Source organism: Macaca mulatta, chromosome 1, assembly GCF_049350105.2.
Source record: "Macaca mulatta isolate MMU2019108-1 chromosome 1, T2T-MMU8v2.0, whole genome shotgun sequence".
NCBI classification, from domain to species: domain Eukaryota; kingdom Metazoa; phylum Chordata; class Mammalia; order Primates; family Cercopithecidae; genus Macaca; species Macaca mulatta.
Window position 1 is genome coordinate 200,676,805 of NC_133406.1, and position 143,207 is coordinate 200,820,011.

Sequence of the window (143,207 nt, forward strand, 5' to 3'; positions counted from 1 at the left end):
TGTCTGTTTCCTCCTTTGATAGTTTCTCTTGCTGTGCAGAAGCTCTTTTGTTGAATTAAGTCCCACTTGTCAAATTTTGCTCTTGTTGAAATTGCTTTTGAGAACTTAGCCATAAATTATTTGCCAAGGCCAATATCAAGAAGGGTATTTCCTAGGTTTTCTTCCAGGATTTTTATAGTTTTAGGTTTTACATTTAAGTCCTTAATCCACCTTGAGTTAATTTTTATATATGGTGACAGGTAGGGGTTTGATTTCCTTCTTCTACATACAGATAGCCAGTTATCCCAACACCATTTATCAAATAGGGAGTCTTTTCCCCATTGTTTTTTTTTTGTTGTTGTTAGATAGGGTCTCACTCTGTCACCCAGGCTGCAGTGCAGTGGCATGATCACAGCTCACTGCAGCCCCTACTTCCTGAGCTCAAGCAATTCTTCACCTCAGCCTCCTGGGTGGCTGAGACTACAGGTGTGTGCAACCATGCCTGGCTAATTTTTAAATTTTTTATAGAGATGAGGTTTCACTATGTTGCCCAGGCTTGTCTTGAACTTCTGGGCTCAAGAAATTCTCCTCGCCTCAACCTCCTTAAGTGCTGGAATTATGGGCTTGAGCCACTGCGCTGGGCCCCATTGCTTGTTTTTGTCGATTTTGTCCAAGATCATATAGTTGTACATGTGTGGTTTAATTTTTGAGTTCTCTATTCTGTTTCCTTGGTTTATGTGACTGTGTTTGTACCCATACCGTGCTATTTTGGTTACTGTAGCCGTGTAGCCTAAGTTTGAAGTTGTGTAATGTGCTGTCTCTGATGTTTTTATTTTTGCTAAGGATTGCTTTGGTGATTCTGGCTCTTTTTCGATTCCATATGCATCTTAGAATATTTTTTTCCAATTCTGTGAGAAATGATTTTGGTGGTTTGATAGAAATAGTATTGAACCTGTAGATTGCTTTGGGCAGTATTGCCATTTTAATGATATTGATTTTTCCAGTTCATGAGCAGGGATACTTTCCCATTTATATGTATCATATCTAGTCTCTTTCAGCAATGTTTTGTAGTTCTCCTTGTAGAGATCTTTCACCTCCTTGGTTAGGGATGTTCCTAGGCATTTTATTCTTTTTGTGGCTGTTGTAAATGGAATTGTGTTCTTGATTTGGCTCTCTGCTTGAATGTTATTGGTGTATATATATGCTAGTGATTTTTGTATCCTGAAGCTTTACTGAAGTCGTTTATCAGTTCTAGGGGTCATTTGGCAGAGTCTTTAGGGTTTTCAAGGCATAGAATCACACCATCAGTGAAGAGATAGTTTGACTTCTTCTTTCCTTATTTTGTTGTTTTTTATTTCTTTCTCTTACCTGATTGCTCTTCCCAGGGCTTCCAGTACTATGTTCTGGAAGACATCCTTGTCTTCCAGGACATAGTGGACATCCTATGGACATCCTTGTCTTGTCCCAGTTCTCAAGGGGAATACTTCAGCTTTTGCTGGCTCAGTATGATGTTAGCTGTGGGTTTGTCATGGATGGCTCTTACTATTTTGACGTATGTTCCTTTGATGCCTAGTTTGGTGAGAATTTTATCATGAATAGATGTCAGATTTCATCAAAAAGTTTCCTGCATCTATTGAGATGATTGCATGCTTTTTGTTTTTAGTTCTGTTTATGCAGTGAATCACATTCATTGATTTGCGTATGTTGAACCAACCTTGCATCCCAGAAATGAAGCTTACTCGATCACGGTGAATTAACTTTTTGATGTGCTGCTGGATTTGGTTTGCCAATATTTTGTTGAGGATTTTTGCATCTATGTTCACCAGGGATATTGGCCGAAGTTTTTTTTTTTTTTTTTTCCTTTCTTTCTTCTTCTTCTTCTTTTTTTTTTTTTTTTTTTTTTTTTTTTTGAGACAGAGTTTCATCCTTGTTGCCCAGACTGGAGTGCAGTGGCACGATCTTGGCTCACTGTAACCTCTGCTTCCTGGGTTCAAGCAATTCTCCTGCCCCAGCTTCCTGAGTAACTGGGATTACAGGCACACATCACCATGCCTGGAAAATTTTTGTATTTTTAGTAGAGACAGAGCTTCATCATGTTGGCCAGGCTGCTCTTGAATTCCTGTCCTCAGGTGATCCACTCGCCTTGGCCTCCCAAATTGTTGGGATTACAGGCATAAGCCACTGTGTCTGGCTGTTTTTTTTTTTTTTCATTATGCCTGTCAGATTTTGGTATCAGGATGATACTGATTTCACAGAATGAGTTAGGGAGGAGTCCCTCCTCCTTGAGTTTTTGGAATTGTTTCAGTAGGATTGGTACCAGCTCTTCTTTGTGCATCTGGTAGAATTTGGCTGTCAATCCATCTGGTCCAGAGCTTTTTTTTTTTTTTTTTTTGGAGTTTTGCTCTTGTCTCCCAGGCTAGAGTGCAGTGGCACAATCTCAGCTTACTGCAATCTCCGCCTCGCAGGTTCAGCTCACTGCAACCTCCACCTCCCAGGTTCAAGGGATTCTCCTGCCTCAGCCTCCTGAGTAGCTGGGATTATAGGCACCTGCCACCATGGCTGGCTAATTTTTGTATTTTTAGTAGAGACGGGGTTTCATCATGTTGGCCAGGATCGTCTCAAACTCCTGACCTCAGCTTCAGCCTCCCAAAGTGCTGGGATTACAGGCATGAGCCACCATGCCCGGCCCCAGGGCTTTTTTTGATTGGTAGGTTTTATGTTACTGATTTAATTTCAGAACTCCTTATTGGTCTGTTCAGGTTCTCAGTTTCTTCCTTGTTCAGTCTTGGGAGGTGTATGTTTCTAGGAATTTATCCATTTCCTCTAGAGTTTTTTAGTGGTGTGCATAGAGGTATTCATAATAGTTTCTGAAGATCTTTTGTATTTTTGTGGGATTGGTTGTATTGTCATCTTTGTTATTTTTGATTGTGCTTATTTGGGTCTTCTGTCTTTTTTCTTTGTTAATCTAGCTAGTGGTGCATTACATTGATCTAGTTTCATATGTTGAACCATCCTTGCATTCCAGGAATAAATCCTACTTGGTCATGATGTATAATGCTTTTAATATGCTGCTGAATTTGGTTTGCTAGTATTTTGTTGAGGAGTTTTGCATTAATGTTCTTAACATTGTTCCATAGCTTTCTTTTTTTAATCTGGCTTTTAAAATTAGGGTAATTCTGGCCTCATAGAGTGAGTTAGGAAGTGTTCCCTCCTCTTCCAGGTTTTGGAAAAGTTTGAGAAGGATTGGTGTTTGTTCTTCTTTAAATATTAGGTAGAATTCACTGGTAAAGCCATCACGTCCAGGGATTTTCTTTGTTAGGAGATTTTTTTTTAAGACTCCTGGAGACAATTTTTTTTTTTTTCAGACAGCGTCTCACTCTGTCACCCAAGCTCTGAAGTGCAGTGGCGTGATCTTGGCTCACTGCAACCTCTGCCTCCTGGGTTCAAGCAATTCTCCTACTTCAGCCGCCTAAGTAGCTGAGATGACTGGCATGTGCCAACACACCTGACTAATTTTTTTGTATTTTTAGTAGAGATGGGGTTTCACCATGTTGGCCAGGCTGGTCTCGAACTCCTGATCTGGTGATCCACCTACTTTGCACCTACCCAAAGTGCTAGGATTACAGGCTTGAGCCACTATGCCCAGCCGAGATTTTTTATTACTGATTCAACCTCTTTATTAGTTACAGCTCTGTTAAGATTTTTTTTTTTTTTTGAGACAAGGTCCCATTCTGTCCTCCAGGCTGGAGTGCAGTGGCATGATTATAGCTCACTCACTGCAGCCTCAAACTCCTGAGCTCAAATGATACTCCTGCCTTAGCCTCCTTAGTAGCTGGGACTACAGGCATGCCCAGCTAATTTTTATGTTTTTTGTAGAGACAGGTCCTCACTATGTTGCCCAAGCTGGTGATTTGCATTTTTTAAACGTTAACCTCTCTAGTGCCTATACCCAACTTTCTTCCTGTGCTAGAGGATACAGAGCTTCAGCCTGGGCTTCTTCAGTAGCTGTAGATGGGTAGACTGCAGGCTCCCTAGATCCTCCTTCCACGCTTTCCTCAGACTAGATTCTGGAACTGTTGTCCTTTGAGGATTTGTGTATTTGCAATGTCTGCCTTTGATGCTCATTCAATTATTATATAGGAACTTGTCGAGCACTAACCTTATGCGAGATCTTCTGAACACTAAGTGAATTAGACCTAGCCTCTGCTTTTGAGAACTTGCTAGTCTAAAGGTGAGACAATGAGGTAAGTAGATGGGTGCAGATACTCTGAATAAGTTGAGGACAGAGTGGGTAAGAGAGAACACAGGAGTAGGTATCTAGGAAAGAAATCACGCTTGAGATGAGGATTAGGGGACATGGGCAGTTCTTTTCAGAATCAACAAATTTTAGACAATCGAAAGTGAGATTTAAGTTAATTATTGGGTAATTTATTCAAGTGTTACATTAAAAACAATTTAAGAAACCAATTGGTACAAATGGGTCTTTATTCTTCCACCCTTATAAAGGTACCTGGTACTGGTACCTTTTGCTCTAACACTAAAGTATGAGAATGTCTCTCTAAAGAAGTAATGATTTGCCTGGAGAGGACTCCTTGAGAGAACATTTAGCTTGAGAGAAAGTAGATCAGACTTGCATAAAAAGAAGGATGGGATAAAAAAAAAAAAAAAAAAAGTGGCAGCTTCACTCAGGAGCAATTCATGTAATGCACTTCACCCTCATGATGGAGTCAGTTTTGGGGTCATCAGACTGCCTGACTACTCCCTACCCATGCATTCTACAAAGAAGCCTCCCTGATTATGTGGTTCTGCTTGCATAGAGCCCATGATGAAGGAATAGGCCTAGAGGAAAAATACACATGTAGAAGAAATTCATGCCATCTCTCTATATAGGAATCTGAGTGGGCAGCCAAACATTCAAAGAGAAAAAAAAGCAAAAACAAAATAGGTTTCCTAAAAAGCGGTAAGACTTACCACCACTAAAAATAAATGTTTGGCCGGGCATAGCGGCTCACGACTATAATCCCAGCACTTTGGGAGGCCAAGGTGGGTGGATAACCTGAGGTCAGGAGTGTGAGACCAGCCTGACCAATATGATGAAACCCTGTCTCTACTAAAAATACAAAAATTAGCCGGCATGATGGCATGCACCTGTAATCCCAGTTACTCAGGAGGCTAAGGCAGGAAAATCGCTTGAACTCGAGAGGTGGAGCTTGCAGTGAGCCAACATCACGCCATTGGATTCCAGCCTGGGCAACAAGAGCGAAACTCCATCTAAAAAAAAAAATACAATAAATGTCTTCAAAATTGGCTGGGCGAGGTGGCTCACACCTGTAATCCCAGCACTTTGGGAGGCCGAGGTGGGTGGATCACCTGAGGTCAGGAGTTCGAGACTGGCCTGGCCAACATGGTGAAACCCTGTCTCTACTAAAAATACAAAATCGGGCATGGTGGTGGACTCCTGTAATCCCAACTACTCAGGAGGCTGAGGCCGGAGAATCGCTTAAACCCGAGAGGCAGAAGTGGCAATGAGCTGAGATTGCACCACTGCACTCCATCCTGGGCAACAAGAGCAAAATCCTGCCTCGGAAAAAAAAAAAAAAAAAAGTCTTGAAAATTGTAAGGGAAAAAGAATAGGACCCTAGAATTGTTACAGAGAAACAGAGCCAGACACTAGTTAAAGGCAGTAAAGACAAATATTCAGTGCTATTGTAATAGGGAAGAGAAGTTCAGTAAAACTGAGCTCAATCTTAATACAGCAAATACAGCTAAGGATTCATAGCCAACAGGTAGACCGGATGAGTCAGTGAATAGAAATTTTCTAAGAGGAGACATCAAGGGTAGGGAGATTCTTGGTAAACTGGCCTAACGGGATTCTTGCTAGAGGCAGGCAAAGAACTTAGACATCAATGGTGGGGAATGAGGATCATGATCAAATATCATTGGTGATTAGATTTCAAGGATGAGGGGATTCTCTCTCTAAACTGATTTAGCAAGGTTGCTCTAAAACTGGGTAAAGCAGGCTGAGGACAGACAGATTAGGGCCTGTCTTCAGTTGAAAAGAAGGCTCAGAGGAGCCTGTCGAATGTGTGGTCAAAGAGAGAGTCTTTGTTAGAATTTGATATGTATTCACACACACTGCCAAACAATTATAAAGGCAAAGTAAGGAATATGTCAGAACTCAGAATGTTTAGTGCTACACACTCTATCTGGAAAATCACCCAAAGATAGACTTTAGCAAAATGAAAATGGAATCTAACAAAGAGGACCCTATGGGATGTAAGTAATAGAGGTATATGACCTGACAAAGTGAACAAAAGTTGGGGGGAAAATTATAAAAGATCTATTCGATTTTTTTTTTTTTTTTGATGGAGTCTCACTCTGTCGCCCAGGCTGGAGAATGCAGCGGCTCAATCTCAGCTCACTGCAACCTCCGCCTCCTGGGTTTAGGAGATTCTCCTGCCTCAGCCTCCCGAGTAGCTGGGATTACAGGTGCGCACCACCACACCTAGCTAATTTTTGTATCTTTAGTACAGACAGGGTTTCATTATGTTGGCCAGGCTGGTCTCAAACTCCTGACCTCAGGTGATCTGCCCACTTTGGTCTCCCAAAGTGCTGGGATTACAGGCATGAGCCACCATGCCTCGTAATCCATTAGATTTTGATGTGTGGAAGGCTCCCTTTTGAGTTACAAAGTCTTAGTAACACAGTAATATATTTCCATCACTAAGGCTTTAATCACACCACTTGGCTCTAGAGCAAATATATAGAGGATTATAAGATAGTAAATTCTGAGTTTGAGTTTTTAATTTTTGGCCCATCTATATACAAATCACAAAATATTTTTAGTTCCAGAAAATAATATAAACATTACACTTTTCTCCCCCCACCGAGATGGAGTCTTGCTCTGTGGCCCAGGCTGGAATGCAAAGGCAGGATCTTGGCTCACTGCAACCTCCGCCTCCCAGGTTCAAGCAATTCTCCTGCCTCAGCCTCCTGAGTATCTGGGATTATAGGCATGCGCCACCACGCCCAGCTAATTTTTATGTTATTAGTAGAGACAGGTTTCACCATGTTGGTTAGGCTGGTCTCGGACTCCTGACCTCAAGTGATCCACCCACCTTGGCCTCCCAAAGTGCTGGGATTACAGGCATGAGCCACCGCGCCCGGCCAACATTACACATTTTTGTAATATTAACAAAAATTTAGAGATGGAAAGGAGAGGTGGAAAGAAAGGCAAGTTTTCTCATTTCTGTATCTTTCGCTATGGGGAGATACAGTATAAAGGTGGTAAATCAATAAATAATTAAATTAATTGAATCAAATTAAAATAATTATATTAATGATAAACGTTAGGAAAACGAAAAAGCAGAAATTGTTAACAGAATTGCCTCTAGGATGTAAGATTTAATAAGAAATGTGTAGAAAAACAAAACAAAACTAAAATAAATGTGGAGGAAAAGAGACTATTTTATCTTTTATGCCCTTCATAAAATGTAAATATTGCATGTCTGTATGTGTATACCTGGTAAAAATTTTCAAAAACTTTAAAAGTTGTCTTAATGCTATGAAAAAAATTAATATTCTTTTCCATTGGGCAACAAAATAGATAAAAGTGGCCAGGCCTGGTGGCTCGTGCATGTAATCCCAGCACTTTGGGAGGCCAAGGCAGGTGGGGCGCCTGAGGTCAGGAGTTCGAGACCAGCCTGGCCAACATAGTGAAACCTCATCTCTACTAAAAATACAAAAATTAGCTGGGCGTGGTGGTGTGCACCTGTAGTCCCAGCTACTTGGGAGGCTGAGGCAGGAGAATCCCTTGAACTCAGGAGGCAGAGGTTGCAGTGAGCCAAGATTAAGCCACTATATTCCAGCCTGGGCGACAGAGTGAGACTCTGTCTCAAAAATAAAAAAGAAAGGAAGGGAAGGGAAGGGAAGGGAGGAAGGAAGGAAGAAAATATAAAAAGCATTTTCTCAAAAGATTTTACTATAGATGGCATGTCTAATATAATTTACTCACTTTTATGATCAGTTTTGTAGCCCTCAACAGCTAACAAACCAAGAAATCTTAATGTTGCTTTTATCCATTGCTGCCACTAGGTAACGGCATCATTGTCTTTTTTCATGGCCCAGATAATAGAATTAGGTTGTTTTTCAGTCCAAAAGTATTTAGTATTAATATATTTAGTCACTTGGTGAAATTTCTGCTCATTTTGTTGAAAAGCCAGTAAGTCTCTAGATCTTGCTTATTCATAAGTATGCTTTTTAATAGCAAGCAGCTTTATTAAAAATTTTAATCTGTAAAAAGTGTTTTCATTTCTCATGTCAAAAAAGAAAACTGAAACCGATGAGCATTCAGATACTTCTCTATGTTCCATTGTTCCTTGAATTATAGTCTATTCAGGGAAGAATATGCACCTTATTAACTTTCAGTACTAGTTAGGTTGAAATTCAGGCTTTGCAATTTCTCACTTCTTGTTACTATATTAATAAGCTTCAGTGGCTGTTTACTAAAATGACAGTCAAGAATTGACTTACACTGGGAGAACTTATTTGTCTCTCACTGAATGGTTCCTCTTTAAACCAAATCCAGAAGAAGTAGGAACTCTGTAGGTATTTTTCTACATGGATACTTTTAACTGTTTGATTGGAAAATGTTGTGGGGCTCTGAGGAGGTCAATGGAAGAGATGGACCAAGACTTGAGCTTTGTGGGATGGGTTGCATTTGTTTAATACAGATAAAGATGGCAAGCCTGTTCCAGATGGTAAAATGATTTGGGCATTTCCAGATGGTAAAATGATTTGGGCAAAGGAACAGCAGCAGGAATTTTCAGGGAATACTCTTTATATTAACAGATTAATTGTGTTATTATTAAATGTGGGAAGTAGGTTTGGGAAGATAGTTTGGGTTCTTATTTTGAATACAAAAGCTTGAACTACATCCTGAAGACTAGGGAGAAGTGTTGAAGGTTTGTTTTATGCTTTGTTGTAAGAAAAATCAACTTATTGTTCTTGTGAAAATAATATATTTTCATTGCAAATCATTTAAGCAATGCAAAAGAAAAAGGAAAACCTCCCTGAAATCTCATTGTTTGACAATTATACATCAGTAAAGCTGGGGGAAAATATTTTTTTAAAAAAACAACTCCCAAGTCCCACCATCTAAAAATAGTCATTATTAACATTTGATTAACATCATTCTAAATATCTTTTTATGCCTTTATATGAATAGAATGATAGATAAATAGGTATATAGACAAAGGTACTTCAAAATGGTATCATAAGGTGTGTTATTAAAAAATAAAAAGTATTATATTCAAGTTTACTTGAATTTAACAGAATTGAGTTACAGTTAATTGAATTCTGTTAATCCTGAATTCTAATTTAAGTTAATTGAATTAAAGAATTCAAAAATTCAAGTTTACTTGAATTAAAGAAGCTAAAAGGAATAAAAAGGAAAAAAGCAATAAGTATAAGAAGAAACTTTAAAAATTTGGACTTCAAATAAGGGTTAGGAAAAGTGATTTTGACATTATGTTGTTTTGTTTATTTGAATTTAATTTAATTTAATTTTAATTTTATTTTATGAGACAGGGTCGTGCTCTGTCACCCAGACAGCAATGCAGTGGCATTGCAGCCTTGAACTCCTCCCACCCCAACCTCCCAAGTAGCTGGGACCACAGGCATGCGCCACTACACCCAGCTAATTTTTTTATTTTTGTGTTTTAGGAATGGGGTCTTGCAATATGCCCATACTGGTCTTGAACTCCTGAGCTCAAGTAAATCCTTCTGCTACAGCTTCCCTAGTTGCTGGGATTACAGGCAACTGCCCAGCTCTAGTTAAGAATACATTTTAAATTAGAATCTACTGTGAGCCCAAAGAGAGCACACTCGTACTATACTATCTTCCATTACCCCCCCGACAGGGCCCAGTGTTTCTTAGTCATACTATTTTACACTGTTAATTCATATAATATGTACATGGTATAAAGCAATGATGCACACAGGTATTCAGTATTAATTCTGTATTTAAACAGATTCAATGATCATCACAAATCCTTGTACCAAGACTTCTTAATTCTTGAAGTCTTAATTTTGCCCTATTTCTTAATTGGCTGAATTTCACTTTCAAGCATTTCCTCAAGAAGAATTTGAGAGAGCTCTTTTTTTTTTTTTTTTTTTTTTTTTGAGACAGATTTTCACTCTTGTTGCCCAGGCTGGAGTGCAACAGCATGATCTTGGCTCACCGCAACCTCCGCCTCCCAGGTTCAAGTGATTCTCCTGCCTCAGCCTCCCGAGTATCTGGGATCATAGGCATGTTCCACCATGCCCAGCTAATTTTGCATTTTTTTTTTTTTTTTGAGACAGAGTCTTGCTCTGTCGCCCAGGCTGGGGTGCAGTGGCCAGATATCAGCTCACTGCAAGCTCCGCCTCCCGGGTTTAGACCATTCTCCTGCCTCAGCCTCCCGAGTAGCTGGGACTACAGGCGCCCGCCACCTCGCCCGGCTAGTTTTTTGTATTTTTTAGTAGAGACGGGGTTTCACCGTGTTAGCCAGGATGGTCTCGATCTCCTAACCTCGTGATCCGCCCGTCTCGGCCTCCCAAAGTGCTGGGATTACAGGCTTGAGCCACCGCGCCCGGCCTAATTTTGCATTTTTAATAGAGACGGGATTTCTCCATGTTGGTCAGGCTGGTCTCAAATTCCCAGCCTCAGGCGAGCTGCCCACCTTGTCCTCCCAAAGTGCTGTGATTACAGGCGTGAGCCACCATGCCCGGCCAGAGAGAGCTCTTTTCTCTGCTCTTTTGTATTTGTGGGAATCTGCCTAGTATCTTCATTTCCAAATGACATCTTGGCTGGGTATAATATTCTTGGACCATACTTTTGTTCTTTCAGAATTCTGTAGCCTGTGCTCCATTGGCTTCTGTCTCTGGAATGTTGTTGTTGAGAAATGTAAGGATAGCCTGAGTTTTTCTCCTTGCAGGCATTCTACTTTTTCTGCCTGGATATCTGAAGTTCAATAAGTTAATTACAATATTTTTCAAGGCAGAATATTCTGTATCAAGTGCTTTCTGTCTTGACCTTTCAAGCTGTAGATTAGTACTTCATTTTGGTGCAAACTTTTGTTTTTATATTTTTGAATACTTCTGTTCCATTTAATGAGTTCTCAATTTCAGGGACACCAATAACTGCTGTCTTCCATATCTACTGATTTCTACCTGATTGTTTTAATATCTTTGTGTTTTCATCTACCATTATTTTGATTATTTAAAATCTTTTTACATATCAATAATTTCATTTATGGGGTGTAAACGTCTTAAAAAAAGAAAAGAAAAAACTAATTCCACTTCTAGCCATGTCTATTGGTTCCTTGTTTTGAGGTATTTATTAGTCTTTGGATTCTCAAATGTGCAATTTCCCTATTCATCTTCTTCAGTTGTTTTATTATCTTGGTTTTGAGTTCTTATTCTATTAAGCTCATTTTCTTCTCTTTTTTTTTTTTAAGAGACAGGGTCTTGACAGCCCAGGCTGGAGTACACTCATTTTATGTGTACAAACCAATGATTTTTAGCAAATTTATAGAGTTGTACAGCCATCATATATATATGCACATAAATACATAGTTATTTTCTTAGGCCCTATTTAACTTACTCTCCCAGTTCTAAAATGTATTTACCTACTTACCTATGCCTACTGCATGCCAACATGACTAGAGGCAGCTTTTCAGAACTCTTGGATAGTTCTGTTCCTGTCAATTGAGCTACTTGCCTACTAAATGACTTTGGGCTTACTTATTTATTAATATATCAGTGATATTTGCTATCATAATTTAGTTAAATTTTTGAAAACATGAACTATGAGCATAAAGAGAAAAGAGATGTTGCTGTGAAAACCAAGTTGAACGCACTGGAAAGGCTTATTAAAGGCAAGTTGTTAAAAAAGATTGTTAAAGTAACTCTGGGTCAGAAATCTGAGAGTGGAAATTCTTTCACCTAGAATAATTTCACATCCAAACACTGTAGCTCACACCTGTAATCCCAGCACTTTGAGAGGCTGAGGCGGGAGGATCCCTTGAGCCCAGGAGTTCCAGGCTGCAGTAAGCTATGATTGTGTCACTGTACTCCAACTTGGGGAATAGAGCAAGACCCTGTCGGAAAAAAAAAAAAATGTCATCATAGCACTATTCATCATAGCAAAGACATGGAATTAACCTAAGTGCCCATCAACAGTAGACTGGATAAAGAAAATGTGGTAGGTATACACCATGGAATACTACACAGCCAAAAAAGGAATGAGATAATGCCGTCTGCAGCAACATAGATGGAACTGGAGGTCATGATCCTAAGCAAACTAATGCAGGAACAGAAAACCAAATACCACATGTTCTCACTTATAAGTGGGAGCTAAACATTAAGTACACATGGACACAAAGAAGGGAACAATAGACACTGGGGACTACGTGAGGGTGGAAGGGGGAAGAGAGAGAGGATCGAAAAGTTACTTATTGGGTACTATGTTCATTACGGTGGTGACAAAATAAAGCGTACACCCAACCTCCTTGACACAAAATTTACTTATATAGCAAACCTACATATGTAACCCTGAATCGAAAATAAAAGTAAAAAACAAAAAGAGTTTTGGCCTGGCACAGTGGCTCACACCTGTAATCCTAGAATTTTGGAGGCTGAGTGGGGCAGATTGCCTGAGCTCAGGAGTTCGAGACCAGCCTGGGCAACATGGCAAAACCCCATCTCTACTAAAAATACAAAAAATTAGCCGGGCATGGTGGTGGCATGCCTGTAATCCCAGCTACTCGGGAGGCAGAGGCATGAGAATCACTTGAACCCGGGAGGTGGAGGTTACAGTGAGCCGAGATCACGCCACTGTACTCCAGCCTGGGAGACAAGAGCGAAACTCTGTCTCAAAGAAAAAAAAATGCAGAATCATAAAGCATTATACAATACAGTATACAGTTTTGTCTTAAGAAAAATAAGCTTATTGCCGGGCGCGGTGGCTCAAGCCTGTAATCCCAGCACTTTGGGAGGCCGAGGCGGGTGGATCACGAGGTCAGGAGATCGAGACTATCCTGGCTAACATGGTGAAACCCCGTCTCTACTAAAAATACAAAAAACTAGCCGGGCGTGGTGGCGGGCGCCTGTAGTCTCAGCTACTTGGGAGGCTGAGGCGGGAGAATGGCGTGAACCCGGGAGGCGGAGCTTGCAGTGAGCCAAGATCAAGCCACTGCACTCCAGCCTGGGAGACACAGCGAGACTCCGTCTCAAAAAAAAAAAAAAAGAAAAAAAAAGAAAAATAAGCTTATTGTATAAGCATTTTCTTTTAACTTAAGACTTACAAATTGAAGTAGCTTCAGGATTTTTCCATGAATATAGCCGTCTGAATGAAGTTTCCTGCCTTTAATGAACTATTTATAATTTCTTTTTTTTTTTTTTTTTTTTTTTTTTTGAGACGGAGTCTCACTCTGTTGCCCAGGCTGGAGTGCAGTGGCCGGATCTCAGCTCACCACAAGCTCTGCCTCCCGGGTTCCCGCCATTCTCCTGCCTCAGCCTCCCGAGTAGCTGGGACTACAGGCGCCGCCACCTCGCCCGGCTAGTTTTTTGTATTTTTTTTAGTAGAGACGGGGTTTCACCGTGTTCGCCAGGATGGTCTCGATCTCCTGACCTCGTGATCCGCCCGTCTCGGCCTCCCAAAGTGCTGGGATTACAGGCTTGAGCCACCGCGCCCGGCCGAACTATTTATAATTTCTTTAAAGGTTTCTTTAAACTGGAGCAATAAATCCCGTGGGTTTGTAATCAACTTTTCTTTTACAACATACTAAAGACATTTTTCATATCATTTTATGCAAATGTACCTCATTTTTCTTTTTTGAGAGAGACAAAAAAGAAACAACAACCCCCTGTTGCCCAGAGGGTAGTGCAATGGCAAGATCATAGCTCAATGCAACCTTGAACTCCTGGGCTCAAGTGATCCTCCCACCTCGGCTTCCCTAGTAGCTAGGATTACAGGCACATACCACTACCCCTGGCTAATTAAAAAAAAAAAATTTTTTTTTTTTTTGGGTGGAGATGGGGTCTTGCTATGTTGCCTGGGCTGTATTCACTTTTTATGTATTTATGTATTTATTTATTTATTTATTTATTTATTTATTTATTTATTTTGAGACAGAGTTTCGCTCTTGTTGCCCAGGCTGGAGTACAATGGCATGATCTCAGCTCACCGCAACGTCTGCCTCCCAGGTTCAAGCAATTCTCCTGCCTCAGCCTCCTGAGTAGCTGGGATTACAGGCATGCACCACCACGCCTGGCTAATTTGGTATTTTTAGTAGAGATGGGATTTCTCCATATTGGTCAGGCTGGTCTTGAACTCCCGACCTCAGGTGATCTGCCCACCTCGGCCTCCCAAAGTGCTGGGATTATAGGTGTGAGCCACCGCTCCTGGCCCTATACTCACTTTTTATAAAACTGGCCTCATATTATTCCATTGTATAGTGGATACACTCTAATTTCTTTACAAATTCTTTACACTATTTTTTTGATGTTTTGTTGAAAAAACTTGAGCAGAGAACTGAGATTATGAAGGTGGACTGAGGGATGAATCTGGCAATAGAGCATAAAATGGATTAAAGAGGAGAGAATGGAAAAGGAAATGATTGATGAGAGACCCTTGAAATAATCCAGCTGAGATTAGGCCAGTTAGTGGCCATGGGTTTTCCCCTCACTCTTATGCATCCAACATATGCTTTCGTCCGTCTTGAAGTCCCGACATTTCTAGAAAACACAGTTGTCTTTCTCCTCTCTACCTTAGCTCATCTCAGTCCTTCTGAATTTCATCTTTGCTTGTTGAAATCCTACCTCTCCTTCAATATCCAGAACAAACCCCACACCCTGCCATGATTGGTACTGGCTGGAAATTGTCCCTCCTCCCTTTCTTCCTTCCTTTGTGCATGTTTCTTCCAAAGGCAGTACAGGGCAGTGGTGAAGAGCAACGACTTTGGACCCACCAATTTGCTATCTCTGTGCCCTTGGGCACCTTACTCAATGCCAGTTCTCAGTGCCTCAGTGTCCTCACCTGTCAGAGGGGGAGGAGTGCATACAGCGTTGTTATGAGGAGCAAATCAGTTAAAGTTTGTAAGAATAGTGCCTGATAGTATCTGATCAGCGCTGAATAAATGTTAGCAATTGTTTTGATTCACCGCAGAGGGCGGTCTACAACAGCGCGGAGCCCCACTCGGCCAGCGGGGCCTGGCGGGGGACCTGTCGCGCTGAAAGCTCCAGGGTAGGGCCAACGCCCATCAGGCTGCGCATCCGTTCGGGATGCGCAGGTTGCAGTCTGCAGCCGGCGGCGTCACGCCCAGGCGGGCGGAGCGCGGCTCCGGGAGGCGCGAGCCCGCGGTCATGTGACACAGTGAAGATGGCGTCGCCCAGCTGCCTGTGGCTCTTGGCTGTCGCCCTCCTGCCATGGACCTGCGCTGCCCGGGCGTTGCATCATCTGGACCCGCCGGCGCCGCTGCCGTTGGTGATCTGGCATGGGATGGGTGAGTGAGTGAGAAGCTGAAAAGGGTTTGGCGATTCTCTCTCCTCCTAGCCTCGGTTCGCATCTGCAAAATGCGGGTGTAGAGGGCGAGGACCTGGCCCCACAGCTCGCGGCTGCCTCGACATTTTAGGATTTGAAGGATTTGAAGGATCTGCATTGGAAAGAGAGAAGGGGAAGGAGCCGTCCTTTGATGAGCTCAAGGAGAGCCGCGCACGGCGTTGAGGTTTTACATGCTGTCCTTGATTAATCCTTACAGTAGTGGCGTCAGGATGCGGCATCTCGCACTTGATCAGGCTAGGTGAGCTGCGGCTGGCTACATGACTGGCGCATCTACCCTTTTATTTATTCCTTCACACATTGAACAGAGCTTTGTTAGGCACCTACAGTTCATTTACAAGTTGAGTAACCCTTATCTGAAATGCTTGGGACTGAGAAGTATTTCGGATTTTAAAAAAAATGTTTGCATATATACAACAAGATATCTTGGGGGTTGGACCCAAGGAAATTCATTTATTTTTCGTATACACCTTATACACATACCTGGAAGTTAATGTTTTTTTTTTTTTTTTTTTTTCCTGAGACAGAGTCTCGCTCTGTCGCCCAGGCTGGAGTGCAGTGGCCGGATCTCAGCTCACTGCAAGCTCCGCCTCCCGGGTTTATGCCATTCTCCTGCCTCAGCCTCCCGAGTAGCTGGGACTACAGGCGCCCGCCACCTCGCCCGGCTAGTTTTTTGTATTTTTTTTTTAGTAGAGATGGGGTTTCACTGTGTTAGGCAGGATGGTCTCGATCTCCTGACCTTGTGATCCCCCCGTCTCGGCCTCCCAAAGTGCTGGGATTACAGGCTTGAGCCACCGCGCCCGGCCTGCTGGAAGTGAATTTTATGCAATATTTTAAATAATGTTGGCTGGGCGCGGTGGCTCAAGCCTGTAATCCCAGCACTTTGGGAGGCCGAGACGGGTGGATCACGAGGTCAGGAGATCGAGACCATCCTGGCTAACACGGTGAAACCCCGTCTCTACTAAGAAATACAAAAAACTAGCCGGGCGAGGGGGCGGGCGCCTGTAGTCCCAGCTACTCGGGAGGCTGAGGCCGGAGAATGGCGTGAACCCGGGAGGCGGAGCTTGCAGTGAGCTGAGATCCGGCCACTGCACTCCAGCCTGGGCTACAGAGCGAGACTCCGTCTCAAAAAAAAAAAAAAAATAAAAAATAAATAAATAAATAAATAAATAATTTTGTGCAACCTGTCACATGAGGTCAGGCGTGGAAATTTCCAATTGTGGCATTATGTCTGCTCTGAAAAACTTTCAGATTTTGGATTTCGCATTTTCAGATTAGGATGCTCAACCTATATTAATTTAACACAGTTATTGAGCACCTACTAGGTGCTGAGGATACAGTAGGGAACTAAACAGGCTAAAGTCTTTGTTCTTTTGGAACCTACTCTCCAGTAGGAGGAGCAGATTATAAAGAAATTAATAAGTAAAACATAACATATCAAATGGTGATAAGTGCAATGGAGAAAAGTATAGTAGGGTGTAGGATAAAGATGAGGTGGGCGCTTGCACTTTTAATAAAGCAAAGTTGGGAAAGAATTCATTAAAAAAGTGACATCTGAATGCAAAACAGGTGGATGAGGACAGTTGCCATTTGGCTATCTGGTAGAAGGAACAGTAAATGGGAAAGCCCTGATGCAGAAGTATGTCTGGTATATTCAACAGACAGCATTCAGGTCAGTGTGGCTGGAAATGAGTGAGCAAGGGGAAGAAGTTAGGAGTTTAGTTTGGAAGGGAGGGGCAGTTACAGAAGTTATTGGGCCTAGTAAGACTAATGCAGGGACTTTGGCTAGAGTGTCATGGGGAACTTTGTGACCACATGAGTGACATGATCTGACACATTTTTTTTTTTTCTTTTTTTTTTTTTTGAGACGGAGTCTCGCTCTGTCGCCCAGGCTGGAGTGCAGTGGCCAGATCTCCGCTCACTGCAAGCTCCGCCTCCCGGGTTTGCGCAATTCTCCTGCCTCAGCCTCCTGAGCAGCTGGGACTACAGGCGCCCGCCACCTCGCCCGGCTTTTTTTTTTGTATTTTTAGTAGAGACGGGGTTTCACCATGTTAGCCAGGATGGTCTCGATCTCCTAACCTCGTGATCCACCCGTCTCGGCCTCCCAAAGTGCTGGGATTACAGGCTTGAGCCACCGCGCCCAGCCGATCTGACACATTTTTAAAGAATCACTTTAGTTGCTGTATTGAGAATAGATTGTAGGGGTTCATGGATAGTCACAGGGAGACAGGTTAGAAACTATTGCAATAATTTAAACAAGAGATGATGATGGCTTGAAACTGTAGAGTAACAATAGAGGTGTTGAGAAGTGGTCAAAGTTTGGATAGATTTTGAAGGTGGATCGCTAACAGATCAGACTTGGAATAAGAGAGAAAGAAAGGAGCCAAGGATGACTCCACAAGTTTTGGCCTGGACAATTGGAAGGGTGAAGTTTTCATTTTACCAAGATGGGGAAGCCTGTAGGACAAGCTGACTTAGGGTGGGGGAAAGATCAAGAGTCTGCTTTTGGGCTTACTAAACTCGAAATCCTCATGAGACATCCAGGAAGTGTTGTAGAGGCATGGAGCGTGGAGTCTAGGACAGAGATACCGGCTGGAGATTTAAGTAGGGAGTCTTCGGCATACAGCTAGTAGTTAAAGGCCTGGTGAGATCACCTAGGAAATGAGTGTACACAGAGGACTGAGCCCTGAGGTACTCCATTCCCTTTGGAGGTGGAGGAAATGAGGAGAAACTAGCAAAGGAGACTATATCCGAACAACCAGTGAAGTGGAGGGGTCAGGAAAGCTCAGTGTCCTTGACGCCAAGTGAAGAAAGTGTTTCAGGAGGAAGGGCATGATCAACTGCATCAAATGTTGATAGGTCCTGAGTAACTGTATCAAATGTTAATGGGTCAAGGAAGATAAAGGCTGACAACTGATTATTGGATTTAGCAATATAAAGATGACTAATCTTGACAAAAGCAGTTTTGGGAGAGTGGTGACAGTGAGAGCTTCATTGGGATGGGTTACAGAAAAATATTCAGAGTAATTAGAGTGAGCAAATACAAACACTTTCAAGGTTCTGCACCAGGCCCTGGGGCTACTACTGTGGGGTCAAAAGAGGACACAAGTTAGGAGCTTTGTGTTTTCCCAGAGCTCACAGTCAGTTGCAGGGGAGGCAGAGGCAGTTAAGTAACCTACAATTACAGCTCAGTGTGGAGAACGTTGTTTTCAGAGAAATAAAAGGAATAGACGATTCTCTAGGCAATAGCCTTTTCTTCTTCTAAAATTGGTGCTTAAGCTTTCTTGCAGGTTGAAAATGGAATGAGTAAGTTCGAAATGGGAAATGATCTCACTCCACTTCTCCTACTCAGTAGCCAGTTTGCTTCCTGTTCCTAGTTCTAGTTCCTTGAAATAGAAGAAACAAGTCTGGGATTAGGACAAGATGAAGAGGCTCCTGAAATGCAAATTTTAAGGAGGCACTCACTCTCAAATTCAGGGTCAGCACTTACATAAACCTGAGAATGAGTGCCTCCTTAAATTTTGTGCCCTAGAGCAGGGGTCCCCAACTCCCTGGGTCGGGTCTGTGACCTGTTAGGAACTAGGCCACACAGCAGGAGGTGAGTGAGCCTGGAGCCTTACGGCCATGAGCTCTACCTCCTCTCAGGTCAGCAGTGGCATTAGATTCTCATAGGCGCTCAAATCCTGTTGTGAACTGCGCATGTGAGGGATCTGGGTTGCGTGCTCCTTATCAGAAAATAACGAATGCCTGATGATCTGAGGTGGAACAGTTTTGAAAAATTGTCTTCCACGAAACTGGTCCCTGGTGCCAAAAGTTGAGGACCGCTGTCCTAGATGCTTCATTTGCCTCACCCTAGTCCTGGCCCTGAAGACAAAACTTTGCATCTCTTCACCCCAAATATCCTGTGTGATAGGGGAAGGGAATGTGTACCTGTGCTTATTTTTCATTTGTAAATATGGTGTCTTAATTATCCTATATGGGCTTTTTGGGTTTTTTGAGACAGGGTCTCATTGTGTTGCCCAAACTGGTCTCAAACTCTTGGCCTCAAGCAACCCTCCTGCCTCGTCTTACCAAAGCGCTGGGATGATAGGTATGAGCCACCATGCTTGGCCTATATGGAATTTTTTTTTTTTTTTTTTTTTTGAGATGGAGCCTTGCTCTGTTGCCCAGGCTGGAGTGCAGTGGCATGATCTTGGCTCACTGAAACCTCCACCCTTCAGGTTCAAGTGATTCTTCTGCCTCAGCCCCCCAAGTTACTGGGACTACAGACATGCGCCTCCACACCCGGCTAATTTTTGTATTTTTAGTAGAGATGGGGTTTTACCATGTTGCCCAGGCTGGTCTCGAGCTCCTGACCTCGTGATCCACCCACCTCGGCCTCCCAAAGTGCTGGGATTACAGACGTGAGCCACGACACCCAGCTCCTGTATGGACTTTTGAAGCTTGTTATTACTTGATGAACAGGAGCTAAGCAAAAAATGTTCTTTCTTCTATTTTTTAAAATTGAGGTAAAAATTCATATAAATTTAACCATTTTAAATTGTGCAATTCAGTGGCATTTAGTGTATTTGCTATGTTGTGCAACTAACACTTCTCTCTTTTTCAACGCCCCAGGAAAACACACATAGCCATTAAGCAATCACTCCCTGTTCTCCCCTCCTACTACTTCTTGATAATCTCCAACTTAGTTTTCTGTATATCAGTGGATCTGCCTATTCTTTTTGATCATATAAAAGGAATCATGCATTCTGTGACCTTTTGAGTCTGGCTTGTTTCACTTAGTGTATTGTTTTTGAGGTTCATTCAAGTTGTAGCGTGTGTCAGCACTTTCTTCCTTTTTATAACTGAGTAATATTCCATTGTGTGAATATACCACATTTTGTTCAGTCATTCATTCATGGCGTTCTGGATGGTTTCTCCCTTTTGACTATTACAAATATTGCTGCTGTTAACATCTATATGCAAGTTTCTGTGTAGACGTGTGTTTTTATTTCTTTTGGGTGTATAACTAGGAGTTGAATTGCTGAGTCATTTAGTAATTGTATGTTTAACTTTTTGAGAAACCACCAAACTGTTTTTCACAGTGGCTGCTTATTACATTCCCACCAGCAATGTCCAAGGGATCCCGTTTTTCTACATCCTTGACAATACTTGTTGGTTTCTATTAAAGAGTATTATTAAAGACATCCTAGTCTGTGCGAAATGGTATCTCATTGTGGTTTTGGTTTGCATTTCACATGCTTTTCACATGCTAGTTGTTAGACATTTGTATATCTTCTTTGGAAAAATATCTGTTTAATTCCTTTTCCTGTTTTTAAATTAGGTTATCCTTGAGTTGTAAGTGAGTTATAAATTCCTAGTATATTCTGGATATTAAGCCCTTATTGGATAAATGTTTTGCAAATATTTTCTTCCATTCTGTACATTGTTTTCACATTCTTGATAATGCTCTTTGAGGCCTCAAAGTTTTTAAAGAGTAAATAATATTTTGACTTATGAGTTTCCATCATTGTTTTTTGTTGGCTAGGAGACAGCTGTTGCAATCCCTTAAGCATGGGTGCTATTAAAAAAATGGTTGAGAAGAAAATACCTGGAATTTACGTCTTATCTTTAGAGATTGGGAAGACCTTGATGGAGGTAAGGCGCTTCACAGCTGTTCCTTTGAGGAGTTGCTGACTGCTTTCATAGCATATACCGTTGAAATGCTTTGCCTTGTGTTTTTAGCAGCAAATCATACAATGATACTTTCACCCTTGAGTGGCTCGTGTGAGGATACCAACCTAAACGAGTTTACCTCTTAGAGAAGATGTCAGTGGTTGTTTTCAGTCGCATCCTGTCACTTGTCTCTGGCTTCTTTTTTAGGACGTGGAAAACAGCTTCTTCTTGAATGTCAATTCCCAAGTAACAACAGTGTGTCAGACACTTGCTAAGGATCCTAAATTGCAGCAAGGCTACAATGCTATGGGATTCTCCCAGGGAGGCCAATTTCTGTAAGTTCCTTTTTGTTACATTGTACCACTTATATGGAATGGATTTTTTTTTTCTTTTATTCAGATAAATCCACTCCTTCACAATTCAAGATTGTCACCTATCTTGGAAGGGAAATTTCCTAAAACGTTCCCGTGTATGAAGCTTTATGGAACTTAATTTCTTTTCTTTTTTTTTGAGACGGAGTTTTGCTCTTGTTGCCCAGGCCGGAGTGCAGTGGTGTGATCTTGGTTCACTGCAACCTCCACGTCCTAGGTTCAAGCGATTCTCCTGCCTCAGCCTCCCGAGTAGCTGGGACTACAGGTGCTCACCACCATACCTAGCTAATTTTTTGTATTTTTAGTTGAGATGGGGTTTCACCATGTTGTCTAGGCTGGTCTCAAACTCCTGACCTCATGTGATCCACCCACCTTGGCCTCCCAAAGTGCTGGAATTACAGGTGTGAGCCACCGTGCCCGGCCAGAGCTTAATTTATTTTCTATGAAAGTTGAAAGAAAGATTTGCATTCGCCTATATCAGAGGAAAATCCTGAAACTCTGTGGGTTTGGGGAACCACAGAGGATGACCAGCTTAATCTGTGATGCCGATTGTGGATGATACATTTCCATCTGACAGTCGGAGCTGAAACTCCCTTTTATTCCATAGGAGGGCAGTGGCTCAGAGATGCCCTTCACCTCCCATGATCAATCTGATCTCAGTTGGGGGACAACATCAAGGTAACTTTGCCTCTTTGCTTTCTTTTTTCTCTGTTCTAACCCACATGACCATGTGATTTTAAAAAAATCTAGGAACTGTATTTGCACAAGACATCAGCCATCCTTGCAAAATCCTGTTTCTCTAGCTTTTAACAAACTAGCCAGCATTGCTGGAGACATAGAAAGAGACGTAGGATTCCAGAGGCCTGCATCACTAGGTTGACATCTACTTCTCTCCAATTTTGTTGACACGATTGCATGGAAGTGAGATGGTTATAGCCACATGGCAGGCGGTGGTTGAGGAGTTAGGAAAATCGAGTGACCTTTCCTGTTCTCTGACTTGGTGATATCCTCTTGAATTTAGGCTTAGGCAAAGAATAGTGTGTAAGCTCTTTTGTCTTTAAATTTAAACCCTTTGAGAAACAGCAGGTTTTCTGTTTAGACAGAATTCCATACTTTTGGGGAAGGATGTGTCTTTAGAATGGAATTTCATCTCTGTTGCGATGGGTATAGCTATTAGCTGGTATAATGTGGGAGCAGAATGATTCTCCATATAATCAGGAAACCTGGACTCACCCAATTAACTATTAGTCATAGGCAAGTAATTTGGTATCTTAGGTTCCACTCACAGAGGAAACCAAAATATGGTCCTGCCTGTCTTATAGGAATTTTTCAGAGGATAAAGTGAAATAATAGGTAGGAAAACACTTTTTAAAAGTATAAGGATTATACAAACACAAGTTGGTAAAACAAGCTTTATTATTCATTCAACAAATATTTATTGAAAACCTACTATATGCCAGGAACAAGACAGACAAGGTCCTTACGTTCATGAAATATATACACACACGCATGTGCACATATATACACATACATACATAGACATATGCACATATATACACACATACATAGACGTATATATGCACATACATGCACTTATATACACACATATATATACACACATATATATATGTACACGATAAAATAGAGGATAGCCGGGCACGAGGTGATGTATACCTGTAGTCCCTGCTACTTGGGAGGTTGAGGCTGGAGGATCATTTGAAGCCAGGAGTTCGAGGCACTGTGGCATGCTATAATTGTGCCTGTGAATAGCCATTGCACTTTAGTCTGGGCAACATAGCAAGACCCAATCTCTTGGAAAAAAACAAGAACAACAGGATACTGTGTGAAGGACACACTAATGGTTGTAGCACTTAAAGGAGTGGGCTCTGGGGCCAAACTGCCTGTGTCTGATCCTTATCCCTTATTGTCTAACCTTGGACAAGGTATTTAACCTCTCAGTTTTACAGTTTTCTATCTGTGATATGGGGAAAATAATGATATCTACTCCACAGGCTGGTTGTGGGGATTACATTAATTATTGCCAGTATTTTGCTCAGAACTATTCGTGGTACTCAAAACAGTGTTATTGATGAGGATGCTAAGGATGAAGTATAACTGGGGGAGGGGAAGGAAATGAGGATGGGTACTATTTGAGGTAAGCTGGTCAGATATGACTTGCCTAGGACCAAGACCTGAGAGCTGAAAATGAGTCCAGCCATGTGATGCAGCACATCCTCCAGGGATGAGCAGGTACAAAGATCCTTAGGCGGGAAGGAGTGTAAGCAGCACCAGGAGGAAGCTGGTGATGGTATTCGTTCTCTGCACTTTATTTTCATGAGGAACAAGTGAATGAGATCAGAGTTTGGTCCTGTTCGTTTTGTTTCTCACAGCGCCTTGTGCATAGTGGGTATTGGATACATGATTACTGAAGGAATGAATATTTGTCATCTACCTCTGTAGGTGTTTTTGGACTCCCTCGATGCCCAGGAGAGAGCTCTCACATCTGTGACTTTATCAGAAAAACACTGAATGCTGGCGCGTACTCCAAAGTTGTTCAGGAACGGTATGTATAGTTAGCTGAAAAGATTACACACCTGTCACCGTGTGAAAATACCATGCTGACTTTCTTTTTTTTTTTTTTTTTTTTTTTTTTGAGACGGAGTCTCACGCTGTTGCCCAGGCTGGAGTGCAGTGGCGCCATCTCGGCTCACTGCAAGCTCCGCCTCCCAGGTTCCCGCCATTCTCCTGCCTCAGCCTCCTGAGTAGCTGGGACTACAGGCGCCCGCCACCGCGCCCGGCTAATTTTTTGTATTTTTAGTAGAGACGGGGTTTCACTGTGGTCTCGATCTCCTGACCTCGTGATCCGCCCGTCTCGGCCTCCCAAAGTGCTGGGATTACAGGCTTGAGCCACCGCGCCCGGCCGAGGACAGATTCTTTATGTTGGTAGCTACTCCCTACATCACTGTCCCTGACTCCTCAAATGTGTTTGGGTATTTAGCATGGCCAGCCTGGCACGATGGCTCACACTTGTAACCCCAACTCTTTAAGAGGCCAAGGCAGGAGGATTGCTTGAAGCCAGAAGTTCAAGACAAGTCTGAGCAACTTAGTGAGACCCCTGTCTCTATTAAAATCTATTTAAAAAAAAAAAAAAAGATGCAGAATTACTTTTGTAGTGTGTGCTTGTTCATTTGTTTCCAAACTTAATTGTATATCAGAACCACAGGGAAATTCATTAAAAATGGATTCCCGGGCTCTATCCTTAGAAGTTGTAGGCCGGGCATGGTGGCTCACGCCTGTAATCCCAGCACTTTGGGAGGCAGAGGCGGGTGGATCATGAGGTCAGGAGTTTGAGACCAGCCTGACCAACATGGTGAAACCCTGTCTCTACTACAAATACAAAAATTAGCTGAGCACGGTGGTGCCTGTAATCTCAGCTACTCAGGAGGCTGAGGCAGGAGAATCACTTAAAAAACCCAGGAGGCGGAGCTTGCAGTGAGCCGAGATTGCGCATCGCACTCTAGCCTGGGTGACAGAGGGAGACTCTGTCTCAAAAAAAAAAAAAAAAAAAAAAACAGAAGTTGTGATGGTAGGTCTGATGTTCTCTAGATGATAGCTGGAGTTTGGGATCAACTAATATCCTGTGGGTTTTCCAAGTGTCTCATTCTTGTCAAATAACAACTTTTTATTACAGTATATTCTTGAAGCCATTTTCCAAGATACAGCCTTGTGACTGACTCATGTTGGAACAACCTACAGCTAGCTGTCTTTTCTCTTCCCACTCATTGGCTACACAAATAGCCACAAAGCTGTTTTGGGTCAACAGTACCACCTGATGGTTTTTATAGAAAACTAAGATACTCTGTACCTCTGTCTCCTTTTTTTACCCTCATGCTACACCAGGCTCTCCCCTTTGCCTGGTTTGATTGGCTGTGGCTAATCACAACTTAATTATTTATATTCTACATATTCTTTGCTCTCATGGATTTGCATGGTATTTAGACTTCATTCTTCCTCCTTTACTCTTGATTCTCACTCTTGCCCAGTTGCCTCCAAAAAGCCTATACTTTTCTTTCTTTGTGTGAACCAAAACAGCTCTTGGCAATCAGAATTCTGTTAGTGATGCTAAGTAAGCAGTCCATCGGGGGTGACAAGTGACACGTAAATACTGATTAAGGTGGGTGCGGTGGCTCATGCCTGTTATCCCAGCACTTTGGGAGGCCTTGGTAGGCAGATCACTTGAGGCCTGGAGTTCGAGACCAGCCTGGCCAACATGACGAAACTCCATCTCTACTAAAAATACAAAAATTAGCTAGGTGTGGTGGCGCACACCTGTAGTCTCAGCTACTCTGGAGGCTGAGGCTAGAGAATCACTTGCACCCAGGAGGCGGAAGTTGCAGTGAGCTGAGATTGCGCCTCTGCACCCCAGCCTAGGTGACAGAGTGAGACTGTGTCTCAAAAAATAAAAATAAAAGATACTGATTAAAAGCAGTAGATTGATGTGTTTATCTTCCTCCTTAAATTTTAATGAAGTGATAGCAGAAGAATAAAAAGTGATAAACCCACAAGAGCAGAGAGAACAGGGAGAAAGGAGGTAAGAGACCATAAAAAATGCCAACATGTTTTTGAAAGCAAGCAAGCAGATGAATGAGTGTGAGAACCGTTTTAGCAGAGCAGATGGTGAAGGCTTAAAGTAACAAGGAGAAATCATTTTGTCTTTGTGATACTGTCCTAGGTTGCCCCTGGTATTAGGGAAGATTAATTCTGGTTGCAAGAAGGAAACCATATCAAGCCAAAGTAAATTTTAAAAGAAAGTAATACTCTGTTGGTGCCTAAGGCCTCACAGGGCCTGGAATCAAGAATTGGGAGCCACGAGGAGCCAGGGTATTCGCTCTCCATTGCCATTGTTGCTTCTCTTTCTGTGTCGCTGCTGCTTCTCTCCATGCAGACCAGCTTCCCCTGCCACCCACATGATGGAAGGTGGCCTCGCACAGCTTCCAAATGTTTAATCTTCTGTTAGGAGATTGTCTCAGTTTGAGGCTAGAATCTCTCTGTCCTGATTCAGATTCTTCAGGAAGGGACCATGCCCCGGCTCAGGTCAGGTGTCCACCTCTGCTCTCATTAACTGTGGCCAGAAAAGTGGAACCATGCATACTCCTCATACCCACCTCCCTGTAAACCAGTAGGCGGGGCAGGAAGAGTGCAAGAGTGGGCCTTAGGCAGAGACCCCAAAAGAGGTCTTCCACATTCTTCAGATAACTTAACCTTAGCAAAGCAAACGTGATATCCTAATCCGCACAGTAACTGGTGAGGAAGCTCCTGGCTTGGCATGATGAGGGCAACGAGGAATGGTGTAACAGTTCTCGCTCTCCTTCCTGGATGTAAAATCTACCCTCTAGTTCCCTTTTGCCTTCGCAGGTTGCTCTCTGCCATGCCCCGCCCCATGCTGTACCCTCCCACCCCTACACTCCCTGCCACAATGAATACTTCAGTGTTGCCCTGGCCTCGGCCTTGGCCTCCATCTTCCCCTGTTCCAGCTCGGGGGAAGCTAGAGCTTTACATATCCTGTTTAATTTTCTTTTTTTTTTTTTTTTTTTTTTTTGAGACGGAGTCTCGCTCTGTCACCCAGGCTGGAGTGCGGTGGCCGGATCTCAGCTCACTGCAAGCTCCGCCTCCCGGGTTCACGCCATTCTCCTGCCTCAGCCTCCCGAGTAGCTGGGACTATAGGCGCCTGCCACCTCGCCTGGCTAGTTTTTTGTGTTTTTTTTTTTAGTAGAGACGGGGTTTCACCGTGTTAGCCAGGATGGTCTCGATCTCCTGACCTCGTGATCCGCCCGTCTCGGCCTCCCAAAGTGCTGGGATTACAGGCGTGAGCCACCGCGCCCGGCCTATCCTGTTTAATTTTCATAGCAACTTGCCCTCCCCAGGTCTGCTCGGGGCCCTGCTCCCAGTTTGCACCCCACCCGCAGTGGATCTCAGAGTGCTTGTCCCCAGTTGTCCCGTTTTCCCCACGTCTTTGTCCTCAGCTGATGAACTTGCAACTTTGTTTTCTGGAAATATTGAGGCATCTACTCAGGCTGTCTCAGAGACTTTTCAGCCATTCAGAAAAGTTACAGAGTAATGTACCAAACTACAGGCATACCTCAGAGATACTGAGGATTCGGTTCTACACCACCACGATAAAGTAAATACTATAATACAGCAAGTCACACAAATTTATTGGTTTCCCAGTGCATATAAAAGCTATGTTTACACTATACTGAAGGCTGTTAAGTGTGCAGTAGCATTATGCCTAAAAAAAGTACATGCCTTAATTAGAAAATACTGTAATGCTAAAAAATGCTAATGATCATTTGAGTCTTCAGCAAGTGATCTTTTTGCTGGTGGAGGGTCTTGCCTGGATGTTGATGGCTGCTGACTGATCAGGGTGGTGGTTGCTGAAGGTGGGGATGGCTGTGCTAATTTCTTAAAGTGAGACAATGATGAACTTTGTATCAATTGACTCTTCCTTTCATGAAAGATTTCTTTGTAGCCTACGATGCTATTTGGTAGCATTTTGGCCACAGTAGAACATCTTTCAGAACTGGACTCAGTCCTCAAACCCTGCCACTGCTTTTATGTAAGCTTATGTAATATTTATTCTAAATCCTTTGTTGTCATTTCATCAGTGTTCATAGCATCTTCACCAGGAATAGATTCCATCTCAAGAAGCCACTTTTTTGCTCATCCGTAAGAAGCAATTCCTTATCTGTTGTATGAGATTGCAGCAATTCAGTCACATCGTCAGGTTCCACTTCTAATTCTAGTTCTCTTGCTATTTCCACATCTGCAGTTACTTCCTTCATTGAAGTCTTGAATCCCTCAGCCACTCATGAGGGTTGGAATCAACTTTTAAACTCCTGTTACTATTGATATTTTGACCTCTTCCTGTGAATCATGAATTTTTGTTTGTTTTTGAGACAAAGTCTCACTCTGTCACCCAAGTTGGAGTGCAGTGGTGCCATTACAGCTCACTGCAACCCAGCCTCAACCTCCCAGGCTCAAGTGATCCTCACACTTCAGCCTCCTGAGCAGCTGAGACTACAGGTGTTAGCCACTACACCCCACTAATTTTTAAATTTTTTTGTAGAGATGGGATCTCGTTTATGTTGCCCAGGCTAGTCTCAAACTCCTGGGCTCCATTGATGTTCCCTCCTCACCCTCCCAAAGTGAATGGTACCCAGCCCATTAATGTTCTTAATGGCATCTAGAATGATACATCATTTCCATGAGGTCTTCCATTTACTTTGCCCAGATGTATCAAAGGAATCACTGTCTATGCAGCTACAACCTTGTAAATGTATTTCTTAAATAATAAGACTTGAAAGTTGAAATTACTGCTTGATCCATGGGCTGTAGAATGGATGTGCTATGGCAGGCATGAAGACACATTAATCTCTTTGTACCTCTCCATCAGAGCTCTTGGGTGACCAGGTGCTTTTTAATGAGCTGTAATATTTGTTTGTTTTTTAAGTTTGTTTTTAAACTTTTTTAAATTAAAAAACATAGTTTTTGAGACAGGGTTGTGCTCTGTTGCCCAGATTAGAGTGCAGTGGTGTGATCACAGCTCACTGCAGCCTTCACCTTCTGGACTCAAGCCATCGTCCCACTTCAGCCTCCTGAATAGCTAGGACTGCAGGCATGCACCACCATGCTCGGCTAATTTTAGAAAGAATTTTCTTTCGTAGAGGTGGGGTCTTGCTATGTTGCCCAAGCTAGTCTTGAACTCCTGGCCTCAAACAGTCCTCCTACCTTGGCCTCCCAAAGTGCTGGCATTACAGGTGTGAGCCACCATGCCCAGCTGCGTGGTAATGTTTTGAAAGGAATCTTTTTTTCTGAGCAATAGGTCTCAACAGTGGGCTTAAAATAGTCAGCAAACCACACTGTAAACAGATCTGCTGTCATCCAGGCTTTGTGTTCCATTTATAGAGCACAGGCATAGTCATTTAGCATAGTTCTTAAGGGCCCTAGGATTTAAAAACCAAGCATTGGCTTCAACTTAAAGTCATCAGCTCCATTCGGCACTCACAAGAGAGTCAGCCGGTCCTTTGACGTTTTGAAGCCAGGCATTGACTTCTCCTCTATAGCTGTGAAAGTCCTAGATGGCATCTTCTTCCAATATAAGACTGTCTCATCTACACTGAAAATTTGTTGTTCATGGTAGCCACCTTCATTAAGTATCTCAGCTAGATCTCCTGGATAACTTACTGCAGCGTCTACATCAGCACTTGCTGCCCCGTCTTGCACTCTCACGTTATGGAGATGGTTTCTTTCCTTGAACCTTATAAACCAACCTCTGCTAGCTTCACACTTTTTTTTTTCTGCAGCTTCCTCACCTCTCTCAGCCTTCATTAAATTGAAGAGAGTTAGGTCGTTGCTCTGGATTAGGCTTTGGCTTAAGGGAATGTTGTGGCTGGTTTGATCTTCTATCTAGACCACTCACATTTTCTTTTTTTTTTTTTTTTTTGAGACGGAGTCTCGCTCTGTCACCCAGGCTGGAGTGTGGTGGCCAGATCTCAGCTCACTGCAAGCTCCGCCTCCCGGGTTCACGCCATTCTCCCGCCTCAGCCTCCCGAGTAGCTGGGACCACAGGCGCCCGCCACCTCGCCCGGCTAGTTTTTTTTTTTTTTTTTGTATTTTTTAGTAGAGACGGGGTTTCACCGTGTTAGCCAGGACGGTCTCGATCTCCTGACCTCGTGATCCACCCGTCTTGGCCTCCCAAAGTGCTGGGATTACAGGCTTGAGCCACCGCGCCCGGCCGACCACTCACATTTTCTCCATATCCGCAATAAGACTGTTTTGCTTCCTTACTATTTGTGTGTTCACTGAAGTAACACTTCTAATTTTCCTCAAGAACTTTTTTTTTTTTTTGCATTCTACAAATGTTCAGAGTTCTAAACCTTTAAAAGGTTTCAAATACATGTATAAACACATTCTAGAATGTCACTCTGACTGTTGCTTCCTTTCACTTCAGTCTTATCTGCTCCTCTGACGTAGCTGGCTCCGTTGGGCTGTACGCCGCCCTGCCCCGCTGAGTGGGGTTTTCAGGACCACTGCCTCTGGGCAGCTCTTCCACTCTGGCTGGGGAGCTTATGTTGTAGAAATTTGTGTTTCTCTCCCTGCCAACCTGGGATAGAGTTTGTTCGAATTTCCCCATGTGAGGCCTTGTGGTAACAGTGCCCGTTTTGAGGAGGCTGGAAGGGAAGGGAAAGTGGAGAGAGATTGGAAAGAAGTATAAAGAGTCCCCTTTGCTCCAGTTCCCAACAAGTTCCTCATCTCCATCTGAAACCACCTTAGCCTGGACCTTATTGTCTATATCACTATCAGGCTTTTGGTCAAAGCCATTCGACAAGTCTCTAGAAAGTTCCAAGCTTTCCCACATTTTCCTGTCTTCTTCTGAGGCCTCCAAACTGTGCCAACCTCTGCCTGGTACCCAGTTCCAAAGTCGCTTCCACATTTTTGGGTAACTTTTCAGTAGCACCCCACTCTGCTGGTACTTATTTACTATATTAGTCTGTTTTCACGCTATTGATAAAGACACACCCGAGACTGGGCAAATAGAGGTTTATAGTGGACTTACAGTTCCATGTGGCTGGGGAAGCCTCACAATCATGGCGGAAGGTGAAAGGCACATCTCACATGACAGCAGACAAAAGAAGAGAGCTTGGGCAGGGAAACTCCCCTCTTAATTTTATTTTTTATTTGTTATTTTTTTGAGATGGAATCTCGCTCTGTCTCCCAGGCTGGAGTGCAATGGCGTGATCTTGGCTCACTGCAACCTATTCTTCCCAGGTTCAAGCGATTCTCCCTCCCTCACCCTCCCGAGTAGCTGGGATTACAGGCACATGTCACCATGCCTGGCTAATTTTTTGTATTTTTGGTAGAGACGGGGTTTCCTCATGTTGGCCAGGTTGGTCTCAAACTCCTGACCTCAGGTGATCTGCCCTCCTTGGCCTCTCAGAGTGCTGAGATTATAGGCATGAGCCACGGAACCCAGCCCAGCTCCCCTCTTTGAAACCATCAGATCTCATGAGACTTGTTCTCTATCAAGAGAACAGCACAGGAAAGACCCACCCCTATAATTCAGTCACCTCCCGTGACATATGGGAATTGTGGGAGTTACAATTCAAGGTGAGATTTGGGTGAGGACACAGCCAAACTATATCAACATGATAAGTACGACAAACTCCAGTGTCACAGGGGAAGCAAATATTGATGAGTCCTTTGCCTGCATCTTTTACAATTTCTGTACTATGCTGAATAGTCCTTGTCTCAACAAGGTGTCTTGTTGACAGACTGTTTTATAGGTGCAAGTCTTGTCTTCTGTATTAAAGGGTAAGGCCTGGGACTTGAGGGCTTTGGCCTTTTGTCCTTGTTTTTTGAGACGGAGTCTCACTCCGTCGCCCAGACTGAAGTGCAGTGATGCGATCTCGGCTCATTGCAACCTCTGCCGCCGGGGTTCAAGCAATTCTCCGGCCTCAGCCTCCTGAGTAGCTGGGATTATAGGCGCCTGCCACCGCGCCCAGCTAATTTTTGTAGTTTTAGTATAGACGGGGTTTCACCATCTTGGTCAGGCTGGTCTTGAACTCCTGACCTTGTGATCCACCTGCCTCAGCCTCCCAAAGTGCTGGGATTACAGGCATGAGCCACTCCTGGCCGGCCTTTTGTCCTTTTAAAGTCTCTTGGTGGCCTTTGCACTGAGCGTGCCCGAGGCATACTGACTGACCTGCAGCTTGATCACCTCATTCTTTTTTCTTCCTACAGCCTCGTGCAAGCTGAATACTGGCATGACCCCATAAAAGAGGATGTATATCGCAACCACAGCATCTTCTTGGCAGATATAAATCAGGAGCGGGTAAGCACCCAAACCCTGTTCCCATAGATGTGCGTTCTTTTTCCTGTTTAGGTCCTCATAAACAAATCAGTGGTGACTACCCAAACTGTCCTGGGCAGATCCTAGGAAACAGAAGTTCTGTTTTTTTGGGAGGCAGTGCCTTTGAGATTCAGTTCCTTTTAGAGAGATTGAAATTCAATTGCCTTTCTTCCCTTAAGTTCTTTCCCTCTCCCAGTGTTGAAACACATAGGATAAGCTCAGTAGGTTGCTGACTGGGCTAGGTGGAAATTCACAGCTGCTGTCTCAATGAGGGAAGCTTTCCTGATGGATCAGTTTGGGGGTGGATTTTTCTCTAGAGATTTACCTAGACGAGAGATACAGTAGGCACTGAGTATGTCCCAGACACAAACATGGTTTGGTAGGTTCTGGTAAACTAGATGGCTCAGTTTATATTAGACTCATCTGGAGAGTCTTTTGGTTTTTTGTTTTTAAACAGAAAGTTTGAAGGGAAAAACAAACCAAACAAAAAACAACACAGAACCACCCAGAATTTGCAGAACCACCCAGAATTTGCAGAACCACCCAGAATTTGCAGTTTCTTATTTTGTCTTGGCTTTCTCTGACTAGAAGCCTCTCACCTATGTGATGGACACCTATGGAGTGTGGTGTAAATTCATACTTGTACCTGTATGCCATGGCCGGTGGCATGTCAGTCAGATAGGAAGGCCAGGCGCGGTGTCTTACGCCTGTAATCCTAGCATTTTGGGAGGCCGAGGTGGGCAGATCACTTGAGGTCAGGAGTTTGAGACCAGCCTGGCCGACATAGTGAAACCCCACCTCTACTAAAAATACAAAATTAGCTGGACGTGGTGGCGGCCACCTGTAATCCCAGCTACTCGGGAGGCTGAGGCAGGAGAATTGCTTGAACCCGGGAGGCAGAGGTTGCAGTGAGCTGAGATGGTGCCACTGCACTCGGGCCTGGGCGACAGAGCGAGACTCCATCTCAAAAAAAAAAAAAAAAAAAAAAAAAGGGCTGTATAAGCAATCCCATGACTGGGTATATACCCAAAGGAAAACAAATTGTCCTACCAAAAAGACACTTGCACTCATGTTTATTGCAGCACTGTTCACCATAGCAAAGACATGAAACCAACCTAGGTGCCCATCAGCGGTGGACTGGATAAAGAAAATGTGGTACATATACACCATGGAATATTGCACAGTCATAAAAGAGAATGAAATCCTGTTCTTTGCAGCAACGTGGATGCAGCTGGAGGCCATTATCCTAAGCAAATGAACACAGAAACAGAAGACCAAATATCACATGCTCTCACTTATTATTGGGAGCTAAACATTGGGTACACGTGGATATAAAGATGGGAGCAATAGACACTGGAGACTCCAAAAGCTGGGAGGGAGGGGCTAGGGCTGAAAAACTTCCTGTTGGGCACTGTGTTCACTATTTGGGTGAAAGGATCAACAGAACTCCAAACCTCAGCATCACACAATATACCCTTGTAACAAAACTGCACATGTACCCCCCTGAATCTAAAATAACATAAAGGGTTTTTTTTTGTTTTGTGTTTTAGAGGGAAAAAAAAAAAAAAAAAAAAAAAAGCTGTACAGGTATATCCTAGGCAAGAAGCTGGAAAACAGCCCATATCCATGGGGAAGAAACATGGTGGCACAGGGTCAGGGAGACCAGAGAACTGGAAGGGTTTACTCCCCCTGCTGGTGTCTGATGGTAATGACCTTAGGTGTTGCTGGCCTTTCTTTCAGGGTATCAATGAGTCCTACAAGAAAAACCTGATGGCCCTGAAGAAGTTTGTGATGGTGAAATTCCTCAATGATTCCATTGTGGACCCTGTAGATTCGGAGGTGAGACACTACTTAGGCCACATGCCAGGAGAGTAAATGGCATTAAAATAGAGCTGCCAGCCGGGCATAGTGGCTCATGCCTGTAATCCCAGCACTCTGGGAGGCCAAGGCAGGCAGATCACCTGAGGTCAGGAGTTCAAGACCAGCCTGGCCAACTTGGTGAAACCCCATCGCTACTCAAAATACACAAAGAAATTAACCAGGCGTGGTGGCAGCCACCTGTAATCCCCGCTGCTTAGGAAGCTGAGGCAGGAGAATCGCTTGAACCCAGGAGGCAGAGCTTGCAGTGAGCCAAGATCGTGCCACTGCACTCCAGCCTGGTTGACAGAGTAAGACTCTGTCTCAAAAAGAAAATAAAATGAAATTGAAATGAAATGAAATGAAAAAATACAGCTGCCTGCTGGGGGAAAAAACCTGCAGTCCTTTCCACCAACTTTTGTATAGAACAGTTCTTCACCTGAGGTCCATAAGCGGGACACTGAAGATTGTAATCTACCCCCCAACCCCAAAATTCTATGCAAAATTATGTAATTGCATTCTCTGGGGAAGGGTCTATAATTTTAATCCATTTTCCAGAGACCAGAGGCCCAAAAAGTGTTCAGAATCAGCAGCCCAAAATATATCAGTTCCTAAGCTTGGCCTCCAAGGTCTGCCTTGATCTGGCTTCACCCTGTTTTCCAGCCTGATCCTCCTTGTCTGCACACTTCATACACTCTTGATCAAGCCATATTGTACTACTTGTGCTTTTTCTCTCGTATGCAAACTTTGTTCATGTTTTTCTGTCTCTAGAATGTACTTCCTTGGCTTCTCCACCTGACAGTTCCTATTCGTCTGTCAAGGACAAGATGCCATCCCCCTTCCAAGCAGAATGTGATCCCTTTTGTAGATCATCAGCCTGTGTTAGGACACTCCTCACGTTATGTCACACCACCAGGGATTGGCTGATTGTGGCCCACAGGCCCAGTCCATCCTGCTACCTGTTTTGGTGTTCCCCACACGTGAAGAATGGTTTTTACATTTTTTAATGGTTGGGGGAAAGAATTTGACATATAAAGATTATGTAAAATTTATTTAGACATAGAAAGTATTTTGACATATAAAGATTATGTAAAATTTAAATTCAGTGTCCTCATTGGAACAGTTTTACTTTTTACATACTGTCTGTGGCTGCTTTTGTTACAGTGGCAGCAGTGAGTAGTTGCAACCATATGGCCCTTAAAGCCTAAAATATTTTGTATCTGGCCTTTACAAAAACATTTGCTGACCTCTGTGCTCAGCAGTGAATTGCTTCTGTGCCTTGCAAGACTGGGAGGTTTTTGGAAACAGATGATAGATTCATCCTTGAATGTCTAGAGCTCAGCCCAGGAATTTTTCACATTTATTGCTTAATAAATGTAGGAAGCAGAAATTCTGGGGAAGTGGAAAGCAGCCCCTCAGAAAGATTTAACTCATCCCTCGGGCTCCACCCTTAAGAAGAGATGACTCAGACGCACCCTATCCATTTTTCCTTCTTGCTACAGCTTTATGATGTTCACTTTGTTGGCAGTTTTGGCTTCTAACCAGTCTCAAATTAGTTTGGCAGTATGTGCTGTGTGTCATATCTGACCTTATTTCTTTTGCTTCTTCTGCAGTGGTTTGGATTTTACAGAAGTGGCCAAGCCAAGGAAACCATTCCCTTACAGGAGACCTCCCTGTACACACAGGTAACTGGCGGGGAATCTATCTTGGGAGGTTGTGCTGTCTTTTTCAGCTCCCAGTTCTTGAAGCTGCTAGGTTCTTTGGTGCTGGAGCCCTGCCCTGTACACCTCAGAGCACTAGGTACTCCTGAAACACCTGACTTATGTCCAATATGGGTGAAGCTTGTTAGGCTCTTGATTATTGCTCTAGCTTATCCGGCACTGCGTTACAGAAATTCACTACATCCTGAAACCTTACGGTTTCCAAGGAAGAACAAGAGAAACCTCATGTCTGATTCCCTTTTTTTGATAAAAAGGTTTTAAAACTAGCTGCCTTTGCTGAGGTGCGTCTGCTACAAATCCAGGAAGCCTCCAGGCATGATGAGGGGCATTCTTTTTTTTTTTTTTGAGATGGAGTCTCACTCTGTCTCCCAGGCTGGAGTGCAGTGGAGCAATCTTTGCTCACTGCAACCTCTGCCTCCCGGGTTCAAGCAGTTCTCCTGCCTCAGCCCCCTTAGTAGCTGGGATTACAGGTGTGTGCCACCATGCCCAGCTAATTTTTATATTTTTAGGAGAGATGGGGTTTCGCCATGTTGGCCAGGCTGGTCTCGAACTCCTGACCTCAGGTGATCCACCCATCTCGGCCTCCCAAAGTGCTGGGATTACAGGTGTGAGCCACTGTGCCTGGCCAAGGAACATTACTTTTAAACATTAACAGATGTGAAATCCTGTTTCTAAATTACACACTACAAGGGAAGCTCCTGCAGGAGACCGATTGGGACTAGAGTTGTGAATTTTGTTTAGCAGTAGGTCCTGTATCTTAAGCAGAAGTTGCAGTAATTTACCACCTCCAGTTCTGGGGCCTTCTACACTTTAAGGATTTTTTCTTTTTTGAGACAGAGTCTTGCTTTGTCACCTAGGCTGGAGTGCAATGGTGTGGTCTCAGCTGACTGCAACCTCCACTTCCTGGGTTCAAGCGATTCTCCTGCCTCAGCCTCACTAGTAGCTGGGATTACAGGCACACGCCACCATGCCTAATATTTTGTATTTTTAGTAGAGACAGGGTTTCACCATGTTGGCCAGGCTGGTCTTGAACTCCTTACCTCAGGTGATCCACCTGCCTCAGCCTCCAAGAGTGTTGGGATTACAGGCGTGAGCCACCATGCCCAGCCCTAAGGATTTTATATTGGAGACAGACTCTCCAAAATGCATAAGTACTACACCTGAACCAGTCACCTTCTACTAGAATTCCTCCATGTTATTTCAGAGGTCATTTGTCTCCTCTTGGCTTTTCTTTTGCATTGGGTGCCTCAACTTCAGTGGTGAGGTAAAAAGGGAAGCTAGAGTCTGATTTAAAAAAAAAAAAAGGCTTGAGAAATTACAGCTAAGAACTTCCCTATTGTGAAACTCAAAATAATGGTGGCCATGGCAGAAGCACCATTCTGGCACTGTTGTAACTGCTTATCTTCCCAACCAGGGGTTGTTCTCCAGCACCTAGGCTATGGGTAATGACATTTTCAACTCCAGAATATGGAAGTGTCCAGGGTTTGTTACCTAAGGCTTGCATATGGTTTTTTTGTTTTGTTCTTTGAGATGAAGTTTTGCTCTTATTGCCCAGGCTATAGTGCAATGGCGTGATCTCAGCTCACTGCAACATCCACTTCCCGGGTTCAAGCAAATTCTCCTGTCTCAGCCTCCCAAGTAGCTGGGATTACAGGTGCCCGCCACCATGCCCAGCTAATTTTTGTATTTTTATTAGAGATGAGGTTTTATCATATTGGTCAGGCTGGTCTTGAACTCCTGACCGCAGGTGATCCACCTGCCTTGGCCACCCAAAGTGCTGGTATTACAGGCGTGAGCCACCGCGCCTGGCCTGGGTTGGATGTTTTTTAAGTTACCTAGCTAATGTTCTCCTGTCTTTGGCTCAGTTCCACTTACCTATGGCATGCTGAGGCAGTGTTGTCCATGGCTTGCCCACCTATAGGTAGTCCTCTGACTCTGAGAAGCTTTTCAAAAAGCAGAATCTAGAACTCTATATAGTGCAGTCTCAATTACATATACATTTTTAATACTTAGAAAAAACTGGCCGGGTGTGGTGGCTCACGCCTGTAATCCCAGCACTTTGGGAGGCCGAGGCGGGTTGATCACCTGAGGTCAGGAGATCGAGACCATCCTAACACGGTGAAACCCCATCTCTACTAAAAATACAAGAAATTACCTGGGCGTGGTGGCACACGCCTGTAATTCCAGCTACTCGCGAGGCGGAGGCAGGAGAATCGCTTGAACCCGGGAAGTGGAGGTTGCAATAAGCCAAGATTGTGCCACTGCACTCCAGCCTGGGTGACAGAGCAAGACTCCATCTCAAAAAAAAAAAAAAAAAAAAAAAAAGAAAAGAAAGAAAAAAAAACTAGGAGATATTCTTTTTGGCATTTTTGAAAATATACCTCAATTTTATTTTGACAATATATCTCGAGTTAACATATTTACCATTTTACTCCAAAACTTCATTAAGCTTTTTGATTAATTATGGCTTTCCCTCTGCAGGACCGCCTGGGGCTAAAAGAAATGGACAATGCAGGACAGCTAGTGTTTCTGGCTACAGAAGGGGACCATCTTCAGTTGTCTGAAGAATGGTTTTATGCCCACATTATACCATTCCTTGGATGAAACCCGTACAGTTCACAATAGAGCTCAGGGAGCCCCTAACTCTTCCAAACCACATGGGAGACAGTTTCCTTCATGCCAAGCCTGAGCTCAGATCCAGCTTGCAACTAATCCTTCTATCCTTATCTAACATGCCCTACTTGGAAAGATCTAAGATCTGAAGCTTATCCTTTGCCATCTTCTGTTACCATATGGTGTTGAATGCAAGTTTAATTACCATGGCGATTGTTTTATAAACTTTTGATGTGGTCAAGCTCAGTTTTAGAAAGGGAGTCTGTTGCAGATCAGTGCCAGAACTGTGCCCAGGCCCAAAGGAGACAACTAATTAAAGCAATGAGATAGATTCTGAGGGCAAACGTTTTTCCAAGATCTTGCCGGATTTCAAGCAAAGAGGTACCCAGGCCTGAGGTACTCACATAAATGCTTTGTTTTGCTGGTGATTTAACCAGTGCTTGGAAAAATCTTGCTTGGCTATTTCTGCATTTCTTAAGGCTGCCTTCCTCTCTGAATACGTTACCCTCTGTGCTATCATCTTATTATTAGGCAAATCCCACTGGCCTAGTCTTGCTTCTGTGGCACCCACTTTGTCTCCTCAGGTAGTGATGAATTAGTTGCTCTGTCACAAAAGGAGGGAAGTAGCATCCAATTAAGTTGCTTAAGAGAGGAAATGTACATCTTGTATAACTTAGGGAGTGAAGAAAATGTAGGCACGAAAGTGAAAAGTGAGGCAGCTAGTTCTTCCTATTCCATTCTTGACCAACCTGCCCTTTCTTAATATGACTAGTGGTCTTGATGCTAGAGTCAACTTACTCTGTTGCTGGCTTTAGCAGAGAATAGGAGGAACCATATGAAAAGATCAGCCTTTCTGACTTCAATCCCCAAAACATATTTACCAGCATACTCCAAACTGTTTCTGATGGGTTCTGTGAGAAAAGGATTGTTTGCTCAAAAAGCTTGGAAAATACCACACACTCCCTTTCTCCTTCTGGAGATCACCCACATTAGAGGGTCTGAGGACTCTGAGAATTCGTGTTACAGTAAACAAAACTAACAATCTCCCATTTCCTACACTACTTGAGCATGGAAATCATAGTCCCCACTCTGTGAAAACTTAACGCTTTTTGGAAGACATTTCTGTAGAATGTCAGTTTGGAGAAATGATGAGCTACGCCTTGATGAAAGAACCGTGTTGGTGCTGCTAAGTTTACCCATTATGGTTTTTCCTTTCTCTCTCTCAAGCCTTATTCTTCAACTAAAAGATGAGGATTAAGAGCAAGAAGTGGGGGGGATGTGAAAATAATTTTATGAGGTTGTCTAAAATAAAGAGTAGTTTCTTATGCTTGGTGTTTTCAGTATTTTTTACGTTCCTGTACAGCAAGTATCACAGGTAAACAACTAAGCAAGTTTGGTATTAACTTTATTCTATTTTCTGTATAACTTTAAGTACATAAAGGTTTATTTCCACAGGCCTCAGGAAATGGGTAGAAATCACAGGACAATCTCTCTTCCCACCAAAAAAAAGTTGCATATTTTGGTAAGTGTTTGTCCTAGAGGGGAAAAACTGAAATTTACATTAGCAGTGCTGTGCAAGATTCTTACATAAATCAAGACCTAAAACCAGCCTGCAGTGGAGGTTTTAGTCCTCTGTTCAGGTGCTTGGACAGAAGCCATAAGCTGATGAGCATGACAGGGAAAAGCAGGCAGTGAAGACAGGTGACAGGCACCTAGCAGGGAAGGAGGATTCAGGAATGCCAGACTCCTTGAAATGGTGTGTTGTTTTTCCTTTTTTTTTTTTTCCTTTTAAAGTCATCTCTATAGGAAGGTGCTAGTCAGGGATCCCAGAGAAAGAAAGGGTTCAAGACTCCATTAACTGCCCTGGATAGCAGCTAGTACCGGAGACTCCTATCTCATGGTTGAGGCAGACCCAGGATAGAACAGAGAATAAAAGGAATGCTTATGGGAAACCATTCTGCATGGAATGCTAGATGGCCAAGCCTCAGCCTTCGGTCCAGTGCAACCCTTGCCTCACTTGTCAACAGTGAAAATTAGTTTGGTTAGAAGAACCATCTGGAAACACACCAGCTTCTGCTACCTTCATGCTCACTGTTAGAAAAAGATTAACCAGTGTGAACATTCTGATCTGTTAATTCCTGGGACTGTTTTCTTTCCAATGGACTGTTTGTTTGTTGGTAGAATAACCCCCAAAAGCTCAAAGCTAAAATGCATCATCAGTCCTAGTCGGCAGTTCCTTAAGAATGGACTGGCGGCGTGGTTGAGCTGATATGGAAAAGCTGCACCTTCCTGCAGAAGATCAACTGACCTGCTATCCCACCCCAAATTTCAGCCTGAGGTATATTTCAGTGAAGGCAGGTAGCTGTGCTTCTCAGAGCAGAGAAGCAGTTTTAAGAGCAGAAAGGTAGAGGAAATCTAGAAAAGAACCGTCTTGATACAGATTTATCCCATGGTGTGAAGGGAGGGCAAAGAACCCAGTGGCACTTCGCTTATCCAGCAATTTCTGTCACTGTGGTGACCAACTTCTGCCCATTCCAGAGGGTCTTGAACTGCTCAGGAACTGGGAATTCATTCTGCAAATAAAGAAGAGACAGCAGGTTTAAATCTGAGCTAAAGAAGAGCTGGGGCTAAATCTCACACATTTCTCCCAATGCTTGCTTCCACTTAACCCCAGGAGCACGGGAGGATGTAGCAAGAGACAAATCATAGAGCCATGCTGTGTTCTAGTGTTCAGCGATCCTGGACAGACAATAGTCTATGGGGTGTAAATAACAGTACATATGGCTTTATAGCACCAGCTTGACAAGGTGCCATGGCTCATCCCCATTCTTTTTTGCTACCTTGAGCTCCATTTAGGCAGAAAGCACCTTCCTTTGGAGCTCCACTACACTGGACTACCTCATTTCTGTGTGTTTTTGGTGTGCATTATTGGGTTTTTAGCTGCTCAGTGCAGAATGTTCATGAAACAGCTTTCTCCGATGCAAGAAATCTTCAGTCCCTTCTGTTTTTAACATCATACTAAAGAGATCAAGAAACTTACAAAGTCACCGCCTTCTGTAGGAATGAGGACATTCATCTCGGAAGATTTGGCACTGACTATTTCACAATCCAGGGAATTCTTGCTCAGGTAAGCATGGCAGCCATCTGTTTTGTTGATGGATATGGTTGGCACTTTACCCATTACCTGCAGAGTAAACCAAGAGAACTGAGTCCCAGCAGTTGGGGAGGACAAGAGTAAGTTGCAGGAAAAGCTTTCCTGTTTCACGTGACTCAGCAACTACATGAAAAGCTCACAGGTGCGCAAGACACTGGATACTTGGGTGGGTTGGGATGGGTCCTGAAAAGAACTCGCCTGAAGAGCCAACCCCTCTTCTGCCACGTCCAAAGCATCTCAGCTTACAGACTTTGTAGAATCAGATTCCCACGAAAGCAACATCTGTGGGTCTACCATGTCTCTTTCAATTAATTCCTCAGGGACAAAAAGAAGGAGCCAAAATATCGAGTTACCTGAACTTTGACATCCCTACTGTTGATTATCTCCACAATGCCCACCACGTCATCGAATACCAGACCAAGTTTCTTACAGTTATCTAGGAGAAGAAAAGGAGTTTGTCAACAGTATAACTTTAAAGGAAAGTAATATACATTTAGGAATCTTTAAGATAGGGTAGGTAAAATGATATTAGCCTTCTCGGGCTCTGGGACGGGGCTTGCATGGGACAGTGACAAAGACTCACCTACTGTAATGGAGTTAATTTTGCCCTTGATTTGCAATGTCGTGTTGACACACTTGTATATGTAAGCCACCTGTTTCAGCTCTGTGTCATCAATCACCAGGTTGGAAACATTTTCCTGATTTTCCTATTAGAGAGAGAGCCCAGGATTCTCATCATAAAGCACACACCAAACAAAAAAAACCCAGGCTATCCCAAACTTTTTGTTATTGCAATTGAAGCCAGAACTCTGCCCTCATCTAGCTAAGCTCCATTTAACCCCGTCCCTACTCCTTTTCCCCAGGAGGCGGAGGTTGCAGTGAGCCAAAATCGCGCCACTGCACTCCAGCCTGGGCGACAAAGTGAGACTCCATCTCAAAAAAATGTAATAAAAATACCTGCCCCTGTCTAGGTATTTTTAACTTACCACTCTCCATTTCTTGCCCTCCAGTTCAAGTACAGCTGGCTCCTTCTTTGTGGCTGGTTTGGGGGACGGGCTGGTTTGGGGTTTAGGTGCAGAGAATGGCTTGGGGCCACTGCGTACTGGACCACTCTGAGCCTTCAGGGCAGGGTTCTTGTGAGTCTTCATGTCATCAGATACGTGCTTCAGGGCTGTAAGAACAACAGCTACCTTGTTCCTGTCCTTCATACCAGACCTCTGAGCTGCTATCATCACGTTAAACATCCTTAACAGAAAATTCAAAGCCAAAAACCAGAGCCTTTGAGGTGTTCTCTTGCAAGCAGTTTTGAAGAAGTACTTTTATCATTTCTCTTCTCCCCAAGGTTAAATTATATGGTTCCATTAACAATAACAACATGGAATGTGTATATACTGTGGTTGGCAATAGGGAGTAAATGCACAGAAAAAGACCTAGAAAGACATATCAAATATATATGCACAAATATGTAGTTTTTAAAGCAATAAAGGAAGAAAAATAAGTCGCAGTAAAGAAAATTTGGTAAAAGGAAAAAACAAAACAAAACAAAAAACCCTCACTCCCCACAGCTAACTAACCCTACTTCCCCTACCTCCTCAGTCAGTGTTGGCATTTGCGACTCTACAATAGTTTTCTCTCTATATATATATATGGTTTTGTTGGTTATGATCATACACATTGTTAATACATTTAGTTCAACTATTGACACTTAAAAACTTTCTCATGTTAACCTGTAGTTTAGTATCTTTCTAGGCCAGGCGCTGTGGCTCATGCCTGTAATCCCAGCTCGCTGGGAGGCCAAGGCGGGTGGATCACCTGAAGTTAGGAGTTGGAGACCAGGCTGGCTAACATGGTGTATTTTTAGTCTCTACTAAAAGTACAAAAAAATTAGTTGGATATGGTGGCAGGTGCCTGTAGTCCCAGCTACTTAGGAGGCTGAGGCAGGAGAACTGCTTGAACCTGAGAGGCAGAGGTTGCAGTGAGCCAAGATCACATCACTGCATTCCAGCCTGGGCAAAAAAGTGAGACTCTGTCTCAAAAAAATAAAATAAAATAAAAATAAAAGTAAAAATATATTTCTTTTATGTTTTAAGGGAAAAATAATTCATGATCTCCCACAGCAGGCTGACACACGCCTTGCTTTGAACATGGCCTGATCTATGTTAACTGTATAACAAATACTGAATGGCCTTTATCTCCACTATTCCTCGTGGTTGTAACTTACATACTAGATTTTTTTTTCTTAAACGTTACGTGGTTCACTGTAGAAAAACATGTAATGATGGCATACATTTCATCAACAGGACATGTGGTAGTTAACTAACCATTTCTCTTACTGTTGGATTTAGGTTGTTACACCATTTTTAGCTACTATGATTCCTAGAAGTGGCTGGACAACTCAGACTTCCACCAGCTGTGTTAAGGGTATCTACTTTCTCTATACCAACATTAGGTCACTCTCATGCAAATTTTCCATGTAACCAGTATGCATCTTCTAAGGAAGTTAACCCCTAACACAGTGCCTTCCCAGAGGCCATGTGGTGCTACGGAAAAAGCTCTGGGGAAAACCGCCAGCTCTGTGCCTTGGCACAAGAGGGTACTCTATATATGCTACCTAATATTAAGTCACTTTCCCATGGGGCAGAGGGCTTCCTCCAACTGTGATCATCATTTTCAATTTCCATTTAAGCCAGCTTTGCTGTCTCTTAAAGGAACAGGACACAATGACTCCCACACAAGTCAGGGTTGTGGTTTACAGACTAGTTGTTGGGTTCTGGTTGGTGGGGTCTGGCCCACACAACTTGTTGTACTGACTGTTTGTGTCAAAGTGTTCACTCACCATGTGTGATGCTCTCCCCCTGATTAATTTGCGCAAACAGTGCTGAGCGGGAAGCGGACTCATCTGAGCCTGAACTGGTAGAGACTGGGGGAGGAGGGGGGCCTGGCGGAGGGGGAGGAGGACCTGATCCAGCAGAGGGTCCAGATGGCAGTCCACTCAGTTCTTTTGCCACAGGCCCCTGAAACAATAAGAGAAGGTAACATCGTCATCCTCTCTCTTCCCCACTGTACCATTCCCAGTAGCACCCTATATGTGGCCAGTGCACATGGGGTCCCCACTACAGCCTCTGAGGCAATGATTAATGCGTCCTACCCATACCCAACTTGGCTTTATGCCTTCTCACCCTTTCCCGAAGATCCAGCTCTCAGTTCTATTTCTTGACCATCACATTTTGCCTTTGACCTCACCTGATTCCAGCTTTAAAAACTCTTTCCACAAATCTATTTGACATCTTCCTTAGTGTGTTACCAGTACCTCAGATTCAACAAGTTCAAAACTGATTTCATCATTTCCTGCCTGCTCCCCTCCCTGTATAATCATCCCCTTGTCCCTGTTTCAGTGAAAGATGTTACCATCCAAGGCTGACTATTCAATCTTCTTTGAGGATTCCAACTTCTTCAACCTTATCAAATCTCTTTCTATTATCTTGGTGCTATCTCCTGCAAATGTTTTTCTACTATCTCCCAAACACCATGACTACTTTCATAATCCGAGCATGAGTCCTTATCCCTAACCTATACACTGAGACTCTTAAAGACAAATTGGATCATTATCACTCCCTTGCTCAAATATCTCATCCCAAAGTCTCAGCCTACCTTCCTTTCCAGCCTTTTCTCCTAAAAATCTGACCATTTCCCCTTATTGAAGCCAGAGATGACCAATCTCTACATTTACTCTGCATTTATTTTGTTTAAGCTGTGCCTTTTGTAGTATCCCACTTCTCACTGCCCTATACTTCTTTCAAGTCTCACAGAAGAGTATATACCTTCAAAGCATAATCTCTTCTAGTGAGAAGCACTCTTCTTTTCCTCATATTCTAGAGTCTGTATCTTTATTATAGCATTTGGCTTAGTGATTTGTACTATTGTACTGGGGTTTTGCGTTCCTATTTTTAAGCGCCTTAAAGGCTGGGACAGTGTAACTCATTTGTGTGTGTCTCCCACTCCAGCACCAATCACTGTCCCTGACATGTTTATTGAAATTGAATACCACCAAGTATTCCTTCTCCTATGATCCTTGCTTCCTTTACTCTTTTTTCCCTTTCTTTCTCCCCCTTTTCTTCCTCCCTTCCACTGAAAAAACTAGCATTCCCTCACAGACTTTGGTAGTGCTGAAGTCTAAGAAACCTGTGGACCCCACGCTGGAGAGAGAAAGCGGGAGGGAGGGAGGGAGGGAGGGAGGGAGGGAGGGAGGGAGGAAGGATTCACTAACCGTTTTGCTCCAGGCCAGTCCGGTGGTATGGAACTCCTTAATGTAAGCCTGCAGCTCTGTCCATATACTTAAATAAGCTTTGACCCAGTCTACATGCTTCTTATCCCTGGGAGGATTAAAGAAGAACTTGTCACAGGTGGTCCAGGTACATAACAATGGTGATTCCAGAACCCTTCTTTCCTATGGGCTCACATTCTCCTACCTGTGGTGTTTCTTAGGCTCTGCTCAATGGCAGCTTTTCTGTCATCACCAAACTTCTATGTATACACAACCTAGTCTATTACCCTAATCAGACCAAACTCCACTAAGATAGAGACTCTGGATTCTATCTCTATCTCTCATAGCAATGTTTCTCAAACTGTTTTAAGTACCAAAACTTTTTTTCTTTTGACCATTTGCTTATTGAAACTTTTTCCAAAGTAGAACCTAAACACAATCTAATATGTAAAACTGATAAAAGAAGACAAGCAGACATTCTGTACATAAAACCATGGTAGAGAGGAGAGCTCTTAAGTATCACTGTGGAACTCTAAGAAACTTAACTGCCTTACGAGACAATGCCTTATGTCAAAATATGCCCACCCCCACCAAAAGCAAACTTAAACTTTCCTTTAGGAGGAAACAGCACTAAATTATAGAAATAGCATTGTACCTATGGTCCAAGTCCCCTCTCTTCTTGTATATTAGCTGGGAAGGTTATTTAGCCTGAGACTTAGTTTCCTCAACTGTAAAGTGATGGGATAATGGTGGGATATATCAAAACACTGTCATGCTTAATTCCATGTTGCTAGAAGGATAAAGAAGTGCCTGTTGTTCTGGGACACATTTCACTCACAGGAACGTGCAGTATTCTTTAAAAAGAGTAGTTAATAAATGTTTGTTGATTGATGAAGGATGGAAGAAAGGAAGGGTTTGCGTAGACATGCAACTTAATAAATTTTGCCTGCAATCATTCCAGTTCAAAACCAGCAATGGAGAAGTCAGAACTGGTAGACGTATGTGGTTAGACATACAAGGACTGCCTTATGTAATACCTGCATTGGCTAGGCAGCCTTACTCTCACTTTAACTGACTGCATGAAGAATTTCTATTAAGTCCTATTGAACCCTTTGCCATTGGGCCAGATAACAAATTCTCAACAAAGAAACAAAATCTTATATAAAGGGCATTAGTCCATGTTACTGTCAGCAAAACTTCCTAAACCGAGAAGGCTAAAAGGGCCTCTACCAACAAAGGAGAGAAAGCAGAAGTGGAAGCAGAAACATTTCCTGTTTGCAAATGCAGCTGTGAGACAGTATCTATAAAGCTCTCCAGAAAGCAGCCCTGAGATAAAACCAGCACAGTGGCTAAGGGCAGCCTTCAGTAACTCCAAAGTGCTACTCCAGCAAGTAACCAAATGGGTTTATCCTTTACCCCTTGAGAAAAGGCTGAACTTGGCTGGGCACAGTGGCTCATATCTGTAACCCCAGCATTTTGGGAGGCCAAGGCAGGAGAATCATTAGAGACCTGCCTGGGAAACAGTGAGATCTCATCTCTACGAAAAAATTAAAAAATTAGCCAGGCATGGTGCAGCATGCCTGAAGTCCCAGCTACTTGGGGGACTGAGGTGGGAGGACTGTTTGAGCTGGGAGGTTGAGGCTGCAGTGAGCTGTGATTGTGCCACTGTACTTCAGCCTGGGTGACAACACGAGACACTGTCTCAGAAAAGAAAAAAAGAAAGAAAAGAAAAGGCTGAACTTACACATCTTTGTACTCTTTGAGGACTCGGTTTGTATAAAACATGGCAGCATCATTCATTTCTTTCACATAAGGGCCAGGCTTGGGAGCCTAGAGAGAAACAAGCTGTCAGTGACTCAGGACCTCTCCAACTATATTGCCTTGCCTCTTAGAATCTATACCCACACCCCCAGCCCTGGAATCTGCACTGCTCACCATAGCCACCCAGCCCAGGGCCTGGATACTTTCGCTGACAGCTGACAGGTGATTAAACAACTTGCTGCCTCGGTTCTTCTCCCGAAAGGTTATCACTTCTTTGATCTGCTCTGAGATGGGTGCCAACAAATCGGAAAGCTTATTCTAGGAAAAGATACAAGAAAAGATTCAGGTTAACATCTTTCCACAAAGGTGTCTATGCCTTCTGATCCTGAAGGTAAGAATTCTCTATGGACTCTAGTGAGTATCCAAATAAACTGCATTAGTCCTGTCCTGATTCCTAAGGCTAAAATACTGCTCATCATCTCACTCTCCTCATAGAGTTCCAACTCCTCAGGCTGTACCTGATGGTTCTTCATGATCAGGATCCATACTTCAGCTATACCACAATACCTCCATTTCAGCCACTTGTCTCTTTTCTGTTCCACTTAGAGGACATACACTCAGGACATCATTCCTGTGCCTTACTCATGATGTTCTCTTCTTTTTCCATGAATCCACATTTTCCTCATGCTTCATGAGGGTCCTCCAACCCGGCCACACCAGCCTCCTACAGCATTTGTTGTCAGAATAACCAATTTTGGCATTTTATCACTCACCAATACAAACTATTAATGGACCCATGTGAATATGTTTTACTTTCTCATTAGTTCTTCAAAGATGAGCTCTTTTATCATCATTAAAGCCCTCAATGCATTGCTAGTCATGTAGTAGCTGCTGGGTAAAGAACTGATGAATCAAATGCAATTAGGGGGCTTAGTCTGGGCATGGTGGCTCAGCCTATAATCTCAGCACTTTGCGAGGCTAAGGCAGGAGAGATGCTTGAGACAAGGAGTTCGAGACCAAACTGGACAACACAGCACGACTTTGTCTCTACAAATAATAGAAAGAATTAGGGCCAGGCATGGTGGCTCACGCCTGTAATCCCAGCACTTTGGGAGGCCAAGGTAGACAGATCGCTTGAGTCCAGGAGTTCAAGATCAGCCTGGGCAACATGGCGAAACCCCATCTCTATAAAAATACAAAAATCAGCTGGGCATGGTGGCACATGCCTGTAGTCCCAGCTATTCAGGAGGCTAAGGTGGGAGAATCATTTGAGCCTGGGAGGTGGAGGTTTCAGTGAGCCGAGATCCTGCCACTGCACTCCAGTCTGGGCAACAGAGTAAGACTTCATCTCAAAAATAAATAAATAAATAAATAAATAAATAAATAAGCAAGCCAGGCGTGGTGGCGCACACTGTAGTCAAGGCTACTCAGGAGGCTGAGGTGGGAGGATCATTTACGCCTGGGAGGTCAAGGCTTCAGTGAGCTGTGATTGCACTACTGCACTCCAGTCTGGGTGACAAAACAACACCCTGTCTCAAAAAACAGATTTTTAAAAAAAATAATAAAATAAAAAACAATTAGGGGCTTAGCATTCAAGTAGGCACCTTGGCAAAATGGATGAATTTTGTTTGTTTGCACCCTTCCTCCAAAGCTCCATTTCCTGAACATCTCAATTCTCAGATCTTAACCATTCAGGACAGATTAAGAATTAGAATCTAATTCGACAGATTAGAATTAGATGGTATCTATATATACATACACACACATTGTTTTTTGAGAGAAGGTCCTGTTCTGTCGCCCAGGCTGGAGTGCAATGGTGTGTTCAGGGCTCACTGCAACCTCAAACTTTCAGTCCCAAATGTTCCTCCCATTTCAGCCTCTCAAGTAGGTGGGACTATAGGCATGTACCACCTTGCCTGGCTACTTTTTTTTTTTTTTTTTTAATTTTTTAGTAGAGACAAGGTCTTGCTAAAGTGCTGGGATTACAGAAGTAAGCCAGTATGCTTAACCAGAATCTAATATATATGACATTATTTTTATATTATCTAGGCATGCTGAGAGTCAAGGGTTTTAATACAGCATTTAGGACAACTTGCTTTATTATTCCTCTGTAGGAAAGCCAAATGCAAAAGAAGGAAACCTATTTTCTTTGACTCCAAGAGAAATCTAAATTTTCTCTAATTCAGCTTTTCACATCTTGCACCATAAAATTCTGAGGTGGGAGTAAAATTAAAGGGAGATTCTCCCAACCAGTGAAGGATGAAGAGAGAAGCAATACTACAGGAGTTTTAAGATCTCCACAGGAGCACTACTAAAGCCCATCCACAGTGAAGCAAAAGAATCATCTTTAAAGGGCTTTGGAGACACTATGACGAATGTGGACTCAGCAAAGAGGGAGGCAAGCAAAGTCCCAGGAATAACCACGGGCCTATGCAAAATGACAGAGAAAAAGTCAGTAGAGACCATTAAGTACTCAATAGTACCTTCCCATTAAGGCACTTGAAGTATGGCTCTACCTCTGGGACTTGGTATGAATATATATTATCAAAAGCCTAGTAGGTCTATTTTAAAATGTTATAATAGCTTGACAGAAATCTCTCAACTCGTCCTGAGCATCAAACCAAAATGAAACCAGCTAGTAGTGAACTTACATCTGCTGGCTGTTGACACTGAGAAGCTGTAACCAACAGAGCTCGCTCCAACTTCAAACCTGTGTGGACCATCTCCGCCTGCCAGAAAGAAGAATCAGCTATTGATGACACATTATAACTGGAGAAGTCTTGATAAGAATAACCTGAAACCTCTACTTCCATGTACTCTGATAGCAACCCAGGCACTTCATGTTATCCTCCTCATGTATTCCGGATTCCAGGGACTGATAGCAGAATTACATATACTACTGTTCCTACTGGAACTCATCAGGGACACACATCCAGAGTTGGAAGTGAAGTTAAATGAATAATCACCTAGCCTTAAATGAAGTCATGTTAGCACCTTACACATGCATTGTGATACTGTGCACTGAAAAATCCTTCCTATTTCACATCAGCAAAATAAAACAAACGGCAACCAAAAAAACACCTTTCTTTTCTCAAAAATTGGAGACAGGAGTAAAGGCAAAGGCCTAAATTTATGCCAAAAATTCTCAAGGTATTTACTCCTTTAGGTTAAAGCTATCTCTCAAATGCTAGATACCATGACCCATTAATAAATAAATAAATAAATTTAGTGAGCTTAATACAGCAAAAGTATGAGTGCAGCACACCAACTTCAAGTTATTTCCAAATAAAAAGTTAAAAAAAAAAAAGTATAGCAGAAGTAGTACAAATATCATTTTGTGAAACTTTTATCTCAGTTACAAATATGTTCTTTATTTCTAAGGGTCATTCGTAGTCAAAAGAATTTAAGAAGCATGAGACTATAAGCACTATTAAAATACAAAAATTCAAAGAAAGCAATCTATTTTTTTCTGGATTTGCATTTTTAAAACACAAATGATAAATGTTTTAAAGTTTTTTCAAATGTTACAGAACTGTATAAAGTAAAAATGCAAGCCTCCACACCCTTATTAAAGTCCCAGTCCCACTCTCTAGAGCCAAAACCATTGGCAACAGATGGTATTTGAGAGGCTCAAAATAGATTTTCCAAAACCCAAGCAACCAGTCTTGGAGAAAGGTTTAGGTGAAGAAGATCCCGAGCATGGTTACTGTTTATAAAGGATCATTCGGTGAGCTAGCAGGAAGGTTTTTTGGGTCCCAAAAATAGAGGTAGAATGTATATGTGAGTGTGGGGTGGGAGTAGGCAGTGGTGGTGATGACGTAGGAGGCATAAAGGAAGGTGGGAGGAAAGGCACCTGTCACTGCCTACTTCATATTCTTGCTGTGGGTTAAGTGTGAAAATAACCCACATTAGCATAACTAATAACTATCAAGCATAGTTTTATAAATGCTAAGTCATGATAATGACTCCTTTAAATAAGCCACTGTAAGTTTGATTATATAATATGTTGGGATCAAACGAGTGCATGTTCTTCGCTACAAAGATGAACAGAACCATATTTTATGTACCAAGCAAGCTTTCTGTACAAATATGTGATAAAAGCAAGGGGCCTAGAAAAATAGGAGGAATCGTTTCTGTGGCTGGACTGAACTCCTCAGTACAGGTAAAAGAAAAATAACATGTGTAATGCCTCAAACCAAGAGGCACTTCTCAAGGAGCTCTTAAACCAAGGATGAGGACCTTGGCTGACTGAAGAAAGCTGTCAGTCCTTAAAAGAAGGAGAAAAAGGCAAAACATCCTTACATGTTTCTGCACGTCTCCCCCAATCTCTTTACTGATCTTCAAGTACTCTGCCACAGGACCAGCAAGCAGTGAGTCAAATGCCTGCACATACGGAGCTGCTCCTGCTAAAGACAAACACACCACGAAGAATCAGCCGTGCATCAGAAGGAGGCTTCTTTAAAACGTGCTTCTATATGGAAGTGAGGAGGCAAGGTAATACAGTCAACAGGATACTGGAACAGGAGTAAGGAAACCTGGGTTCTAGGTTCAGTATCACCACTAACTGGTGTGTGACCTTGACTAAATCCCTTTTCCTCTCTGAGCTTAATTTTCTTTATCTATAAAATGAAAATAAACAAAATGATCCTCCAAGGTTTCTTTTAGTGCTAACATTCTATGTTTCAATTGCTGCATGTGCAAAATGTCCAATTTGCCAATTGTTTGGAGACAGGAATTTTATTATCACTTGTCATTTGACTTATATTGGAGTCATTCTGCTAAAGAAAGAACAGGAAATATCACACAAGCAGGAAGTTCTTGTGTTAAAATAACTTAACCACAGGCCTCCCTGTACAAGTCATTTCCTTTCCTCTCTTATCTGTTCACAGCAATACAAATTACAAAAGATAAACTATCTAGATTAAGTTTTGGGAAGTTAGCTCCAAAGGAGAGAATAATAGAAAATTTTCAGGCCAAGACACTCAAAGAAAGCATTCTGCTGGGCTGTGGACTGCTTACCTTTTGAAGGACTGTCTCCATACCCACGGTGCATGTCAGAGGTATGGGACACTGCCTCCAGGCGGCCCACTGCCCTCTCCAATCTTTCTACCAGATTTTGCATGTCAGCCATAATGGACCACCTGCTGAAACAGATCAAATGTCATTTGTTATTTAAATATTAAATAGCACCTACAGAGAGAAAAACAGAAAATTACTGGTCACCCCCAGGTGGATGAAGAAGATGCCAATTCTCAGGAACAGAATAGTTTAATAAAATTAAGATGTCATCTGCAAAATGGAACAATACAAAAAATCAGATAAAAAAGTAGTCTAGTATATTTACAAAATCAAAAGACCTCAGTAAGCAAGAGAACTGCTCAGGAAAAGGTGTTCACTGAAGTAAATGCTTACTCATTCAAATACTTACTCAATATTTACTATGATACTGTGTGTGGAAAGTTAGAATTTGCAAAGGATAGTCATATATATTATCTCAGTTTGAGCCTCCCAACAACTATTCAGGAACAGAAGGATGATTACTACATGCTTAGTGATAGAAAACTTAGTTTCAGTGAAGTTAAATGACTTGCCTAGTCACACAGCCAGTGAATAGAGAAGCCAGTACTCAATTCATCTTCTGGCTCTAAGTTCAGTGTGTTTTTTCCCACAACATCCTCTGCCTGAATGTGAAATATCCCAAACCAAGATGAACAGGATATTTACTCTTCCCTCAATAATTTTTTTTTTCAGACAAAGTCTCGTTCTGTCACCCAGGCTGGAGTGCAGTGGCAGGATCTCAGCTCACTGCAAGCTCCGGCCCCCCGGGTTCAAGGGATTCTCCTGCCTCAGTCTCCCAAGTAGCTGGGGTTATAGGTGCACACCACCATGCCCGGCTAATTTTTTGTAGTTTTAGTAGTGACAGGGTTTCACTATGTTGGCTAGGCTGGTCTCGAACTCTTGACCTCAAGTAATCCACCTGCCCTGGCCTCCCAAAGTGCTCGAATTGCAGGCGTGAGCCACTGTGCCCAGTCTGCCCTCAATAATTTATAGTCTAATGGGGAGACTTAACATATGCACTAACAGCTAGGAAACAAATAGAAAAAAAATGTTAAGGTGACATAAGAAAGTTGCTGATAGAGAGGCATGAGATTTCAAAGACGGGAGGAATATATCAGCTGGAAGGATCAGATAAGGATATGATGGAGAAGCTGCCATTTGAGCCAGCCTTCAAATGAAGATGAGAAAGATCTGGACATGCAGTAGGGAAGGACACTAGACACATCCAAAAGAACTTGTTATAGATCTTTCACAAGTACTATCTTATCTGAACTAGCCTAACTCAATGTCTAATATCCCAAAGAAAGTAAGCTCCAAGAGAGAAAGGACCTTATATAGCTTGTTCCTTATTGTATACTCTACCATCTAGACTACTACCTGGCAGGTAGTAGATGTTCAATAAATATTTATGAAGTTATGAACCTCACAAATAGCATTCCAAAACTCCAGAGGGACAAGGGTGCTAAAAGTTGCCCATAAGTCACACATAAGAGTAAAATATGATCAATGCACTGCTACATAAAGTATTTGAGACCCTAAGTGATCTCATAAAAACCAGTCAGTGAAATTTCAATCCAAGCTTTGACTTGGAAAAGATTCCATTTCATGAAAGCATCGATTCAGGTAACTGAATTCAGTTCAAGTAACTGAAGCTGAATGAACTCAACTCCCTTGAAGCTGCCTAAAATGACCAGAGCAATTATGATTCCCCCAAAGATGACAGCATGCCAGAATTATCTCAATTTAACACATTGTCCTCCCTGTGGAAGAGATAAGCAGCTCACAAGATAAAGTAAGGAAAACAATATAATCTCTGTCCATTCTTCTCTGTGTACAAGCTCTGGTCTCTATGGACCCAATCACTTGTCAGAAAGTGTTGTTTAAAAGAGAAGCAAAGGAAAAAAATGAGAATGAGAACCAAACAAACCTTTCCATTCCCTGGCCTGCAGCAGCAGCAGAAGCCTCCAGGTCTATGTCTACTCTCAAATAGAGAAGACCATAAACAGTCAACATACTTTCCCTGATGTTATGACACTATCAACTGATATCTGAATTCCTGCCCTGTTCCATTATGCATACTGATCAAGGCACAGACTCACATATATATACAATCCACCACGCTATAAATCCAGGAGAAAAGGCAAGGAATGTAATAAACTCCTATGCTACCTTCCATGAACAGATACCACTCGGTTCTGTTATAAAACAAGTTCCTTCATACATGGATGTTTCAGGTTGAGACCACTGTTAACATGAAGACACAGTACATGCGTTGCTAGAGGCTGCCAGAGTTTGTGAACATTTACCAATCTTAAATGCTGAATAATAGAGCTTCATGGGACTTTGGCTCCCTCTTTTTTTTTTTTTTTTTTTTTTGAGATGGAGTCTGGCTCTGTCGCCCAGGCTGGAGTGCAGTGGCCGGATCTCAGCTCACTGCAAGCTCCGCCTCCCGGGTTTACACCATTCTCCTGCCTCAGCCTCCTGAGTAGCTGGGACTACAGGCGCCCGCCCCCTCGCCCGGCTAGTTTTTTTTTTTTTTTTTTGTATTTTTTAGTAGAGACGGGGTTTCACCGTGTTCGCCAGGATGGTCTCGATCTCCTGACCTCGTGATCCGCCCGTCTCGGCCTCCCAAAGTGCTGGGATTACAGGCTTGAGCCACCGCGCCCGGCCTTTTTTTTTTTTTTTTTTTTTTTGAGACGGAGTCTCGCTCTGCCGCCCAGGCTGGAGTGCAGTGACTGGATCTAAGCTCACTGCAAGCTCCGCCTCCCGGGTTCACGCCATTCTCCTGCCTCAGCCTCGCGAGTAGCTGGGACTACAGGCGCCCGCCACCTCGCCCGGCTAGTTTTTCGTAATTTTCAGTAGAGACGGGGTTTCACCGTGTTAGCCAGGATGGTCTCGATCTCCTGACCTCGCGATCCGCCCGTCTCGGCCTCCCAAAGTGCTGGGATTACAGGCTTGAGCCACCGCGCCCGGCCACATTTTTTCCATATTTCACTTGTATTTGTAGGCTTTCGTTGCTAAACAATCTACAGTCTGCTGTCTGACTTAAGCAGAATGAAAAAGGACAATACAGCTACCATTTATAGCTAATCTCATTTTACCACTAACCAAATACAAAAGAACAGAAACTGTTTTTTTGTTCTTGGTGGGAGTAAGATGAGATTTGAGATGTTATGGAAAACAATGTCCAGAATTGAAGCGTGACATTGTAATGTGAAAGATACACCTTTTCTCATTCCCTACACACATGTACATTCTTCAGGTGGTCATGTACACTCCTAAACCTCTGACTACCCTCATTGTAGTAATGCCAGCCTATTTGCCAGGTGGTACCACCATAACCACCTATAGACTAAAGACTACCATAACAACCTATAGGCTAAAGACTACCACAGCAGCATATCCATCTAGCTCAGGCCATTCATCTGGATTAAATTTTAGATTCAGGTCAAGTACTGTGGCTCACAACTATAATCCCAACACTCTGGAATGCCAAGGTGGGAGGAAGTGTTTAAGCCCAGGAGTCCAAGACCAGCCTGGACAACATGGCAAAATTCCATCTCTACAAAAAATAAAAAAATTAGCCAGGCATGATGGTACACACCTGTAGTCCCAGCTACCCAGGAGGCTGAGGTGGGAGAATTACCTGAGCCCAGGAGGTCGAGGATGCAATGAGTAGTGATTGTACCACTGCATTCCACTGCACTCCAGCCTGGGTGACAGAGTGAGACCCTGTCTCCAAAAATAAAAATAAAAATAAAAATAAAAAAATAATAAAAATCCAGCTTTCACCTAGACATCTCTACCTGGATGTCCCAAAGGCAACCTGAAATGTCCAAAACCAGAAATCATCTTCCCTAACGTTGCTCTAGCACTGCCATCAATCACCTGATTGATCAAGTCAGTAACTGGAAACTGTTAGGCAGTATTATATAGTAGGTAAGAGTGTTCTTTAGGCTGGGCGCGGTGGCTCACACCTGTAATCCCAGCACTTTGGGAGGCCGAGGCAGGCGGATCACCAGGTTAGGAGATCGAGACCATCCTGGCTAACACAGTGAAACCCCGTCTCTACTAAAAATACAAAAAATTGGCCGGGCGTGTGTGGTGGTGGGCGCCTGTAGTCCCAACTACTTGGGAGGCTGAGGCAGGAGAATGGCATGAATCCGGGAGGCAGAGCTTGCAGTAAGCCAAGACTGCGCCACTGCACTCCAGCCTGGGTGATGGAGCGAGACTCCATCTCAAAAAAAAAAAAAAGAGTGTTCTTTAGAGAAATCAGAGAGATTGGAGGTTTGAATAACAATATGCACTGGCTTTGTGACTATAAGGAGTTATCAAACTTTCTGAGACTCAATTTCCTTATCTTTATAATGAAGACAATAATAGTACAAAAATCCAAATGGCTTCAGTGAGAATAAATGAAGGAATTCATGTAGAAGTGCTTGGCACAGTCCTGGAAAATAGTAAGGATTCCACAAACTCCCCCACAACATCTTATCAGTCATCAAAATCCATAGGCTTATGAATAGATATGCCCCTTGCCTCCATCCTGACTGATAAGAGTTAGGATAGTGGCCAGGCACAGTGGCTCACTCCTCTAATCCCAGCACTTTGGGAGGCCAAGGCAGGAGGGTTGCTTGAGGTCAGGAGTTCAAGACTAGCCTGGGCAACATAGGGAGACCTCGTCGCTACAAAAATAATTTAAAATTTTTTCTAAGCATGGTGGTGTACAACTGTGGTCTCAGCTACCTCGGAGGCTGAGGTGGGAGGACGGCTTAGGCCCAGAAGGTAGAGGCTTCAGTAAGCCATGATTGTACCACTGCACTCCAGTCTGGGCAACAAAGCAAGATCTTGTCTCAAAAAAAAAAAAAAAGGATATCAAGACTTCACCGGCCGGGCACGGTGGCTCAAGCCTGTAATCCCAGCACTTTGGGAGGCCGAGATGGGCGGATCACGAGGTCAGGAGATCGAGACCATCCTGGCTAACACGGTGAAACCCCGTCTCTACTAAAAATACAAAAAACTAGCCGGGCGAGGTGGCGGGCGCCTGTAGTCCCAGCTACTCGGGAGGCTGAGGCAGGAGAATGGCATAAACCCGGGAGGTGGAGCTTGCAGTGAGCTGAGATCCGGCCACTGCACTCCAGCCTGGGCGACAGTGAGACTCCGTCTCAAAAAAAAAAAAAAAAAAAAAGACTTCACCAAGATTACTGCAATGACTTCTTGGCTAGTCTCCCCTAGTTACAGTAATAAACTTTCTTCATCCATTCTCCATATTATAGTCAGAGTGATATATCTCAACATTTCCCAGAGTTTTAAATGGCATTAAAGAAATATTTATATTTGCATTTGAGATATAATATTACAGTTGCATTTGACACATACCCCAGAGCATTCAGGGTAAAGTCCAAACAAGAATTCCTCTAATCTGGTCCTGTTTAATCTTCTACCACTCCTCAGTTTTATCTCTTGCTACACCTTTCCTTAGCACACTACAGTAACCTGGGACTACTTGCGTTTTCCAGAAAGAGTCATGCTTTCTCTCACTTCTGAGCCTTTATAATGCTATCCACGCTGCTTAGATGTTTTCCCTTTCCCATCTGCCCCTCTAGAACTCCTATTGTCCTTTAAGTCTCAGCTAAGGTATCACCTCCTGGGGAAGTATTTCTAGTATGTGCTACCTCAACACTATGCACTTATCTCTGTCACAACACTGCCCAAACTGGTTTAAAATCATTTATTTGGCCAGGCGTGGTGGCTCATGCCTGTAATCCCAGTACTTTGGGAGGGCAATGCGGGCAATCACTTGAGGCCAGGAGTTTGAGATCAGCCTGGCCAACGTGGCAAAACCCCGTCTCTACTAAATCCCGTCTCTACTAAACATACAAAAATTACCTGGGCATGGTGCCACGTGCTATAATCTCAGCTACTACAGAGGTTGAAGCACAAGAATGGCTTGAACCTGGGAAGGGGAGGTTGCAATGAGCCAAGATAGTACCCCTGCACTCCAGCCTGGGTGACAGAGCAAGATTCTGTCTCAAAACATTAGTAATAATAAAATAAAATAAAATAAAATAATTTATTTAATAGTCTTCAGCAGAGTCTAAGAGTTTATGGCCATACTCCCCTGAATGCATCTGATCTCCTCTAGTCAACAGGCAACTAGCCACCCTAAGGCAAGGACCATGTCTTGCCGCTGTAATTCCAGTACTATAAACATAGGAGGCATTAAAAACACTGTATATTTGGCTCACGCCTGTAATCCTAGCACTTTGGGAGGCCAAGATGGGTGGATTGCGTGAGCTCAAGAGTTCGAGACCAGCTGGGCAGCGTGGTGAAACCTCGTCTCTACTAAAATATACAAAATTAGCCAGGCGTGGTGGTGTGTGCCTGTAGTCCCAGCTACTTGGGAGACTAAGATACAAGAATTAGTTGAACCTGAGAGAAGGAGTTGCAGTAAGCTGAGATTGCGCCACTGCACTCCAGCCTAGGCAACAGAGTAAGATTATGTTTCAAAAAAAGAAAAAAAAAAAACAGTAGGCTAATAAGGGTGTTTAAGTAAGAAATTAAATAAATAAAGGCTCTTACTCACTCTCCCCTCAACACAGCGTGGCTATCTTCCTTATTGAATCCATGGAGAAGTGGTTTTTTTTCCTTTTTCTTTGTTTAATTTTTTGCTTATCTGCTCTTGCAAGATCTTACAAACCCTCCTGTCTTTCAAATAAATGTTGCCTTCTCAGGCACAAATCACACTGATTAAGTACCATAAGGAAAGTACTCTTCTTAGAATATATAATATTAATTAAATATAATAATCATAGTTGTAAATGCTTAACATTATTAATCTGTTGATTCTTTTGAGACTTAAAGTAATCCTGCACGGTATGTTATGCAGACATTGATCCCTGCTTTTAGAATGAAGAAACTGAACTGACATTCACAGCAGTTAAAAGCTTGCCAGAGATCAAACCACCAGTAAGTAAAGAACCCAGGCCTAGAGCACAAATATTCTGAATCCTACGCTGCGGCTCTTCTCGCTACTCCACAATGGCTTTTAAGAAATTAAGTGACTACATGGTTTATCATAGTATCCAGTCCTGACTTGTTTGCTAAGCACAGCACTATGGGCTCAAGGCCTCTTTATGGTGTCTTTAATTACATTATTAGCATCTTCCATTTTTCTTTCTTTGAGATGGAGTCTCTCTCTGTTGCCCAGGCTGGAGTGCAGTGGTACGATCTCAGATCACTGCAACCTCCACCTCCTGGGTTCAAGCAATTCTCCTGCCTCAGCCTCCTGAGTAGCTGGGACTACAGGTGCATGCCACCACACCAGGCTAATTTTTTGTATTTTTATTAGAGATGGGGTTTCACCGTGTTAGCCAGGATGGTCTTGATCTCCTGACCTGGTGATCCACCCGCCTTGGCCTCCCAAAGTGCTGGGATTACAGGTGTGAGCCACCACGCCTGGCCAGCATCTTCCATTTTTCTGCTTTTAATTTTCTCCATGGAGGCCAACTTTTTTTCAATCACACATAGAATAGATGAGACATATTTGGAAAGCAAATGTTTAAAATAAGGCTTCTCAGGCCAGGCATGATAGCTCACACCTATAATCCCAGCACTTTGGGAGGCCGAGGCAGGAGGATGGCTTAAGGCCAGAAGTTCAAGACCAGCCTGGGCAACATAGCAAAACCTCATCTCTTTTATTAAAATAAATAAATAAGGTTTCTCCCAAATACAGAAGTATCAGAGCAGAGAACTGTATGTCTGCCTCATCTTGCTCCTTGCCATTTCTAATTGTCAATAACCAAGAACTATATGTAAACTTCCATAAATGAATGTCTGGATTCCCAACTACTTAAGCATTCATCATAAAAGCTTCAGAAACAGAGGTGGTCAAAATTACACAAATCCAAATAAAATTAGGAGACTGAGGCCTGAGTTCCAAGCTGTACATACTAACTGTGTAACTTTACACAGTCACATAACCGATTGTAATCCTCATCTAGCATACAGAGATATATAAGGATCAAAAGAGGTGATTTCATAGATATGAGTTATCACTTCAGAAGTCTTAAAATGCAATTCAAGGCCGGGCGCGGTGGCTCAAGCCTGTAATCCCAGCACTTTGGGAGGCCGAGACGGGCGGATCACGAGGTCAGGAGATCGAGACCATCCTGGCTAACACGGTGAAACCCCATCTCTACTAAAAACTACAAAAAACTAGCCAGGCGAGGTGGCGGGCGCCTGTAGTCCCAGTTACTCGGGAGGCTGAGGCAGGAGAATGGCGTGAACCCGGGAGGCGGAGCTTGTAGTGAGCTGAGATCCGGCCACTGCACTCCAGCCTGGGCAACACAGCAAGACTCCGTCTCAAAAAAAAAAAAATGCAATTCAAATGTAAAATGTGAGCACTACATATTACGTACTGGAATATAGGCTCAAGGATGGGAATTCGTCCATTCTACCTCCTGCACTGACTGTATCTTCCAGTACCTAGAAAAACTAGGCATATAGAAGATGCTAATAAAATCAAAGTGCTTAGCATTGTGGGCCTACTGAAGAAACAGACGACACATGGTCCCTCCCTTCCAGAAGCACACATATTGGTTAGGACAACAAAATAAAATGTGAATGGAATAAATACTGTAGATTATATTTGTTAACATTTTTTGGTTTTTATTTAAAGAAAAAAAAAAACCAGCTGGGCCAAGGCGGGCGGATCACGAGGTCACGAGATCGAGACCATCCCGGCTAACATGGTGAAACCCTGTCTCTACTAAAAAAAAAAATACAAAAATAGCTGGGTGTGGTTGTGGGCACCTGTAGTCCCAGCTATTTGAGAGGCTGAGGCAGGAGAATGGCATGCATGAACCCAGCAGGCAGAGCTTGCGGTGAGCCAAGATCACTCCACTGCACTCCAGCCTGGGCAACAAAGCAAGACTCTGTCTCAAAACAAACAAACAAACAAACAAATAAACAGGGTCTGGCTCTACTGACCAGACTGGAGTGCAGTGGTGTGTTCACAGCTCACTGCAGGCCTTGACCTCCTGAGTAGCTGGGACTACTAGGACTATAACTACATGCCACCATGCCTTGCTTTTTGTGTGTGTGTGTATGCGTGTGTGTATGTGTGTGGTAAAGACAGAGTTTCACTATGTTGCTCAGGCTAGTCTCAAACTCCTGGGCTCAAACAGTCCTCTTGCCTCAGCCTCCCAAAGTGCTAGGATTACAGATGTGAACCACCACACCCAGCCTATATTTTTAAAGGTTTTAAGGGAATATCCAGTTGGATTAGGGAAAGTTAAATTATCAGCCTATTCTTGCAGATTTTTCTTCACAGAATGTTGTTGCTATGGTTCTGAATTACATAAATATTACTACATGCTCTGAGAGTTCAGAGGAAATCAATGAGGACTGGCGGTAGTTTGGTTTCAGGAAGGAAATGAGGCATCTTGAAGAGGTAAGAGAAAGAAGGGAAGCCATTCCAGAGCAAGTCAAAAGCAAAAAAGGAGACCAAGCAGGCTATGCACAGAAAATGTGAGTGGGTTAGCCTGTATAGAACATGGAGTATTATAGAAAACAAGGATGCATGAGCAAGCTGGGCCAGATTATGGAGGGCACTGAAAGCCAGGGAAAATTTAAATTTGATGTTGTGATAAATGTGAAGTCACTCAAGCGTTTTGAGAGTGAACGAATAATATGATGAAAGCAAAGTGCTTACAAGTACTCTGATAAACAGAATGGGATGTGGAGACAAGTGATGATATTAGGGTCTAGAAAGTTAGATCAAAAGCTGTTATTCATCTAGCTGTAAAATAAGGCTACTACAAAAGATATTTGTATTTATTTATTATTATTGTTATTTTTTGAGGTGGAGTCTCATTCTGTTGCCCAGGCTGGAGTGCAATGGCATGATCTCAGCTCACTGCAACCTCCACCTCCCAGGTTCTAGTGATTCTCCTGCCTCAGCCTCTTGAGTAGCTGGAACTACAGGCATGCATGCACCACCATGCCCTGTAAATTTTTGTATTTTTAGTAGAGACAGGGTTTCACCATGTTGGCCTGGCTGGTCTCAAACTCCTGATCTCAGGTGATCCACCCACCTTGGTCTCCCAAAGTGCTGGGATGACAGGCATGAACTACGGTGCCCAGCCTACAAAAGATGTTTCAAAGGAAAAAAATCCACAACATCTGGTGTCTAACCAAATATTGGAACAAAATGAAAAGAATCAATTAACCTGTAAATAATCATCTTTAGGCAATTAAGAGACCAGCACCTGAATTAAGTGCTGTACGGAATATAAAAGAAAGGTAAAAATAGAAAAGAAAGGTAAAATAGTTTCCCTGTCCTAAGGGAGTCAAAGAGAGACAGGAGAGCAGGAGAGACAAAGCTATTGACTCACTGGTTCTCAGGATTAGAGGGATTCTAGAAATCATCTTGTAAAAATACCACCTTATGCCAGAACAGTCCTTTCAATTAGCAATTAGTCAGGCAGCCTCTGCTCAAACACCTTCAGTGATGGAGAACCCAAGACTTCTGGAGGCAGCCCATTCCATTCAGACAGCTCAAAGTATTAAAAAGTTCTTCCTTATATGGAGGCAAATCTGCCTCCCTGCAACTTCCACCCACGAATCTTGGTTCTGCCCTTGGAGGTCACATGAAACAAGTGTGCATTAAACTGAGAACAAGTACTAACTGTATGGTACTGACTGTGAGCACAGTAGCATTCAGAGAAGGGAGACAAAGATGACTCCAGATTTGCAAATATGGGGGCCTTAAGAGAATAATGACATTATGGGCAGAAATGGGTTGTGGCAAGTTCTAGTTAGGGCAACAAGATGAGGTCAGTTTTGGAAATGCTGGGTTTGAAAAGAAGACAAAGCTTCTAAGTGGAAATGACTAGCAAGTATTTAGAAATGAAACCTGGGAAACAATCAAGACTGGAGATAATGTTTGCAAATCATTGGCAAAGAACTATCATGAAGTCATGAGAATAGACCAGCTCTTGGAGGGATATCATGCAGAGCAAAAAGAAACTATGAGCTTGATTCTCCAGCAATGTGTATTGTGGTTTGAAACCAAACAACCAGGCCGGGCGCAGTGGCTCATGCCTGTAATCCCAGCACTTTGGGAGGCTGAGGCAGGTGGATAACCTGAGGTCAAGAGTTTGAGACCAGCCTGGCTAAAATGGCGAAACCTCGTCTCAACTAAAAATACAAAAATTAGCCAGGCATGGTGGTGCACGCCTGTAATCCTAGAAATCATCTTGTAAAAACACCATCTTATGCCAGAACTGAGGCACAAGAATCTCTTGAACCCAGGAGGCTGAGGTTGCAGTGACCCGAGATCGCGCCACTTCACTCCAGCCTGGGCGACAGAGAGACACCCTGTCTCAAAAAAAAATCAGAAATGGCTAGTGATTCCTGCCAAAGCTGCTTCACACTCTCATACTTCTAACAACTTAACCCAATTCCTTCTGCCTATTCAAGGAAGTCATTCAGAAGTAAATGGAACCAGGTTACTCGTGCAGTTCTTGTCACATCCCACCAGGCAATGAAGCCAGTAGCATGAATTTCCACTTGAGTAGGAAGTTGCTATGCTTGAAATGTTTTCTACTTTGTCCCATAGTTGTTTTTCTAAGTCATCATCCTTAAGTAAAATTGAAAAGAAAGCAACCGTACAAATCAGCCTGTCTACTATGGTAGCCCAATTGATTTGCTTCAAAATGCTTCTCTTGCCCTTAATTTTGTAATCCTGTTCCTGAGGTTTTATCCTAAGAAAGTAAATCATAATGTGAGGAAAGTGATAAGCATGGAGATGTTTGCTGCAATGTTAGATCTATCGATCTATCTGTATCTATCTTGGACTTCTAATTATAGGGGAACAGCCAAATGGAGTGTGGAAAAAAAACTTGAACACAAAATTTACAATATTTGTCACATGTGGGTGATGGGGTTTTTGACAATTTCTACCTCAGTGTTCCAAACTTTCTTTTAACATATAATCTTTTATAATGATAATAAAAATCTCTACTTGGGTATCTCTTCTAAATTACCACTAAACTATATATTAGTTAGTTCTACTTCTAATAAATTCTTATCACTAGGTTTTAACATGTCACAAAGTAAAACCTACACATGCTACCAGAAGATACAAGTTGGCTTATCACAGAAACCAAATAACAGGAACCACTTTGCCCCAGTAAAGATGCCAGTTAGGCCAGGTACAATGGTTCATGCCTGTAATCCCAGCACTTTGGGAGGCCGAGAAGGGCAGATCACCTGAGGTAAGGAGTTCGAGACCAGCCTGGCCAACGTGGCAAAACCCTGTCTCTTTAGCCAGGCATGGTGGTGGGCACCTGTAATCCCAGTTACTCAAGAGACTGAGGCAGAAGAATTGCTTGAGCCTGGGAGGTAGAGGTTGCAGTGAGCCGAGGTCAGGCCACTGCACTCCAGCCTGGACAGAACAAGACACCATCTCAAAAAAAAAAAAAAAAAAAAAAAAAAAGATGCCATCTAAATCTAACCCAAATCAGGAGCCACTGTTCTCCTCTAAGCATTTGGTTTCACTGATTAAACCAATGACATTTAGTGCCTGAGTCACTGCCACCCAAGGTTTAGATTTAAAAAGAATGGCCTATCTTCTAGGGAGAAAAGGAATCCAATCCATTATCAACACCTGCCTCCTGTTTCCTCCTTACGCATGTCCTTTATCTGAAACTCCAGGAGTGAGTAAAGTTACTGTATAAAGTGAAATTAGACTTGGGAACTAGCTGTTTCAATGTCTGGGGCAAACAGGTAACTTTGTGTGGTCATGAGTTCTCTTCTCTCCTACGTTCAAAGAATATTATGAAGACTAACTGCACAGAGCATTCAGCAGTCCCTTTCTACATCTACATGTGTTATAGCGTATAAGGGAAAACCGTATTGACTGATTTCAGCTTGAATAGTTGCTTTAAAAGAACAGCATTTCCCACTCTCATATTTAAAGATGGATTCAAGGATGACGTTTGTCCTTAGCCATGATTCATCTACAAGTAGAAATATGGAAATATTGTAAGTCTATAATTAACTAAAGTATAGGAATTTCAATGCCCTCTGGAGGGAAAAAAATGCCCTCTGGAGGAAAACAAAACAAAACAAAACAAAACAAAGCAAGCCTGCTCCTTCCATTAAACATTTCAACTATTTTCCAGCCAAATGGGAAAGTTTGGCACAAAAGGTCTGGTAATACAAGGCAAACAAAGCAGCACTGTAGCTGAGGCATATTTTTAGAACTTTGTTTTTATCAGGTTAACATACAGTACATCAAAAAGAAACTGCATGGTGAATGTTGTAGCTGCATTAATTTAAGGTTATGAAACTACAGTCATGCATTACGTAATGACATTTTGGTCAATGATGGACCACATATACAACAGTGGTCCCATAAGATTACAATACCCTATTTTTACTGTACTTTAAAAATGTGGCCAGGAACGGTGGCTCATGCCTATAATCCTAGCCCTTTGGGAGGCTGAGGCTGGAGGAAGGTCAGGAGTTTGAGACCAGCCTGGCCAATATAGTTAAACCCCATCTCTACTAAAAATACAAAAATTAGCCGGGCGTGTTATTGCACACCTGTAGTCCCAGCTACTCGGGAGGCTGAAGCAGAAGAATTGCTTGAACCCGGGAGACAGAGGTTGCGGTGAGCAGTGAGCCAAGATCATGCCACTGCACTCCAGCCTGGGTGGCAGAGTGAGACTCAGTCTCAAAAAAAAAAAAAAAACAAAACAGTTTAGATAAACAAATACTTACACTGTGTTACAAACTGCCTACAGTATTAGATACAGTAACATACTATACAGGTTTGTAGCCCAGGAGCAATAAGTTACACCATATAGTCTAGATGTGCAGTACCATCTAAATTTGTGCAAGTACACTCTATGATGTTCCCACAATGATGAAATCACCTAATGACAAATTTCTCAGGATGTATCCCTGTCATTAAGCAACACATGACTGTATAATTTTATCAACTAAAATAAATGTGAATACTCGATAAACTATATGCAACTTTAGTGTTTGTTTTTTGTTGTTGTTGTTGTTGTTTTGAGACAGAGTCTTGCTCTGTCACTCAGGCTGGTGCAGATCATGCAGTGGTGCGATCTTAGCTCACTGCAACCTCCACCTCCCCAGTAGTTGGGATTACAGGTATACGCCACCACACCTGGCTAATTTCTGTATTTTTCGTAGGGACGGGGTTTCACCATGTTGGCCAGGCTGGTCTCGAACTCCTGACCTCAGGTGATCTGCCCACCTTGGCCTCCCAAAGTGCTGGGATTACAGGCATGAATCACCACGCCTAGCATATACGCAACTTTAAAATAAATAGTCCCGGCCTGGCGCGGTGGCTCACACCTGTAATCCCAGCACTTTGGGAGGCCGAGGTGGGTGGATCACCTGAGGTTGGGAGTTCGAGACCAGTCTGACCAACAAGGAGAAACCCCATCTTCACTAAAAAAAATACAAAATTAGCTGGGCGTGGTGGCGTATGCCTGTAATCCCAGCTACTCGGGAGGCCAAGACAGGAGAATTGCTTGAACCCAGGAGGCGGAGACTGAGGTGAGCCGAGATCGTGCCACTGCACTCCAGCCTAGGCAACAAGAGTGAAACTCCATCTCAAAAATAAAAAATAAAAAATAAAATAAATAGTCCCTGTCCACTAAAACCAAGCACTCTGAATACAAGCAACGCGAACAAAACAGGAATTTACATAATTTTCAATAGAGAGGGAAATCTGCTGACTTACACTGCAAACAAAGAAGCTTGCTTCTAGTACTTAAATCAATGGCATTTCTCTAAGATCACATCTGCCAGGTGTGGTGGCTCATGCCTGTAATCCCAGTGACTCAGGAGACTGAGGCCAGAGAATCACCTGAGGCCAGGGGTTTGAGATCAGCCCAGACAACATAGTGAGACCCTATCTCTGAAAAAAATCAAACTTTTGGCCAAGCATGCAGTGGCTCATGCCTGCAATTCCAGCACTTTGGGAGGCTGAGGTGGGTGGTTCCGTTGAGGAGTTTGAGATCAGCCTGCCCAACATGGCAAAACCTTGTCCCTACTGAAAATACAAAAATTAGCTGAGTGTGGTGGTGTGTGCCTGTAGTCCCAGCTACTCGGGAGGCTGAGGCGGGAGAACTGCTTGAACCCGGGAGGGGGAAGCTGCAGTGAGCCTAGATCGCGCCACTGCACTCCAGCCTGGGCAACGGAGCAAAACTCCATCTCAAAAAAACAAAAAACAAAAGAAAGAAAAAACACTGTAGTCCCAGCTACTCAGGAGGCTGAGGTGAGAAGATTACTTGAACCCAGAAGTTGGAGGTTGCAGTGAGCCATGACTGCAACATTGTACTCCAACCTGCACACCCAGAAATTCCTTGAAGGGTAATTTCTTGAGGCTTCAACAAAAACAAATGATTCATTCATTGCAGGGTACTGAGTGCTTATCATGTACCATTGACTGTGCTAAGTATGGCTATGGGGCCTGCCCTCACAGAATTTAGTTGGGGACATTGTACAATCATAGCTACGATACTTTCTAATGCAGCAATTCTCAACCAGGGGCAATTTTGTCCTCCAGGAGACATATGGCAATGTCTGAAGACATTTTTGATTGTCACAACTGAGGAAGTGTTATTGGCATCTACTGGGTAGAGACAGATGCTGCTTAATATCCTACAATACACAGGACAACTCCATAATAAAGAATTATATGGCCCAAAATGTCAATTGGGCCAACGTTGAGAAACCCTGTTCTAATTTAACAAGGAGCATAGGGAGGTGCGAAAGGTTAAGTAAATGCTAGTTCAGGACTTTCTAAATTAGAAAGTCAACGTGTACCATCTAATAAAAATTAAGATAAGGGCCTAAACTGTGGAGAACTCTGTAAGATGGACAAAAGAGTCTAGAATTGATTCTTTGCAAATATGAAGTCAGTGAAGAGTAACAAGATGAAAAATGCTTCTTCTTAGAGAACTTTAAATTAAAGATTAGTCTGGTTGTCACAGAGAAGCTGAAGTATAGGTCATGAATGCCAGGTTAGCACAAATAAAGAAAGAAACTGATGGCAACATTTCAAAGGAATAATCACTAGGATTGGGTAAGATACCGCTCAAGAACTCTCAGATTTCAAATCTCAGCATTAAATTTCAAACCAGAGGTTCAGCTTCCAGTGACACTTTACATTTGCTTAAGTTAAAAGAAAAATCTTTGATTCACAATACTTCACAAAAAACTGAAAGGAGGAAGTCACCTTTTTTTTTTCTTGTAGAGACAGGGGTCTCACTATGTTGACCAGGTTAGTCTCCAATTCAGCCTCAAGAAAGTAACTTTTTAGCCGGGCGTGGTGGTTCAAGCCTGTAATCCCAGCACTTTGGGAGGCCGAGGCGGGTGGATCACGAGGTCAGGAGATCGAGACTATCCTGGCTAACACGGTGAAACCCCGTCTCTACTAAAAATACAAAAAACTAGCTGGGCGTGGTGGCGGGCGCCTGTAGTCCCAGCTACTTGGGAGGCTGAGGCGGGAGAATGGCGTGAACCCAGGAGGCGGAGCTTGCAGTGAGCCGAGATCACGCCACTGCACTCCAGCCTGGGAGACACAGCGAGACTCCATCTCAAAAAAAAAAAAAAAAAAAAAAAAAGAAAGTAACTTTTTAAAAGCTAAAAAAAAAATAACTGCAACCAGGAAAAAGGGTGAGAATAAGAGATCATCCGTGAGAATAAAAGATCATCTGTAGGTTGGAAACAAAACATTTTACAGACTCAATAGCTAACCTCCAAAGCAAAAATATACTCACTGAATCTTAACAATATCACCACCTTTGGTTTGCACATCAGGCTGTATTCTACAAAGTACTTTCACTGCTACCATTTTATTTAAACTTCTCTGAGATATCAATTATGCCCACCTAATTGAGGAAGTATTTCTGGAAAAAGCGAGAAACTCCTTTTTTCTTTTTTTTTGAGACAGAGTCTCATTGTCACCCAGGCTGGAGGGCAGTGATTGTCTCAGCTCACTGCAACCTCCACCTTCCGGGTTCAAGCGATTCTCCTGCCTCAGCCTCCCGAGCAGCTGGGACTACAGGTGTGCGCCACCACGCCCAGCTAATTTTTGTATTTTTAGTAGAGACGGTGTTTCACCATGTTGGCCAGGCTGGTCTTGAACTCCTGATATCAAGTGATTTGCCCACCTCAGCCTCCCAGAGTGCCAGGATTACAGATGTGAGTCACTGTGCCAGGCCCAGAAATGTATTTATGCTGGACCTGGGCAAATCAATCAGCAAACTGCCAACCACAAAATCAAATCCAAACAAATTCAACAAGGTATTAAAAGCCCTTTACTCCGGGCGCGGTGGCTCACACCTGTAATCACAACACTTTGGGAGGCCAAGGCGGGCAGATCACGAGGTCAAGAGTTCAAGACCAGCCTGGCCAGCATGGTAAAACCCTGTCTCTACTAAAAAGACAAAAATTAGCAGGGCATGGTGGCGTGCACCTGTAATCCCAGTTACTCGGGAGGCTGAGGCAGGAGAATTGCTTGAACTTGGGAGATGGAGGTTTCAGTGAGCCGAGATGGCGCCACTGCACACCAGCCTGGGCAACAGAGCAAGACTCCGTCTCAAAACAAACAAACAAACAAACAAACAAACAAACAAAAGCCCTTCACAACTTGGCTGACATCTAACCTTTTTTGCAGTCTGGTCTTCTGCAAAACTCCAGGCCCCAGTATTTCACTAAACAATTCAGGCCCTCTCCTGTCTCCGTTATCTTTACTCTTGCTGTTTCCTTTAGCTGACCCACCTTATTAGACATCTTTGCCTGGATGTGCTACAAACACCTCAAACTAAAAACATTCAAAATGCATTTTTTTCCCATGTCACTTCCCTAATTTACCTCTCATACTCTTTATCTGAATGGTACTACCCAGTTCCCTAAGACAGAAAGCCAGGCAATTGTGCTACTCTTACTTCTTCATTCCCATAATCAGCCTCCAATTCTACGGATTCTATCTTCTTAATATTGCTCACATATGATCCCTCTACATTCCCATTTCCACCGTCTTAGTTCATGTCTTAGTTCATGTCTACAGCAAGAGCTTCCAAACACTGGTTTACTTCCCCCATAGGCCTGGTCCCCTCCTACTTGACAGAATGAACTTTCTAAAATATAAATCTGATGACATCATTTTCCTGCATAAAACCCTTCAAAGCATCTCTATAGCTTTCAGGGTAAAAATCCAAATTCTTTAGCATGACTTACAATGTCCTCCACATATGACTGACCTGACCACATCTCACTTCCTCCACTTCCTCAACCATTACTAGAATTCCAGTGACACTGAACTAGTCGTGGTCTTTCAGCTGTCCAGTTCTCCAGGTCCTTGCACCTGTAGTAGTCTCTGCCTGGAAATCCCTTTTCCAGATTCCCTATATAGTTAAATAAATATTTCAAGAGTTAGCCTCCCATTTCCTCCTGGAAGCCTGGACAACTGGCTCAGGTATTTCTCCTCTGTGCTCTTGTAGCCCTGTGCTATGCGCTATGAAACTGTAAGCCATCCCTCATTTACTTGTCTATTTCCTCTCCCACTGTAAACTCCAGAAGAACTGTATTCTTTGCCACAAAGGCTGTCTCATTAAAATGTGCCTCATACATGCTAAGGTCTTAACAAATATCTGGTGGGGCCGGGCACGGCGGCTCACGCCCATAATCCCAGCACTTTGGGAGGCCGAGGTGGGGGATCACCTGAGGTCAGGAGTTTGAGAGCAGCCTGGCCTTCATGGGGAAACCCCATCTCTACTAAAAATACAAATAAATAAATTAATTAAAGTCTGGTAAATGATAAATGTGCTGATCTGCTCAAGGATTTTCACTTGAAGAGAGATCCCACAAAGAGCTTCAACTGACACAGTTCTGATGCTAACCTGTCTCAAATGTTCTCATTCCCCTCTTCGAACACATTCCTATTTATCCTTCAAAATTCATCTTAAAAACTCTGCTTCTTCAGAAGGGCTTTTCCTGAACCCCTTGTTACATACTTTCAGAGCACCGTGTTCTTTCCTAACTCTCATCAACATAATTATTTCTTAAACATCCCTGCAAACAGTGCTAGCTCCATGCGGGCAGGGTCTACATTGTTTTGTTTTAAAGCTGCATTCCCCGCATCTGGGAAAATGCTGGCACAGAATAAACACAATTTGTTACGCTGAATTTAATCCTGTGGGGTCAGCAGAGATCTCCACTTAAATGATGAAAAAAAGGAGGCTCAAAGAAGTTAAATAAGGCACCTATGGCCATAGACACTTGGCACTGCGGCCAGACCAAACCTGAGCCGTCTGGTTTCAGGTCCAGAAGTACACACCTTCAATAAAGTTAGCCTGGCTTTTCAAAACAAGAGCAGCAGCCGAGGAGGAAAAGGAGGATATCTGCCCGTAAATACAAGGATTTGCCCGCCTCTCTTTTAAAAACTCCCTAGGCATTTCAAACGGCTCAATTTGGGAAGAGGGGAAAAAAAAGTTCCACGCAGCGATGGCCTTTGACCTGCAGCAGCCTTAGGGGCAACACCGACCGGAAGACCATCCCAAGTTAGAGAGGTTCCGAGCAACAAGGGAAGGAACCGGGGCTGGTCATCTTAGGAACCAGGACCATGATTCTGATTATTTTCCTCACTCGCTATATATCTCGGACTAGCCTCTTTTCTAGGGATCAATTTACCCATCAGTGCAATGGGAGCATCAACAGGGAACAAGAAAGACTCTCCGATCTCGGAGGTTCCTTCCAGTCAGAGCACCTCAGGAATCAGGCCTCCGCTGAAAATGATGGGCGGCACTGCGAAATCGGGCAGAGGGGCCTCCCTCGGGCAACCGGACTCAGCTGCTCACCCCGGCCCCACCTCAAGAGACCGCGCCCAGGAGTCCGGGTCGGCCTGAGGGCCTCAGCCCCGGCCCTCTAGGCAGGGTTCACGACACGCGCGCAGGCCAGAAGGGCCATTAACAACACCAGGGGCCCATGGGCCGCGGAGGAGACCCCAGTCCCTACCAAGCTGCACACCCTCACCTCAGAGTTCTGCCTCACCTCCGGACTACGATCAGCCGCTCTCCGCTTCCGGCAAGAACCGCCCAGCAATCTCCGCGCGACCCACTTCCGGGCCCTCACTGGGCGCGGCACCCCCACCGGAAATGAGCCGCCGGCTGAAGCGCTAGGCTGGCCCGCGACTGGGCAGGAAGTCTCACGGCCCCGCTCGTGACTCCGCCCCCCTTTGCCACGCCCCGGAGAAAGCGGCCCAGCTCGCACAGAGGGCACTTGGGGAAGAGCCCCGCCCTCAAGGCGGGAGCGACGCGAGGAGGGCGGGCTCACAAGCGAGGTCACGCCCTCGTCCCGCTTTACCTACCCGGAATCGTCCCCGAGACCCGGGCGCAGGAAGGGCAGAAGTCCCTGGCTAAGCTCGTCTCTGGAAGGAACAGAAGAGTGGCCAGTTCTCTGTCAGTTTGGTCTCAGTGGCAGAGGCCGGTTCCTTTCCGCTGCAGTCCGGAAAGGGTCTTGGAACGACTGGGGTCCAGGATTCTCTGAGGGCAGGAATCCGGTCGGCCGTCAGCTCTTGGTGGGGATCGAGGCCAAGCTCCCCCTGTCTCTGGGCGTGCATACCTCGGTTTCCCCGTTTGTGACGTGGGAAGGCAATTAGTCTGGACATTGTTGTGGGAGGACTTGCGGAGACTGGGCGCAGGGTGTGGGGGTCAGTGAGGGCGCTGTGGGTCAGCCTCAGCCCGGCTGGCAGTCCCGGGACTGGGAAGGTAAGAAACCCTCCGCTCTCACCCCACTTCCTGTTTGGTCGGTGTGTTTTGTGACCATAGATGGTCAGGTCTGGGGCCGCGCGAGAGCCTCCGCCCTTGTGGTTTTGGAGCCCTTCCTCCCGGCGCGCAGGGTGTGGTCCCCGAGAATAAGATGAGCAAAATTAAAGCAGATCCTGCACCCACCATGCTGAAATCCGGCTTCTGAGGCAGCCTCGCCCTGGGCTGCGCGGGCCCAGGCGGCTGCTACTCGCTTCAGGGGGAGGTTCCGCACGGTGGCTGCCGCGCGCAGGGGAGGATTCACTTCCTTGCTCCTTGGGCTGGGAGATCCGATATTTGTTCCCTCAAGACTCACGCTCTCCAACCGGTCATTATCCTCCCACAAAGATTTATTTCTAGAAAAAACTGGCGAGTGCCACAGTTCCCGCCCCTTCGGCTGAAAGACTGTGACAGCTCCGTGTTTCAAGTTGAATGCAGGAGTTATATGCCAGAGTCAATCATTCAACAACTAAAGTTCTTATAATAACAGCTACCATTTACTGCACGCTGACTACTTGCCAGACCTATGCTGAGTTCTTCAAGCGTATTTTCATTTACTCCTAATAGCAACTCTCGGTGGTTGGTACCATTATGTCCTCTGGTTTTCAAATGAGGAAGCTGAATAACTTGCCAAGGTCAGAAAATAACTGTTGAAACTGAAGGAAACACATCTGTCTGACTCTAAATCCCAGGAGCTTAATTAGCCCCTGTGATAGACCACACTGCAGTCATTTGAGGCAGTTTTGAGGCGGTGAATGCCTCTGGATCTGGAGACACACTGGGTTCCAGTGCTGGCATAGGCCCTCTACTAGGGGTCAGACTTTGGTCAGGTTACTTTGGACGGGTTACTGAGCCTCTTCCTAACTATATGGCTCCCAGCATGTTTAAAAGAACATGACAACATGAAAAAATATGGTATAAAAGTCATAGTATATTTTAAATATTGACATTTAACTAAAAACACTGTCTCTCACACAAACTCTAACTTTATTTGGATATAGTCTTTGACTCTGCATTTGGTTCTTCTAAATCTCTTTCTGGATTAGGGACAGAAGGAACATAGACCATACATGCATTCTAGAGGAAGAGGAGAGAGAAGAGGAAGCAGGAAGGAGAAGGAAGAAAGTTTCCTCATCTATCAAATGGGGAATATTCATGGGGCTGTAATGAGAAACAGAAGCAGTAATGTATGTGAAACCACTTTGTAAAATGCTTCATTATAAAGAATGTACACACGACTTAAGTTACAACCCCTGCCCTAAGGAATGTCCGGTCTTTTAAGAAGTCTAGATACATGCACTTGTAACTCCAGTAAGAGATTGGAAGATAGTTGAAGAACATCCATCACATGAAGGGCTGGGCGCAGTGGCTCACATCTGTAATCCCAGCACTTTGGGAGGCCGAAGCAGGCAGATCATGAGGTCAAGAGATCAAGACCAGCCTGGCCAATATGGTGAAACCCTGTCTCTACTAAAAAATACAAAAATTAGCTGGGCGTGGTGGCAGGCATCTGTAGTCCCAGCTACTTGGGAGGCTGAGGCAGAAGAATCGCTTGAACCCGGGAGGTGGAGGTTGCAGTGAGCTGAGATTGTGCCACTGTACTCTAGCCTGGCGACAGAGGGAGACTCTGTCTCAAAAAAATAAATAAATAAAAGAATATCTGTAACATGTATTTATGCACTGAAAAAAAATTATTGAGCTACATAGTAGCAATTATTGGAAGAGTTCAATAATTGCTATGTTATTTTGTACCAAGCACAACTGGGGATCCAGCAGTGGACAAGTCAGACCCTGTTACTGCTCTCATGGTGCTTACAGTCTATTTTGGAAATAGTATTACCATTTGGAGTGGTCATCAGAAGATGTGCTGCCTTCTGTCTTCCAGCTTTTTCCTCCTCACTGATCTTGCCCCTTGTCCAGGACCCATTGCTTCATCCGTGGTGAGTTCTCATCTAGCACATGTTCAGTGAGTGCCTTGAATTCAGAATAGTAATTTCCTAGGCAGAGATGGACGGACAGATCGTTGCAGAGCAAACATGAATGAACAGTAATGGAGATGGGAATCTGTGCTGGGCTGAGGTGAGAGGTTCCTGCAGGAGAGGAGTAGGAGATAAGGCTAAAGAAAAGGGGGTTGAGCAAACTGCCGGGCCAGAGAGGTCAAACCTTAGTGAGAAAGCAAGGAGGCACTAGTCATACTGTATTTTAGAAATAAAAATCTAGCTACCGTGTAGGGCATGGCCTTCAGTGGGCAACAAAAGAGGCAGGGAGAACTGCTAGAAGATAAGCACAAAGATCTAATCAGAATCTGAATCAAAGCTGTGGTATGCGGATGCAATCAAGGAGAGAATGCAGAAGATACTGTTCTCATAAAGGGGGAAATGATGGTGATGATAAAAAGATAATAAATGAAAAGGGGATAATTTGCATATGAGACTTCAGACTAGATCTGGTACAGGTCCTATGGTTTGAATGTTTGCATCCTCTCCAAAATTCATGTTGAAACTTAATCCCTAATGCAATAGTATTAAGAGGTGAGGCCGTTCAGAGGTGAGCAGGCCACGAGGGCACCTCTCTGGTGGATGAGATTATGCCCACTAAAAGGGCTGAGGGAACTAGCTAGGCCTTTTGCCTTTTTGCTTTCTGTGCAGCTAGAAGGTGCCCTCTTAGAAGCAGAGACCAGGCCCCCACCAGACACTGAACCTGCTGGCATCTTGATCTTGAACTTCCAGCCTCCAGAACTATAGGAAATAATTTTATTGCCGGGTGCAGCAGCTCACATATGTAATCCCAGCACTTTGGGAGGCCGAGGCGGGTGGATCACCTGAGGTCAGGAGTTCGAGACCAGCCTGGCCAATATGGCAAAACCTCATCTCTACTAAAAATCCAAAAATTAGCCAGGTGTGGTGGTGGGCGCCTCTAGTCCCAGCTATGCAGCCAAAAACCCAGCTACTCGAATCTCCTGCTGAGGCAGGAGAATCACTTGAACCTGAGAGGTAGAGGTTGCAGTGAGCTGAGATCACACCACTGTATTCCAGTCTGGGTGACACAGCAAGACCGAAAGACAGAGAGAGAGAGAGAGACAGAGAGAGAGAGAGAGAGAGAAATAAAGAAATGTGTATTATTTATGAAGTGCCCAGTCTAGGTATTTTGTTATAGCAGCAGGAATGAACTAAGACCATGTATACATTCTCATTCAATACTGCTTTTCCTTCTTGGCAGGTATTACAATCCTTATTCATCATTTGTGCAATTATCTTTTAATATCTTCCTCTCCTGTAAGTTCAGCGCATTCTGAACCTGCAGAATCACTTTGTCTCTGAGGGAGCCACCCAGGTTTCCTCTATATCTCTCAGGATTTCAGACACAGAAGTCTGGCGGTTCATCTGGAGCCTCTCCCAGCCTGACTCAGAGGACTGCCTGCATCTGTGCAACCTGGCTCAGAGCCTGTCAACGTTTGGGCAGATCCTATATTCCCCTGCCAAATGGGCTAATGACAGACAACCATCTGTGTGACCCTATCTTTCTTCCCCTCCAAGGGTATGGCCCCAGATTTCAACCTCAGATAGGGTATCAGGCCCAAAAATTAGGAGTTGGCAAAAGAAATAGCTGCAATATAGAAATATGATTAAGATCTGGTTTTGGGGTCACTCTGAAACTGAATCCCAGCTCTGCCAACTGTGTGATCTTGGAGTTATCCTCATTTAACCTCAGAGAAGATATTAATACCCATCTTAAGTGGTTGATAGGAATTAGGACAGAAAACTAATAAAACACTTGGCTCACAGTAAACACTCAATGAGTAGTAACAATTATTACTAAGTATAGAGAACCTATTGTCTGTTTCCCTGGCAAAGGCCACCAGAAAGCAAAATAAGGTCTAAAGTGTCAACATACTAGATGGTGCCACCAGAACTACAACTGTCGCTATCCCCAGAAAGTTTTCCCATAGTCCCCGCTTCTTTGTATTGCTAACTTTTTTTTTTTTAAGACAGAGTCTCGCTCTGTCGCCCAGACTGGAGTACAGTGCACGATCTCAGCTCACTGCAACCTCCGCCTCCCGGGTTCAAGCAATTCTCCTGCCTCAGCCTCCGGAGTAGCTGGGATTATGGGCACACACCATGCCCGGCTAATTTTTGTATTTTTAGTGAAGAGGGGGTTTCACCATGTTGGTCAGGCTGGTCTTGAACTCCTGACCTTGTGATCCGCCCGCCTTGGCCTCCCAAAGTGCTGGGATTACAGGTGTGAGCCACTGTGCCTGGCCTTTTTTTTTTTTCTTTTCTTTTTTAAGACAGAATCTTGCTCTGTTTTCCAGGCTGGAGTGCAGTGGTGTAATCATAACTCATTGCAGCCTTGAACTCCTGGATTCAAGTGATCCTCCTACCTCAGCCTCTGGAGGAGTACCTGGGACTGCAGGTGCATGCCACCATGCCCAGTTACTTTTTTTTTTTTTTTTGTAGAGCTGGAATCTTGCTATGTTGCTCTGGCTGGTCAGGAACTCCCAGCCTCAAGCAATCCTCCTGCCTTGGCTTCCCAAAGTGGTGGGATTACAGGCATGAGCCACTGCACCTGGCCTGTATTGCTACCTTTGGACTCAAAGTTAGGCCAGGTGCAGTGGCTCATGCCTGTATTCCCAGTATTCTGAGAGGCTGGGGCGGTAGGAACACTTGAGCCCAAGAGTTCAGGACCAGCCTAAGCAACATAGTGAGACCTCACCTCAAAGAAAAAAAAAAAATTAAATAAAAAAATCCACAAAAGCAAAATTGGGCCTGTGCCCTTGGCTGTAAATGAGACCAAATAAATCAGTTAGGAATGTGAATGGTTTTGCCCACAGATAATAGAAAACTTGACTGTAGTCACTTTTTTAAAGTCAGTTTTTCTCACATACAAGAAAAATGAAGGTAGGCAGTTTTACTGGCTCAGTAATGTCAGAGCTTATATTTCTGCGATTCACTTCACCTTACCCTTGTGGTTGTAAGTTGGCTGTTGCAGCCCTAGTGCCATCAAATCATGTTTAAGGGACAAGGAAAGAGGAAGGGGAACATGCAGCGTTTGAAACTGGAAAGCTGACGTTTTCTAAGGAACCCACAAAGCATATCCTGCTTCCTGTCTCATAGCCAGATCTAACAGCAAATACTTCAGCTTTTTTGCCCCTGAGAGGAACACATTTGAGATGCATTTCACGGTGTTTTTGAGGGCCCCTAGAGGGCCTAAGCCCAGTTGTCCATAGCGGTAACCACTCATTAACAAACCAAGTTAGCTTTTCTCCTTTCCCTAACTTACTTGTGTTAGGGAATCCAAATTAAAGAGAATGGAATTGGCTGAGTCTGCTACACCTGGAAAGTGACAGTGAGCTTTGATAGTGTTTAAGGTGCTGCTCACTCTCTGTCTCTCTCTCTCTGTCTCTTATGTTTGGGATATTGTCCAAACATATAAAGGGGATACAGATTCTGAGTGTACAATAAGAATGATAGATGTCCACTATAATAAACCCTTGTGACTGCCTGACATCAAAATACACCCTTTTCTATACTTACACTTCAAAAAACAAAACTCCAAACTGATACAACCCTCCCTTTTATAACCTAAATTGTACTCACTATACTCACCTCCTACCCCTCCAAAAGGAAATTATCTCAAATCCTCATCAGTAACTTCATCCAGCAACAAGTCCAGGATCTCTGAATAATGTTCATTCTTTCTCCAGTTCATAATAATCTTGCCTCAATATTCTGTAGCCTATGAACTGAACTTTCTTCCTTTTCTTTCTTTTCTTTCTTTTTCTTTCCTTTCTTTTTTTCCTCTTTTCTTTTCTTTCCCTTCCTTCCTTCCTTCCTTCCTTCCTTCCTTCCTTCCTTCCTTCCTTCCTTCCTTCCTTCCTTCCTTCCTTCCTTCCTTCCTTCCTTCCTTCCTTCCTTCCTTCCTTCCTTCCTTCCTTCCTTCCTTCCTTTCTTTCTTTCTTTCTTTCTTTCTTTCTTTCTTTCTTTCCTCTCTCTCTTTTTTTCTTTTCTTTCTTGAGATGGAGTCTCACTCTGTCACCCAGGCTGGAGTGCTATGGCTCAATTTCACCTCCCTGCAACCTCCGTCTCCCAGGTTCGAGCAATTCTCCTGCCTCAGCCTCCCGAGTAGCTGGAATTACAGGCATGCGCCACCACGTGGACTGAACTTTAAAGTTAACCGCTGTAACATGCCACACCCTATATGTATTCGTGGGAGAAAGGCAAATGAAAGGAGAAGAAAATTCGATACAACATGTAGATATTTAACTGGCATAGTGAAAAACTTTCTGTAACTGATCACAAAGATTTAGTTATCTTTGACTTCATATATCCACTACCCATTCTATATCCTCTTTGTCTTCAGCCAGCACCTCAGTTCACTAGGGTCATAGAGATGGAAAGAGAAAGAGGCATGAAGGAGGCATGCCACTATCTTAAACGTCCTGATCCAGAAGTGGGACATACTAATTTCACTTACATTTCATTGACTAGGACTTAATCATATAGCTTCTGTTGGGGGCTGTAACTGAGTTTCCTATAGGTGACCAAACCCTCTTTCTTGTGGGATTGGAGACATTGGTGGTCATTCCTATATAATATTCTCACAATTTTCCATTAATTTTTAGCACTGGATTTACAAGAAGTAGGAGGTACGCCTAGTATTCTCTGGGTTATGTGCATAATTCTACACTCTATTGTATAGTGACAGTTCTCTTTTACCTTGAAAATAGGCCCATACCCGAGCTAACCATGATAACCGGTGCAGGTTAAATTTAACATCAGGCTCTCTATGGTGGATAGCCCTGATTTGTACCAATTGACAATTTTTGTGGTGTAAATACTCTCACTACAGTCAATTGTAAGCTACCAAGGTTATGTCACTGAATGTAGAGTTGAGAAAAATGCACTGTGGTATGCAGAACTAAGGTGTTTCAAAGATGTGCACATCCTAATCTTAGGGACCTGTGAATATCTTACTGTAAATGGCAAAGGGAACTTTGCAAATGTGATTAAATTAAGAATCCCGGCCGGGTGCGGTGGCTCAAGCCTGTAATCCCAGCACTTTGGGAGGCCGAGACGGGCGGATCACGAGGTCAGGAGATCGAGACCATCCTGGCTAACCCGGTGAAACCCCGTCTCTACTAAAAACTACAAAAAACTAGCCGGGCGAGGTGGCGGGCGCCTGTAGTCCCAGCTACTCGGGAGGCTGAGGCAGGAGAATGGCGTGAACCCGGGAGGCGGAGCTTGCAGTGAGCTGAGATCCGGCCACTGCACTCCAGCCTGGGTGACAGAGCCAGACTCCGTCTCAAAAAAAAAAAAAAAAAAAGAATCCCGAGATGAGGAGATTATCCTAGATTATCCAGGTAGGCCCAATGTAATCACATGGATCCTTATAAGGGAAAGAGGGAAACAGGAAAGTCAGAGTCAAGAAGCTTAAAAGTCAGACGAAGCTCAGAAATCAGATGAAGCTCAGAAGAAGCGATAGTACGATGAAAGCAGAGGTCACAGTGATATGACCAAGGCCACATTTTCCCCTAGAGGCTCCAGAAGGAGCACTGTTGAGCTGTGGCATGGGGGCAATGGTATTAAAAGGATTATGGTATCGGCTGGCTTTGTTAATGGCATCTGAAGTGTTGAAAAAAGAAGTAAGATCTGGCTGGGACAGGTGGCTCACTCCTGTAAACCTATCACTTTGGGAGGCCGAGGTGGGTGGATCACCTGAGGTCAGGAGTTTGAGAGCAGCCAGGTCAACATGGCAAAACCCCATCTCTACTAAAAATACAAAAATTAGCTGGGCGTGGTAGCACGTGCCTGTAATCCCAGCTACTTGGGAGGCTGAGGCAGGAGAATCTCTTGAATCCAGGATGCAGAGGTTGCAGTGAGCTGAGATCACACTACTGCACTCCAGCCTCGGTAACAGTGAGACCCCATCTCAAAAAAAAGAAATAAGGTCATGTTACTTATCAACGCCATTATGTAAGTCAACTCTGGCTGGAGTGATACACTGCACGATTATATATTTATTTGCTTCTCCTTCATCGGCCATTTCTTTCTGTCGCTTTCCCTGACTTCTCTGCTGCACATGCCAGTTCTTAAAAGTCCAGTCTTAGTTATTATCTTTATTCCAATGCCTCTCTGGTATGTCTGCTCTCCTTTTATGTAGCTTTAGTTTCTAGAACATCTTTCTTCAACTCCGCTCAATGACATTGGACAATATGCCAGTGAGTCACCACAAGATGGCAGCCTTGCTAATTTTGGCTGCACTGAATTCAGTTATTCATTCCTTCAAGTTGGAGGGGTAGGGAATGTTCTGAATAAGACTTTAATCTTACTTATTTAACATTTCTTGACAGCTTGCTCAATAATGGGTCTTTTAACATATTAGTGTTGTTGTCTTTTAATGGAGAAAGCTAGGTATTCCCTTTGCAGATTAGAAAACTGAAGTTGAAAATGATTAACTTGTTCAAAGTCAGGACCTGGATTTGAAACCAGAGTTTTCTGAGTCCAGAGCCAGTGCTCTTTCTATTACATAACTGATTCATAAGATGCAGTATTGTTTAAAGTTTTTTTTTTTTTTTAATTACAAGTAACAAGCTGGGCTTGGTGGCTCATGCCTGTAATCCCAGCACTTTGGGAGGCTGAGGCTGGCAGATCACTTGAGGTCAGGAGTTTGAGACCAGCCTGGCCAACAAGGTGAAACCCTGTCTCTACCAAAAAGTACAAAAAATTAGCCGGGCACGGTGGCACGCACCTGTACTCCCAGCTACTCGGGAGGCTGAGGTGGGAGGGGAATTGCTTGAATCTGGGAGGTGGAGGTTGAAGTGCAGTAAGCCAAGACCGTGCCACTGCACTCCAGCCTGGGTGACAGAGTGAGATCCTGTCTCAAAAAGCAAAACAAAACAAAATAAGATTACAAGTAACAGAAAACCAACTTGAGCCAGTTTAACAGCAACAACACAACAAAGTATTTGCAGTACCTCATGGAAACTTAGGACAGAAATGATACCCTGGCTGTAAAAGAGAGAACAGAGGCAGGGATTGGAAAGGCTTGAAGGTGTGGGGGAAGAGAGACAGAAAAATGGGGAAAGGAAAGGGAAAGGAAAAACTGGGGAGGTCCAAGAGATTAACTTCTGTCCCATCCCCCGTTCAATTAGACTGGCTTCATTTTAATGCATTTTACATATCAGGGCCCCATGCAATATGTTACTTGAAAATTAAGGATTCATTACATTATTATTATTACTATTATTATTATTATTATTATTATTGAGACAGAGTCTTGCTCTTTCACCCAGACTGGAGTGCAGTGGTGCTATCTTGGCTCACTACAATCTCCATCTCCTGGGTTTAAACGATTCTCATGCCTCAGCTTTCCAAGTAGCTGGAACTACAGGCATGCACCACCATGCCTGGTGAATTTTTGTATGTTTTGTAGAGATGGGGTTTTGCCATGTTGGCCAGGCTGGTCTCGAACTCTTGGCCTCAAGCAATCCACTCATCTCAGCCTCCCAAAGTGCTGGGATTACAGGCGTGAACCACTGTGCCCAGCCTAAGGATTCACTATATTAAACAATACTTTTTAAAAAACCATGTATATTAAGGCATTCCCCCATTGCTGGACAGTTAGGGTTGTTTGTTTGTTTGTTTTGAGACGGAGTCTCACTCTGCCACCCAGGTCGGAGTGCAGTGGCACTATCTCGGCTCACTGCAACCTCCACCTTCTGGGTTTAAGCCATTCTCCTCCCTCAGCTTCCCAAGCACCTGGCATTACAGGCACATGGTACCATGCCTGGTTAATTTTTTTGTATTTTTACTAGAGACGGGGTTTCTCCATGTTGCCAGACTGGTCTCGAACCCCTGACCTCAGGTGATCCACCTGCCTCTGCCTCCCAAGGTGCTGAGATTACAGCGTGAGCCACCATGCCCAGCCCTAGGGATTTTTTTTTCTAATGATTCACTCTAATAAGTAAAATTATAATGAATATGTCATGTTGCCATAGGCAGTACATGAAATCATAAAGTAATTCCATTTTCCCTGACTCTTACAAGTTTTCTTAGGGGAGCAGGGAGGCGGGTGTGGTCACAAACAGTTCTAGCCTGTGACCAAAGTCTAATGCTACTTAAGTCTTCCCTCGCTGTGCCCTAAGACTGCAAATATTTAGTAAGCGTCTAACTGCAAGCCAGGCACTACTGAACACTGTGGATACAATGGTGAATAAAATAGGCACAGTTTGTCATCTTGGAGCTAACAATCTAGTGACGAAGACAGACACCAAATACTGTACTAAATAATTACAAGAATCATAAGCAAAGTGCTGCCAAACAGAAGTTCAGAAGGATAAGGAAACACATAACAGGGTGAGCGGATTTAATCTGGAAGGATTAGGGCAGGATGCCCTGAGGAAATGCTATTTAATATGAGATCTCATGGGTGAGTATGAATTAGCCAGACAGTAGAACAGGGCAGAGAGAAAAAATAAGTTCCAAAGGTGAGAGACAGCATAGTAGGTTCAAGGAATTGAGAAAAGATTAGTGTGATTGAGCACAGAGAATAAAGGGAAATGAGATGAAACTGAGGCAAAATAAATAGCAGGGTCCAGATCATGCACAACCTGTGTGTTATATTAAAGATTTTGGAATCTATTCCAAGGGAAGTCACTGAAGGACTTTAAACTGAGAACATGCATGGTCCTATTTGTGTTTGAACAAGAACATTCTAGCCATAGCATGAAGAAGGGCCAAAGTGAATGCAAGGAGGCCAGAGAATTTAGCTGTTGAAGAAGTCCAGGCAAGAGCTAATGATGGCTTGGACTGCAGTAGCAGCAGTAGGGATGAAAAGAAGTGGACAGATTTGAGAGTGAGTGATCTAGGAGGTAGAAATGACGGAAGCTAGTGACTGATCTTTTATGGGTGTGTGTGTGTATGTGAGAAAGAGGGAGTAGTCAAGTGGACTTTCAGTTTTCCGGCTTGAGCAGCTGGGTGGATGGTATTTCCTTACAGACACTGGGAGCACTAGAGGATGAGGAAGTTGATGGGAAAAGGTGGTAAGTTCTGTTTAAGACATGTTCAAGTTGAGCCGGGCACGGTGGCTCAAGCCTGTAATCCCAGCACTTTGGGAGGCTGAGACGGGCGGATCACAAGGTCAGGAGATCGAGACCATCCTGGCTAACACGGTGAAACCCCATCTCTACTAAAAATACAAAAAACTAGCCGGGCGAGGTGGCGGGCGCCTGTGGTCCCAGCTACTCCGGAGGCTGAGGCAGGAGAATGGCGTAAACCCGGGAGGCGGAGCTTACAGTGAGCTGAGATCCGGCCACTGCACTCCAGCCTGGGCGACAGAGCCAGACTCAGTCTCAAAAAAAAAAAAAAAAAAAAAAAAGACATGTTCAAGTTGAGGTGTCTGTGAGATTTCCTGAATATGCAGGACTGAAGCTCAGAAGGCAAGTCTGGCCAGGAGGTGTAGACTTAAGAGTTCTAAGATTTATTTATTTTTTTTGAGACAGAGACTTGCTCTGTCACCCAGACTGGAGTTCAGTGGCACAATCTTGGATCACTGCAACCTCTGCTTCCTGGGTTCAAGTGGTTCTCAGGCCTTTGCTGCCCCATTCCCACCCCCAGGAGCTGGGATTACAGGTGCATGCCATCATGCCCAGCTTTTTTTTTTTTTTTTTGAGATGTAGTCTTGCCCTGTTGCCCAGGCTTCAGTGCAGTGGTGCAATCTTGGCTCACTGCAACCTTCGCCTCCTGGATTCAAGCGATTCTCCTGCCTCAGCCTCCCAAGTAGCTAGGATTACAGGCGCCCGCCACCATGCCCAGCTAATTTTTGTAGTTTTAATAAGATGGGGTTTCACTGTGTTGGCCAGGCTGGTCTCAAACTCCTGACCTCGTGATCCGCCCACCTCAGCCTCCCAAAGTGCTGGGATTACAGGCGTGAGCCACCGCGCCCAGCCCTAATTTTTGTATTTTTAGTAGAGACAGGGTTTCACCATGTTGGCCAGGCTGGTCTTGAACTCCTGGTCTCAAGTGATCTGCCCACCTTGGCCTCCCAAAGTGCTGGGATTACAGGCATGAGGCACTGCACCTGGCCGTGGAATTCTAAGATTGAAAGAGTACAGAGTGAGGCAAGAAAAGGGTCAGCCAGAGCTGCTCACAGAGCTACATGAAGAGTTAGAAGCCAGAAAAGAAGATGGAAAAGGAGCAATTAGAGAGTTAGCAGAAAGTCAGAAAACTACATGGTCCAAAAAAGCCAAGGGAAAAAACATTTCAAAAAGGCAGTGGATACCTGTACTAAATAAAATAGAGTGATCACATAAAAAGGATTAAAAAGTATCCCTTGGATTTTAAGACATGGTGGCCTTTGGTGATATTTTCAGAAGCATTTTTTGCACACTGGTAGTAGGCAGAGACTAGATAAAGTGTAATGGGAAGTGGGAGGTGAGAAAATGGGGAGAGCATGTAGGTTACGCTTAAAAATTTTCCTCTGAGAGTGGACAAACAAAAGGGGTTGAAGGGAGACTTATTAACCCAGCTCTTCAAGCTAAAGATTGAAGAGTTGAATTTGATTTGACTCTTCCATTCCTCTTATGTCCCCTTTCCAATATATCAGCAAAGCCCATTGGCTCTAATTTCAAAATATATTCTGAATCTCTCCACTTACTCGTTTTCTTCACTGCTGCCTACTCCAAGCCACCATCATCTCTTGCCTGGACTATCATAAGAGCCTCTCGATTTATCTAATTGATCTCTCTCTGCCATTCATTTCCTACATAGCAAATATATGAACTAACGAGGGAACTTATCCTAAATACAATGGTGGGAAAGGCTAGAGTTGCTCTAGAGTTGCTCCCATTGCTAGAGTTGGTCTAGAGTGGCTCCCCTTCAAAACAAGGGAAAATGGGAGGCATACAGCAGAGACAACTCTGAAATCCAACTGATTTAGGTTGATTAGAGCTTAGTCCAATTGCCAGGGAGTTGTTCATTGTGGTTTCAGCTCCAGTGTCTGGGCTCTTTACACTCTCTGAATCATCCTTCCTTTTCTACAAGAAAATTGAGTTTGTATTGTATATGAGTAGCCTTCTCAGCCTGCTTCCTCCCTATAAAGGGCATCTTCTCATTTTGTACTGTCTATGTCCCAATTAGTCCTAGCTGATAGATGCTTCTGCCAGAGTAATTCTCATAGAAGCTTTGTGGGTTCCTTATGCATCAATTTATTATCCACTCCAACAAAGCTACTCTCATAAATCTCTTTGATTTCCCTTGAGAAACTGCTCCAAAATGTCCTTAAGATCTTTGGAGAGACTTTTTTCTATCAGATGAATTCTATAAAGCATCCTATAAAGCATTCGATAAAGGTCTTAACCTTTAACTTATTTTCTAGATAATATTTTCCTGACGGTGTCTTGGATTTTACTTCTGCCCAGATCCATTTCTTAATTTTAGAATCATTTGCCATCTGGAGAGGCTGACAGTGAAAACAGTTTTACGTTCAAGCCAAGTAAGTCCTGGTCCTAGATATATATCTCTCTTAGCTTTATTGAGATATAATCCACATACCATAAAAGTCTCCCATTTAAAACATTCAGTTCAATGTTTTTAGTATATTCACAGAGTTGTACAACTTTTTCCATGATCAATCTTAGAACATTTTTATCACACCAAAAAGGGACCTGGTACCCATTAATGATCATACTCTGTCCCCCCTCGCCCCTGCCACCTCTGTCTTACTCTGTTTGTGCTGCTACAACAAAATACATGAGACTGAATAATTTATAAATAATAGACATTTCTCACAGTTCTGGAGGCTTGGAAGTCCAAGATCAAAGCACTGGTGTTTGGCATCAGGTGAGGGCCTTCTCACATGGCAGAAGAGATGGAACCCACTAAGTCAAGGCCTTTTATAAGGGCCCTAATGCCATCCATGAGGGCTCGGCCCTTATTAATTATCTCCTAAAGGCCCCACCTCTTAATACTATTACACTGGTGATTCAGTATCAACATAGGAATCTTGGGGACACATTCAGACCACAGCATCCCACAACCCTCCCTGCCCAGCCATAGGCAATCACTGATCTACTTTTTGTCTCTATAGATTTGCCTATTCTGGGCATTTCATATGTTAAATAAAATTTATGGTCAGGCACAGTGGCTCACCTACCCAGCTAATTTTTTTAATTATCTGTAGAGATGAGGCCTTACTGTTGCCCCGGCTGGTCTTGGTCTCAACCAATCCTCCCACCTTAGCCTCTCAAAGTGCTAGGATTATAGGTGTGAGCCACTGCACCCAGTCCTATAAATTGATTTTTTTTAAAAAAAGACAACTCAACCATCTGCAACAATAGGGGCTATGATTCATCCCACTGACCTCACTCATTCAAGTTTCTCCTCAGGAAGAGAGGCCTGTGAGAGCTGTAGAGGAACTTCTCTCCAATGATGTATGGCAGATGGATCTTGGCAGTGCAAGGGATGGGCTATGTGAGCAAGGGGTAGACTGTGTGCACAACCTCTTACATCCACCTTCACAAAGAGAATCTGCTGTGAGGTGTGGAGATAACTGCCGTACCTCTGGGATTTGCCACAGCATTCTTGCCAAGGCACGCTTTCCCTGGATTCATCCCAGCCAATGACCGAGCCCCAGGGCATACTACAGCTGGGCCATTTCTGCCTTATGTGGGACTCCTTTACTGGGCAATCAGCCTGGCCAAGAGTTTTTTCAGAGCTGCACTAACACTCGGAGCCTCTTCCTATCCAATCCTCCTTCTTTCCTTCTCTCCTCTCACGGGTGTCAGTCCTGCACTATGGCCTGAAGATTCTCCCTGTCTATTCTTCTTCTTCTTATCTTTTCAGTCATTTTCCCCTTGAACTTTTTTCTTTTTTAGAGACAGGGCCTCACTCTGTCACCTAGGCTGGAGTGCAGTGGCTCAATTATATCTCATCGGAACCTCGAACTCCTGGGCTCAAGCCCCCTCCCGTCCTCAACCTCAATCTCTTGAGTAACTATCTGCCTTGAACTCGTGAGAGGACTCAAATTTATGCAGCTTTTAGCTGTTTCTAAGGAAAAGTTTGATATGGGTGCTACCATAGTGAAAGCCTAAAATGTGGAATTGGCTTTGAAACCACCTGGCTGACTGAGGCTGGAAGGACCTTGAGGTATGGCATGTGGCTCGCGCCTGTAATCCCAGCATTTTGGGAGGCTAAGACAGGCGGATCACCTGAGGTCAGGAGTTCAAGACCACCCTGGCCAATATGATGAAACCCTGTCTCTACTGAAAATACAAAAATTAGCTGGGCATGGTGGCAGGCATCTGTAATCCCAGCTACTTGGGAGGCTGAGACACGAGAATCGCTTGAACCTGGGGGACAGAGGTTGCAGTGAGCTGAGACTGCACCACTGCACTCCAGCCTGGGCAACAGAGTGAGACTCCATCTCAATAAATAAATAAATTAATTAAAATTTATGGGAGGCCATTGATTTGGACTAGGTTCCTGCACTCAGCCTAATAGACCAAACCAATGGAGTTTTAACTACAGTGACTGAGCTGAGATTATAGGCGTGCACCACCACACCCAGCTAATTTTTATATTTTTAGTAGATGTGGGATTTCACTCCGCTGGCTAGGCTGGTCTTGACCACTCCTGACCTCAGGCGATCCACCTGCCTTGGCCTTCCAAAGTGCTGGGATTACAGGCATGAGTCACCGCGCCTGGCCTATTTTCTACATGATTTTGCAATGGTTTTCCAGCTTAAAATTTAGAGTCAATTTGTTCATGTAAAGAGGATATCAAATACCAATATCCTAAAATATTAACAAACTATTAAGTGTAAAACTCCCCCAAATTCAGCTTAATATGAAGCATGCTACTTGCATCATAGAATTTTCAAATATTTCAGGTCACATTAACAAAGAAAGGAAAAATTGGGTTACTGTTGCCAAAGATGTCACAGATAGTATGTAATTCTGACAGGCAGATCCAAGACAGGGAAGCAGTTTAAAACAAAACAAAACAAAACAGGTTTGACTTAATAGGTTATACTTAGAAAATGTTACCCAATATTAGAAAATATATATTTTTGTCAAGAATTTCCACGGAGCTTTTATGAATGTTGACTGTGCTCCAGGTTACAAAATGAGTCTCAAACACCAAAGAATCAGTATACTTACCACATGGGGTGTCTCATTATAATTGGAGGACAATAACAACAGTAACAGCAACACCTTAAAATACCCTGTATGTTGGAAAAATTTTAAATATACTTACTGCTAAAGTGATCAAAGAAGACACCATACAAGAAACGTATCAGAAAATACTTAGAATGATTTTAAGAACACTATGTTGAAATGTATAGGATGTACTTAAGGAGAAATGCATAGCCTTACGTGCTTATATTAGAAAAAAAGATAGGCTGAAATTTAAGGAGCTAATCTTTAAAGTCAAGATGTTAGACAAAAAAACAACAAAGAAAGCAGAAGTGGCAGGGCATAGTGGCTCACACCTGTAATCTCGCCACTTTGGAGGCCAAGGCGGGAGAACTGCTTGAGGCCAGGAGTTCGAGACCAGCCTGGGCAGTATAATGAGACCCCCATCTCTAGAAAAAAATTTAAAATTAGCCAGGCATGGTGTCTCAGTCTCCGCTACTCAGGAGACTGAAGCAAGAGGATCACTTGAGCCCAGGAGATCAAGTCTGAAGTGAGCCGTCATCACATCACTGCACTCTAGCCTGGCAACAGAGCAAGACCCCATCTCTAAATAAATAAATAAATAAAACCAAAAAAAAAAAAAAAAGAAAGAAAGAAAGTAGAAGTAATGAGATAATAAAAACAAGAGGAGAAAAAACAATAGGAGAAACTAAGCAGAAAACAAATATATGTGATAAAAGAGATTGATGGAACCAAATGTTGGTTCTTTGAGAAAAGTGATGAAATAGACAAACCACTGGTGAAATGATGAAGAAAAGAACACACACACACACACACACACACACACAAAAACAGAAGTAAAAAAGAGGACATACTACAAGTACGGCAGAGACTTATGATGTACATATTTAAAGACTGTCTACCCCAGCCTGCCCTCTGGCCAACACCATTCATGTCCATTCCATGTGCAAAATATACTCACTCTCCTCCCAGGACCCCCAAAATCTCATCCCACATGGTATCAGCTTGAAGTTCACGGTCTCATTACCTAAATGAGGTCTAGGTGCAGATGAAGCTCTTCAGGTGTACCTCCTTGAGTGTGGGTTCCTCTTGATATGAAGACCTGTGAAATACAGTCAAGTCATCTGTAACACAAACACAACATCCAATAGTCATATGAGGATGGAAAACTAATAAATGCTCCCATTCAAAAGGGATGAAGAAGAGGTACATAACAGTCAGTGTTCCATAGTAATTCTGAAATCCCAGTCACACGCACATTTCCGTGTCCTTGATTGGGACCCAATCCTGCTCACTGCAACCTCCACCTCCTGGGTTCAAGTGAGTCTCCTGCCTCAGCCTCCAGAGTAGCTGGGACTACAGGCACGCGCCACCACACCCAGCTAATTTTTGTATTTTTAGTAGAGACAGGGTTTCACCATGTTGGCCAGGATGGTCTCAATCTCTTGACCTCATGATCTGCCCACCTTGGCCTCCCAAAGTGCTGGGATTACAGGCGTGAGCCACCACACCCGGCCTAATTTTTGTATGTTTAGTAGAGACAGGGTTTCACCATGTTGGCCAAGCTGGTCTCAAACTCCTAACCTCAAGTGATCCTCCTGCCTCAGCTTCCCAAAGCGCTGGGATTACAGGCATGAACCACGGAGCCTAGCTGGGTGTGATTGTGTTCTAATACAACTTGATTTACAAAAACTGGAGGCAGGCCAGGTTTAATCTAGGGGGCCATAGCTTGCTGGTCCCTGATCTAGGAAAGAAAAGAAAGTTCTGCATATCAACCCCAATAATACAGCAGAAAAATAGAGCAACCCCAATTACAAAAAAGAAAAAACATGGAAAGGTACATGAGTAGGCAATACACAGAAGAGGAAACTCAGAAGAATAATAAGCAAGTGAAGAGATTCTTAAATGCAATTACAATCAGAAAAATGTAAATTAACGATCTAATCTGAGAGCAAAAATTAGAGATATGACAGTGAGATTTGTTGGGGAGAGAGGAACTCCATAGTAGACATAAAGACTGGTGCCACTACTTTAGAGGGCAGTATGGTGGTACATAGTCAAATAGTGTGTCTGTATACTTAATGGTCAAGCAAATTGGCTTCCGAGTCAATATCTCAATGAAATTCCTACCCAAGTCCATAAAAGTTCATGAACTAGAATCCTGTAATCCCAGCACTTTGGGAGGCTGAGGCAATGGATGACCTGAAGTCAGGAGTTCGAGACCAGCCTGGCCAACATGGTGAAACCCCATCTCTACTAAAAGTACAAAATTAGCCGGACTTGGTGGCATGCACATGTAATCCCAGCTACTTGGGAGGCTGAGACAGGAGAATCACTTCAACCCGGGAGGCAGAGGTTGCAGTGAGCCAAGATCATGCCATTGTACTCCAGCCTGGGCAAAAAAGAGCAAAATTCCATCAGAAAGAAAGAAAGAAAGAGAGAAAGAGAGAAAGAGAGAAAGAGAGAGAGAGAGGGAAGGAGGGAGGGAGGGAAGAAAGGAAGGAAGGAAGGAAGGAAGGAAGGAAGGAAGGAAGGAAGGAAGAGAAAGAAAGAAAAGAACTAGAATCTTCATTGCAGCATCACTGGTTTCAGTTATTTTCTCTTTCTCTCTCTCTCTCTCTCTCTCTCTCTCTCTCTCTCTCTCTCTCTCTCTCCCCCCCCCCGTGTGTGTGTGTGTGTATATATTTTATATATATATATATATATTCCCTTCATTCCATAGCCCAATTCTCATATATACATATATGAGAGAGAGGGAGAAGTGGAAGAATTGCATGAACCAATGGCGGTAATGTGCCATGGAATGCAGACAATGATTAATCACATCTGAGGTTAAAATAAAAACAACATATAATATAAAAAGCCAGAGAATATGAATTTTTTTTTTGAAGGAATAAAGCAACTTTATAGGGAGATAAACCTCAGCAGGGCTATGAAACCCTCCTCAATTCTTCAGACTTGGGACTGGCCATCTCCACAGGCTTACATGTAAGAGTGTGCTGAGTAGCATCTGAGTCAGTATGAGAAACATCTGAATAACAGTGTGTAATGCCCCCTTGAAGTTACCAAGGTTTGAATCAGTGTACTCTAAATTCTGAATGTATATGGGTGATGACTAAATAAGCGCAGGTCATATCTGAATCAGCCTACCCAGTCCATAGTATCCAATATACATAGCATGATTCCCTAAAAATGTTATTATATATTAGTATATGCATACCAAAAAAAGGTGGAGGACTTTGCTATAATCTATTGATAGAGTTATTGGTGAGATGTGTGTGGTAGAGACTGGCCAAAAGTTCAACAAATCTCTTTCGTCTTCTGCCTGGCCACTCGTCAGCTTATATTTCTCAGTCTCTCTTGCAGACAACTATGGCCATGTGCCTGAAATCTGGCCAATGGAATTGTGGACAATTCTCCGAGCTCTTTCTCCTTCTGTGGCAACTTTGAAAGCTTTGAAAGCTGTGTGTTCAAGATGAAGACAGAAGATAGAAGGAATCTAGTCTCTGAATCATTGCTTGGAGAAGAGCAATTTGATCAGTGGTGTGAAAATAAGTAATTCAAAATCTAAGCTATTGGGCCGGGCGCAGTGGCTCACGCCTGTAATCCCAGCACTTTGGGAGACCAAGGCAGGTGGATCATTTGAGGTCAGGAGTTCGAGACCAGCCTGGCCAACTGAGTGAAACCCTGTTGCTACTAAAAATAAAATAAATAAAATTTAAAAAATAAAAAAATTAGCCAGGCATGCTGGTACATGCCTGTAGCCCCAGCTATTTGGGAGGCTGGGGCACGAGAAACGCTTAAGCCCAGGAGGCAGAAGTTGCAGTGAGTCAAGATTGCGCCACTGCATTCCAGCCTGGACAAGAGAGCAAGACTCTGTCTCAAAAAAAAAAAAAGAAAGAAAGAAAGAAAAAAATCTAAGCTGTTGGAACATTTAATTATTTTGAGCTTTAAAGAAAGGTGTTTATGAGGCTTGAGTCATGTGACAGGCAGCTGTAACCTAGGTAGCTGTAAACATTTTTTTTCTGATTATAGATTAGTCTTCTTATGTACGTAATTTTGTAAAATGTTGTAAATGACTAAAGGGTACTTCCCTTTAGTCCCACATCACTGTTGCTCTTCATTATAGATTAACTTCTATCCATAATTTTATCAAATTTTATAAAATTTTAAAAATTTTTGTGTGTGGCCAAAAGTTCAACAAATCTCTTTCCTCTTCTGCCTTGCCACTCATCAGCTTACATTTCTCTGTCTCTGTTGCAGTTAACTATGGCCATGTGCCTGAAATCCGGCCAGTGGAATTGTGGACAATTCTCTAAGCTTCTTCTCCTTCTGTGGCAACTTTGAAAGCTGTGTGTTCAAGATGAAGACAGAAGATAGAAGGAACCTTATAAAATTTTATAAAATTTTTTAAAATTATGGATAGAAGTTAATCTTATATAATGTATTACATAATTATCTTATGTAATTATCTACATAATTTTGTAAAATGTTGTAAATGACTAAAGGTACTTCCCTTGTACTTCCCTTTAGTCCCACTTCACAGTTGATCTTCATTGTAGATTAACTTCCCTCCTACCTCTGTCACACAAAACCTTCATGACTGTCACATTATATACTCTTTTCAATTAGAGAATAAATGAAACCAAGCCACAAGGAAAAGAAAACAAATTAACTGGCCGGGCGTGGTGGCTCACACCTGTAATCCCAGCACTTTGGGAGGATCACCTGATGTCGGGAGTTTGAGACCAGCCTGACCAACATGGAGAAACCCTGTCTCTACTAAAAATACAAAATTAGCTGGGCGTGGTGGCACATCCTATAATCCCAGCTGAACGTGGGAGGCGGAAGTTGTGGTGAGCCAAGATCGCACCATTGTACTCCAGCCTGGGCAACAAGAGTGAAACTCCATCTCAAAAAAAAAAAAAAAAAAAAATTAAGTGATTGAATTGTTTTAATTCATAAACCAGCTTTGTATGAAAAATGCTCCTGTTAAATTTCTTTGTTTTCTTCCTTTATAAACAAGACCTTAACTTTTGACTTCAGAGTACTGACCCCATTTCTCTGGAGTCTGTGTTTCCTGAATGGGTATTTCCAGATTTTCACTGAATAAACGCCTTAAAAATTTTTTTTTTAGAAACTGAGTCTCACTTTGTTGCCCAGTCTGGTCTTGAACTCCTGGCTTTAAGCAATTCTCCTTCTTGGTCTGCCACAGTGCTGGGATTACAGGTGTGAGCCACTGTGCCCAGCCTGAATAAACTCTTTAAAAATGGGTTCTGGGCCGGGCACGGTGGCTCACGCCTGTAATCCCAGCACTTTGGGAGGCCAAGGTGGGCGGATCACGAGGTCAGGAGATCGAGACCATCCTGGCTAACACGGTGAAACCCCATCTCTACTAAAAATACAAAAATTAGCCAGGCATGGTGGCGGGCGCCTGTAGTCCCAGCTACTCAGGAGGCTGAGGTAGAAGAATGGCGTGAACCCGGGAGGCGGAGCTTGCAGTGAGCCGAGATCGCGCCACTGCACTCCAGCCTGGGCGACAGAGTCCGTCTCAAAAAAAAAAGAAAAAAAAGCATTCTGATCCTTTTGATTCTTTCAGGTTGACAGGGGCAAAATTCTGTTTTAGATTTCACTGGTAAAAGATAAAATCTTATTAGGCATTTGAGATGTTAGGATTGATCTGTTAAACTGCTAACATTACATTAACCCCTACATTAGAGTTATAGGAAACTGCAACTTTCTACATTTTACATTTACGTATTGTTTGCATTTTGCAGAGCTTTACATTGCATTTATAATCAGCATTGTATGCAATATAGATTTTTTTTTTTTTTTTTTTTTTTTTTGAGACGGAGTCTCGCTCTGTCGCCCAGGCTGGAGTGCAGTGGCCGGATCTCAGCTCACTGCAAGCTCCGCCTCCCGGGTTCAGGCCATTCTCCTGCCTCAGCCTCCTGAGTAGCTGGGACTACAGGCGCCCGCCACCTCGCCCGGCTAGTTTTTTGTATTTTTTAGTAGAGACGGGGTTTCACCGTGTTAGCCAGGATGGTCTCGATCTTCTGACCTCGTGATCCACCCGTCTCGGCCTCCCAAAGTGCTGGGATTACAGGCTTGAGCCACCGCGCCCGGCCGCAATATAGATTTTTAAAGTTTGTGTTTCAAAATTTATAGCCAGCTCTTTCTCCTTGTTCTCTGGGTAATTCTTTTGCTTAACATTTTGGTGGAAAATGCAAAGCTGGGTGGTGTTACCAAAAGGCTTGTTGCCCAAGGTCTGTAAATATAGAAATCAATTTGCTATCATTTCTGGGTTTTTTATTGAACTATCATTCACATACTATAAAATTCACCCTTTCAGTGTACAATTCAGTGGTTTTTAGTATATTTACAAGATTGTGCAAATATCACCACTATCCAATTCCAGAAATTTTTCATTACCCCAAAAAGAAGATCCATACTCATTAGCAGTCATTCCCTGTTCCTCTCACCCCACACTTGGCAAGCACTGATCTACTTTCTGTCTCTATGAGTTAGCCCACTTTGTACATTTCATATACGTGGAATCATTCAAAGGTGGCCTTTTGTGTTTGGCTTTTTCACTAAGCATAATGTCTTCAACTTTCATTCATGGTGCAGCATATATCAGTACTCTCTTTTTGGCTGTATAATATTTTATTTATGGATATACCACATTTTATTTATCCATTTATCAGTTGATAGACATTTGGGTTGTTTTATGAATAATGCTGCTATGAACTTTTTTTTACATAATCTTTGATTTTCTTTGAGACAGAGTCTTGCTCTGCTGCCCAGACTGGAGTGCAGTGGTGCCATCTTGGCTCACTGTAACCTCCACCTCCCAGGCTCATGTGATTTTCATGCCTCAGCCTCCTGAGTAACTGGGATTAAGCTTGCACCACCACGCCTGGCTAATTTTTGCATTTTTAGTAGAGACAGGGTTTCGCCATGTTGGCCGGGCTGGTTTGAACTCCTGAGCCTAAGTTATCTGCACACCTCCGCCTTCCAAAGTGCTAGGATTACAGGGGTGAGCCACTGCACCCAACCTGCTATGCACATTCTTTTTTTTTTTTGAGATGGGATCTTGCTGTTGCCCAGGCTGGAGTGCAGTGGCACAATCTCGGCCCCACTGCAATCTCCTTCTCCCAGGTTCCAGCGATTCTCTTGCCTCAGTCTCCCAAGTAGCTGGGATTACAGACTCATGCCACCATACCTGGCTAATTTTTGTATTTTTAGTAGAGACAGGGTTTCACCATGTTGGCCCGGCTTGTCTTAAACTCCTGACCTCAGGTGATCTGCCCTCCTCGGCCTGTCAAAGTGCTGGGATTACAGGCGTGAGCCACTACACCCAGCCTGAATATTCTTAACAAGACTTTTTTTTTTCTTTAAGATGATCGTAGGCCGGGCGTGGTGGCTCAGGCCTGTAATCCCAGCACTTCGGGAGGCCGAGGTGGGTGGATCACGAGGGCAGGAGATCCAGACCATCCTGACTAACACAGTGAAACCCCGTCTCTACTAAAAATACAAAAGATTAGCAGGGTGTGGTTGCGGGCACCTGTAGTCCCAGTTACTGGGGAGGCTGAAACAGGAGAATGGCATGCACCCGGGAGGCGGAGCTCTCAGTGAGCCGAGATCTCGCCACCCCACTCCAGCCTGGGCGACAGAGCCAGACTCCATCTCAAATAAAATTTAAAAAAAAAAGAAAAAGAAAAAAAAAAAGATGATCGTTTGCTTTTTATTGATACAAAATATCTTATGTATTTATGGGGTACATGTTATTGATACAAAATATCTTATGTATTTATGGGGTACATGTGAGCATTTGTTACATACATAGAACATGTTATGATTAGCTGCGCGTGGTGGTACACGCCTGTAGTCCCAGTTACTGGGGACGCTGAGGCAGGAGAATTGCTTGAACCCGGGAGGTGGAGGTTGCACTGAGCCAAGATCGTGACACTGTACTCCAGCCTGGGCGACAGAGCAAGACACCGTCTCAAAAAAAAAAAAAAAGAAAAAAAAGAACATGTAATGATCAAGGCAAGGTATTGGGGGCAGGTATCACTTTGACTTTTATCATTTATCATTTCTATGTGTTGATAACATTTCAAGTCCTCTCTTCTAACTACTTTGAGATACACTATACAGTGTTGCTAACTATAGTCACCCTATTCTGCTATTAAATATTGGGACTTATTTGTTCTATCTAACTGTATGCTTGCACCCACTAATCAATGTCTCTTTATTCCCCCTTCCCACGCATACCCTTCCCAGCCTCTAGTATCTATCATTCTATTCCCTATCTCCTTGAGACCAATTTTTTATTTTTAAAATTTTTTTTATTTTATTTTTTTTGAGACAGAGTCTTGCTCTGTAGACCAGGCTGGAGTGCAGTGGCACGATCTCGGCTCACTGCAAGCTCCGCCTCCCGGGTTCACGCCATTCTCCTGTCTCAGCCTCCCGAGTAGCTGGGACTACAGGCGCCCGCCACCGCGCCCGGCTAATTTTTTGTATTTTCAATAGAGACGGGGTTTCACTGGGTTAGCCAGGATGGTCTCGATCTTCTGACCTCGTGATCCACTCGCCTCGGCCTCCCAAAGTGCTGGGATTACAGGCGTGAGCCACCGCGCCCGGCCAAGACCAATTTTTTAGCTCCCACATACGAGCGAGAGCCTGTGGCATCTATTTTTCCATGCCTGGTCTATTTCGTTTAACATCATAACCTCCAGTTCCACCCATGTTGCTGCAAAGGACACAATTTCATTCTTTTTTATGGCCATATAGTATTCCATTGTGTACATATGCCATTTTTAAAAATCTAGTTGTCCACTGATGGACACTTAGGTTGATTCTGTATCTTGTCTATTGTGAGTAGTCCTGCAATAAGTATGCAAGTGCAGGTATCCCTTTGATACACTGATTTCTTTTCCTTTGAATAAATACCCAGTAGTGTGATTTCTGGATTATATGGTAGTTATATTTTTAGTTTTTTGAGAAATGTCCATACTGTTTTCATTAATTGTGGTACTAATTTACATAAGAGATCCCTTTTCTCCATATTTTGGCCAGCATCTATTGTTTTTTATCTTTTTATAGTAGCCATTATAGGCCAGACGAGGTGGATCATGTCTATAATCCCAGCATATTTGGAGGCTGAGGTGAGAGAATCACTTGAGCCCAGGATTTTGAGACCAGCCTGGGTAACACAGTGAGACTCCATCTCTTTTTTTGTTGTTGTTTTGAGATGGAGTCTCACTCTGTCACCCAGGCTGGTATGCAATGGTGTGATCTCAACTCACTACAACCTCCATCTCTCAGGTTCAAGCAATTCTCCTGCCTTGGCCTCCCAAGTAGCTGAGATTACAGGCACGTGCCACAACACCCGGCTAATTTTTTGTATTTTCCGTAGAGATGGGGTTTCACCATGTTGGCTAGGCTGGTCTTGAACTCCTGACCTCAGGTGATCTGCCCACCTTGGCCTCCCAAAGTGCTGGGATTACAGGAGTGAGCCACCACGCCCAGCCAAGACTCCATCTCTACAAAAACATTAAAAATTAGCCAGGTGTGGTGGCTCATACCTGTAGTCCCAGCTACTTGGGAGGCTAAGGTAGGAGAATCACTTCAGCCAAGGAGGTCAAGGCTGCTGTGAGCTATGACTGTGCCACTGCACTTCAGCCTGGGTGACAGAGCGAGACCCTATCTCAAAAAATAAAATAAAATAAAAAATAGGCTAGGCACGGTGGCTGACGCCTATAATCCCAGTATGTTGGGAGGCCGAGGCAGGCGGATCAGGAGGTCAGGCAAATCACGAGGTCAGGAGTTCAAGACCAGCATGACCAACATGGTGAAACCCCATCTCTACTAAAAAATACAAAAAATTCGCCGGGCCTGGTGGCACTTGCCTGTAATCCCAGTTACTCAGGAGGCTGAGGCAGGATAATTGCCCGGGAGGTGGAGGTTGCAGTGAGCTGAGATCACATCATTACTGTCCAGCCCAGGTGACAGTGGGAGACCCTGTCTTTAAAAAAACCTTTTTTTTTTAATTAAAAAAAAAAAAATAGCCATTCTCAGGCATGGTGGCTCCCATCTGTAATCCCAGTGCTTTGGGAGGCTGAGGCAGGAGGATCACTTGAAGCCAAAAGTTGGAGAGAAGCTGGGCAACATAGTAAGATCCCATCTCTACAAAAATTTTAAAAATATAGGTTACATAAAGAAGTGGAAATTAATTGATTGGGAATTTGTTGAGGGAAGGATAGACAGATTAATGAAAGATATGGGACAGGAAATAACTGACTTTTTCTGTATTTTATGTTTTCTTTAACATATAATCCATTAATATCTTGTTATTGAATCAAGGTAATTATTACACCACCAGCACACACACACATACATAAACACACAAGCATTAAAGTCATTAGGGAAATGCAAATTAAAACCACAGTGAAATGTCACCCCATACCCACTATGATGGTTATAATTTAAAAAAAACAGACCATAGCAAGTGTTGGAGAGATTGTGGAGAACTTGAAACCCTGATACGTTGATGGTAGGGATGTAAAATGGTGCAGCCACTGTGAAAAATAGTTTGGCACTTCCTCAAAAAGTTAAACATAGAATTTCCATAAGGCCCATACGACCCAGTCATTCTTTATTATTATTTTATTATTCTTATTTTTTGAGAAAGAGTTTCCCTCTGTCGCCCAGGCTGGAGGGAAGTGATGTGATCTCAGCTCACTGCAACTTCTGCTGCCCAGAGGTTCAAGCAATTCTCATGCCTCAGCCTCCCACGTAGCCAGGATTTCAGGTAAGAACCACCATGCCCAGCTAATTTTAGTATTTTTAGTAGAGATGGGATTTTGCCATGTTGGCCTCAAACTCTTGACCTCAAGTGATCCGCCCACCTCGACCCCCCCAAAGTGTGGGATTATAGGCATGAGCAACCGCCCCGGCTGTGACCCAGTCATTTTACTTCTAGGTGTATACTCAAGAAAATTGAAAACAAACTTCTATACAAAAGTTTATATACAATATTTGCAAACCATTCATCCAACAAGGGATTAATATCCAGAATATATGAGGAACTCAAACAGCTCAACAATAAAAAACAAATAATCCCATTAAAAAGTGGGCTAAGGATATAAATAGATATTTCAAAAGAAGACATACAAATGACCAACAGGTACATGAAATAAATGCTCAGCATCACTAAGCGTCAAGGAAATGCAAATCAAAACCAGAATGAGATATCATTTTATCCAAAAAAGAATGATTGTCATTATGATTATAATTATTGTTGTTATTCTAAGAGTCAGGGTCTTGCTCTATTGCCCAGGCTAGAGTCAATGGCATGACCATAGCTCACTGTAGTTCAAGCAATCCTCCCACCTCAGCCGCCCCAGTAGCTAGGACTACAGGCATGCACCACCACAACTGGACAATATTTTAAAATTTTTTCTAGTGATGGGATCTTGCTATGTTGCCCAGCTGCTCTCCAACTTTTGGCCTCAAGCAATGCTCCTGCCTCAGCCCCCCCAAAGCATGGGATTACACATGTGAGCCACCATGCCTGAGAATGGCTATTATTTTATTTTATTTTATTTTATTTTTTGAGATAGGGTCTTGCTCTGTCATCCAGGCTGAAGTGCAGTGGCACAATCACAGCTCACAGCAGCCTTGACCTCCCTGGCTCAAGTGATTCTCCCACCTTAGCCTCCCAAGTAGCTGGGACTACGGGCATGAGCCACCACACCTGGCTAATTTTTAATGTTTTTGTAGAGATGGAGTCTCGGCTGGGCGCAGTGGCTCACGCCTGTAATCCCAGTGCTTTGGGAGGCTGAGGCAGGAGGATCACTTGAGGCCAAAAGTTGGAGAGCAGCTGGGCAACATAGCAAGATCCCATCACTAGAAAAATTTTTAAAATATTGGCCAGATGTGGTAGTGCATGCCTGTAGTCCTAGCTACTGGGGCGGCTGAGGTGGGAGGATTGCTTGAAATCAGGAGTTAAAGGCTACAGTGAGCTATGGTCATGCCATTGACTCTAGCCTGTGCAATGGAGCAAGACCATGACTATTAGAATACCAATAATAATCATAATCATAATGACAATCATTCCTTTTTGGATAAAATGATATCCCATTCTGGTTTTGATTTGCATTTCCTTGACACTTAGTGATGCTGAGCATTTATATCATATACCTGTTGGTCATTTGTATGTCTTCTTTTGAAATATCTATTTATATCCTTAACCCACTTTTTAATGGGATTATTTGTTTTTTATTGTTGAGCTGTTTGAGTTCCTTGTATATTCTAGATATTAATCACTTGTTGGATGAATAGTTTGCAAATATTGTACATAAGCTTTTGCATGAACATTTGTTTTCAGTCTTCTTGAGTATATACCTAGAAGTAAAATGACTGGGTCATGGCCGGGGCAGTGACTCATGCCTGTAAACCCAGTACTTTGGGGGGGCCAAGGTGGGCAGATCACTTGAGGTCAAGAGTTCGAGACCAGCCTGGCCAATATGGCAAAACCCATCTCTACTAAAAATACTAAAATTAGCTGGGCATAGTGGTTCTTGCCTGAAATCCTGGCTACACGGGAGGCTGAGGCATGAGAATTGCATGAACCTCTGGGTGGCAGAGGTTGCAGTGAGCTGAGATCACACCACTGCACTCCAGCCTAGGTGACAGAGGGAAACCGTGTCTGAAAAATGAAAGAAAAAGAAAGAAAGAAAAAGAGAGAGAGAGAGAGAGAGAGAAAGAAAGAAAGAAAGAAAGAAAGAAAGAAAGAAAGAAAGAAAGAAAGAAAGAAAGAAAGAAAGAAAGAAAGAAAGAAAGAAAGAAAGAAAGAAAGAAAGAAAGGAAGGAAGGGCCGGGCGCGGTGGCTCAAGCCTGTAATCCCAGCACTTTGGGAGGCCGAGACGGGTGGATCACGAGGTCAGGAGATCGAGACTATCCTGGCTAACACGGTGAAACCTCGTTTCTACTAAAAAAATTCAAAAAACTAGCCGGGCGAGGTGGCGGGCACCTGTAGTCCCAGCTACTCGGGAGGCTGAGGTGGGAGAATGGGGTGAACCTGGGAAGTGGAGCTTGCAGTGAGCTGAGATCCGGCCACTGCACTCCAGCCTGGGCGACAGAGCCAGACTCCGTCTAAAAAAAAAAAAGAAAGAAAGAAAGAAAGAAAGAAAGAAAGAAAGAAAGAAAGAAAGAAAGAAAGAAAGAAAAGAAAGGAAGACTGAGTCATACGGGCCTTACGGAAATTCTATGTTTAACTTTTTGAGGAAGTGTCAAACTATTTTCCACAGTGGCTGCACCATTTTACATCCCTACCATCAGCATATCAGGGTTTCAAGTTCTCCACAATCTCTCTTGTGTTTTTTTTTTTTTAATTATAGCCATCTTAGTGGGTGTGGGGTGACATTTCATTGTGGTTTTAACTTGTGTTTCCCTAATGACTTTAATACTTGTGTGTTTATGTATGTGTGTGTGTGCTGGTGGTGTAATAATTACCTTGCTTCAATGACAAGATAGAATGGATTATATGTTAAAAAAACATAAAATACAGAAAAAGTCAGTTATTTCCTGTCCCATATCTCTCATTCATCTGTCTATCCTTCCCTCGACAAATGCCTCAATTAATTTCCGCTTCTTTATGTAGCAAGATGGCTAGATTGAACATAACTTGAGAGTCAGTGCTTTTGATGAGTGAATCCAGTAATACCCTTCTCTCCACCTCTACATGTCTATTTAAATCTAGTCTGCTTGAGCTGCCATGACAAAATAATGCAGAATGAATGGTTTAAACAGCAGAAAGGTATTTTCCTATAGTTCTAGAGGCTTGAAACCCTAAGATCAAGGTGCCAACCAATTTGGTTCCTGGTAGGGGCTCATTTTCTGGCTTGCAGACAGCCACCTTTACGTTCTTACATGGCCATTCCTCAATGCATGCATGAATAGGAGTGGGGGTAGTCCTCTGGTGTCTCTTATAAGGACGCTAATCCTATCAGATAGGGTCCCATACTTATGACTTCATTTAACCTTAGTTACTTCCTTAGAGGCCTCATCTCCATATACCACCACTGTGGGTTACAGTTTCGACATATGAATTTGGGAAGTACACAAACATTCAGTGTATCCACTGATTTTCTCGGAACTTCTTAAGAAACAAAGTCTTGATCTCTGTCCACCATCTGATTAAGACACATACAAACTGATCTGATGGGTTGGTACAGCCCTGACTGATCACAGGGAACTCAACTGTGGGTTTGAGAGAAAATTCAAGAGGAGGAAGCTTCATGAGGCTAGCACAAAAGCCAAATTCAGCAATAGGGACTAACTGTAACAGCACACTACACTGCACAGTAGCAATAGCACCATTCACACCATAACCTGTGTAAGTTTCCCTTCCAGGAGTTTTTTGTAGTGCACAGCCTGTAAGGCCATACCTCAGATAGTGGTCCTGAATACAATGTGTCAGGAATTACTGGTACCCTTCCTAAAACCTTTTCCAATTCAGATACTGTGGAGTTATGCCTGGGGAGAAAATTGTAATATGCATTTGTTTAAAATACTGAATCACTAAATATTATCTCATTTCTGGGTCCTCTTTGCAATGAGACCCTCTTAATTGAGTTAATGCCAAGAGATTAAGTACTAATTAAAATTATTTGGCCACAAGCAACAGAAGCCAACTCTGATGAACTTGAAAAAGAACATAAAGGAATTTATTGAAAGAAAATGTGAAAATTGGCCGGGCGCGGTGGCTCAAGCCTGTAATCCCAGCACTTTGGGAGGCCGAGACGGGCGAATCACGAGGTCAGGAGATCGAGACCATCCTGGTTAATACGGTGAAACCCCGTCTCTACTGAAAAGTACAAAAAACTAGCCGGGCGAGGTGGCGGGCGCCTGTAGTCCCAGCTACTTGAGAGGCTGAGGCAGGAGAATGGCGTGAACCCGGGAGGCGGAGCTTGCAGTGAGTTGAGATCTGGCCACTGTACTCCGGCCTGGGCGACAGAGCGAGACTCCGTCTCAAAAAATAAAAACAAACAAACAAACAAACAAACAAAAAAAAAGAAAATGTGAAAATTTACAGAGTCAAAAGACAATTTGGAAAAAGAAAAGAAAAGAAAAAAGAAAGAACAGTGTGAACAGCCAAGTATCAAGATGTACAGGAATCAAGGCAGTTCTGGACATGTAGGTAACAGAAATGCATTGAAAATCCCTTCAGGATACTGCCCCAAAATGAATCAGCTTCAAGTTTTCTGTCTTCCTGTCTCCCACTAAAATTTTCTTCCAGAGAAATCACTTCCAATTGATCTAGCTGGGATTGGGTATCATCCCCTGACTAGGGAAGGGCATTGAATGATGATTGACAGCCCCACCAAACCAGTGTGTAGTCGGGGAGGGGGTGTTCTCCAAAGAAAGAGGTAGAATGATGATAGAGAAAAACAACAGATGTCCTCTGCATTCCAACCATGGGTTGCCAAGCAATGTCTTCCCACTTTTTAAAAATACCACATACAATTTTTTAAATGCCTCTGCCTAACATAACTATCTCAGATGCAAACAAAAGATACACTCAACTCCTTCTAAAAGCAGACAACCCATGTTCATTTATTTCTTTCCAAGTTCCATCACGACCCCTCTCTATAGTTTGCAATTTGTGGACAAAATTACAAATTTAACCATCATCAACCCACACCACACACGATTCTAAGAGAAAAGAGAAAGAAAATTACTTTAAAAATATATCTGACTTTAGGCATATTACTATAAGTAAGTTATACTTCAATAAAAGAGAAAAAATATCCATGACGCAGCAAGGAAGGAATACTGGTAGAAGCTACAGGCCTCATTCATGGAACTGATCATGGTATTTATGACCTCTCTCATCCCCCACCCAGTTACATTCTCTTGCCATTGATTGGCCAGCACATCAGTTGGTTTAGTGCTTTGCCAGGTAGGTTGTGGCACTCAGCCTTCAAGGTAGCACCAAATGACTCTCACCTCTTGGTCCATGCCTTTGTGTAGTCCCTTCCCGTATTAGGTATATCCTAGAATATTTTACATTGTTGGAATTATAGCCCTTCCCCAGCATAGCTACATTTTCAGCTCTAAATTGATCAGTTTCTATCACTTTGGTAAACTATTTGTCTGTCTGGTTTCGGCTCTTTCTTCACTTTGGACCCTGGAGATTTTTTTTTTTTTTTTCTTTCAACTTCATTCTACATTTCTTTAAATTTTGGCCAGCATTTCTTTTTTTTTTTTTTTTTTTTTTGAGGTGGAGTCTCACTCTTGTAGCCCAGGCTGGAGTGCAGCAGCGCCATCTTGGCTCACCACAACCTCCGCCTCCCAGGTTCAACCAATTCTCCTGCCTCAGCCTCCCAAGTAGCTGGGATTACAGGCACCCACCACCACATCCGGCTAATTTTTGTATTTTTAGTAGAGAAGGGGTTTTGCCATGTTGGCCAGGCTGGTCTCAAACTCCTGACCTCAGGCGATCCACCTGCCTTGGCCTCCCCAAGTATTGAGATTACAGACGTGAGCCACTGTGCCCAGCCTGGCCAGCATTTCTAAATATTTATTACAAGAACATCTTCAGATTATCTAGTCAGCAGATGCTGAATTGAATGTTCTGTGTGTTTACTTTTCTGTCTCTCCAACAAGACTACGAGCTTCATAGAGATTGTCTTGCTCATAATCGTGCTCAAGTAAACTAGCACTGTGCCTGGTACTTAGTAGGCATTTGTTACATACGTGTTGAATGAATGAATGTAACCAGGGAAGGAATGCCATAACCAGACATGAATTGTCTCCTTTTGGAAGGAGTTGAGTGCATTTTTTGCTTGCATGTGAGATAGTTACAAAAATAAAGAAATTAACTGATTAATGAAGATATATCAGACTTGCCCATTTAAGATTCTCTTTCAGAATTGTCTCCTGTTGATAATGAAACCTCAAGAGTTGCCTTTTACATATTATTGCTTGGCCTACAAATTCAGTGGTTATTTGAGTTTTACTTCTTCTTATATATTATTTTTAAGCCTTGAAAGTCTCCAGAGGAAATGGAATTTGGCTATGCTGACCTAGTTATAACACTGACTAGACATGGCTTGCTCTATGTCCTGGTAATATAAATAAAATTTATTTCCGTGAATATATTATTTGCATTGGCATTTATAGAGATTAATATTTAATTGATGACTATTTTAGTGATTGACTTGAAAATTTACATTGTTTAGAATAGGTATCCCTTAGACTGTGGAGTCATAGCCCTGGTCAATTTCATGATCAAAAAAGAGTTATTGAATTAGACTCAATTTAGTAAACTATTTCACTGTCTTTAAAAAAAAAAAAGAATTCTCAATTGTCTTTTTTCAAACATGTGTTTACCCTCATCTTCCTTTTTTCTTTTTTCTTTATTTCTGTCTTTTTTTTTTTTTTTTTTTTTGAGACAGAGTTTTGCTCTTGTCACCCAGGCTAGAGTGCAGTGACACAATCTCGGCTCACTGCAACCTCCACCTCCTGGGTTCAAGCAATTCTCCTACCTCAGCCTCCCAAGTAGCTAGGATTACAGGCGTGTGCCACCACACCCAGCTAATTTTTTGCATTTTTAGTAAAGATGGGGTTTCGCCATGTTGGCCAGGCTGGTCTCGAACTCCTGACCTCAAGAGATCCTCCTGTTTCGGCCTCCCGAAGGGCTGGGATCACAGGCATGAGCCACTGCGCCCAGTCATCTCTCTTTTTTCTGTAATTTCATCTACTAGGTCAGGTCAAACTCTAGGAAGCAAACTTCAATCCTCTTTTCCTCCCATCTCTCAACCCCCACCTCACCCACCCCACGTTCAATTCTTTAGCAGTCCTCTTGTCTCTCCCTTCAAAAGATATCCAGGATCCAACCACTTCTCAGAAGTCCCACCTACCAACACTAAACCCACATCATCTCCTGCCTATACCACTGCAATACCCCCTTAATTCATTTGCCTGCTTTTACTCTTGTCCCCACTATCAGCTCTCCACACAACAGCTAGAGGGAACTTTTCAAAATACAAATCAGATCACATCAGATATATAGTCACAGGTCAATTTAAAAGACAGCTTCCAGCCTGTCCAACATGGCAAAACCTCGTCACTACTAAAAATATGAAATGTAGCTGTGTGTGATGGCAAGTACCTGTAATCCCAGCTACTCGGGAGGCTGAGACAGAAGAATCCCTTAAACCCTGGAGGCCGAGGTTGCAGTGAGCCAAGATCAGCCACTGCAACCTAGCCTGGGTGACAGAGTGAAACTCTGTCTCAAAAAAAAAAGACGGCTGGAAAACATAGCCTCTGTGTCATCCCTGGCTATACTGTAGGAAGCCAGGGCCCATCTCATTAAAAATGGTGTGATATTCCATCCCTAGCAAATTAATTTTTTTTTTAAAAGGAGGGAGATCTTACTGCCAAAGGAACTTATAAATAGCAGAGCTTGGCCTAATCATCTTGGCTCTTTTCCACACTTCATAATGCAGTGCAAACAACCTCTGAACAATCAGCATAATGCTGAGAAAATAGTCATAATAACCCAGATGTTTTCCGGATAGATTCTTGCTATTTCTACTTGTTTCTCTCATTTCAAAGTTGACCTTTAATGAGCTAGTGAAAGGCTGGTTTCTGTGATGATCCAGGCTTCCTGCTCTGCTGTTATGCCACCCATTCAGCAGTAATGAATACGGTGGAATTTGGTCCTTTTCCACATTGCCTTCCAGAAGGAATGACAGCCAGAAATAAAGCAGGCAGAAAGAAGTTTCCCAAATCTCAGACAGGCTTAGAGGCAAATTTACCATGAAGCTAAGGAAGTTTAAAATTTAGGAACCCTTACTTGCAAAACAGGCTTCCAAGGACTTGTACCTAATTTTATATTCATATTTCTGTATTCTTTTTTTTTTTTGAGAGAACTCTTGCTCTTGTCCCCCAGGTTTGAGTGCAATGGCTGTATCTCAGCTCACTGCAAACTCCGCCTCCCGAGTTCAAATGATTCTCCTGCCTCTGCCTCCCAAGTAGCTGGGATAAAGGCGCCTGCCACCATGCCTGGCTAATTTTTGTATTTTTTAGTAGAGACGGGGTTTCACCATGTTGGCTAGGCTGGTCTCGAACTCCTGACCTCAGATGATCCACCTGCCTCGGCCTCCCAAAGTGCTGGGATTATAGGCATGAGCCACCGCGACTGATCATATGCTTTTTCTTAAAGGACTCCACCTGTTTGAAAGCAAGCTTTCAGTTCCTCTTCCTAGGTTTTATGACAACTACCAGGAATAGGAGACATGAAGAACTGGGGGAGGAGAGCAGCAAATGCAAAGCTCCTATGGTCTTCCATTCTGCTGGCATGAGGTTATCAGGTTGCTGACGGGATGAGAAATCTTCTGTCCTAACCATCCCATGTCATCAGCATCCATACTCCTTTTTTTTTGAGAGAGAGTCTCACTGTGTTGCCCAGGCTGGAGTGCAGTGGCGCCATCTCAGCTCACTGCAACCTCTGCCTAGGGATTACAGGCATGCACCACCACGCCTGGCTAATTTTTGTGTTTTTAGTAGAGACGGGTTTTCACCATGTTGGCCAGGCTGGTCTCAAACTCCTGACCTCAGGTGATCCGCCCACCTCAGCCTCCCAAAGTGTTTGGATTACAAGCATGAGCCTCAGCATTCATACCGTTAACACAGCAAACACTGCTCTTAGTACTTCCTAAGAATTCTAACAGATTACGAGCTGCATGGTAATGCATGGTTTCGCATCAGCGAAACCCCATTGGGAAAGAGTTTCCTAAATATCTTGATGGTGAAACTCCATGTTCGCTTGATCATCTCTTCTTCACAGAACAGTACAGAGACCAGTTTGCAATAGATAGTTCCACTTGGCCTTGTCTCTCTGCCACTGAAGATACGGGCTGTGAACCACTGAAGTCTGGGCATGATGCGTTTCAACTTCTTGAAATGCAGCTTATTAAACTGAACTTGGCTTATTGAACTTAACTAGAAGTGGCAGGGCATGGTGCCATGCCTGTAACCCCAGCACTTTGGGAGGCCAAGGTGGGCAGATCACTTGGGATCAGGAGTTTGAGAAAAGACTGGCCAAAATGACAAAACCCCATCTCTACTAAAAATACAAAAAATTACCCGAGCATGGTGTCAGGCACCTGTAATCCCAGCTACTTGAGAGGCTGAGGCAGGAAGGAGAATTGCTTGAGCCCGGGAGGTGGAGGTTGCACCAGTGAACTGAGATTGCACCACTGCACTCCAGCCTGGGCGACAGAGCAAGACTGCATTTCAAAACAAACAAACAAAAAACTGACCAGGTATGGTGGCTCACACCTGTAATCCCAGCACTTTGGGAGGCCAAGGCAGACATATCACCTGAGGTCAGGAGTTCAAGACCATTCTGGCCAACATGGTGAAACTCCGTCTGTACTAAAAATACAAAAATTAGCCAGGCATGGTGGCACGTGCCTGTAATCCCAGCTACTAGGGGAGGCTGAGGCAGGAGAATCTCTTGAACCCAGGAGGGGGAGGTTGCAGTGAACCAAGATCGCACCACTGCACTCCAACCTGGGCAACAGAGTGAAACTCTGTCTTAAAAAAAAAAAAGAAAGAAAGAAAGGCTGGGCATGGGGGATCACGCCTGTAATCCCAACACTTTGGCAGGCCAAGGCGGGCAGATCACGACGTCAGGAGATCGAGACCATCCTGGCTAACCCGGTGAAACCCCGTCTCTACTAAAAATACAAAAAATTAGCTGGGCGTGGTGGCACGTGCCTGTAATCCCAGGATTTGTAGTTACTTAGGTAGTTCCATTCTTAGGCAAAATTGTACAAAGTGACTTAACCAGCATTAGCACCTTCCAGGTGCTAACAGTGGCTTCCCCTTCATCATCTCTAAAGCAGGACCTTAAAGATTTACTGAGGTATGTCTTCAGTAAATTTTCTAATGTTTAAGACTCACCATAAAGAAGCACCTGCCAAAATGATATAATCTTCAGATGCACAAAATTCGACTTCATCTCCTCCATACTTCAGAGACTGGCAAACTGAAGATTTTGTAAAATTTCTTTTTTTTTTTTTTTTTGAGACAGAGTCTCACTCTGTCGCCCAGGCTGGAGCGCAGTGGCACGATCTTGGCTCACTGCAAGCTCTGCCCTCCAGGTTCAAGCAATTCTCCTGCCTTAGCCTTCCAAGTAGCTGGGATTACAGGCGCCTGCCACTGCGCCCGGCTCATTTTTTTATTTTCATTTTTAGTAGAGATGGGGTTTCACCATCTTGGCCAGGCTGGTCTTGAACTCTTGATCTCGCGATCCACCCACCTCAGCTTCCCAAAGTGCTGGGATTACAGGCATGAGCCATCGCGCCTGGCTTACGAAGTTTCTACTTACAGATCAAGTTAATAAAATATCAATATATTAGTGATTAAACAGGTACACAGAACATTATACGTTTCCCAGCAGTGTGGAAGTCAGTGTGATAACTCAAGTTTCCAGTCTGGCTAAAAGTCACTCGTCTTCTAATTTTACCTAATATTCTGTGCTTCCCTCCTAATTATTAATTATCACATAACTGGCTGGGCATGATGGCTCTCACCTGTAATTCCAGCACTTTGGGAGGCCAAGGCAAGCAAATCACCTGAGAGGTCAGAAGTTTGAGACCAGCCTAGCCAACATGGTGAAACCCCATCTCTGGTAAAAATATAAAAATTAGCTGGGTGTGGTGGCGTGCACCTGTAGTCCCAGCTACTTGGGAGGCTGAGGCAGAAGAATCTCTTGAACCCAAGAGGCAGAGGCTGCAGTGAGCCAAGATCGCACCACTGCACTCCAGCCTGGGTGACAGAGCGAGTCTCCATCTCAAAAAAAAAAAGAAAGAAAAAAAAATCACATAACTGAGGAGGTTCCCTGGCAAGTTGCATGGTTAAATAAAGCCAACTTTTTTTCCTTAGGTTTGTATAGCTGTATCATATGTATTACAGAGGATGGATTCCATTAAATGTAAGACCCTACCTGATGGGTTCAAATATTGAAGTTGGAGATTCAGAACTGGAGAGAGCAAAATTACTCGGCATAATAGAGGAAAACAGCTTTGGGGGACAGAGGGTAGTTCTAGAGGAAAGAGGAAATGGGAGGGGGAGAGAATGAAGCCAGGAACATTGTAAAAGATACAGAGTTAAAGGTTAGTGAGAAACCCTTAGAATAGTAGGACAACTGAAAAAAAAATTAAGATTTGAGTTGATCCTTATGCAAAGTTTAAGTGTACATCACTTCAATTTAAACACTTCCTTCATCATCTCCCTGTCCTCCACCTCCAAATCTTTCATAATACATGCTACCCATATGGAGGCTTAGTATGAGTAGTATTTGTACAACTTGGAGAAAGCAATGAGATCATATATGTGGAAGGAATCCCAAAAGCAGAGGGATCATGTGAGAATGGAATCCATGGGAATTCATGGGATCCTGAAAAAGGGTATGGGCTTCCTTCATGGGGTCTGAGATTGGAGGTTACCAGCAATTTTAAGTAATCTCAGAGGGTAGAGAGCTGGGCCACACATAAAACCTGTGTGGTTGTCTCTCCTTTTCTCATTCTACAAGGCATGTCTGGAGATGGGGAGAGTCCTGGGCACTGCCCTTGTTCCATCTCCATTTGGGTCCGTGTCTGTTGGCAGATGTTCCTCTGCAGCCCACTGATTCGCAATGAGGCCTGCCACTCAGGCCATGGGGCATAGCCTTGGGAGTCATGCAATGCACATGGTGCCTGGCCGACACTCCTCTCATCAAAACTGTGAGCTGCACCACTCAGAGAGGGGGCACCTGTTTATAACTTGCACCAAGGGGCCCTGTGAGATAGAGGTAGCCCTGCTGCCTCCAGCTGTCAGAACAGGAAGGGGAACTTACCCCTCCCACACCGGTCCTTTGTAACACCTCCTCACCTACCTTCCCCTGGAGGTTTACACAGTTCTCTACCCTTGGGTTTTACAAATTGTTCCTGCCCTAGCGACCTCACTCCCTCTACCCCTGTAATTTGCAAAGCTGCCTCCCTCACCATGGAGTTGGGACTTCTTTTTGCAATACAGAACAAGTTGTATTTATTTCTTTGATCCTTGGCCTTTGAAAACTGTGCTCTCTTAGGCCTGCTGGGGATAATAAGCAAGCCTATTGAAGAGTCAGGTACCTCTTAAATGGCTTCTCCCTTTTCTACACAAAGACATAAAGGCACTGCCACAGCTTTGAAACTAAACCTAGACTCCTGCAGTCTGTGCTTGTGTGTATTACATAAAAAGGAGCCTAGAGAAAGGGAGAAAGAAGGGGACGCAGAGCGAGGTTTCCTTTTTATTTAATTTATTTATTTATGTTTTGAGACAGAGGCTCACTCTGTTGCCCAGGCTGGAGTGCAGTGGCAGGTTCTCAGCTCACCACAGCCTCTGCCTCCCGGGTTCAAGTGATTCTCCTGCCTCAGCCTCCTGAGTAGCTGGGACTATAGGCTAATTTTTGTATTTTTAGTAGAGACGGGAGTTTCACTATGTTGGCCAGACTGGTCTCGAACTCCCGACCTCATGATCCACCCACTTAGGCCTCCCAAAGTGCTGGGATTACAGGCATGAGCCACTGCGCCCAGCCAAGAGTGTGTTTTTCTTTTTCTAGTTGCAATTGTTTGCATTTTCGGATTCTTCTGAAATCAGTACACAGAGACTCAGGGAGGTTATAAAGATTGCCTGAAGTCACACAGCCAGTGCATTGCGAACTGGAAGTTAACCCCAGGACTTCATGCTGCAAGTGTAGTAGGGCTCTCCTGCTACAGCTGAGCTAGCCACCGAGCCTGGAGTAGAAAGATGTTTTCCCTTTAGGGGAGACATATTACTGTCCCTCAGCGGGTGAAAACAATGGTATAGGACCTAAATATTTCTACAATCAAGAGAGTTAAAGTAAGTACCCAAAACACCCAACTCCTGAGGTGTCTGCCCACTTCACTCCCAGGTGGGCAGTCTTACATACCAAGTGTGTGTTCGATGACTCTGCCACAGTGGATTGGACCAGCAATATCGCTCTCACTCTTGTGATCTCTCTCTCTCTCTCTCTCTCTCTCTCTCTCTCTCTCTCACACACACACACACACACACACACACACATCTGTAATTAGAATCAGGAGTATCCAATTCTATCTGGGAAGGTTGAACAGAGGAGATACATACCTGGGAGCTGTGGGTTGGCTTATTCTACCTGCCATGTGGAACGAGCAGCTGAGTGGTGGTGTGCAGAGAGGGGAAGAACCACTTATGAGAGGAGGAAATATGACGGGATTCCTGATATCTTTAGTTCCCGGTCCCACCGGGTTCCTACTTCATTTGGGGAGTCACAGAACTTGGAACAGAGAGCAATACATCCCAAATCAACCATTTCCAAACTATAAGTCAATACCAATTTATCACATGTTTTCATGTAGCAAGAGGCCATATAGATTAATGATTTTTTTTTTGTCACCCAGGCTGGAGTGTAGTGCCATGATCTCGGTACACTGCAACCTCCTTACCCCGGGTTCAAGCTATTCTCCTATCTCAGCCTCCGAGTAGCTGGGATTACAAGTGCATGCCACCACGCCCAGCTAACTTTTTGTATTTTTAGTAGAGATGGGGTTTTGCCATATTGACTAGGCTAGTCTCAAACTCCTGACATCAAGTGATCCACCTGCCTTGGCTTCCCAAAGTGCTGAGATTACAGGCGTGAGCCACCATGTCCAGTTAGATTAATGATTAAAAGCCCCAATGAGGACATGGACTGCTTGGGTGAGCAGGGTAAGTTTATCAGTATCTGTTTCCCGAACTATAAGACAAGAATATAGGCTGGGCATGGTGGCTCATGTCTGTAATCCCAGCACTTTGGAGGGGGCCGAGGTGGGCTGATCATGAGGTCAGGAGTTAGAGACCAGTCTGACCAACATGGCGAAACCCCATCTCTACTAACAATACAAAAATTAGCCAGGTGTGGTGGCTGGCACCTGTAGTCCCAGCTACTCAGGAGGCTGAGGCAGGAAAACTGTTTGAAACAGAGGCGGAGGTTGCAGTGAGCCAAGATCACACCATTGCACTCAAGCCTGGGTGACAGAGCAAGACTCCATCTTCAAAAAAAAAAAAAAGACAGGAATATAATACTGAATAGTAGCTTTCTCATACAGTTTTTGTGATGATTAAATTAGTGGATCTGTCTCAGAATAATGACTCAAACATAGAATGCAGTATATAAATGTTATCTATTATTCACATTTGTTTTCTCCTCCTTGCTCCTATTTCATATGTCACAAAGTTAACCACTACCAATACTTCCTGTATAAGGTAGTGAAGAAAAGGAGAGGCAAAATTTTGGTTAATATATGCAAACATATACACAACAAAGAAAGGAGGAAAATCGACCAGGCACAGTGGCTCATGCCTGTAATCCCAACACTTTAGGAGGCTGAGGCGGGCAGATCACCTGAGGTCAGGAGTTCAAGATCAGCCTGGCCAACATGGAGAAACCCTATCTCTACTAAAAAATAAAAAATTAGCTGGGCATTGTGGTGTATGCCTGTAATCCCAGCTACTCGGGAGGCTGAGGCAGGAGAATCGCTTGAACCTGGGAGGCAGAGGTTGCAGTGAGCCGAGATTGTGCCATTGCACTCCAGCCTGGGCAACAAGAGCAAAACTCTGTCTCAAAAAAAAAAAGAAAGAAAGGAAAGAAAAGAGGAAAACATACACAGTTGTAAAAGTGTATTTCTGTATCAGGTCACATGGCCAAGACCCAACAAGTCAAAGTGTTACCCTTGAGGTAGCAATTACATAGTAGGTCCTGGAACTAAGGTCTTCTGATCCTAAGTTCAATGCTTGTTCTATCACCCTATATGTCCTGCAACCAACCACCAGTTGCAGTTTCCTTGGGAAGAGTGTAAAAACCTAAGCCCAGAGGGTATTATGAAAACTGCTCCGGGCTGGGTGTGGTGGCTAACACCTGTAATCCCAGCACTTTGGGAGGCCGAGGCGGGTGGATCACCTGAAGTCGAGAGTTCAAGACCAGCCTGACCAACATGGAGAAACCCTGTCTTTACTAAAAATACAAACTTAGCTAGGTGTAGTGGCGCATGCCTGTAATCCCAGCTACTCAGGAAGCTGAGGCAGGAGAATCACTTGAACCCGGGAGGCGGAGGTTGCGGTGAGCCGAGATCACGCCATTGCACTCCAGCCTGGGCAACAAGAGCAAATACTCCATCTCAAAAAAAAAAAAAAAAAAAGTAAAAAAAGGAAACCTGCTCCATGTCTCTACTTCTGGTTGGGGAACCAGGCTATTCCAACTTGGCCTGTCCAGTGGGGCTTCCACACCTATGTAATTGATGAAGAGGAAGAAGGCTTAGTAGTGATAATATTTGATTTTGAGAAGTATTTTGCAAAGAATCCTGTAGCAAAAAATATATATCTGCTAATGTTTAGGAAATGAGGAAGTGCAGAAATCACAAGAAACCACCACCAAATGGTGGTGGTTTCTTCTGCCACCTGCCAAAGGCATCAAAGTGGGTGATTCACAGGAGGATGTCTGGAAGCTGCACCCCAAGCTCTCATCCTCTATCTGCTGAAGCCCCAGGCCTACTCACCACCAACAGAATTATAATGGCCTCTCCTTTCCTTCTGCCATCCAAATTTCACATGAGCACCTCTCATTTGCAGCATACAGGCTAGAACCCTGTTTGGGGAGGCTAAGAAATATAGTTCTGAGGCTTCTAGCTCCCAAAATATAGGAGAAAGCATAGGAGGAAGTGAGAATGAGGCAGAGATGCCAACAATCTGGTATGGTGTACACCAAGCTTGTCTATCCCATGGCCCATGGGCCACAAGCAGCCCAGGATGGCTTTGAATGTGGCCCAACACAAATTTGTAAACTTTCTTATAACATTATGAGATTTTTTTTTTTTTTTTTTTTAGCTCGTCAGCTATGATTAGTGTTAGTATATTTTACATGTGGCCCAAGATACTTCTTCTGCCAATGTGGCCCAGGGAAGCTAAAAGATTGGACACTCCTAGTCTATACCTTTGGCTAGTCGGTGAAATTCATATACACTCTTTTATCTATGTTTAACTTTCAAACAACAGTATTAATGACTCTAGCTAATATGATGCACCTATGTGGCAGACCAGGTCTCACTAACCCAGGCCTCCATAACAACTGTCTCAGCACTGACTGACTGAGGGGTTGAGTTACATATTAAAAGCTGATAGAGGCAGTGTCCTTATACAAAGGCTGGAATGTAACAAAAGCTCACCGGGAGCTTTGCCCAGGCCTTTCATGGGCCTTGAATCATGACAAGATAATGAAGCAATTCTCAACAGGACTCATTTAGGATTAAATAAGTTTCATTAGGGGTCTGAAGAAACTCCCCAGACCTCCACGAATAAGTTTACTGAGAGTCTGAAGGAACTCCCCAAACCTCCATGACTTAGCAGAAGACAAGATAAGGGTAATTACCCCAGCACCTGGAGCCATTTGGATTAAATAAATTTACCGAGACTCCAGTGGAAGTTCCTCAGGACTCAGATCTCAGTTATAGGAGAAGTTAGTCACTTATGTCTTTAGATGAATGCACAGTTATACATAGACATATAGCTTAGAAGGCACATATGTTGGCCGGGCGCGGTGGCTCAAGCCTGTAATCCCAGCACTTTGGGAGGCCGAGGCGGGCGGATCACAAGGTCAGGAGATCGAGACCACAGTGAAACCCCGTCTCTACTAAAAATACAAAAAAAATTAGCCAGGCGCGGTGGTGGGCGCCTGTAATCCTAGCTACTCAGGAGGCTGAGGCAGGAGAATGGCGTGAACCCAGGAGGCGGAGCTTGCAGTGAGCCGAGATCGCGCCACTGCACTCCAGCCTGGGCAACAGCGTGAGACTCCGTCTCAAAAAAAAAAAAAAAAAAAAAAAAAAAAAAAAAAAAAAAAAAAAGAAGGCACATATGCTCTGGAAACTGTAATTTTAAGTTGGTCTGGTGATATTTTCCAGACCTTTCCCCTGTACCCAGTTACAGAAATCCACTCCCTCCTTTCCCAGTTTATCTGCATCTCGTTATTGGGCCATGAGAATAAGCAGCCCTTCCCTTGATTTGACCTGGGAACATCTATTCCTCATATAAATAAAGGTGTTGTTACGGCTGAACTGCATTCCCTCCAAATTCCTATGTTGAAGCCCTAACCCCCAGTTCCCCAGTTCCTCAGAGTCAGACTATATTTGGAGATAGGGCCTTTAAGAGGTGATTATGTTAAAATGAGCCCATTATGATGGGCTCTAACCCAATCTGACTGGTGTCCTTGTAAGAAGAGGAAATTTGGGTTTGGTGCAGTGACTTACACCTGTAATCACCGCACTTTGGGAGGCCAAAGCGGGCGGATCACTTGAGATGAGGAAGTTGAGACCAAGAGGAGAGGCCTTGGGAGCAAACCAAACCTGCTGATACCTTGATCCTAGACTTCCAGTTTCCAGAACTGTGAGGAAATAAATTTCTGTTGTTTAAACCACCCAGTCTGTGGTATTTTTGTTTGTTTTTGAGATAGAGTCTCACTCTGTCGCCCAGGCTGGAGTGCAGTGGCGTGATCTCGACTCACTGCAACCTCTGCCTCCCAGGTTCAAGCAATTCTCCTGCCTCAGCCTCCCAAGTAGGGGGGATGACAGGCATGTGCCACCATGCCCAGCTAATTTTTGTATTTTTAGTAGAGACGAGATTTCATGTTGGCCAGGCTGGTCTCGAACTCCTGACCTCAAGTGATGTGCCTGTCTTGGCCTGCCAAAGTGCTGGGATTACAGGTGTGAGCCACCGCGCCCGGTCCAGTCTGTGGTATTTTATTTTATTTTTATTTTATTTTATTTTTTGAGATGGAGTCTCGCTCTGTTGCCCAGGCTGGAGTGCAGTGGCACGATCTCGGCTCACTGCAACCTCCGCCCCTCCAGGTTTAAGCAATTCTCTGCCTCAGCCTCTGGAGTAGCTGGGATTACAGGTGCGTGCCACCACGCCTGGCTAATTTTTTTGTATTTTTAGTAGAGACGGGGTTTCACCATCTTGGCCAGGCTGGTCTTGAACTCCTGACCTTGTGATCCACCCGCCTCGGCCTCCCAAAGTGTTAGGATTACAGGCGTGAGCCACCGCGCCCGGCCTGTGGTATTTTATTACAGCAGCCCTTGCAAACTGAGGCAGGTATGCACCCTCTCCCCATAGTTACTGGTTCCTTCTCAGGGTAGTTATTAAGTCTTCTAATTGAGTCACAACCCTACCTCAATATCCTGTGAGTGGAAGACTAAATCCTAAAATTAACCACTACCAATACTTCCTGTTTAAGATAGTGAAGAAAGAGAAAAGGAAAAATTTGGTTAATGTATACAATAAAGGGCCGGGCACAGTGGCTCATGCCTGTAATCCCAGCACTTTGGGAGGCTGAGGCGGGTGGATCACGAGGTCAGGAGTTCGAGACCAGCCTGGCCAACATGGTGAAACCCCATCTCTACTAAAAACACAAAAATTAGCTGGGCATGGTGGCCCATGCCTGTAATCTCAGCTACTCAGGAGGCTGAGACAGGAGAATCGCTTGAGCCCAGGAGGCTGAGGTTGCAGTGAGCCGAGATCACGCCACTGTACTCCAGCCTAGGCGACAGAGCAAGATTCCATCTCGAAAAATAAATAAATAAATAAAATAAAAATAAATAAATTTTGAGATGCCAGTTAGTGGTGTAAATAGAGACATCAAGTATAAATGTGTATATTCAGCAGAGAGGATGAGCCTGAATAAATAGTTTGGAAGACAGTGAATGTATTAATAAATCCGCAGGACCAGAGGAGATCACCTAGATCAATGATTCTCTACTGGTATGACCTACTCATTAGAGAAAATTCTGGAAATGTGGCACAACATTGACGGGGGAGGATGTCATGATGATTAGCGTAAGGAGCTCTACACGGGGGTTCAGTGGGTGGGGCCAGGGCTGCTAAACATCCTGCAATACACAGGACAATCCTGCACTACAGAAATTGACTCACATTCCATATGACTCTCAATTGTCCTATCCGACATTCATTTGGTGAAAAAGATGTTTATTATTTATCTCAACCTAGAATCTAACTCTGTTTTCCACATGAACCAAAGTATTTTCTGTATGGTTTTAATATACACTGGGTTTCCCAGGAACACCATTTCCATGTAATTGATGAAAGAGTGTGCTTTGTTTTGTTCAGAAAATCAACAACACACTGCTTGCTGAAGCTGCCAGTCCAGTTCCTCTGGACTGGTCTGCATGTAGCAACTTTGACAGACGCACTGATTCTAGGAATGACTACAAGTATCTGATGTTTACACTGGGGCTTCTGATAAAGTTGTGCGTAATTTTTACATGTTCAAACATATTTGTATGCATTAATTTCCTCTTATTTTTCTTTGCATTGCATTTAGGAAATTAAATTCATTTGTTTGAAATTATGTATGTAGACCGGGTGTGGTGGCTCATGTCTGTAATCCTAGCACTTTGGGAGGCTGAGGCAGGTGGATCGCCTGACATCCGGAGTTCAAGACCAGCTGGGCCAACATGGTGAAACCTCTTCTCTACTAAAAATACAAAAATTAACTGGGCGTCATGGCGTATGTCTGTAATCCCAGCTACTCGAGAGGTTGAGGCAGGAGAATCACTTGAACCCCGGAAGCAGAGGTTGAAATGAGCCAAGATCGCACCTTTGCACTCCAGCCTGGGCAACAGAGCAAAACTCTGTTCCAAAAAAAAAAGGGAAATTATGTATGCAGATAATTGTGAGGGGGTATTCTCCATTTGCCCCTCCAGATCCACTCTGCTCTTCCATACCTTGCTTCCTGACCCAGGAGACTGTTACAGATGGTATCAACCAGCTGTCTTGCCCAGTGGCTTCCCGCTGGGTTCAGCCAAGGCGAGATACCATTCCCTCATGTTGGCCCCTCAGGCCTAAGGGTGGCAGATACTCTCTCCAGTGCTCCACAGTTCCTTGTTGGTTCCCTTTACTTTACCCACATCTTGGCAATAATCCCTTCATTAAACTGGCCTCAATTGGACTTGGTTTAAGTATTCCATCTGTTTCCTGCCAGGCTCTAACAATCACAGTAGTTATATTATCTCCGAATCTCATTTCAGGACAGGAAAGGGCCAAGTTACAAAAGCTTCGTTATAAAAAGAGAGTAAATCCAGAATGTGGAACATTCTACAGGACAATTGAGCTTGTCTCTGCAATAAGTCAATGGTATAAAAAATAAAGGGTGGGGAGGAAAACTGCTTGCGATTAAAAAGGTTTTAAGGACACAACAAAATGTGATGTGTAGACCTTTTTTGTATCCAAATTTGAATAAACCCACTGTAATAAGACATACCTGAGAATTAGGGAAAGTATAACTACAGACTGGGTATTAAATAGCACCAAAAAACAATTTCACATTCTATTAGGTATAATCATGGCCTTGTGGATATGCAAGAAAATGGTCCATGTCTTTTTTCTTTTTTTCTTTTTTTGAGACAGAATTGCACTCTGTCACCTAGGCTGAAGTGCAGTGACGCAATCTCAGCTCACTGCAACCTCTGCCTCCCAGGTTCAAGCGATTTTCCTGCCTCAGACTCCTAAGTAGCTGGGATTACAGGCACGTGCCACCACGCCCAGCTAATTTTTTGTATTTTTAGTAGAGATGGGGTTTTGCTATGTTGGCCAGGCTGGTCTGGAACTCCTGACCTCAAGCGATCCACCCGCCTCGGCCTCCCAAATTGCAGGGATTACAGGCATAAGCCACCACACCCAGCCGATAAGAGCAGTTTTAATGTAATGGTGGGGGTCAAACCTCCTTGTGTTTGAGCTCAATCTCTCAGATACAACCTCTATGGGTACTGCCCCATTTCTCCGCTCTCTTTTACAGCACTCCCTGTGGTTAGGGTAAGTGGATTGGAGTGGGCTCAAGGGAGAATGGGAGTAGAAAAAGTGGAGACAGAGCTGGGCACAGTGGCTCATGCCTGTAATCCCAGAACTTTGGGAGGCCCAGGCGGGAGGATTGCTTGAGTCCAGGAGTTTGAGACCAGCCTGGGCAATATGGCAAAACCCTGTCTCTACCAGAAATACAAAAATTAGCCAGGCATGGTGGCGCACACCTGTACTCCTACGTACTTGGAAGGTTGAGGCGGGAGGATCACTTGAGATGGGGAGGCAGAGGTTGCAGTGAGCCCACATCGTGCAATTGCACTCCGGCCTAGGTGACAGAGCCAAACCCTGTCAAGAAAAAAAGAGAAAGAGAGAGAGAGAAAGAAGAAATGGGGACAGGATGGAGTCAACCTTTTGAGATGTTTTGCTCTTAAAGTGGATTATAGAAATGGGATGGTATCTAGAAAAGAGTGTGCTATCAAGGGAAGGGTGTAGATTGGTTTGGTCTTTAAGACAGGAAATATCATAGCATGTTTGTAAGTTCCCAAGACTGCATCAGTAGAGAGGGAAAGATGGAAGATTTGAGAGAAATAAAATAATTGGCCTGGCACGATGGCTCACACCTGTAATCTCAGCACTTTGGGAGGCTGACATGGGCAGATCACGAGGTCAGGAGTTCAAGACCAGCCTGGGCAACATGGTGAAACCCTGTCTCTACTAAAAATACAAAAATTAGCCAGGTGTGGTGGTGCACGCCTATAATCTTAGCTACTTGGGAGGCTGAGGCAGGAGAATCGCTTGAACACAGGAGGCAGAGTTTGCAGTGAGGCGAGATTGTGCCACTGCACACCAGCCTGGGCCACAGAGCAAGACTCTGTCTCGAAAAAATAAATAAATAATTGTGGAAGGAAAGTGCTTGGATAGAGGAGAGGAAATGGGATCTGGTGCACTGGTGGAAGGTTTGGCCTTAAATGAAAACAGGGCAGTTCTCTCTTATTAAAAGCAGGAAAACAGAACATGTGGGCACAGACGCCAGGAGTAGGTAGATGTGGTGGGAGAATGGTAGAGGTTCTTTTCTGATTGCTTTTCTAATGAAATAAGAAGCAAATCATCAGTTGAGAGTGAGAATAGGGAGGCGACTTTGGGGGCTTGAGGAGGTAAGAGTGAACTAGTTGACTAAGAGAGTGGGAGTTGGCTACGGATCAGGGAAATGAGCAGCATTACTGGCCCATTTAGATAAAACTAGTCGATATTATGTATTTTTTTCAACCATTGGTATGGACTGGATTAAGAACCCCCCAAATTCATACGCTGAAGCCCTAATCATCATTATAATGGTATTTAGAGGCAGGGCTTTTTGGAGGTAATGAGGTTTAGATGAGATTATGAGGATAGGGTCCCTATGACGGTATTAGTGTCCTCATAAGAAGAGTAAGAGAGACCAGAGTGTGCTCTTTCTTCAGTATGTGTGGACAGAGAGAGAAGTTGGCCATCTGCACGCAAGGCAGAGGGGTCCTCACTAGGAACAAAATCTGCCAGCATTTGATCCTGGACTTCCCAGCCTTCAGGACTTTGAAAAGTAAATACTTGTTGTTTAAGCCACCCAGTCTTTGGCATTTTGTTATAGCAGCCTGAATAGACTAAAGCAATCAGATTGAGCCTGAGCTCTGGATTTAAACTCAAGTGAATCTAGGCGAGATCTGTGGCGCGGAAAGGGAACAAGAAAGTAATACTGATGAGACTATGGAATCTAAGATATGTAAGATGACAAGTTAAAAGGCAATGAAAAGGTGATAGGGTCAATGGGTTGGATGTCATGAAGAGGTTGACAAATTATTGGATTCAGAGTATTAGAGAGAGTGAGCCAGAAAGATAAAAGGTGATGGTCAAAGAACAGGATGTTTTTGTTTTTGTTTTTCTGAAACAGGATCTTACTCTGTCGCTCAGGCTGGAGTGCAGTGGTGCAATCATGAGCTCAAGCAATCCTCCCGCATCAGCCTCCCGGGTAACTGGGACCACAGGCATGCACCACCATGCCTGGCTAATTTTTGTATTTTTGTGGAGACGGGGTTTCAATATGTTGCCCAAGCTGGTCTCAAACTCCCGAACTCAAGCAGTCCTCTTGCCTTGGCCTCCCAAAGCACTGGAATTAATAGTCATCAGCCACTGCGCCCATCGGCCTAGGATGTTTTAAAATAATCAAAATACTTCTTGAACTTCAAGATCAATGCAAATATTTTCAAAATTTAAAATGTAGAGGTTTCATAGAATTAATATGTGAACTTAGCAAGACTACTGGATATGAGATCAACATACACATGTATTTGTTTATACTAGCAACAAAAAATTAGAAAATGAAATTTAAAAAACAATGTTATTTACAACAGTATCAAAAATATCGAATGCTTAGGAATAAATCTATTGAAAGATGTTCGAAATTTCAACCTGTGGCCAGGAGTGGTGGCTCATGCCTATAATCCCAGCACTTTGGGAGTCTGAGATGGGAGAGTTGCTTGAGCCCAGGAGTTGGAGACCAGCCTGGCAACAGAGCAAGACACCACCTCTACAAAAAACATAAAAAGAATCATAATAAATGTTCAAAGAAAAAAAAAAAGACCTCAACCTGAAACATTCTCTCTCTCTTTTTTAAGCGACAGTGTCTCACTATTTTGGCCAGGCTGGTCTCAAACTCCTTGGCTCAGGGGATCTTCCTGCCTCAGCCTCCCAAGTAGCTGGGACTAAGGGCATGCACCACCATGCCTGTTTCTATAAAACATTCTTGAGATAAATTAAACATGACCTAGGCCAGGCGTGGTGGCTCACGCCTGTAATCCCTGCACTTTGGGAGGCCAAGGCGGGTGAATCACGAGGTCAGGAGATCGAGACCATCCTGGCTAACACAGTGAAACCCTGTCTATACTAAAAATACAAAAAATTAAGCCGGGTATGGTGGTGGGCGCCTGTAGTCCCAGCTACTCAGGAGGCTGAGGCAGGAGAGTGGCGTGAACCTGGGAGGTGGAGTTTGCAGTGAGCTGAGATCACACCATTGCACTCCAGCCTGGGCGGCAGAGTGAGACTCTGCCTCAAAAAAAAAAAAAAAAAAAAAAACATGACCTAAATAAATGGACAGATATTTCATGTTCATAAATTAGAAGACTCAATACTGTTAAGATATCAGTTTTTTCCAAATTAGTCCATAGATTCAGTGCAATTCAATCAAATTCCCAGCACATTCTGTGCATGTGTGCGCACGTGTGTGTGTGCATGCGTGCGCAAACATGGACAAGCTGATTCCAAAATACGTATGGACAATCAAAAAACCTTGAAGTTTGGCTGGGCGTGGTGACTCACACCTATAATCCCAGCACTTTGGGAGGCCAAGGCGGGCAGATCACCTGAGGTCAGGGTTCAAGACCAGCCTAGCCAACATGCTGAAACCCCATATCTACTTAAAGTACAAAAAATTAGCTGGGTGTGGTGGCGTGCATCTGTAGTCCCAACTACTTGGGAAGCTGAGGCAGGAGAATCGCTTGAACCTGGGAGGTGGAGGTTGGAATAAGCCAAGATCACGCCATTGCACTTCAGCCTGGGTGAGAGAGTGAGACTCCATCTCAAAAACAAGACAAAACAAAACCTTGAAGTTGAAAGACTTACACTACCAGATTTCAAGATTTACTATATAAATCTATGGTAATTAAGACAGGGGATTCTTGGAGTAAGGATAGCTGAGTAGATCACTTGAACAGAATAAAGAGTCCAGGGCCAGCCGCGATGGCTCACGCCTGTAATCCCAGCACTTTGGGGGGCCGAGCCAGGTGGATCACCTGAAGTCAGAAGTTTGAGACTAGCCTGACCAACATGGTGAAACCCCATCTCTACTAAAAATACAAAAATTAGCCAGATGTGGTGGTGTGTACCTGTAATCTCAGCTACTCGGGAGGCTGAGGCAGGAGAATCACTTGAACCTGGGAGGCGGAGGTTGCAGTGAGCCGAGATCACCCCATTGCACTATAGCTTGGGCGACAGCAAGATTCTGTCTCAAAAAAAAAAAAAAAAAAAATTAGAGTCCAAAAATGGACCTATACATACAGGTTCTCTTGATTTACGTCACTGTAATGAAGTAGGGGAGGGATGTCCTTTTACTAAAAGGTGCCAGAATAATTGGATAAGTACAGAGAAAAATAAACTCTGACCCTCAACTCACACTATACATAACAATTAATTTGAGTGGATCATAGACCTGAATAAGAATGACAGGCCTTGATCTCATTTCTAGGGACAAGATCTGTCTTCAAATTTATGCAGATCTTCGATGGGACAAAGAGAAGGGTTGTATTGTGCAGATGCCAAAGAGAGGATCTAGAATCTGTGGGGACAAGCCACAAGGAGATAGCTTTCAAGATGAAGGAAACCTTTTTTTATGCCCTTCACAAATGAAACAGGCTGCCTCGAGCCAAAATGAGCTGGCTGCCAAGGGCATGAGCAAGCAGAAGGCAGCCACAGGAATCCCACACATCAGGTGGGGTTGGATTAGACAGCCTAGGTCTATTCCTCTGCCTCTGCTACTCCTTCAAGGAACAGCAAGGAGTAGAACAGCCCCTCCCACACTGTGAGTTGTCCCTTTGTGTTAACAGAAATGGCCAAGTCCATCTGCTGAAAGCCATAGATTGCTGCGGGACTAGCTCTGGAGTCTGAGCCCTGATGGCAGTGAAAAGGGAGGGAAGGACACAGGACAAAAGTCTTGGTTCTTAAGAAACTGACAGGCCAAGCAAGGTGGTTCACGTCTGTAATCCCAGCACTTTGGGAGGCCAAGGAGGGAGGATCACTTGAGCTCAGGAGTTAAGACCAACCTGGACAACATAGGGAGACCCTGTCTTTACAAAAAATAAAATAATTAGCTGGGCAAGGTGGTGCGCCTCTAGTCCCAGCTACTCAGGAGGCTGAGGCAGGAGGATTTGTTGAGTGCAGGAGTTCCAGGTTGCAGTGAGCCATGATCACACTATTGTACTCCAGCCTGGGGGACAGTGAAACCAAGAAAGAAGAAAAAGAGAAGGAAAGAAAGAAAGAAAGAGAGAAAGAAGAGAGGAAGGGAGGAAGGGAGGGAAGGAGGGAGGAAGGAAGGAAGGAAGGAAGGAAGGAAGGAAGGAAGGAAGGAAGGAAGGAAGGAAGGAAGGAAGGAAGGAAGGAAGGAAACTGATAAATTTGGTGGGAAAAATGGCCAGGCGCGGTGGCTCACACATGTAATCCCAGCACTTTGGGAGGCCAAGACAGGCAGATTACCTGAGGTCAGGAGTTCAAGACCAGCCTGACCAACATGACGAAACCCTATCAATATTAAAAATACAAAAATTAGCCGGGCGTGGTGGCACGCACCTGTAATCCCAGCTACTTGGGAGACTGAGGCAGGAAATTGCTTGAACCCGGAGGCTGAGGTTGCAGTGAGCCGAGATCCTACCATTGCACTCCAGCCTGGGCGACAGAGCGAGACTTGTCTCAAAAAAAAAAATTGGTTGGAAAACAAAAATAACTCTGAGCTAGGAGTAAGACAGATTCTCTCCTTCTGCCTGTGGCTGACTGTGTGACCTTGTGCAACTCCCTTGTCCTCTCTGAGTCTAGGGGCTAGGCTGGGTAGTTCTTGGGCCTTCTCTAGTACTGGCATCCTTTGAGGCCACACGGATGGCCACCTGGGCCAGATGGGAGTCACTGAAGGGGAAGGTACTGGGATGAGTGACTGTGGTAACTGTAGTGGCAGACAGGAGAAAGAGAGACTTTAGAACTCATTCCCCATCTCTTATGAAACACAGTAAGGGCAAACTGTCCTGCCCTTTCCTATTTCTCTGACCCTCAATAGCCCTAGGACATCCCAGACTCCTCCTAAGCCACCCAGGCCACCTTGGATCACCTTGGGGCAGGAATCCAGTCCACTCAACCCAGGCTAATTTAACAGGATTTCTGCCAGACAAAGGACAATTTCCTGGATGGTGAGCAGGCAGGGCTGGGCCTCGTTAGGACTTGGGCCTCACCCCAGAAAGAGCCTTAAGCCACAGCAATCAGGGACTTCCTAGATTGCCCCGGAGATATAAGCCCCACCCAACCCTGCCCAGCTGCCCTGGAGGAAAAAAGTAGGCTCTAGATTTTATCCAACACACCCAGTCCTAAACCTTCTCTGACTGCTACCTCCTGTCATCACTGCCTCTTTCTTCTCCTCTCTTCCCTGTCTCCATTCTTTTCAACATATTTATGACTCCTACTTTGTGCTAGGCACTGTGTTAGATCCTAGGTATACAAAGACTTGTGATCCAAAGTGGGTCCTGCCCTAGGAACTCGAAGACTAGGAAAGACATAGACATGTACAGTTGGTTCTTATGACTTGTAATTGTTATATTCCATATAGTCACCGTGAAAACTGAATTAGCAAATACTAGACCATTTTTCCTAGGGGAAATGGAAAATACAAAATTAGGTTCTTAAGAGCCTCTGATCATAATACTTTTTTTTTTTTAAGATGGAGTCTCGCTCTGTTGCTCAGGCTAGAGTGCAGTGATGATACAGCTCCAATGAGTGGAAGAACACCAGGGCTCTTGGTCCTCATGCCAGTTTAGATAAAATGACATGGACACATATGGAGGGTTTAATAGGCAAGAAGGAAGGGAGAAGAAAGAAGACAGAAGCTGTCCTGTACAGAGACAGAGGGAGGCTCCAAAGCTGAGAGAGGAGACTCCACGTGCCACGGACACCAGCCAGGTATATGAAGAGGCTGGAGGAGGTGGTGTTTGATTTGCAGAGGGCTCAGGAGATTATTCATGTCATTCATGTAGCCAACAAAAAAAACTGGCCCTCCCACCCTAGCCTTTTCAATATGCAGATACAGAGCACCATGATGTTCTACACACTTGGGGATATGTGGGGGAGGCTATTTTGCCAGGCACATATGGGGCAAGGGCTAGAAGCAGAGGGCAGGAATCCCCATGTTTGGGTGGACCCAACTTCTAATGACCTGCATGTGCATATCAAAGGTTGCCGCCCAGGTCTAAGAGCCAGGGCTTTCATGCTAGATAAGGAATGTTTTTGGAGCTGCTTTAAAAATGAAAACTCTCCCAGGACCCCCTTTCCTCTCTGTCTGCCTAAAATAACTTCTTAATAACTTCTACCACAGTGATGCAATCCTGGCTCACTGCAACCTCCACCTCCCAGGTTCAAGCAATACTCTTGCCTCAGCCTCCTGAGTAGTTGTTATTACAGGCGCGTGCCACCATGCCTGGCTTAAATTTTGTATTTTTAGTGGAGATGGGGTTTCGCCATGTTGGCCAGGCTAGTCTCAAACTCGTGACCTCAACTGATCTGCCCGCTTTGGCCTCCCAAAGTGCTGGGATTACAGGCATGAGCCATCGCACCTGGCTTGATCACAACGCTTTTATTAAATGATCAATACATAGCCATGTTTTACATGTGCTTCTGTTTAAAGACACCTTATTTAATTGGTATTGTTGATTTGTTGACATTCAACTCATTATAACTCATGCCTGAATGAAGCTTATCTAACACACATATTTTCTCTGTAAGGCACATCACAGCTGTCTTAGTCTATTTTCTGTTGCTATAACAGAATACCTGAGACTGGATAATTTATCGAGAAAAGAAATTTCTTTCTTATAGTTCTAGAGACTGCAAAGTCCAGGAGCATAGTGTCAGCATCTGGTGAGGGCCTTCTTGCTACATCATATCGTGGTGGAAGACGTCACATGCAAGAGGGCAAGAGCAAAAGTATTGAGTCAGGTCGCTCCTCCCCTCCATGTAAAACCACCAGTCCCATCATAGAGGTCCCATCCCGATTATCTTATCTAATTCCAAATACATCCCAAAGGCTCCATCTCCAATCAACATATGAATTTGGAGACTAAATTTCCAGCATGTGAAATTTGGGGGACACATTCAAACCACAGCAACAGCCTTCTTGTGCTTAGGAACACTAGACAACACTTCAGCACTCTGTTTGGGGCAAGAAAAAGTATGAAAATGAAAAAACATGGCTCTAAATAGACCACAAAAAGGACACTTGTTAACAATACCAAGTGAAAAAAAGAAGGGCATCACCTTGTTCAGCCTCAGCTGGGAACATGCACATTAGACAACTTGAAATTTTTGTCACTCTGTGCATATCTATGAATGACCATGAGTATTAATATGGGAGTTGGGAGCTAAGCTATGAGGACACAAAGGCATAAGAATAATCCAGTGGACTTTGGGGATTCATGGGAAAGGGTGGGAGGGGAGTGAGGGATAAAAGCTACACATTGGAAACAGTGTACACTGCTCGGGTGATGGGTGCACAAAAATCTCACTAAAATCACCACTAAAGAACTTATTCATGTAAACACCATCTGTTCCCCAAAAACCTACTGAAATAAATAAAATAAAACAAAATAAAATAAAATAAAAGTTCAGGCCAGGCGTGGTGGCTCACGCCTATAGTCCCAGCACTTTGGGAGGCCAAGGTGGGCGGATAACTTGAGCTCAGGAGTTCGAGACCAGCCTGGCCAACATAGCGAAACTCTGTCTCTACTAAAAACACAAAAATTATCCAGGCGTGGTGGCAGGCACCTGTAATCCCAGCTACTCGGGAGGCTGAGGCAGAAGAATTGCTTGAACCCGGCAGGTGAAGGTTGCAGGGAGCTGAGATCACGCCACTGAACTCCAGCCTGGGTGACAGAGTGAGACTCCATCTCAAAAAAAAAAAAAAAAAAAGTTCATAATAAAAAAAATTAATTGTATTTCTATACACTAGCAATGAAAAAAATATGGGGGTCACAAATAAATGTTAGCAAGTAGACAAATTCATAAATATGGAATCTGTGAATAATGAAGATTAACTGTGTTTTGCTCTAGGAGATCCTGGAGGAATCTTTGACTCAGGTTGGAAGCATCAAGAAAGACTCCCAGAGAGATAATACTTTAGCTATGTCCTGAAATACAGGGAGGTCCACGCAGGGGGCCCGTGACCAAAAACTAAGTTATGTGGTTTGACAAATAATTATTTCCTTCTTATTCAGAAGCATTTTGTTGTCCTCATACATGAGGTCACCTCTTTCACTGTATCTTCTAAGTCATCACTGAACAACAGAACTTTCTACAATGATTGAAATGTTCTGATACAGCATATTCTGTAAGTAACCAATTAGTTACTTAATTCTGTAAGTAACCAATAGTCATATGTGGTGATGAGACTTTAAAATGTGATTAGCGTGATTGAGGAATTGATTTTTAAATTTATTTGATTTCAATTATGTGGGATATGATGAGGTTTCTCTTCAAATAGCCTGATCAATCCTTTATTCTTTAATTCATAGTACCCCCCGCCCAACCCCTTTTTTCTTTTTCTCTTTTTTTCTTCCTTTCTGCCTTTGTTACATGCCCAGACATGCCACAGTACCAGGCGTTATCAGTACCAGCTCACATTCCTTTCCTTATTTGGAAAAAAGACTAGCTCTCTAGCTCATTGCAGATACCCCTCCCCCTTTCCCCTCTCTCCCTTACGTGCCCACCTTATCTAAAAAAAAGTTCAAATGTTTAGCCAACCAGGATTAGAGTGTACAACCGACCCTGGCCAATGGGGAAAGGGTACAAGGGCAGGACTTGCTTCAGGAATAAAGGCTCTCATGCCCCTTTGTTCAGGTGTGTTCTCATGGTGACTGACCAAGGAGAAGCACCCCTCTGTGCAGAAGTAAAATTGCTTTGCTAAGAATCCTTTGTTTGTAGGCCGGGCGCAGTGGCTCAAGCCTGTAATCCCAGCACTTTGGGAGGCCGAGACGGGCGGATCACGAGGTCAGGAGATCGAGACCATCCTGGCTAACCCGGTGAAACCCCGTCTCTAGTAAAAAAATACAAAAAAATAGCCGGGCGAGGTGGCGAGCGTCTGTAGTCCCAGCTACTCGGGAGGCTGAGGCAGGAGAATGGCGTAAACCCGGGAGGCGGAGCTTGCAGTGAGCCGAGATCCGGCCACTGCACTCCAGGCTGGGCGACAGAGCGAGACTCCGTCTCAAAAAAAAAAAAAAGAAAAAATACAAAAAACTAGCCGGGCGTGGTGGCGGGCGCCTATAGTCCCAGCTACTCGGGAGGCTGAGGCAGGAGAATGGTGTGAACCGGAAAGGCGGAGCTTGCAGTGAGCTGAGATCCGGCCACTGCACTCTAGCCTGGGCGACAGAGCAAGACTCCGTCTCAAAAAAAAAAAAAAAAAAAAAAGAATCCTTTGTTTGAGTGTTCAATTTCCTTAGGATTTTGAACATTATTCCCAACAATTCAGCTTACTGTAGTTTATATATATATATATAAAGGGGATTGATTTTTGTGTAATAATTTTATACCCTTTTCCTTACTGAGACTTCTCATTGTTTTTAGTAGTTTTTCAGTTGATTCACTTGGGTTCTCTTGGAATACAAACATGTCATCGACAAATAAAGATAATTTTACCAGGCCGGGTTCAGTGGCTTACTCTTATAATCCCAGCCTTTGGGGAGGCTAAGGCAGGCGGATCCCTTGAGTCCAGCAATTCAAGGCCAACCTGGGCAACACGGTGAAACTCTGTTTAAAAAAAAAAAAAAATATATATATATATATATATATATAAAATTAAAAATTAAATTTAAAATTTTACATATATCTTTCCAATTTTTATTTCTTTTTCTTGTCTAATTACATTATCTAATGCAATTTATATTGCTTGTTTATATCGGCCAATGAAATGTATAATGGCTGCGCATGGTGGCTCATGCCTGTAATCCCAGCACTTTGGGAGGCCAAGGCGGGCAGATCACCTGAGGTCAGGAGTTCGAGACCAGCCTGACCAACATGGAAAAACCCCATCTCTATTAAAAATACAAAATTAGCCAGGCATGGTGGTACATGCCTGTAATCCCAGCTACCTGGGAGGCTGAGGCAGGAGAATCGCTTGAACCCAGGAGGTGGAGGTTGCAGTGAGCCGAGATTGCTCACCACTGCCCTTCAGCCTGGACAACAAGAGCAAAACTCCAATCTCAAAAAAAAAAGAAATGTTGTATAGTAGTAGTGGTGATAGTGTGTAGGCTTGTCCCTGACAGTGGAATTCCTAAGTGTGATTTCTTCCCTATTTATATGAAAATGTTACAAACAAGGGGCAAATGAATTTTTTTGGCCCCCAGGCTTGCTCATGTTTGCTGTGTTTAGAAGTTGCACTCACTGTTTCCCAAGATAGAAATCTAGACATTGCCGGGCTCTGTGGCTCACACCTGTAATCCCAGCATTTTGGGAGGCTGAGGAGGAAGGATCACTTGAGCCTAGGAGTTCGAGACCAGTCTTGGCAACATAGCGAGACCTCGTCTCTACAACAAAATTAAAAAATGAGACAGGAGGATCGCTGAAGCTCAGGAGGTGTAGGCTGCAGTGAGCCATGATCGTGCCACCACACTCCTGCCTGGGCAACAGTGAGACGTTTTCTCAAAAACGAACAAATGAAAAAGAAATATAGGCTGGGTGTGGTGGCTCACGCCTGTAATCCCAGCACTTTGGGAGGCCAAGGCGGGTGGATCACAAGGTCAAGAGATAGAGATTATCTTGGCCAACATGGTGAAACATCTTCTCTACTAAAAATACAAAAATTAGCTGAGCATAGTGGCACGTGCTTGTAGTCCCAGCTACTTGGGAGGCTGAGGCAGGATAATCGCTTGATCCCAAGAGGCAGAGGTTGCAGTGAGCCAAGACTGTGCCACTGCACTCTAGCCTGACGACAGAGTGAGACTCCAGCTGAGAAAAGAAAAGAAAAAAAAAAGAAAAGAAAAAGAAATATAGACATCACTTTCATATTCTCTCCCCGTCTCCCTCTCCATCTCAATTATATCCAGTCCTACCAGCTGCCAGATCAGTCCTTTTCTATCTCCACTGCCTCCACTAATCTTGTACTCATCAGTACCATTCATTCTTGGAACATTACATGAACAGCCTCTTCATTAGTCTTCCAACTTCCCCTTTCACCTTCTTCAATTCTCCCTCAGAGCAGCTGATAAGTCTTTCTTTTTTTTTTTTTTTTTTTTTTGAGACGGAGTCTCGCTCTGTCCCCCAGGCTGGAGTGCAGTAGCCTGTCACCTTGCCCGGCTAGTTTTTTGTATTTTTTAGTAGAGATGGGGTTTCACCGTGTTAGCCGGGATGGTCTCGATCTCCTGACCTCGTGATCCGCCTGTCTCGGCCTCCCAAAGTGCTGGGATTACAGGCTTGAGCCACCGCGCACGGCCAGCTGATAGGTCTTTCTAAACTCTTGAGCTATCATATGGCTTCCCTACTTAAAACTCTTCAATGACCTCCTTCTCCTCTTAGGATAAGGACCAAAATGCTTAACACAACCCACAAAGCCATGTTGTGGACCATCTGCCTCTGCCTTCATCCTCAGCCTCATCTTGCATCCCATTCCTTCAATCTTTGTGCTCCAGCCACACGGGCCTTTCTGTTCCTTGACTCCACCATGATCTCCCTGGCCTCTGGGCTTTAGCACATGCTGTTCCTTCTCCCTGAAATACTCTCTCTCTTGCCGGGCGCGGTGGCTCAAGCCTGTAATCCCAGCACTTTGGGAGGCCGAGACGGGTGGATCACGAGGTCAGGAGATCGAGACCATCCTGGCGAACACGGTGAAACCCCGTCTCTACTAAAAAATACAAAAAACTAGCCGGGCGAGGTGGCGGGCGCCTGTAGTCCCAGCTATTCCGGAGGCTGAGGCAGGAGAATGGCGTGAACCCGGGAGGCGGAGCTTGCAGTGAGCTGAGATCCGGCCACTGTACTCCAGCCTGGGCGACAGAGCGAGACTCCGTCTCAAAAAAAAAAAAAAAAAAGAAATACTCTCTCTCTTTTCTTTTCTTTTCTTTTTTTTTTTTTTTTTTTGAAACAGAATTTCACTCTTGTTGCCCAGGCTGGAGTGCAATGGCATGATCTCGGCTCACTGCAACCTCCGCCTCCCGGGTTCAAGCAATTCTCCTGGCCAAGTAGCTAGGATTACAGGCATGCACCACCAGGCCTGGCTAATTTTGTATTTTTTGTAGAGATGGAGTTTCACCATGTTGGTCAGGCTGGTCTTAAAGTCCTGACCTCAGGTGATCCATCTGCCTCAGCTTCCCAAAGTGCTGGGATTACAGGTGTGAGCAATTGTGCCTGGCCTCATTCACTACACTCTGGCCACACTGGTCTCCTTCCTGTCCTTCCAATATTCCAAGCTCTTTGAGGCCTTGGGGTCTGCGTTGTGTCCTCTACTTGCAATGCTTTCTCTCTAAGCTCTCTTCACATTTGGCTAATTCTCATCTTTAATGAAGGTCACTTTCTTTTTCTTTCTTTTTTTTTTTTTAATTTTTTATTTTTAGTAGAGATGAGGTCTCGCTATGTTGCCTAGGCTGGTCTCGAACTCCTGAGCTCAAGTGATCCTTCCACCTCAGGCTCCCAAAGTGCTAGGATTACAGGCACGAGCCACTGTGCCCAGTCAAATGTTACTTTCTCAGGACATTCTTTCCTGAGCACTTAAAAGCAGCTCCGTACCAGTTCCCTCCATCACATCTCCTCGCTTCTTTCAAGATGCTTATTACGATATAAATTATTTACTTATCATTGATCTCCACCGAGAATGTAAGCTCTATTTTGTTCACCACTTTATCCTCAGAGCCTAGTTGGTGTATGGCATATAGTAGACTCATTGTAAATATCTGTTCGGATCCATGGAATTGATGGCGCATCTGGAATTTCTTCTTTGAAATGTGGAGGTGCTGCTCCTTTCTTCCAGCAGGTGGCGCCAAAGCTGTACCTGGTCCTTAGCGGAGGTGTGGATGGGCTGTGAGGTTGGCAAGACAGGGCAGCAGGGCCGAGTGAAGAGGGAGAGACAAGGTTTGTTGTAGTAATGCTGGATTCAAGCATAGAGGAAGTCAATATGGCTCTTCTCCCAAAGAATAACTAGGTATGATCTGTCCAGAAGGGACCTAGAGTAGCCAATGACCCAAGAGACATTGCTTCCCCTCTTCACCCGTCCCACCCCCAAAGCAGCCCCCAGGAATTCAACAGGGGATCTTGGAAGAGGAGAGCAATTTTCTGTGAGTGTGAAACTGGAGAGAAGCAAGGGTGTTCAAGTCTAAATCCCCATAGGATGTTTAGGGGAAACTGTGACCTGGAGAGAGGTGTCACAGTGGGTCAGTGGGAGTTGGGTCTGACGCCCAGCCAAAGCCTGCTCTGGTCCCAGCTCCCATTCACTCAGCTCCACGTGCCTGCCCCACCCCACCATGCCTGGCCCTCCGCTCAGTGTGGGAGACCACCATGAAAGAGACGAACCCTTAGGGATGTCCCAAAGGCAGAGGGGTAGGGACTGCTTCAGAGGGGCTTGCTGGAGTCAAGACACATTGGATGGGTGTCTGCCAGGTGGAGCTGCAACAGGTGTGTCCTAGGGCCAGGTAGATGGCCTGCAAAAAGAGCTGCATCTAGATCTGGGTGTGGGGAGGTCAGTAGGGGTCTCAGACAGGAACTCACAGGATTTCTTTTTTTTTTTTTTTTTTTTTTTTGAGACGGAGTCTCACGCTGTCGCCCAGGCTGGAGTGCAGTGGCGCGATCTCGGCTCACTGCAAGCTCCGCCTCCTGGGTTCACGCCATTCTCCTGCCTCAGCCTCCTGAGTAGCTGGGACTACAGGCGCCCGCCACCGCGCCCGGCTAATTTTTTGTATTTTTAGTAGAGACGGGGTTTCACTGTGGTCTCGATCTCCTGACCTTGTGATCCGCCCGCCTCGGCCTCCCAAAGTGCTGGGATTACAGGCTTGAGCCACCGCGCCCGGCCTAGGAACTCACAGGATTTCTAGGAAACTTTTTGTTTTGTTTGAGACAGGGTCTTCTTTCCTCTGTTCCCCAGGCTGGCGTGCAGTAGCACAATCATAGGTCACTGCAGCCTCAGATTCCTGGCAAGAGATCCTCCTGCTTCAGCTGCCTGGGTAGCTGGAACTACAAGTTGCAAGCCACCACACCTGACTAATTGTTTTTTCTTTTATAGAGTCGGGGTCTCACTATGTTGCCCAGGCTGGTCTTGAACTTCTGGCCTCGTAATCCTCACACTTCAGTCTCCCCAGTAGCTGGGATTACAGGCAGAGCCATTACATCCAGCTTACAGAAATGTTTCTAAACAGGCGAGCTACTGAGTTATCTTGGACAGTTTGCAGAAAGAAAGTGAGGAGATCAAATTAAAGTCAAGGAGACCAGACAGGATGCTGGTCTATTCACCCAGGTAAGAGAGCATAATGCCTGAGAAGTAATGGTAGGGACAGGAAAGAAACAAGCTTGAGTGGTTTGGAAAACTTTTTTTTTTTTTTTTTTTTTGAGGCAGTCTTGCTCTGTTGCCCAGGCTGGAGTGCAATGGCATGGTCTCGGCTCTTTGCAACCTCCGCCTCCCAGGTTCAAGCCATTCTCCTGCCCTCAGCCTCCCAAGTAGCTGGGATCATAGGCATGTGCCACCACGCCCGGATAGTTTTTGTTTTTGTTTGTTTTTTGTTTGTTTTTATTTATTTTATTTTTTTGAGACGGGTTCTTTCTGTCCCCCAGGTTGGAATGCAGTGGCGCAATCTCAGCTCACTGCAACTGCTGCCTCCCGGGTTCAAGCGATTCTCCTGCCTCTGCCTCCCGACTAGCTGGGTTTATAGGCATGCGCCAACACACCTGGCTAATTTTTGTATTTTTAGTAGAGATGGGGTTTCACCATGTTGGCCAGGCTGGTCTTGAACTCCTGACCTCAGGTGATCTGCCCGCCTCGGCCTCCCAAGGTGCTGGGATTATAGGCATGAGCCACTGCGCCTGGCCGAAAACTTTAATTTTTTTTAAAGACAGGACTTGGTGGTTACTGGTTAGAGTGGAGGGAGAGAGAAGGTATAAGTGGGCTTCTATAAACATTATCTCAGAGTCTCTGATTAGGCTAGCTCCAGAGGCCAGACCAGACCCTAGGCTCCTGCTTTGCCCAGACAGCCTGACATGAGATGGCTGATGGAAAGACAGTATGGGACTTGCCTTGGTGTTAACAAAACCACTGGGTCACCTAACAGCCTTAAGTGGTGGTTAAGAGCACAGGCACTATAGCCAACCTCAATTCAAGTATCAGCTCTTCCAGTGACTGTCCAATGACCTTGAGCAGGTTACTTAACTTTTCCCTGCGTCAGTTTCCTTATCTCTAACATGAGGATGACAATAATACCTTCCTCATAGGGAAGTTCTGACAACTATCTGAAGACTAACTGAATTCAAACTTATTACGCACCTGCAACCATGCCTGTTAGTAATGCTTAATGTAACTTATCAAAGTAACCTGGCAGAACTTCATCAGTAAAAATGGAGGACCCGCCTCCCACCCAAAATAGAGCCCCACACTCAAGGCAAGAACCAAGCCTGAATAGCCTAAGAGCTTCTCTTGTCTGGGCCTCATTTATCTAGTAGTAAAATCAGGAGATTTGACAGGTAGCTCCTAATCCTGCCAACTTTGCCTTCTTGTGATTTCGGGGGCTTGGCCTAAGTGTGAGACCCAGTGGTGTGTTAGGCAAGCTCCTACCGGCTTGGAAAAGCCAACCGCTAAATGTTTAGGGAATGTTCAAAGTAGAACAACCATGGATAACTTGAAATTGGCTATGGTAGGAGTTATTCATACCATGGACGTCAGCCAGGCGTTCCCAACTAGGCCTTCCCCACCACCCTGTTTCCTACTGGAGGTGTTTGTTTTTTGTCACCAGTGCCTCTGTGGTCGAATCCTCCCTCATCAGATACACACATCCAGCAGGTACATTCTCACCTTTGAATACCATCAGTAACAGTTGTGGAGAAAGAACCACAGGTCTCCAGGGACCCCACAGGCCTCCAGCCCTGCCAGCCCTGCGGGCTCAGGCATGCACCAGGCAGGAAGCACAGTGTATAGGCACACCCAGAGCAAGCGTCTGCCTGCCGATCCCCTGGTCATTCTCAGACACAGGGAAGTAGACGGTGGTGATTACGGTATTGGAGTCTTTACAGAGTTGGGATAAAATTCCAGTTAGGTCACTCAAGGCTGTGTGACTTTAGCTAAATCCCTCTCTACACTAGGGTGTTCTTAGCAAGAGGCCAGTTGCAGTGACTCACACCTGTAATCCCACTACTTTGGGAGGCTAATGCAGGAGGATTGCTTGAGTCCAGTGGGAAGGACTGGCCTGGGCAATATAGTGAGACCTCCATCTCTAGAAAAAAATCTACAAATCAGCCAGGCGTGGTGGTGCATGCCTGTAGTCCCAGCTACTCAGGAGGGTGAAGCAGAAAGAAGGATTGCCTGAGCCGAAATTGCGCCACTGCACTCCAGCCACAACTTCAGACATGTTTGCCCCCACCCAGTAGCACCTGGGGCTCCATGTGTTCTCTAACAGAGTCTTAAGGCAGAAGGGCTCAGTGAGTGGCTGAGGACACAGAAACAGGCAGCTGCTTTCCAGCTTTTATGAAAATTAATAACATTAATAGCTCACAGACATATACATACACACACATTGCTATGTACACAGTCATTAAGTTATTAATTAGGCTCTGTAAAAAAAGGTTTCTACATTAGTGTTCCGGGCTAGGCCCGATCAGTCCTTGGCATATTCACAGTGGCAGCCCCAGGGCTTTGCCTCACGGGCGGGCAGAGGGGAGGCAGGAGGCCACAGAGCAGCCAGCCCCACGGTGAGCACAGCAAGGGTCCTGGGCCGCCTCCTTGAGTCTTCAGTTCCCTTCCTAGCACCTGCAGTCCAGCTGCTGAGCAAGCCGGCAGACAGGTCCTGATCCCTCCTGTGGCCTTCCGCATTGTGGCTTCGGGCAACGTGGCGAGCCCTAGAGGATGCTAGCCAGCTCTGTGGAGTCTGTTTCTGAGCAGCCAGAGCTGCTGGCCTCGTCCCTGCAAGAGCCAGAGGAGATGGGTTGGAGGAAGCATCCATCCTTACCCCTCCCCAGCCCCACCTGCTTGCTTCCTTCCTCACGTGATCTTGGCCCTACTGTCGGACTAAAGTGAACCACAGGACAGTTTGCTCACTCCCACTTTCAACTGTTGGTTGGTCTGTTTACTGTCCTTGCTGCACACAGGGTACTGCAAATCCCAGAACTACACTCTCGCCTGGGCTGGTTGACGGGCTGGCATGACTCCCTCCACCCTGCCCTCTGGTTTCCCCAGATGCAGGGTTCAGGCCACACTCGAGGTCCTATGTGCCAGGAGGCTGATGAAGAGTGCAATCTCTGGAGTTGGAATGCTGAGGCTCAAACCCCATCTCTGCCCCTTTCAGCTGGGTCAGCCACTCTTCCTGCCGAAACCTCAGCTTCTTCACCTACAGAGGGGGAACCCTAAGAACCTGATATTTAGGGTTGTTGGAGGGATATGGGAGGTCATGGATGCACGCGTCCTATAACAAGCTCCTTAAGGGCAGAGATTTTTGTCTTGTTCACTAGAGCAATCAATGCCTAGCACATAGTAGGCAGCCAGTATGCATTCGTTGGATAAAGGTAAGACCACTTAACACAGTGCCTGGTGCCTACTTAAGTGTTAGAGCTGTCCAGAGAAGATGTGTGGGGGGTGAGTCTGGACTTGGCCACAGGAGACACAAATTGAGGGTTTAGAGGCAACCATGTCCCCTCCTCCAGCATCCCGTCCTCTCCCCACTCACCTCAGTGCCTGCAGGGCCTTCTTATTCTGCCGCCGCCTCTCCTCATCGATGGGGTACAGTTTGAAGAGCAGCAGGCCCAGCAGGATGAGAACTATGGGAGCCATGGTCACGAGCATGTTCAGTGTAAACTTGACACGTTCTGGCTGCGAGCAGCCACGGGTCTGGTACCCTGCAAAGCTATGGGACCCAGGGGGCAGGAGAACGGTGAAGATGGGGCACCCGGGGCCTGGCCCCGTCCAGTCCCGCCCCAGGTCCCCACCCCACTCACTCCAGACTGAGGGTGGAAATGCCCAGTGACACTCCAGAGGCAAACTTGGTGAAGAAGACATAGAAGGAGAAGAAGATGGGCTCGGTTCCGTGGAAGTGAGGCTGCTTCAGATGGAAGTCGTCAATGACGTCAGGCAGCATGGACCTGCGCAGAGCAGTGACAGCCGTGAGGACCGACCCACCTAACGGGCCTCTGTGTTAATGAGAAGAGGAAGCTTCTGGAAGCTTCAGTACCATGGCTACACAGCTCAGTGAGGAGACCGCACCTTCACATGAATAAGAAAAGGCCTCTTGCTCTAAGAGGAAGTAGCCCTGCCTGGAGGTGCTCAGCGTGGCAAGTGGAGCGCCTGCCATATTATAGCCCCCATTTTTCACTCTGACTAGGTGTTCTTACAAGGCTCACTACCTGTACAACTGTACAGGACAGACCTCCCTCACTCCTAACCTGGACCCACAGAATGGCCTGTGGGAGAACACCCCATAGAACTCTCCCCAAGGAGCTTCAAAACTGGGGACTAGGGGCTGGAGATAACCGAGGAGGGGGCCTGTATATACCTACCAGGGTAGTAAGAAGGCAGCTGCCACACTGATGCCAGCTGCCACAGCTACCACATATGTGATGATGAGGTTACTCTCCATGAGGGCCACCAAGACGAGAAATGGCACTGCTGACTAGGGAAGGGGGTGCAGGAAGATGACTCAGCTGGGAGGTTCCCCCCAGACATCCCCAACTCAACCCAGGCTCTGCTCTTCAACCCCACTCACTGAGATCCCAATATATACAGCTGTCTTCTTGCCAAACCGGGTCAGGAACCACTGCCAGATGGGAATGGTGAAAGTGGCTGAGAGCTGTGGGCAGACAAAGAGGGTTAAAGGGAGGTGCTTTAGAGCCACAGAGCCCTTCCTGCCCTTCCCAGAACCCCAAAGGGGCTCCTGGCCCTGCCCAAGAGCAGCCAGATGACATCATATGGGCAGCAACAAGATGACAGGCACCTTCGATGGCTCCCCAGGGGAGCTCAGAGCTGGTCCAGGCCTACCTCGTCTGCTGCCCTCTGAAACCTCTGAGCCAAGTTCCTGGTGTCCTCACCCTTGCTTTTGCTGTGCTCGCTATTCAAACATCTAACCTTAAACTCTTTATTTCACAGTCCTACCTACGCAAGGTCCAACCAAATATCCTGAGAAGCCTCCCTCATCCTTTCATGACCTTGGGCCAGCCTGAGAAACATCCTCTGCCTATTCCAAGAACCATTCCACAGTCTATGCCACTTCAGCCCAGGCTGCCTGCCCTTGTTCAGGTCCCACACTCACCATGATGGCCAGGAGTAGATTCTGGAATTCATTGCGGAAGCCCAAGGTGTAGGTGCAAAACAAGACAAAGTTCCCCTCCACCAGCTGGGAATGGGGAAAGGTAGGGAAGGAAATGCAAGGAAGGAGGTGATGTTGGGGCTGAGCCTCCCCAAGACATCCCCCATGCTCCAGAGACCTCTGCTCACCCCATTCCCATTACAACCCCTTCTCAGGCTAAGCATGTCACACCCCCACTCACCATGAAAGCCAAGGAGGTGAAGAGGAAGCCGGTAATAAGCTTGACGTATGGGCCATGGCTCATGACCAGCCGTAGGCCCTGGAAGTAGGCGATCGGCTCAGCCTGCTGGGCTTCATAGGGTTCTGGGGGCCAGAGGGGACAGTAAGGAAGGAGCAGAGGCCCCTCCCAAAAGCCTGAGGGCCAGGCAGAAAGACACAGTTGTCCATGCTGAGGCCTGCACCCCTTCCCAGGCACCCCCTTACCTCTCTGCTCCCGCACGCCCAGGGTCAGGATGACAGCACAGATTACATAGATACAGACAATAACCCCCGCTGCCAGCAGGTATGCCTTTTGCTATAAGGAGGTGAAGGCGACATACAAGGATGGTCAGTTTGAGCTCATCCCAGCACCCCAGTTCCAGCAGCCCCATTCAGTGATCTTGGGCCAGTAGCCAGTCCCCTCCCCTCTGGGAGCCTCCTGTCTCCATGTGTGAAACGGGAGGATCACCCCAGGCCTGCTGTTGCTTCCCAAGACTGGACAGTTAGGATTCACAACATGCTCAGAAACCAGGCTGGTGGAGTGCGGCCCTCACACCTGTAATCCCAGGAGTTTGAGACCAGCCTGGGCAACTCTACAAATAATAATAAAAAAGAAACCAGGCTGCGGAGTCTGACAGCCCAGAATTCAAATCTTCCCAAATCTCTGCAATTCACCAACTTTAAGACTCTGGGCAACTTATTCAGCCTCTCTAAGCTTCAGTTTCCTGTTCTGCAAAGTAGGTATATTGGGTCTATCAATTGTTATGTATATCAAATGCCCAACATTTACTTAATAAACACTAGCTGTTAC

General features: G+C 44.1%; 3 protein-coding genes and 1 long non-coding RNA gene across 15 annotated transcripts in view; 2 read left to right on the forward strand and 2 right to left on the reverse strand.

Moving 5' to 3' along the window:
* The first annotated feature begins 15,394 nt into the window (after positions 1–15,394).
* Positions 15,395–39,990, forward strand: PPT1 (palmitoyl-protein thioesterase 1). Its single transcript, NM_001261332.1, has 9 exons — positions 15,395–15,524; positions 21,108–21,217; positions 21,443–21,570; positions 22,214–22,284; positions 24,067–24,169; positions 32,407–32,497; positions 34,256–34,354; positions 35,986–36,057; positions 38,575–39,990. Exons 1-9 carry the CDS (start codon positions 15,401–15,403, stop codon positions 38,695–38,697), a joined length of 921 nt encoding a protein of 306 aa, NP_001248261.1. The 5' UTR covers positions 15,395–15,400; the 3' UTR covers positions 38,698–39,990.
* Positions 39,991–40,094: 104 nt separating this feature from the next.
* Positions 40,095–74,169, reverse strand: CAP1 (cyclase associated actin cytoskeleton regulatory protein 1). Of its 10 annotated transcripts, none has more exons than XM_015136064.3 (13): positions 73,363–74,169; positions 52,905–53,029; positions 52,188–52,291; positions 50,537–50,614; positions 48,060–48,203; positions 47,869–47,954; positions 46,128–46,233; positions 44,697–44,874; positions 42,847–43,031; positions 42,444–42,567; positions 42,214–42,296; positions 41,747–41,890; positions 40,095–41,279 (listed from the first exon to the last, which is right to left on the reverse strand). In XM_015136064.3, the coding sequence occupies exons 2-13, from the start codon at positions 53,014–53,016 to the stop codon at positions 41,196–41,198; spliced, it is 1,428 nt and encodes a 475-aa protein (XP_014991550.1). In that variant the 5' UTR covers positions 53,017–53,029; positions 73,363–74,169; the 3' UTR covers positions 40,095–41,195. The 10 variants fall into 10 exon arrangements, with proteins under 10 accessions (XP_014991550.1, XP_077818668.1, XP_014991570.1 ...); XM_077962542.1 differs by having other exon boundaries at positions 52,188–52,288; positions 73,363–74,164; XM_015136084.3 differs by lacking the exon at positions 73,363–74,169 and adding an exon at positions 73,047–73,101 and having other exon boundaries at positions 52,188–52,288; positions 52,905–53,026.
* A 1,385-nt stretch (positions 74,170–75,554) lies between these two features.
* LOC106997909 (uncharacterized) lies at positions 75,555–94,622 on the forward strand. 2 transcript variants are annotated; one of them, XR_001444215.3, is made up of 3 exons: positions 75,555–75,738; positions 93,306–93,494; positions 94,215–94,622. It is a non-coding gene; the product is annotated as an uncharacterized LOC106997909 (long non-coding RNA). The 2 variants fall into 2 exon arrangements; XR_003723509.2 differs by lacking the exon at positions 93,306–93,494.
* A 44,734-nt stretch (positions 94,623–139,356) lies between these two features.
* MFSD2A (MFSD2 lysolipid transporter A, lysophospholipid) overlaps positions 139,357–143,207 on the reverse strand; it is a 16,095-nt gene continuing 12,244 nt past the window's right edge. For both annotated transcript variants that reach the window (XM_077962448.1, XM_028835487.2), the window contains exons 7-14: positions 142,622–142,712; positions 142,380–142,501; positions 142,142–142,225; positions 141,599–141,682; positions 141,393–141,505; positions 140,835–140,978; positions 140,567–140,743; positions 139,357–139,806 (exon numbers count right to left, since the gene is read on the reverse strand). In XM_077962448.1, the coding sequence (XP_077818574.1) occupies positions 139,743–139,806; positions 140,567–140,743; positions 140,835–140,978; positions 141,393–141,505; positions 141,599–141,682; positions 142,142–142,225; positions 142,380–142,501; positions 142,622–142,712 (879 nt within the window). In that variant the 3' untranslated portion in view covers positions 139,357–139,742. The remainder of the gene's footprint in view (positions 139,807–140,566; positions 140,744–140,834; positions 140,979–141,392; positions 141,506–141,598; positions 141,683–142,141; positions 142,226–142,379; positions 142,502–142,621; positions 142,713–143,207) is intronic.

Coding starts and splice junctions, on each gene's coding strand:
- PPT1 (NM_001261332.1), top strand. CDS start 15,401: ATGGCGTCGCCCAGCTGCCTGTGGCTCTTGGCTGTCGCCCTCCTGCCA. Junction 24,170..32,406: donor TCCAAAGTTGTTCAGGAACG/GTATGTATAGTT, acceptor TTCTTCCTACAG/CCTCGTGCAAGCTGAATACT. Junction 36,058..38,574: donor AGACCTCCCTGTACACACAG/GTAACTGGCGGG, acceptor TTCCCTCTGCAG/GACCGCCTGGGGCTAAAAGA.
- CAP1 (XM_015136064.3), bottom strand. CDS start 53,016: ATGGCTGACATGCAAAATCTGGTAGAAAGATTGGAGAGGGCAGTGGGC. Junction 48,204..50,536: donor AGTGTCAACAGCCAGCAGAT/GTAAGTTCACTA, acceptor ATCTTTTCCTAG/AATAAGCTTTCCGATTTGTT. Junction 46,234..47,868: donor CTCAAAGAGTACAAAGATGT/GTAAGTTCAGCC, acceptor TAATCCTCCCAG/GGATAAGAAGCATGTAGACT.